Source organism: Dreissena polymorpha, chromosome 13 (genome assembly GCF_020536995.1).
Source record: "Dreissena polymorpha isolate Duluth1 chromosome 13, UMN_Dpol_1.0, whole genome shotgun sequence".
Taxonomy (NCBI): Eukaryota; Metazoa; Mollusca; class Bivalvia; order Myida; family Dreissenidae; genus Dreissena; species Dreissena polymorpha.
Window position 1 is genome coordinate 46,725,420 of NC_068367.1, and position 144,179 is coordinate 46,869,598.

At 34.7% G+C, this 144,179-nt stretch overlaps 4 protein-coding genes and 1 long non-coding RNA gene across 7 annotated transcripts in view; 4 read left to right on the plus strand and 1 right to left on the minus strand.

The window, feature by feature from the left end:
- The window catches only part of LOC127854992 (insulin-like growth factor 2 mRNA-binding protein 3), a 63,795-nt gene extending 60,445 nt beyond the window's left edge, over positions 1-3,350 (plus strand). For all 3 annotated transcript variants that reach the window (XM_052390218.1, XM_052390216.1, XM_052390217.1), the window contains one exon: positions 1-3,350. This exon is cut by the window's left edge and continues 2,837 nt beyond it. The gene's annotated coding sequence lies outside the window, so the exon portion shown is untranslated.
- Positions 3,351-7,145: 3,795 nt separating this feature from the next.
- On the minus strand, positions 7,146-22,733 carry LOC127854922 (insulin-induced gene 2 protein-like). The gene is made up of 7 exons (XM_052390029.1): positions 22,572-22,733; positions 16,928-17,039; positions 16,189-16,285; positions 11,254-11,378; positions 10,766-10,932; positions 9,975-10,074; positions 7,146-9,363 (listed from the first exon to the last, which is right to left on the minus strand). Exons 2-7 carry the CDS (start codon positions 17,012-17,014, stop codon positions 9,337-9,339), a joined length of 603 nt encoding a protein of 200 aa, XP_052245989.1. The 5' UTR covers positions 17,015-17,039; positions 22,572-22,733; the 3' UTR covers positions 7,146-9,336.
- On the plus strand, positions 19,566-22,289 carry LOC127854924 (uncharacterized). Its single transcript, XR_008037201.1, has 5 exons — positions 19,566-20,123; positions 20,577-20,653; positions 20,849-20,944; positions 21,549-21,630; positions 21,920-22,289. It is a non-coding gene; the product is annotated as an uncharacterized LOC127854924 (long non-coding RNA).
- Positions 22,734-22,828: 95 nt separating the features above from the next.
- On the plus strand, positions 22,829-81,284 carry LOC127854923 (coiled-coil domain-containing protein 93-like). The gene is made up of 21 exons (XM_052390030.1): positions 22,829-23,021; positions 35,509-35,622; positions 36,366-36,460; positions 38,295-38,406; positions 41,107-41,205; positions 47,674-47,730; positions 48,904-49,035; positions 50,471-50,566; positions 51,990-52,040; positions 54,558-54,644; positions 57,865-57,981; positions 58,688-58,750; positions 63,867-63,940; positions 65,259-65,415; positions 67,963-68,034; positions 77,258-77,366; positions 77,650-77,732; positions 78,231-78,268; positions 78,720-78,804; positions 80,412-80,525; positions 80,897-81,284. Exons 1-21 carry the CDS (start codon positions 22,929-22,931, stop codon positions 80,939-80,941), a joined length of 1,893 nt encoding a protein of 630 aa, XP_052245990.1. The 5' UTR covers positions 22,829-22,928; the 3' UTR covers positions 80,942-81,284.
- A 42,676-nt stretch (positions 81,285-123,960) lies between these two features.
- LOC127854635 (uncharacterized) lies at positions 123,961-124,431 on the plus strand. The gene has a single exon (XM_052389698.1). The coding sequence runs from the start codon at positions 123,961-123,963 to the stop codon at positions 124,429-124,431; it is 471 nt and encodes a 156-aa protein (XP_052245658.1).
- The last annotated feature ends 19,748 nt before the right edge of the window (positions 124,432-144,179 follow it).

Consider the following 144,179-nt stretch of genomic DNA (forward strand, 5'->3'; position numbering starts at 1 on the left):
AGAGCACAACTCGTATCTGACACTGCAATGAGATTTTATCAAAATCATTTTTCTTCATGACAATTGGTAAATAGTCTGTTTAGCAGAGCATATATCAGTTGCCTTGAATAAACTTTGTCCGGGACTATGTTCAAAACATCAGACATGTTACACATGTTTTGAACACAGTCCTGTAAGATAATTGAAGTCGTCTGACATTCACTTTTAAGGAAATACTTGTATTTCCTGGTATCCTGCTTTTCCCTAGCACTTCTTAAAGAAAACAGACATAAATGCAAAACTATTTTTAAAAAATGCAGAAAACCCAATCAATTGAACAAATAAACGTAATACATGTGTAGCAGCATTGCGGGTCTTAAGTATGTACATCTTAAAGAACTACAAATGAAAATGTTTACTGTGTGACAAAAAAATGCACATACACAAACTGCATGTATTTCAATATGAATTATTTTTGTCATTATGGAGTGATAAAGTAGCTAGGGAAAGGCCACTTGTTTTGTTTCTGCTATTCACAAACAATTTCCATGGACCTTGTGATTGCACAAGTAAATGGTTTACAATCAATGTGATGCAATCAACTGTTTGTGAAACATAACATGGTTTGTGAAAGTTTGGATGAATAGCAGAAAGAGAGCAAAATTAAAAAAACAAACATCTGTAAAGAAGAAATTTTTATTAGTGCCATCTGCTTAGAAAAAAAGAATATAAGTAAATGAAAGTGTAAAATATAGATTAAGCATGCATTTAAAATACAAAAAGTAAATACTGGATTTCCAAATTAATGATTAAAAAATTGCACTGAAATCTTAATGTGTGTCAACAGCAATATATTCCACTTTGTTAAATTTCCTTTTTTTCCAATTGAAAGGCACCAAAGTAAAATAAAATGTTTACTAAAAAAAATGTAAGTAAGGTAGTTTCAAATTATTAGTTTTCATGTAATTTGTGTTGTTATTTTTGATCCCGCGTTCAGTACTTCACTTGGCAAATTTAAGATTCATTTAAATCATTGCTAAAAAGAAATTTAAAACAAAAAGTTGTCTTTTTAAAATTTGTAATCATTTGCTCTATCAGCTAAGTGTGTATTAGTGTAGCATTAACATTGATAAAAAATATTTTTGAATTCTGTTGCAAAAAAGCATGTTATGTTCTCTGCAATTATCAAATTGAATATGTTGAAACATCAACGTTAAAGCTATGTTTCCTTTATCAAATGGCTTCAAACAAGCAGCATATAGTCCAGTGCGAGTTTGAATTTTTATAAGATTTGTTACATTCAAACGCAGTAAATTTGCTATGGATGCAAGTAGAACATCTTTGTCCTCCATAGTGCTTGATTGTTTTTTTGGCGGTAAAAATATGTTAAGAAATTTCTTTTCAGATTTTTTATTTGTATGATTTTGTATCACTAAATTAGACAAAGGCACTGAGCAACCAAAAAATATATAATACAAAAAAAACCTGTCTTTGCCTTTAATAGTACACCGATTTTGAATATGTAGTTTTTTTTAACAGTGCTTATAAACTGGTATTATATTCACATATAACAAACTGTATCATATGTAGAGTTTTATATTCTAAACTTTTGTTTAATATCAGAAGCCTATATTTAAGCCTTTCTTGTGGTTTTTAGTAAAGATATACAGAACACTCACATAGAAAAAGTAAGACAAGCTCTCCCTGCTTCGCATTCTCCATGTTCAGAAATGAATCTGAATTTAGAAATACTTTTTAAAAACTCTCACTTTGAGCCCTGTCAGAATGGTGTCTCATTGTTCAATTGTCTCTGTTTTATGAAATAGCTTGGGAGTTACTAGCTAAAAATACTTTTTTTTTTCCAATTTCTCTGCTTATTGTTGCCATAGCTTTTTGATAGAAGCCTTACAATCACGGCTTTTTGGCTTTTTTGCCAACTGACCCAAGTATTTATATAGTAAAACAATTATTTGGTTTATGCTGATTCCAAAAATGTTTCTTAAGATAAACTGTTAAATTCCTTGAGCTAAAGTGGAGCCCCATTTTGTCGTACATCATTTTTGTGTTCAATAATGTTTTGTATTCCATGGTTTTTCTGTAGGTAGTTATAATTAATGGAGAGAACCCATTTCACGCCTGATTAAAACACTGTTAGGAAGTACTATGTGTTAAAACATGTTTGGCACATCACTTTGCAGATGGCTGATATGTTTGTGAGAAGCAAGTGTCTGTCTGGATCTGAAATTGCCAAAGGTTAGCGAAGGACTATTGTATTTTACCATGATACAGGAAGACTATTAGCTGTGATTTGCGAAAATGGGTCTGATGCCACATGCGGCCAGTAATACTGCAGACCAGCATGTGTGCAGTCTTGTCAGAGGCTATAAAGAACGGCAAGGTTTCATGTTCTGATAGGGAACAGGGTTGCATATGGGAAGACTGCGTTGAGGCTGGTCTGGAGCCTTACTGGCAGCATATGGCATAAGATCCATTTTCATACTGCTGCTCATAGAAAAGTCTCTTAACCAACAGTCAGTCTCGTAAACAGATGTACATTCATTGACAGAAATTAGTATATGCTGCATCTTGAGTAAAGTATAGCACAAAAACTGCTTCAAACCATCATGGGTGGAAATGGGTTCTATTTTATTTTATTTTTCTGTGTCATTTCTGGAAAATGTAAGTTGTTAACATTTACTGTGCAAGAAGACTTGAAACCACATCTGTTTCCTACTGTGTGATGTTGATACCTTGCAAATTGTGGCTTGAGCGTGCAATTGTTGTTTCTGCCAAGTTAATTCCAGCAGATACTGTTGTTATGCTGAATTCACAAAATGGTTAAGACAGGACTGTGTTCACTGGACTTTAAATATTAAAATGCTGTTATTTGAAACGAATTTGGAAAGTCTACTTAATTGAAAATCAATTACCTAGATTGTTTGTTTAAATTTTACCATCAGCCTTGTACTGCAGACAAATTGTATTTCTTTTTAAAATCATTGATTAATTCTCAATATTCTCTTATACATCACTATACAGGGAGCCTTATTTGTGTTTTTGGCTGTTGAAGGTATTATTTACTTGTTCAAGAATTCACCCAACAGAATGCATAGTATATCAATACATCTTTGTTGGACGAATGTTTTGACAAGTAGTTACTGGAGAAAAATATACATTGATCTGTAGTTCACAGGCAGTCAAATGCAATTTTGTAACGAAGCCATGTTCAAATACCCCGTGTGTATTGTCAATTATGATGTTGAAAGAAAGGTAGATACGAATCTGTGTTATATTGGAGTTTAGGTGATCACAGCATGATTGTATTGCCAGCTACATTTTCTACCAGGAATAAAAAAGTTTAAACTATAGAATTGTTTCTTTTCTCTTATTGTATTTGAGTTGGTGCGTCCACCGTGTTCTTCATGGACAAGTCGCAGTGGTCACTGTGTATAAGTGTATACTGAGCAAATTGTAATGTTCAAAGTTAAAACTCTCGACAAATACTTAAAAAAATCAACTAAGTAGTAAATGGTTTCGAATTTGCATCTTACCTGCAAAAATGGACAATATCACTTTCATATCTGATAAATTATTACTATTTTGTAATTATTTGCTTGTTAGAAATGGGCTGTTTTGTGGGAGCATTACTGTCCGGCAGGGATAGATTTAAAAATAACTGAGGAAGTGATGAGCATGATGAAACAAGAGTTCTGCACACAAGAAACAGGTTCAAGGTTAAGCTCAAATTAGGGAATTAGCCAAGTGTTTATGATTGATGGATTTTTGAAGATTTGATGAGCATGACGAGACGGAGTTTTCACATAAGATTCACCCCAAGATAATAATTTAAGGTCAAATCTATAAAAAACAAGGGCTGTTTGTAAAACATGCATGCCCCCCATATGGGTTCTCCGTTGTAGTGACAGCCATTGTGTGAATATGGTTTTTGTCACTGTGACCTTGACCTTTTACCTAGTGACCTGAAAATCAATAGGGGTCATCTGCCAGTCATGATCAATGTACCTATGAAGTTTCATGATCTTAGCCATAAGCGTTCTTGAGTTATCATCTGGAAACCATTTTACTATTTCGGGTCACCGTGACCTTGACCTTCGACCTAGTGACCTGAAAATCAATAGAGGTCATCTGCGAGTCATGATCAATCTACCTATCAAGTTTCATGATCCTAGGAATAAGCGTTCTTCAGTTATCATCTTTAAACCATTTTATTATTTCGGGTCACCGTGAACTTGACCTAGTGACCTCAAAATCGATAGAGGTCGTCTGTGAGTCATGATTAATGTACCTATGAAGTTTCATGATCCTAGGCATAAGCCTTCTTGAGTTATCATCCGGAAACCATTTTACTATTTCAGGTCACCGTGACCTTGACCTTTGATATAGTGACCTGAAAATCAATAGGGGTCAACTGCGGGTCATGATCAATATACCTATCAAGTTTCATGATCCTAGGCATAAGCGTTCTTGAGTTATCATCCGGAAACCATTTTACTATTTCGGGCCACTGTGACCTTGACCTTTGGCCTAGTGACCTGAAAATCAATAGGGGCCATCTGCGAGTCATGATCCCATCTACCTTCCAAGTTTCATGATCCTAGGCCTAAGCGTTCTTGAGTTATCATCCGGAAACCATTTTACTATTTCGGGTCACTGTGACCTTGACCTAGTGACCTGAAAATCATTAGGGGTAATCTGCAAGTCATGATCAATCTACCTATCAAGTTTCATGATCCTAGGCCTAAGCGTTCTTGAGTTATCATCCGGAAACCATTTTACTATTTTGGGTCACCGTGACCTTGACCTTTGACCTAGTGACCTCAAAATCAATAGGGGTCATCTGCCAGTCATGATCAATGTACCTATGAAGTTTCATGATCCTAGGCCCAAGCGTTCTTGAGTTATCATCCGGAAACCACCTGGTGGATGGACTGACGGACGGACCGACCGACATGTGCAAAGCAATATACCCCCTCTTCTTCGAAGGAGGGCATAAAAGATCATCCAAAGCACTTGTCTGGGGCATACAATTAACATGCATAGATAGAATTTCAAATAAGAACATTGATGAAAATGACGAGGCTTGGTGTCGTTCCCAACAACCATTTCCTAATGTACAAGGTCAAGGTCATAATTCAAGGTCAAATTTCGGTCAAAAGTCTTTGGATTTTGCTTGATTTTCCAGCATGGATTGATTGTATACAATAATTTTACAGAACCAACGTCATAAGCTTTTGAACCAAGTTCCTGATCCAGATAAACATTCAAGGTAAAGCATAAAAAGACGTCTATCCTATGCACTTTGTGTGTATAAAAAACTTTCTGGCATGTATGGATAATAAAAAACTTAAGAGATAAGCATGGTTGGATGAAGTGTTGATGTCACACTATAGGCTCTTTGGTCAAAGGTCTCAATTCAAACACCTAATTTAAGAGTTTATCCTATGCATTTTGTCAAGATCATAACTTTGTTCAACGTGTTTTCAACTTTTGGGGGTCTTACACGAAAACCGGAATCTTTGGGTAAAGGTGAAGGACACAATGCAAAATCAATTATAAGAATTCACCCCAAATGCTCAGTCCTGCATAGATGGATTAAAAAAAAACACCTCGACAAATGAATAGTTGTGAGACATAGTGTCGACCGTACAAATCGGATTCGTAGATCCAAGTAACCTGTAACTGTATGCCCTGTGGGTGTAACTATCCAGCATGGATGCATTTTTAAATAACAATCGCAAAAGACAGTGTTTGACAAATTATCATGCACTAGATCCAGATCTTTTTGTCAAATGAAAGCAGAGAGCAGAATTAAGAAGTCTTCTGCAATGGAATTGCCGCTTGAGAACCAAGCCCTTCGTTCAAAGCTCAAGATTACATATTAAGATCAAAGGAAAGAGAGGAGAAATCAATAGAGACTTTGTCCGATGTTAACCTGTAGACAAAAATGGATACAATATGACACACTTAAAATGGCACACTTGATAATTGCATTTGTGTGATGGCTCGTTAGCCTGTGCTGGAGTAAATAAACTTGTAAATAAATGTGTTGTTTCAAGCATACAGCACACTATATGGGCGCTGAGAAAACTGGGTGGAGGATTATAAGGGATGACACTTTCTGCTTTTATGGAATTTTTCAATTAAATGAAGTTTCTGAAGAAAAATCCACCAGTCTTGGCGTAAAATTCTGGGTTCATACTCTCCATTCACTAGATGAATAGTGCTTTAGAGTATAGAACATAATATATATGCATTTCTCACAAAATTTTCATTGTTTTAAGTGAAATTAATGTCAATTTACTTTCCTTAGAAATACTGCCGTTTCATATGTCCTGGGTGTAACTTTATCCAGCATGGATAGATTTTGAAAGATCATTCGCAGAAAAGACAGTGTTTTGATTAATCAAAATATTTAATACTATGTATTTAATTAAATTATGAAATATTTATAAATTTTTTTTGTGTGGAATGGGTCTTGAAAATGTTTCTGTGTTTGTAAAGATTGGCGAACTCCTAGTAGTCTATAATGTTGCAAGTTTTTATATTGTCTTAATAACTTGTTTAGGAAGCAAAAATATCAACCATGGCCCAGTACGAGATGTTTTACGTAAATGTTGTGGCACAATCCTGACAACATTCAAGAATTGCAATCTGTTCATAATGGACTAATGAAATGAGCCGCGTTCTGAGAAAAAACTGGGCTTAATGCATGTGCGTAAAGTGTCGTCCCAGATTAGCCTGTGCAGTTCGCACAGGCTAATCAGGGACGACACTTTCCGCTTTTATGGAATTTTTAGTTTCAAGGAAGTCCCTCCTTACCAAAAATCAAGTTTAGGCGGAAAGTGTCATCCCTGATTAGCCTGTGCGGACTGCACAGGTTCTGGGACGACACTTTACGCACATGCATTAAGCCCAGTTTTCTCAGAAAGCTGCTCAATTTATTTCATTTGTGCAAGGTTATCATGCCGCTCCCCCACAGTTCTTTCAGACTTTTTAATATAGTTTTTGTGCAATTTTCATCAAACTTCTACAATTTGTGTGCTTAAATGATTATTTTAGATCTACATGCATCGTGCTTTAAATCTACACGCAACATAACTGCTTTACAAATTGTTCTTGCGACACGGGAAGAAGGAACAAAATAGTTACCTTTTTAATTTTTTATTCAAGATTTTGTATTTTTTCTTTATAATTATTGTAAGCATGACCTCAACAACAATACAAACTGTTCTTTAAAGGATACAGTGCAAAACATACAATGCACTTTTACATAGTACATGCCTGTTCAAACTTGAATATGAGTGAATTATATGTAACATAGTTATACCAAACTAGTTTCATTTATCATGAACATTTATTACAATCGCTCAAATTATACGATTTTTGTTTAATTTGTGTAAATTTTTGATTAATCAAACATGCAACTTGTTGAAAGTGCATCAGATGCTGCTCCAGATTTTACCACTAAGACTTTAAATATTTGTTTAAATATTAAAATCTTTTAATAAGTCTTTTTAAGACACAATGCGAAAACGTCTAAAAAAAACACAAATAAATATGGCACACCCAATATTTATCAATTAAAAATAGAATAAGTAAACTTACTGAGTTGTTTAAATGTAATTTATTTATAAATGCATAAAAAAGATATAAACTGTATCTCCATAATTGTTGCATATTTAAAATAATCTTTTCTGAAATTATACTTTTTTTTTACAAATGGATTATGCTTAACTTCTGTTTCATCATTCAACAAAAATATTAAACTAACTTCAATATTGTTGAGCAGCGGCATTCCTAAATGAGTCTTATGGCAAATACAATTTCCCCTTTAAAGTCACGTAAGGTTTTGTGGTCTTGTTAGCCTACAGGAATGCATTCTGGTCAGGAGCTATGCTGGCTGCATATGGCACAAGACCCATTTTGGCATGATGCGACTCGTATAATCACTAATGCAGCTGTTTAAAACTTGTGTACTATAATTCGTGAAGGGGTTATATAACGGCTTTATGCAAAATGGAAATTTTTTGTTCAGGACTTCAAGTTTTTAGAATGCCATATGAGGTAAATTTCATGCAATGATGGCAGAAAAAAACAGCATTTAAATCCCAGTTGACTCCGGTACCACCCAGTTAACAAAACATGTCATAACATAAAGGCAAGAAAATAATCATTGTTCCGTTTATCTGAAATACATTAATATAGGTATTTTGTAAGATAAAGGACAAAATAAGTGAGCCTTATAATACACAACCATACAAACATATGTATACTAAAAGCTATATACACATTCATTAACCCAATCTTACACAATGGAATTGACAATATGCCTAACCCCTTAGAACTATTTACACAATGAATATCAAAATTGGCTTGAAATTATTTACCTGACACTAACTTTTATATACAATTGGAAATATAACTATCTTTATGCCATTAATTTCAGTACCCAATTATGGAATTTGCATACATAACGCATAACAAATTTATGTTTTATATATGCTTAAAACATGTTTTAAAGATTTAAATTATTTAACAAATAATATACATATCTAAAACAACTGGTCAAACATAATCTACAAAATCTTTTCACGAAATTTGAACAAAAGCAAGTTCTTGATACAACTTGAGACAATGTTCCTGAGATTTCTTACACAGCCTTAGCACACCTTTCCCAACAACAACATAATCAAAGCACATTTGCAGTCATAATTTATCAAAATGAACACCAAATGAACAAGTTTTAAACATTTGTACAAATGTATGCTTCACTTCTTAAAATATCATTTTCAATTTATAAACAGCATACAATTATAATGTAGCTTAGCATTTTCAAATACATGTATTTTAAATTAACCATTTTTCTATTGCTCATATAACACTTATCAGAATTTTGAAAGATGCCTTTGTATTTTTAGGTATCAAGTAATGAAAAAAATGGCAATATTTAATTTCTTAGAGATCATGATTTTAAATAACTAGTCTTTATCTTCATTCATATGCTATCTACCATATGAATTCACTGACTTGGAATTGAAAAGGTTTCAACAACCAAAAATCTCAGCAAGAGTATGATATCACAAGTCCCAGAACACATTTAGTGGGAATTCTTGTACCAACAACCAAAATGCGTAATATCGGAGGTTCAAATCATACTACAAATGCAATAGAATCCCTGAAACCACAAATGACTTTCCATAATCATAGCTCAGTGCCCGTTCGATTCACTGATAACTTGGCGTTCCTTTTTGCAAGGAGATCGCAATATGATGATCTAGTTCAAGTCTTCTCTTCCAGTCTTCTGTCTATTACGGGTAATCGAAGACTCATGGGGGCTCAATCTTTCTTGTCCTTATCCCCATACTGAAAGAGAGTAGATATACACTGTATGTGCCACACTATGAGACAACATGGTTGAATGTATGTGAGTTAAGTATCATCCAGATTAAACTGTCTGCACAGGGTAATCAGGGAAGAGTTCAAGACAATATGCAATTTTGACTGAAATTTCCATTTAAAGTAAGTTTTTTATCCTGGAAAATGCAGTTCAAGCGGAAAGTTTAGACCACAATTGTCCTTTGTGGACTGCACAGGCACTGTTGCACGGTTATGTAAGGGCGCAACTCATAAATTTAACAGTAAAACAAGTTTTCAGAAACAAACCAAAAAGGTCTGTTTTGATCAAAAAGGGCCATAATTTCAGCAAAAAAATGTTGACAAAAAACAAAGAACCAAAACATGAAGGTTAACAACGGTTTACATGCAGCATGATGATGATGCTGGTAAAAACTCTTTAAAAATTAGATTATTGCAACAGCAATATTTTTTTGTTGAGTTAAGCAAAAAGAAGCGATGGATGGACTAAGAATAGATGGAAAGACACTGGCAAATTGCTGAAAGTGGGATCATATAAACCCTCAAGAGAAGCTAAATATACGTTTTGATGATTAGCAAAAGAAAACTTTATTGCTAACCATGGCAAGCTGTCGTCCGATGTTCCCCATAGTTACACCCCCTGAGAAGAATATACACGGTAGCCAGGAGCGTATGAACATAAAGTCTGCTTGCCCGTATCTAAAACAAATAGAACACATGACCATGAGAGTTAATACCCGTTATCGTACATTTACCAGTTAAGAACAAACACTTATACAAGCAAAATGACATTTAATGAAATATTATCACTTTGTCAGGAAATCACAGTCTAGTTAAAAGCGTCCGGTTTTAAAAATGCATGCTTTTTTACATAGACATTTGTCTCAATTGTCAGAATACCTTTATTGTATGTTTTATCATTATCCACAGCAACAGGCGGTATTTCTTGCGCAATTATGCTTTCTTAAAAAGTTATTCTTTTTTTTTTTGATTTATGAAAAATTGTTATCTTTTCAATATTGTAATGAAGATTTTGATCAACGGACTGATCATTTTAATGAAGACCTTGTGTCACGACATATACACCTGCATGGAAGGTACCGCCAGTAGTGTACAAATGAGCCTGGTTCTGAGAAAACTGGGCTTAACGCATGTGCGTAAAGTGTCATCCCAGATTAGCCTGTGCAGTCCGCACAGCCTTATCAGGAACGACACTTTCCGCCTTAACTTGATTTTCGGTAACGAGGGACTTCCTTGAAACTAAAAATACCATAAAAGCGGAAAGTGTCGTCCCTGATTAGCCTGTGCGGACTGCACAGGCTAATTTGGAATGACACTTTACGCACATGCATTAATCCCAGTTTTATCAGAACACGGCTCAAATACTCACTTGTAGATGCCCTGATAGACTAAGAACTGTGTGAGTATAGTAGCCAGGACTGCGATCCCTACACCCAGACCAAAGCCACTCTTGGAGCGATCAAACAGCCACCACAGCCCTATACACATAGCTGCCAGTGTGAGAGACATGTGGAGATTGTTCATGAAATCCAGTTTCTGGGGCAACAGTTAAGGCCAACAAATATCTCTTTCCAAAATGCATAAATATGAATAACATGTTTATTTACTTATTTGTAGTAAAATGTACATACCAGGTTATTGATTTCTTGTGTTTTGAACAAATAAGACAATGAACCAAAAATAGTGCCCACTTAAACTGTAGGATGCATTTTCCAAATTATCAACATCTGTGGTCTCATCAATGGACAGGGACGATCATTACCAGAGCGACTTCGAACGCCTACTTTTCGCATGACGCAGGACGATTATGACATAAAAATACTTATAACACAGTTTTTGTTGAATCAGAAAGGATACTGCACTGGCATGGTTGATGCCTACAAACACTGCCACACACCGCATCACGTTGGACCACTCCTGTTTGTACTTCAGGGACGTCTCAAGATGGCTGTCCAGAACAGGGTACAATAGCCCAACAAAGGCTGGAATCACACACAAGTAACAATATAGCATTGAGTCAAACAGAGATTCACTTTTGAGATTTTGAAATGTTTCAAATTTTATAAAAATACTTTGATAACAGGACTTCAACAAATTTCAATTAAATTGATGCAATCAATGCACATTTAAAACAAGAGTTCCGCGGTCGGAGATGACCGCATTGAAGCCGGATTTTTGATTTAAATGACAGGAAAGTACCTTTCGTGTTTTTGTCAATGCAATACTTAAATTACTGAAATATTGTTCAAAGGTCAAAATGAAATGTAAGTACTTTTCAAGGCATTAAATTAAAAAATGTAGTGTTTCTGCAATGTTTTATCTAACACACAAAATTAAGCAAATTTTTTATCATAATACTTGAGTGTTTAATTCCAATAGACATGCTTTTAATTTGTAGTACATATAAATCCAAAGTTAAGTTTTGTAAGGACTTAGTAACCTACATGTATGTGGTCAAAGAATTCATTTAAAATGTTTAACATTTTATTAAGATATTGTCTTGCAGCGTTTTTTTTCCTTCTTTAACTAGTACCGGGGAACGGTACCTTTCCCAAAGCCTACCGGAGGCTTCCCAATTTTAGCACCGGACCTTTCCCAATCTCGATATCTACCGTTCCGAACGATTTTAGGTGCCGTTCCCAATAGCCAGTGCCTTTTATTTTCGCTGGAAATATCTTTTGATATTGTCGAGCCTTTCATTTTCGGCCATTTATTTTCGCCGGACATTGTTGCGTAGAAAGTAAACAAAACTTTTCAAATGGGGCGCAACTCTAACCGCTGTGTAAAATGTGAATAGTTTACATAACCGCGACGAGTGATCGATATTTCCCGTGAAAGAATTCCATCGCTAAGACCAGTCTTCCTTACATCAATAAACTTTCTCAACACTAATTTTTCGTTGACATTAAAAAAACGTAACCGTATTGAGTTAAATGCGCATATTACTTCTATGTATAGTTTTTTAAGTGTCAAATCCGGACAGTAACTATTCGGATACGGATATAAACAAATAAAAGTTTAACATAAAATTAAAAATAATGAGACATGGGTGTAAAATCCTATAGTTATTTACAACATATACATAAGCATTAAATGGCACATGATCTTAATATCTTATTTGATGATTTGAAAAAAAATCTAAACAAAATATAAGACTTACCTTTAAAAATTATTGTTAAAGCATTCCACTCTAAAAACTCATTTTGGTTACGTGTGACTATTCTCACTGTCTATTGTTAAAAGATGTCAAACCAGTACAAGATCCATTGTTGTTGTTTTTGTTTAGTTTTTAAGTTTTTAATTTAACTCACATGAAACATTGCAGGGCTTGTAAGACTTTTAAGGGCTAACAAAATTATTAATATTATTTTTTATGCAACCTCAGTGCTTATGCCTATCACTGGAAGATATTTTTTCCAATTGACGGGCACATTCTAACTGAAGTGGCAATAACACAATTTTCACATGACATGATACGATAGTCGAAATATCATAACCGTACTGTAGTTTTTCTGTCAAAACCTAGAGTTTAAAATGCTTTGTGATGCAGAATATAGCCCCTTATGATAGATTACATGCATTTTAAAGGTTCCCATTTCATCAATTTTGCGACTCGAATTTTTCCCAATTCATTGATTTCGCGACTCGTTTTTTTTCCCAATTTGAAGATTTCACGACTCGAAAAATTCCCAATTGTAGGGGTACAGGTACCTTTCCCCTTTGGGGAAAAAAAACGCTGTCTTGAAACAACATTTGGTGTATGTTGCACATTTTTACTTACCAAAGTTATAAGAACTTTAACATTTTTACATTCAAGGTCACAGTGACCTTGACCTTAGAATGAATGACCTTGAAATGACCAGTGGTCATCTAAGTGTGCTTGCAAACCTTCATGTCAAGTTTGAAGACTCTATGTCCAAGCATACCAAAGTTATAACAATTTTAACATTTTAACATTTAAGGTCACAGTGACCTTGACCTTCAAATGAATGACATTGAAATGACCAGTGGTCATCTTCTAGTACTGGCCAATCTTTATTTCAAGTTTGAAGACTCTAGGTACAAGCATACCAAAGTTATAACATGAAATAAGAACTTTAACATTTTTACATTCAAGGTCACAGTGACCTTGACCTTCAAATGAATGACCTTGAAATGTCCAGTGGTTACTTACTAGTTCTGGCCAACCTTCATGTCAAGTTTCAAGACTCTAGGTCCAAGCATACCAAAGTTATAACAACTTTGACATTTTTACATTCAAGGTCACAGTGACCTTGACCTTCAAATGAATGACCTTGAAATGTCCAGTGGTTACTTACTAGTTCTGGCCAACCTTCATGTCAAGTTTCAAGACTCTAGGTCCAAGCATACCAAAGTTATACCATGAAATAAGAACTTTAACATTTTTACATTCAAGGTCACAGTGACCTTGACCTTCAAATGAATGACCTTGAAATGACCAGTGGTTACTAACTAGTTATGGCCAACCTTCATGTCAAGTTTCAAGACTCTAGGTCCAAGCATACCAAAGTTATAACAACTTTAACATTTTTTATATTGAAGGTCACAGTGACCTTGACCTTCAAATGAATGACCTTGAAATGACCAGTGGTCATCTGTTAATCCTGGCCAACCTTCATGTCAAGTTTGAAGACTCTAGGTCCAAGCATACCAAAGTTATACCATGAAATAAGAACTTTAACATTTTCGAGCACGCCGCCACCCCGCCCGCCCCCCCCGCCCGCCCGCCCGACAACATCAATCTATAAGCCGAGATTTTTTCGAAAAAAATCCGGCTAAAAAAACATTTTTTAGAAATGGGGCTGGTGCCCTTTGGGTTGGGAAAACGCATTGTTTTGACTAAAATTGAGAAATTTAGTTGTTTTATTTCCAATTACTTTTTTTATATATATTAAAATTGAGAATAAAAGTTGTTTCAACATTATATCTGCTAAGATTCAACTCATATAGCTAGAAAGGAATCATTTCGGATTAATTTATTTTTATTTTTTGAGATCTGAAAATTAACCCCTTATTATAACAATGATACATAAACATTTTTCCTCATCTACATTTTTATGTTTTTATTCCTGCATTTCCTTAAGGATTAAAGAATGGTCCATGACTGTGAAGCGATGAATACAGTTAAACACATTTTTACGCTCAATGCTAAAGTTCAAGTAGTTTTAAAGCTTTCAACATGCTTAATGCCCCCGTAACTGTTAAAAATGTGGTCCTCCTATCAACATGTGAAAATCAGGTCATAAACTTTAGCATGCAGATCAAAATCTGAATGGCAGCCTATCATTTCAACCTTTCACAGGTGTGATTACACAGTACTTATACAATTTGTCTAAATGTACTTGAAATTTCAACTTATCTAACTAATGATAATGAGTAAATACTTGATTATTATTACTAGTAGTTTAAATAATAACACTTGGTTATTTCCTTACATAACTTACATTGCTGTAAGAAGAATATCAGATACATGCAGGGAACTTTCACTTCCATAAATTATCAATTTCATAAGAGCAAAACATATATTACTTTATGTTCAAAACAGATTACAAGTACAGATGAACCAGCACTACAAGTGAGGCCACAGTTGACACTATCAAATTATGAATTAACATTAAAATGCTTGGATATATGCATTATAATTGGACAAAATACATGTATACTCCACATACAAATTTGTAGCAGTGAATTTATGGCATATCAGATTTTATAGATGTTGCAGATCATGGTTTTGAACTACAGTCAGTCAACAAAAATAACCCGGCAAAAAACGTTAATTCTTTTGACCACAATAATTTCTTTCCGGATTTAGTGTCAATGTGAGTGGATGTAAAAACAAAGGGTAAAATTTGATTTGTATGATAACAGGTTAGGTCAGACAGCATATTCAGTTTTTTGTCAAAAATAGCCAATTTAAGTTCACCCTTCAGAAAATTATTAAAAATCATTTAACTTATAGAATTAGTACTTCAAAACATTTTCATGGCATTTGTTTTCAATCAGCAAAAAGTTTATTTGAAAATAATAACGCCTTCTATATGCATATGCACATTTCAAAACATAACTCATTCAATCAGTTCCAGTTAACTTTTTGCTGCATTTATCCCCCTGTAAGCATAATACAAAAGCTTTCTTGCAAAAACTTTGTTAATTTATTCCTTTACCTAATGTATACCTTAGACACTTATCATTTTGTTTTTATTGGGGCATAATGAAAAATTAAATACAAAATAATCGGAACTGCTGATTATCCGGAACTGGCTGACAAACTGCAGGGTTTTTTTTATCTGATTTTGGGGAAAGGGCATGGCCTTTTTTGAGGGGGAAAAAAAACGCCGGATTTTGGGGAAAATAAGGAAAGTCTTAAATAATAAATTTAACATATTTAGCTGTTTTTAAAACAAATTCAAGGCAACAGATAATATAATTATGCAATATGTTATATTTTCTACACTAAATCAGGTTAACTTATGTATTTAAAGTTTAAATTTTTTTAAATTTTTTTTTAAGGGGAAAAAAATCCTAGGGGAAAGGGCCTATTTTTTGCGGGTCCCAAAGAAGGAAAAAAAGCCCTGAACTGTATCATTATAGCAATTATCCCCCAACCTGGTTCTCTACATAATTTTGTACAGTGACACTGTCAGAGGGGACACATTAGTTTTATAAAAAAAATCTAAGGCCCCAGCAACAATTTTAGGGGCCATTGGCTACCAAGTAAATTTTTACTTTCATGGCAATAGAGGGCAGGCTGTATCTATCAGTGGCACGTACCTGCTGTAAGACCGCATGCTGGTAGCACCCACCAAGAGGAGTCGTAGTGCGCAAATGAGCCTGGCTGTTGACCATCCTCTAACAACTCCCGATGTACCTGAACAATATATAGAACATGTAAGGCCTTGTTTATTTTTTAATTTGTGTGACATTCAAGTGTTTTCTTCTAAATGAGACTCAACATTTAGTTAATCTCACATCAAGCTCTTTAAGTTGAACCTTAGCAAATTTAATATTGAAATCAAAATTCTTCTCAATTTAAAAGCATTTATTAGTAAAAAAAACAACATTTATTTCTCAATTGAAATGACAATGACCCTAATGCCTATATTTCCCAATCCAAATGGACCCGGCCCCATTTTAAAAATGGTTTAAAAAAGTTTAAGCCTCAAGCTAAAGTTAACGACTTCAAAGTTCAATTAAAAAACTGGCCACACTGTCTGCAAACTGATGTTATACTGGACTTGATAATCATATTATGCAACTGCCCAGACATTATCGGATAATGTGTGGACAGTTGCATAATATATTATCCATAATATGATTATCCTGATAAATCTGTCTGATATCTTGTGATAAAAGACAGTGTTATTATGACACTGACTGAGAACGCAAATGTACTGCCCCCACATTCTTTAAATAAGGTCACTGCCTGATAACGCAACACATCTACGTCATAGGTTGTCAAAACATCATTCAACTGCAACCCTAAAAGTAAGTTAAAGTCTTTGACACATACCTGTAGGAGATTAAGGACTAGAGAGAAGATGATGCCACAGCAGAAAAGGATCAGGCCTCGCACCACCACCTGCATTTTGCCTGACATCTGGAGTCTAACTAATAATATCACGCTGAAAAACAAAACAAAAAATGGTTTATTTAGACTTAGAGAATTTAGTACTAAGTAGGGTCATCAATACATCTACATTGTATGTTGCTGCCATCAAACTTGACAATTACACAACAGGTGGTGAGAGAATAAGGTAAATGGGGAAAAATAGTTAAGTGCGAACAGCGAAGATCTTGATATTAACGACAGAAAGACAGTGAAGATGCATCCCCAGCAACATTTCATCAGTTTCTCTCATCCCATTCCAATAGGACTGAACCTTAACTGGCACAGCCATGAAGGGTCATTTGGAATTACTTGGCAGCTGGCGCTGAAAATTTGATTAAAAGCTTTATAATGGTGCTAGCCCCTGCTTGAAGAATACCAAGTTGGGTGATTTGGTGCGATTCAAGGAAAGAAGCTATGCCTGTACTGCAATGTAGTAGGATGTCGATGTGGAGAGAGGCAGGAACTTGATGGAATGGTTCGACCTGGTCCTGCTTGAGACTGGGGAAAGGTATTTTGTTCCTAAAATGTCTATAAGGTCATTTGTTATCTTAAAGATCATCGTCAGCTGGGCCTTGGTCCTAAGTTACTCCAGGGATTCCAACTACAGGTGGTCAAGCATGGACGTGAAGTAGTTGTTGTTATGGTAGCGGTTTGGCACATACCTGGCTGCCCTTCTCAAGACTATCTCCAGATCATCAATCTGGTCCTGATATGGGCTCCAAACCGTGCTACAATATTCCAGATGTGGGCGAACAAGGGTAAAGTAGGCAGCGCTTTTAACGTCATCATTTCCTATCCTTAGATTGCTGGGGAGGAATCAAAGTGTACTGTTCCATTTCTTTGTTATATTTTGGATATGAGGTTTTCAAGACATTTTATTTCTCGGTTCCACCCAGATGCTAAGATGCATTGCTTCTTCACTTCGTATTCTTCCCGAAAAGGTCAGGAGTCTTGATAGACTGTACTTGCAAGTGTATGACCTTTGAGGGTGTAGAAGTGGTGTGCGTTTTCTACATACTTGCAAGATACTGCACTTGTCAGGTAGGAAGACATTCCCAGAGCTTCTCCCATTGCCACAAACGATGGAGGACAGGTCTGGAGATGCTCACAGTTGCTATCTGAATTATATTTGTCTGTAGACCACACAGGCGTCTGCAAAATGTCTTGTCTTGGGTGACACTCTTAGCAGGAAGTCACTAATGATTAACAGAAAGGTGACTCACTGTTCCAAGCACACTACCCTGAGCAACTCCACTACTGGGGCAGATCCAAAGTTGCTCCATCTACCACAACTCTCAGCGTTTTGTCAGTCAGAAAGGCTTGGATCCATTTTAAACCATAGTGGTGGAGTTTTGTCAACAAACACTGTTGGGGGGGTGACCTTGTCAAAGGCTTTCCTGAAGTTCAGGATGGCTTTGTCATGTTGTTTACCTTTGTCAAGGGACTTCAGTAGTTAATCTTACAAGTTTAGGAGACAAGATGTGTCTCGCAGCTCCTCCGTCTTCTGAAACCATGTTGACAGTTGGTAAGGATGTTGTTTCTGTGTAGGTGTTCCATGACGTTTCTTACAATTATGTGCGCCAGTATCTTGAAGCATATACAAGTGAGTGACACTGGGGGGTTGTTGCTCTCTTTAGCAGGTATAAAGCCTTTATACCTGTCTCCCTTATTGAAATATTGCTGGAACTGTGGCTGAGTTCTGTATATCTGGGATTGAATTAGTTGCAATAATTCAACTCTCAGCTTTATAACCCAATGGTTAGCTGATAGTTGCAATGCGCCGGCTCTTGCCCATGGGTGCAAAATTTAATCAACAATGCAATGGTCAAGGAACACTGAAACTGCAAGATCTTATCAATGTTTACCTGTCTTAACCACAAACTCATGCGAATGGTACCATTAAAACAATAAATAATTGCTTTTTATTGACTTAGTTTTGCTTTCGTAGGCTGTATCCGCCATATTGGAAAATTGACCCAATATTGGTAAGGTCGCAGTACACCAATATTTTGCACGTCGAGTTATGTGTTGAAGCCTACAAAGTCGATAATGATGTGTTATTCGATACAGAATAGACTGTTGCAAATTTAAACCTAAAACATGTCAGCGAGGAAAGCGTGTTGAAACATCGTCGTGTTTTTAAAGGGTGCATGCAAAGAATGACATCCGTAGGTTGCCATTCAGGTTAATTTAAGATGTTTATTAAGTTTATTCATTATTTTCCTCAATTTGTCTCGAACGACGCCTGTTTAGTGAAGCGCACAGATTCTCTGCGCTGAACTGCACCCATGTTTATGAAGGGGTGCATATGGACTGCCAGAGCCGCCATAGCAAATATTATTAAAGGCTCTGGCAGTCCGTTTATATGGACTAGGATTGAATTCCAATCCTTTAAGAACCCTTGAATAAGAAGCTCTTACACTACCTTTGATATATTCTGCTTGAACTTTTAACCAGTTTAATAAGCAATTCATTTAGCTTTTAGTTCTTTTCGAATGCTTGAGCCTTTATGAGTATTCATGCACGTCAGTAGCTGCTAGTGCTAGTTGGATTAATGCAACTAGCAATAACCACGCACCTGCTATGCAAATTATTGCGCAATCGGTGTTCAGGCAAAAAGTTGACCGAAAAATGTGGGGTGTTTTTAACGCTTCACTACGAGCATGAAAGAAGTAATCCAAATGAAAAATTTGCATATGTGGGAGGAGATATGTCCAAATAAGCAGTATCTGACCTTGCCATGACCGGAAAATAAAAAATCATTGCTCAAAAGTGAAAGTAAAAAATTCGAAGGCCAATATTTTGCAGAAAGATGGCAGATTCACTTGAAATTTAGCTTTTAATAAATCAATCATTGTGTTTTTTAATAAATCCTAACCATTTGAATCAGGTATATGCGCGTGAAATAATATATATTTATTTATTTCCAACACCACTATACCTGTGCAGTAGAGTTACTCCCCTTTCCGCGGAATTATTACATTGTTGTTACGGTGAATTCGGGAGCGATCTTTTGAGCAGTTTTATGGATATCCGTACGATAAACACAGTATTTGTTTGGCAGGAAGAGAAATCGTCTTATTTGGTATCGATGCAGGTATGAATTCACTTAAATCACCTAAATTATTGTGTTAATTATGTCAAAGAAAATCTGTTCCAGATCGTACCCGCGCCATGTCGTACCGGACTTGTCTTCATTTGTAACAAATGTAAAATGTAACTTCTGTGATTGATCATAATCATTAACTTAAAAGCTAAGTTACGCTATTGGTTTTAAGTTGATTATACATTTAGGGAGCATTATAATTCACACACCATCTCATTATTAGTTTTGTTAACGTGTTAAAACTGCTATAATTAATTTCAGTTCTTATTTCATTTACATGATTAATATACAAAAAATAAATGGATATTATTATATATAAAGGTTAGGTTCTAGAATTAACCTTTGCAAAATGGAGAATGCAATGCTAAGACTCGGTTATTATGTGTCGCAGGTTATGTGCATACCGGTATTGAAATTTTATTTTATTTACTTTTTATTTTATAGAGAACATGACTGACAAAGATCTATTGGACAGTGATTATGATGGGATTTCACAAATACATGAGCACAGTTACATTGTGGTAAGTAACATTTTAAGCACTTGCATGTTGAAGACATTGAATTTGATGGTTAACAATTATATCCTGAATTTAAACTTAATTATTTAATAATACACAATATACACATGCCCCTACTGTAAGAAATAATATTATTGTTGGAAATGTACTTTGTAAGTATGAAGACAAAAATATGTATATGTCTGTTCATTTGCATAGATATCGGACTCTGACGAGACACAACCACCTTCACCTTTTGGTTGACAGGAATATTCCAGTGAAAGATCAGTTGTTTAACAGCCTTTTTGACAAACAGTATGTGTGACTGCATCTTATTATTAATTTTAATATTACTATTAAAATTAAATTGGAAGTTACTTCAGTTGGCAAGTAATTCCAGTTATTTCATCATATGGGGCTACATTAAAAAGATGACTTAAATGGATGAAATATTAAATGCCCTTACAATTGGCTTATTTTGATCTCAGCATGATTTTTTAGCAAACTTTGAAAAAAGAAACATTGAATCAGTAAAAGCTTGTAGAAAACATTTGCGGTTAAATGTTCTGTTCTTTCAGTTTGTCAGTATCACTTAATTAATATTTGCATGCAGTGCACTATTATATTTCAGCATCTTTGGAGTTCCTTTCATGAAGAAAACAAGCTCTTAATTAATGTATCGACAATGATTTACTAAATCTAAGAAGTTGTTTAAAGATATTGAGCTGTTACATACATTCGCCTATTATGAGTTCGAAACTTCTTACAGTAATTATTATACTATTTTTTTAATTATTTTATTATATGTTTATCTTTTTTTGAATAGGTGTGTGTTAAACTATTCTAACAAATAGTGTTTCTGTTTCATCTTACAAAAGTATATAAGATTTAATATAGCAATGCATTGTCGATCTTTCAGAATTCCTGGTGCTGCCATTCCTAATCAACCGACATATCAGAATTTTGGATAAGAATTCAGATTACTGGCTGCATATTCAAACGTAAGTGTTTTTCCTGTTCAATTTAACTGCTTGTTCATAAATAAAATTTTGTTTAAGAGAAATAATATTTCTTAGAAAATGTTCTTAAATACCAGATTGTATCACATTTGTATTGGGTGGGTGGGGCAGTTGTACATGTTTTGGATAATGTTTTTTTTAAATACTAACCAAATAAGTTTTTGTTTTTTCAACATTTATTCTTGTTTTGTTGTACATTATTTCAACTGTGATATTGAATCACATGCAAATTTGCAATTTAGAAAAATCAACTTTTTATTGTCTATTTCAGGAATTTTTGGGTCCTGGGTTGGTGGGGGGGTAACGTGTTTCAGACCAGAATCCTGCCGGACCATCCAATTGCAAGGACATCTTACATAGCTGAAATATATCTGTAATGAATTATTAAAAGTTTGGATAAAAAATGTGTTCTTAAATCATTATTTTAAACAAATTATACACCCAGGTTGACTATTTTGAAAAAATGAAAAATGACAATTTTTACACATGGGATTTTTCAATGTTTCCGCATTCACTAACATTACTTTAGACAATGTAAGATAGACAAACCATACATATTTGGAAATGGTTTACTAATATCTATCAGAAAATGTATAATTTTACTGGGTTTATGTCAATTTTCAAAATCAGTGGTTATTGCTAATGCAACTAACCCAGTAATTGCATGGCAAATCCTTATTTAAGTTATTTATATTAAACTAGCTTGCATGTATAACATCTTAACTTAAAACATTTAAAGTCTCGTAAGAAACGAATGTGTTATGATTATATAAAAAAGTATGCTTGTGTGAAACTAAGGGACAATTAATATAGCCTTAATCAGCAATATGTTAAGTGAACACAAAAGCAAAACTAGCAGCCATCAGCGATGAATTCAATAAGAAAGGAATGCACAAACTTAAATTCATTAAATTAAAATTTACCTTTCAGTACATTTATCCACTGATATCACAGGCTGCTTTATTGACTATCGCAATATTAATAACAACAATCCAAGTTTGTTTTCCTATTAAACGAAATAGCGAGTTAAAAAAAACGACAGCTGATAGCCTGATGTTCACGTGACCACAACAGAAACATCGTCCCATAAAATTAATCCAATGAAAATCCAGGGAAAAAAAGACGATACGACATAAACCAATCGTGAATAAGGTCAAGGCTCGTTGTAAATGACCGATATTGTGTTGTGTGTTTTGGGGAGTTCGCCGAATTAATCCGAAAGATTTTGAGGATGAAGGCAAAGGATTTCCAAAACATGATGATCATGTGACTTTCACAAAATGGCAGCTAGTCAGCCTAGTGGGAGTTTGTTTGCAGGAAAACGAAGAACTGGTTCTTTTACTCCTGCTGAAGCCGATGGAAATGAACAAGATGTATGCGTATTTTATGTACTTTTTAAGAGTCTTATGATTGAAGACTCTTATTGATAACTTAAAGCCCCATAAACACGCAAAATCATCGAATATTTCGAAAAATAAAGTGAACACATACAAAATCAGTGACACAGTGTTCATTATAGAAACAGCCACATTTTTAACGTAAGATGTGGTCTGGCAACATAAATTTAACGAGATACAAAATGCTCGTTTTAATGTTGTGCACGACAATATATTCCATGTGAATTTTCCGCGACAATATCCGAACATTTACAAGCATGATTGGCTTCGGGCAGGTCATGAGAACTATGTTGTGCTTCCAACGCTGCCAGAAGCCGATCTCGTGTTCACTCGTGAATGTTTGGTTATCGTCGTGGGAAATTCACAGGAAATATTATTCAAAATATTTGTTGATTTTGAGTGTTTATGGGGCTTTAAATAACTTTAAACAAGCCCATAGGCTTTTCAGCTAGCGCAGTGGTTGGTATACGCGTTTCCCTTCTAGGCAACACGTGTTTAATCCCCGTTCTCAGATGCATGACTAGGTTGGCGCTAAGGGAAAAAAAAATAGTAGCCAAATTTCAGGACTACGATAACGACCCACATTATAACAGGGCCTGCACTAAGCGGCGTACGGCCGTATATTACGCCCGATAATTGTTTCCATACGCCGATAACAAAACCCCATGACGTCCACTGTACTTCCTTAAAATTGGTCATACGCCGAAAATAGCAAACCGTGACGTAAGCTGTCTATTCAAATAACACTTCAATCAACACTGCTTTCTGCCGACTCAATGTGTTTTGCACACGTCTCGATCAGTCATAACTCCGCCTCCTTATATTTGCTACCGCCCGCAGGTGATTAGCAAGTTTATTGTGTGTTGTTTATCTAACGGTTACACAATTTACCCCCCCCCCCCAGCGCGGATCGCAAATGCAGTCGCTTAATATTGGTTGCTTTAACAACACACTCGTGCCTCTTTGCGCGTGCCGTTTGTTGTCTAATGATTAGAAGATAACGGCTGCTGGTTTTGGGCAGACGGCACGGTAAAAGAAAGACGGCAAAAATAATAAAAGAAAAACAAAACTGATCAAAGTTTAATTATACGAGGCATATAATTACATAGAATCACTACCATATTAGGTCCCGCGAGTTTCCCAGTTTGTTAATCCACCGATAATTACGAGTAATAACCATCTTATATAAACTGCAATCACAGTTCATTTTTTATACTAACAAGTCATTTTACTAGTAAGAAACATTCAGAAAACACATTTCCTGGATTAGATATAAATTATCCGAGTAGAATTAAATTGCAACGTCATGACCTTCGACTTTGCAAATGGCTGACCTATTGTAACATTCAACCCGCGTTCAGTTCAAAGATGGCGATTCAAATTACAAGTAATGTTGGATCAATAATGGAGAAAACATTAAATGGATTTAACAAACATTTGATAAGGTTTGTTAAACCAGATAACAACATGGAAAGTTTGGATTATAACAATTAAACTGGTTAGGCATTTATAAAGTGTACATATTTCGGACATGTATAGTATTCGGATAAACAGTAATTGATATAATAGATGCTCCATCATGACCATTCATTAAGATTGTGTTTTGTTGCAAATGCAGTCATAGGGATGAGGATAATAAAATGACAATAAATATGTGATGCAACGGTGCAACCGCACATATCTCAATTTACTTAAATGTGCTGAATGAATGAAATGTGTTATGATTACGTAGATTTTAATGAGAATTTATTGTTTTTAGAATGAACATAGTTAAATGATAGAAATAATAAAAGTTTTGAAATAAACATGTTTTGTCTTTTAAGTCGATATTGTTTGCACAAACGTATACCCTGATTTTCCAAACTTCTCCCTATTTTTAAAGCCTTGGGTAGTCTCCGCCTTGTTGTACGATATATCTAGTTACTTTCACAGAATTAAAGTGACTCAAAATGGATGGGAAGAGTTTGTGATCATTTACGCAGTTGACATTCCGTTAACATCAACATTAAAGATGTTTGGACTTCCAACTTTTTGAGTGGGACTTCCATAAGTAAAGGGCAGGAAGTCAGGACTTCCAAAATTTATTTCTTAGTGCAAGCCCTGTATAACCTTATTTGCTCAATGAACGACATTATCATTATCATGAATCTATAGGTATCAACAATGACTGTATTAAATTATCAATAAAGTCACATTTAAATAAATTATATGTTTCCTGAATTCAAATAATTTCATGTTTTTTTATTTTTCAGTTATATTTATTTTAATGCACTGGCATAAACGGTATACAATGTTAGAACTTTCAGATATGCCCCGGTCTTTGATTGGGTGGGTCTTGCGTAACTCCTATTCGCCACCCCCCCTTCTCCCAATAATTTTTGCCGTAGTCTGGTGCTTCTTGATTCTTGAAAAATACATTTACTGCAATGTATTCTTGAATTGACATATTTTTCCATAGTTGCATTATATAATTTATTCATAAGTACTGGTAAATTTGTAAGTCTTAAATACTGCATGTACTGAGCGGCTAGGCTATATTAAGTTTCACATCGTCTGTTTTTTAAAAAGCATGCTTTGCATGCGTAGAACTTGGCATTGCAGACGACAGCAATAATTTCACGCTCTTTCTTATAACACGGGTTTTACATGGCATACCAGTATTAGTGCATAGTGAATAGTTATTATCACGTGGCTGTAGAAAAACGGTGTAAATCAGTTTTACAAATAGAAATGATAAAATATACATGCACTGGATTTAAATTGTTACCGCATCAAATTATAAACGGGTTTTGTTTTTCACAACTTACTAGCCGTAAGTAATTTTACACTGCTCACAAATTGCAATTAACTTCTCATAATTAATGATTGTTTACAGTACGGTAAATAGGTGTGATGATGATGCCCGAAACTGCCTTTAATGTACTGCTTTATTTACAGGTTTTATATCACGTATTAATGCTTCAACTGTGATTCATTGTTAATAAACCTGCGATAAACGCTTACTCTGTGACACAGGTCAATCAAAAATAATAATCGCTATATTACTCCGCTTTCATAAACATTCTCGTAACCGATTGGACGTTAAATATCACAGTTTGGCGACTGGAAAGTTACCCGAAAATTCCCCGTGATGCATCTGGCAGCTTACATGACTGTGTTATGTGGCTTGAATATACGATCCGGTTATCTCTTATCAATGGACTATCTATTACCACCTGGAGCTTTTATTGCGATTACATTTGGAAATCGGTACCGAGTTCTCTTTAAAAATAAGGAATATTATATACATATAGAGAAATATCAGGGTTTTTTGCAATCACCATTTTCATTCACATTTTAGACTTTAATCGCCAGCTGAAAGATTCAATCGCCTTTGGCGATTTTGGCGATCAGATACGCTATCATAGCATGATCTGAGTGTGGTTGGTGGTGGGTACTCTGACTGCCACCACAACACAAGACCAATCTCATATGTAATAAGTTTTAAGAAACAACTAATTGAAAGGAAATTGCAGCTATACAGCAGGGCTTGACATTAACTTTTGAAGCCACTTTTCCAGTTGGACAAGTAGACCATGATTTTATTTGTCCTGACCAAAAAGCAACTTGTCCTGACCATTATATCTTATTCTGCTCAGTACTTTGCAAAATAATGAAATAATACAAAATGCTCAAATCATAAAGACTTGAATCGTTCAAAATACATGTAAACATAATTTTAGGCAATTTCAATACAAAAAGAACTGACTAGAATAACAGGAAAACTCAAGATTATTGATCTTTAAACATTATACAAAGCCATAATTCCTGACAAAAACTTGTGTGTTGCTAACATCAGACAGAAAATGTTAAAAGTGATGTATATGTACAGTACTAAACTGATATTTAAAAAAAACAAAATCATTCTATCCATAGCAGGGTTTTTTTTTGCCCGATTTTATAGCCGAAATTCGGCTATGTTCCCAATCCCAAAAAGTATACTTTTTTCCCAAAATGTGGCAAAAAATTCCCAATTTAAAAAAAAAAAAAAATATTTTTTTTTTTTTTTTTTTTTTAGAAAGAAGTCTTATGTGTATTTTATCTCAATTTTAATTCAATTACATCTAACAAAGTATTATATGATTTTTTTTCTTTTAATTTTAATGATTATGAAGAGTTAAATCAAATTTAGTATTTCCCTAATCAGTGGACTTTTCGTGTGGAAAAAAAGGCTAATGAATTTATTTTCCCAATTTCATGAAAATACAGATAAAATTCCCAATTCCAAAGCCATGGGCTATCTTCCCAAAAAGTGGAAAAAAAAACCTGCATAGAGAGGACGTCACTACGTTAATTGTCTGTAAGATCGGTGTGTACCGGTGTTGTAAAATGGCAAAGAAAAAATGTTAAGGGTTGCTTCCCTTGTTAACAGTACAGTGTAGTACATGTATCACATGGAACTATCGGAATATCTCGGGCTTCGACGATTAAACATATACAAAATATACTCGGAAAAGTTGAGTGATATCTCCACAGAAATAATGGCTTTAAAGGCATTTTTTCTAAGTTATACAATTACAATGACCACTTGTCCCGTCAGACTAGCAAATTCTGTATTTACTTGTCCGGACTAACAATTTGGTTGTCCCGGACAGTCGGACTACCTTTAATGTCGAGCCCTGTATACAGTCGAAACTGACCTAACAGCCACCTGAAATTAACGGCCACCTGCAGACAACGGTCAGTCTGGAATCCCCCCGACGAAAAACACTCTATATTACACTTGAAAATAACGGCCACCTGTCCATAACGGCCAACTTCCACTATATACTACTCCGAAATTCATGTTTGAACTGAAATCAACGGTCAAGCATCAGTCGTCTCGAGTCGCGAAAATTAAAACACAGCACATCATTTGTCCGTCTATTTTGCGGTTAAAGCAGCTGATAGCGGTAATTGCCTTTGATATAATAAAAGCGGCCCGCTACAAGTAAACAAATAATAAGGTGTTGAGAAGGTTTGTTTTCCGGGGATAATTATGGGGGTATCTTCAAAAGAAAATATGCCAGCGTTTTTGACACGTTTAAAGTAATCATCGCTAATTAAATGACCGCTAATAAGTACTCTGCACTTCCACCATCCAGCACCGTCTGCTCCATCAGCAGAACGTGCCAGTACATCGATCACTTTAAGAACGTTGCTTTGTCAAAGAATAACCAGGTAATGCTTGACTCCGTCATGAAATTTCAAGACGAATTCTTTGCGCACTGGGTCAAGTGTTCTAGTATTCAAAAGAAAATTAGCGAGTTTTTTAGGGTGGAGTGAATTGTTTTGATTGTTACGAGTGATAATGGTTGTATGTGTTTTGAAGTTTTTTGCGTGATAAGTTATCTTCTTTTTTGTGCATGATGTGCTATGTTGTTTTTTGTTATAAAGAATGAATAAATGTTTGTATTTTAAATGAGGTTGTTGAATGAAAATGCTGTATGTGTGATGTTTGCGAACGAATGAATTTTAACAAAATTGTGCGTCTTTTTCTTTGAATGAGAACGGTACAGTTAGACCGCACTATCGGTTTATGACAGCGAATCCGCTTTTTAGAATTGTACGGACATGACGTTACGTCAATGGCATGTGACAAGCTTTATTTTCTGAATGAACGAGATGCATGAGTAAACAATTATACTAGTGTTGATAAAGTCATTGCTTTAGTTTAACAATATGAAATTAAATCAATCTATAAGGTATTATTCTGTATTATTCAATGGAAGTAAATTCTGTTATTATGCTTAGTTAACGGCAATGAACATTTGTTTTACACTGTTTGCAAACCACTGGGTGGAGTAACGACGTAGAAATACTACCAACTGACCAATCATCTTAAAATTGTGATCCGAATTCAACGGTCACCTGTGGACAACGGTCACTTTGGTCATTTCCCTTGACTGACCACTGAATTCAGGTTTGACTGTAGTTCAAATATCACTCCAACTTTACTGAGCCTAGTAAATTAATTTGGTAAGAGTGCAGGAACACACTCCCGGTCCACACATAATACAGCCTCAGGTGCAGAAGTACTTTAGAAACCTCTAAATACACACACATAAAATAAGCGAATTTGACATTTCATGGATCATTTGTATCAATTAAATTAAGTATTATAACCTGTCATGAACTTCGTGTAACAAAGCCTTATGACTTTATATGACCTTATACTGTTACTCTGAAGAATTGTCCAGTATATCATATGTGTTTAAGTACCAATATTTGGTCGAAATCAAAAAAAGATAATGGTCCCTATACACATTCACATTTATTGTCCAATCTTCATGAAACTTGGTTTGAACATTTGTTTTTAGCTCATCTATTTTTTGAAAAAAAAAAATGAGCTATTGTCATCACCTTGGCGTCGGCGTCGGCGTCCGGTTAAGTTTTGCGTTTAGGTCCACTTTTCTCAGAAAGTATCAATGCTATTGCATTCAAACTTGGTACACTTACTTACTATCATGAGGGGACTGGGCAGGCAAAGTTTGATAACTCTGGCGTGCATTTTGACAGAATTATGTGCCCTTTTTATACTTAGTAAATTGAAATTTTTTGTTAAGTTTTGTGTTTAGGTCCATTTTATTCCTTAAGTATCAAAGCTATTGCTTTCATACTTGCAACACTTACTAACTATCATAAGGGGACTGTGCAGGCAAAGTAATGTAACTCTGACTGGCATTTTGACAGAATTATGTGCCCTTTTTATACTTAGAAAATTGAAAATTTGGTTATGTTTTGTGTTTAGGTCCACTTTATTCCTACAGTATCAAAGCTATTGCTTTCATACTTGCAACACTTATTAACTATCGTAAGGTGACTGTGCAGGCAAAGTAATGTAACTCTGACTGGCATTTGGACGGAATTATGGGCCCTTTATACTTAGAAAATTGAAAGTTTGGTTAAGTTTTGTGTTTTGGTCCACTTTACCCCTCAAGTATCATACAGTGCTCCAGCTAGGATTTGAAAAGGGCAGGGGGCTTTTTTGTCAAAAGGGCACTTTCGACGCGCAGTATTTTGTGAAAAGGGCACTTTCGACGCGCAGTATTTTGTGAAAAGGGCACGTTCGAGCGCGCGGGTGTTTCTGGAATGCTTTCTATTGCATGTTCATCTATATGTTATAAATAATTGTATTATTTCCATTATTTTAAACCATTCAAATATAATGTCTACAATGAGGATTAAACTAATTACAATGTAATAAGAGATTTAGGAATTATCATATGTAAAAAAAAAAAAATATATTTTTTTTTTTTTTTTTTAGGGGGGGGTGGGGGCAGGGCGGAGGTTCGGGGGGGCAGGGCGGAGGTTCGGGAGGGCAGGGCGCTGCGCCCTTCGATTGAGGCCTAGCTGGAGCACTGTCATAGATATTGCTTTCATACTTGGAACACTCGCAAACTATCAGAAGGGTACAGTAAAAGGACAAGTTGCATAACTCTGGATGTCATTTTTACGGAATTATGGCCCTTTTTTTACTTAAATTTTGTGTTTCGATCCACTTTACTTCTTAAGTATCAAGGCTATTGCTTTCAAACTTCAAATACTTTCATGCTATCATGAGGTTACTGTACCTGGCAAGTTGAATTTTACCTTGACCTTTGAATGACCTTGACTCTCAAGGTCAAATTATTAAATTTTGCTAAAATTGCCATAACTTCTTTATTTATGATTAGATTTGATTGATACTTTGACAAAACTACTCTTAACTGACATACCACAATAGACTCCACCCAAACCATCGCCCGTGCCCCCCCCCCTTCCCCCCCGAATCCCCCCCCCCGAATCCCCCCCCGAATCCCCCCCCTATTTTTTGTTTTTTTTTGTTTTAAGATCATCTCACAAATGACCACCACACCCTCACACTATACCCCCAGCCCCCACCCCACCCCCTCCCCCAATTTTTTTTTTAAAACGGTTAAAAAACAAAACTATTTATTTTGATTATTTTCATGTTTGAAATACCGTCCAACCATCACACCCAAGAATCCCCCCCCACCCCCCCCTCCCCCCACCCGAATCCCCCCCCCCCCTAATTTTTGTTTTTTTGTTTTAAGATCATCTCACAAATGACCACCACACCCTCACACTATACCCACCCCACCCCCTCCCCCCATTTTTTTTTTGAAACGGTTAAGAAACACAAATATTTATTTTTATTATTTTATGATTGAAATACTGTCCAACCATCGCACCCAAGAACCCCCCCCCCCCCCCACCCGCCCACCCCCCACCCCCCACCCCCCCCCCAACCCCGATTTTTTTTTCTCATTTTTGGAAGATAATAATGTAATAAATGTCCACACCCCCACACAATGCACCCCTCATCACTCCACCCCTCCCTCCTTTGTGATTGAAAATGAGAGTCCCTTCACCTTTAAAAAGAAAATAGATGAGCGGTCTGCACCCGCAAGGCAGTGCTCTTGTTATGATAGTTAGGCTGAGTTTGAAAATAGTTTTGGTCTGTTGAAAAATATGGTCGCCAGGGGGCAGGGCAGCTTTGCTTATATGGCTATAGTGAAACCTTGTTAACACTCTAGAAATAACATTTATAGCCCAATATTCATGGAACTTGGTCCGAAGATTTGTTATATTGATAGCTTGGCTGTGTTCGAAAATGGTTACAGTTTGTTGAAAAACATGGTCGCCAGGGTAGGGACAGTTTTCATAATATGACTATATTAAAACCATGTTAACACTCTAGTTGTAATGCGGATGTTGGTGCACAATGATGATGATGATGATGATAATGATGATGATTATGATGATTCTGGTAATGGATTCAGAAACATTAGCCACAACCCAAATATGTAATTATAATTATTGCATTACTCAAATTAATTATTGCTATTACCACGGAGTGTATATTGACTAGAGTCAATACTACTTATTTCCGCCTTCATTCCTTACTTGCTTTCATTTTTAAACCAATTTTTTTTCTATCATATACAGAATTCTATTCTCCTAAGCAAGATGTTATTTTTAAAACTGAACTCCAAATATAAACGCTACAAATCGGTATAAAGTACGAACATGTCAACCGTAAATCTAGATTCTAAAACTCCAAAACGGTATGATATTTGCAAAAGTTAAAGTTATTACTCGCCGAGCTGCCAAAATCAGAAGAAAAACTTAATATATATTTATATATCTGAAAACTACATTACGTAAGCTTTCTAATGATATATAATTTGTCAAAATCGGCCTAGAAATGAAACTATAATTTAACAAAATACGTGAGTGGGTACATCAAATGTATAACATCGGCGCTTCGATAAAAGATCGACAGATACGACACGGTCACGTGACTTAGACACAACAAGATATTTGGCGTAACGGTCCCGTTTCATATCCGTGTAATCTAGAGTCCGTGCTATTACTTATGATTGTTATCTATATCTTTGCAGAAATTTAACATAGTGGTAAAACCAATAAAACAACAAGAAGTGTTACATATTAATCTTATTTGACTTTTTAATTCACATATCCTAGGCTACTCTCTATAAAACTCATTTATACCTGTGCTTTCATTGTTGCCAGGTGGTAATTGTGTAACACTCAAAGACCTTTGTGTTGATATCAGTTGGAAACCATTCATAAGATAGATAAGACATTACAACTTGAAATGTTTTACCCCTACACTTTTCAGTTAGTCAGTAGTTTGTGTGTGATTATGAAAGATTTGTGATTTTAGCAGGTTTTATTGTTGTTTCAATTGGAAATATCAATGCAAGGTGAGTCCTAAAATTGTTCCAGTTGTTTAAAAACACTTTGTCAAAAATGTGAACAATTTGGTAGTAAAACAACAACAACTTATCACATCTTTTAAGGAGCAAAAACAGCTGTTTGAAGAAAAGTTGATTTGCATTTGTTTTTGCAAAAATAATGTATTTATGCTACAGATTTTTTGTGCATTTAAATTACAAATAGTTTGATAGTTGTTTTGATATGATACATTTTCAAATGTCTTGTGTGTGTTTACTTCTATATTTGCACACATTTAAAACAATAAGAAAGATCAAGTGATGTTTTGTTCTATAAAAGAAGATCAATATTGAATTTCTAGAAGCTGTACATATTCTCATACTCATTGACTTTTTTATAACTGACTTTGATATATGATAACAATTCAACATATTTTATTTAATTATGCAAAAGCTATTTTACAAAAACACAATCTCTTTAACAAATATGGTTGTTTTCAGTATCTAAAAGTGTTCTTGCTAAACAGATTGTAAACAGTCATCCCCTATAAGATGCTGAGATGCTTATCTCATGATCTCAAATTTGGACAACAATTTGTTGAAAAATGTACTTCCATTTTCTTTTGCTGATGCTCATTATTATATTACTGTCCTCATATTACTTTTATCCAAAACTACTGATAGCCCATATATGTATATATCTGCAGAAACAGCAAACCATTTCTTTTCATAAAACAACGTTAACAACCCTTGTTTCCTGGATACGACGGTTGAGTTTAAAAATGGTTTTGATCCATCTAGTAACATGACCTCCGGGGGGATGGGGCATTGCCGCCAGGGGATGGGGCAGTTTTCTCTATATGTTTGTAAGAAGCATTTTCCTGATATATATATTTAAAGAAATCTGGGTATTAAAAACATGGCCACCAGGGTGGGTGGGGTAATTTTCTATATAGGCCTATTGTGAATACTTTGGAACACCTTATTTTTAAAGTCAGTTTTGTCATACTAATAAGTTAAAATATTTGCTGAAGAGTTTTAATCTTTGTTTCTTTCCATCTAAGTCTCTCAGGTGAGCGACCCAGGGCCCTTTGGGGCCTCTTGTTTAATACAATGCCTCTGTTTGGTAGAGGTTTAGTGTTTGGTTTTCCCATGACATGACCCAGGTTTGAATCTTTTTTTTGTCTCTCTCTCTCTCTCTATATATATATATACATGTAGTGTTGCTAATAAATTGATACATTACTTAAAAAAGAGAGTAAACTAGTCTGTTTGTTTCCCTAGTCAATGCTTGACAGAGACTTTTCAAGGTGGTGACCAATCAGTTTTATGTTTAATGTTGTGTTGAATATTTTGTCTTATATTGTCGCTAAACTTCAATAAAAGACTGATGGATGGTTAAAATAACTTATGCACAGGTAATGTAATTTCTGGAGTTTCATTTTGCCCATATTCCTATGTTTTTTTAAATAATCAAGAAGATAAAAAATGTACTTTCATAAATATGCATTGCCTTTCAAATTCAGATAGCTAAATTAACAAGTTATCTTGTTGTTTGTTATCCCCCGCCAGAGGCGAAGGGATATTGTTTTGGCGTTGTCCGTCCGTCCGGCTGTCCGTCCATCCGTCCGTAGGGCCGGCACTTTTGTGTCCAGAGCCATATCTTGGAAGTGCTTTGGCGGATTTCATTGAAACTTCGTATGATTATATATACGCATAAGAGGATGATGCACACAAAATGGCATTGTACACCATCTGTTAAAAACAGAGTTATGGCCCTTTGTATCTTGAAAAAATGCTTTTTTCTATAGGCACTTTTGTGTCCGGAGCCATATCTTGGAAGTGCTTTGGCGGATTTCATTAAAACTTGGTATGAGTATATATATATATATGCATAAGAAGATCATGCACGCCAAATGGCATTGTACACCATCTGTTAAAAACAGAGTTATGGCCCTTTGTATCTTGAAAAAATGCTTTTTACTATAGGCACTTTTGTATCCGGAGCCATATCTTGGAATTGCTTTGGCGGATTTCATTGAAACTTGGTATGAGTATATATATGCATAAGAGCATGATGCACGCCAAATGGCATTGTATACCATCTGTTAAAAACAGAGTTATGGCCCTGTGTATCTTGAAAAAATGCTTTTTACTATAGGCACTTTTGTGTCCAGAGCCATATCTTGGAAGTGCTTTGGCGGATTTCATTGAAACTTGGTATGAGTATATATCCCCCGCCAGAGGCGGAGGGATATTGTTTTGGCGGTGTCCGGCTGTCCGTCCGTCACTTTTGTGTCTGGAGCCATATCTTGAAAGTGCTTTGGCGTATTTCATTGAAACTTCGTATGAGTATATATATGCATAAGAGGATGATTCAAACCAAATGGCATTGTACACCATCTGTTAAAAACAGAGTTATGGCCCTTTGTATCTTGAAAAAATGCTTTTTACTATAGGCACTTTTGTGTCAGGAGCCATATCTTGGAAGTGCTTTGGCGGATTAAATTGAAACTTGGTATGAGTATATATCCCCGAATGTTTTTGTGGAAAACGCACGACATATTAATTCACCTAAATAAATTTTGAAGGCTCAAGAACCTTTCTCTGTCTTAGTTTTGAGTTATTGTCCTCCGTCCGTCCATCTGTCAGTATGTTCATCCGTCCGATTTGCACCCATCCTCAAACAAAGCATATGTTGCGGGGGATATCAATTCTACGAATTTGCTTGTTTCTTTCAGTTTGATGTTCGTGAAGATGAGGAACAGAATGTAAAGTTGCTGCAGACCATTGAGCTACTGCTGGCTGCAGGCTATTTCCGGGCCAGGATTAAGGGCTTGTCTCCTTTTGACAAGGTGAGCTACTGCTGGCTGCAGGATATTTCCGGGCCAGGATTAAGGGCTTGTCTCCTTTTGACAAGGTGAGCTACTGCTGGCTGCAGGCTATTTCTGGGCCAGGATTAAGGGCTTGTCTCCTTTTGACAAGGTGAGCTTTTTTTGCTTTCCAGTAAGGGCATTAGTAGGTACAGTCCCTTCTTTCACAGGCAAACCTTGTGATGTTCTCTGGTGCATGCGACGAGGCATGTGAGTTTGGTAGGTGATCTCCAAACTTACCTGGAGTTATCTCATGGTTGTCCAATTTTCCGCCTAGACAGACCACTCCAATTTTTTTCAGTAATAAATGAATAGTTGGAAAATGCATCTCTCATTCAAAATTTGTCCCAAGAGCAGTGAGTCTAGAAAATTGATATGGTTGAAGTGCTGGAATCTTCATATAAATGCAGCATAACTGAATTTATTTTGTATACACATTCAGTGTTTTTTTCCATATTGGTCTTTCTTGGCAAACTGGACAAACCATGCGTTTAGTTTTTATGTAGAGCAATACACTGAGCAGTGGAAAATAGTGTCAATTAAAGCATCTCAATTTCAAATCCAGAACTGTCTGACAGTCTAATTTGTTGCAATAATATTTAAATGAGCCAAAATTAGACCCAAACAATGTGGTCATTTAATGAGTAGAATCATTTAACATTTGCAAGCTATTTAAATCAAGTAATTGATTTGGAACTTGTATTTATTCCTGGTCAATGCTTCAGGTTGTTGGAGGCATGACATGGTGTATCACCACATGTAATGTGGACATTGATGTGGATCTCCTCTTTCAAGAAAACTCCACAATTGGGCAGAAAATGTTGGTACACTTTTCTTTTACTATCAAGACTTAAATGCTCATACTGCGTTTTTTTTAAGCTTTTTTATAAAGAACCGTAAAACAGCACTTTCCCAATTAGAAAAAAACTACAAATTTCCCAATTGAATGTTTCAATTTTTATTATTTTTTAAATAAATAAAATGCAACATTTAGTCTAGTCAATTTCCATATGCAGCTCTATGGCTTGAACCTAAGTAAATCTTATACATGTATTGACAACTTGACACCACTTAGTTATCAATTTTAAAGTATTTTAGAGCAAAAAATCAAATACACTTCCCAATATGAAGACTTCACAATGCCAATTTCAGGGGGTTTCACGCTTATTTTTTGCCAATGGGGCTAGTACTGGTACTTTTCCCAATTGGGCAAAAAAAATGGCTGTCATAAAATATTTTAATTGTGTTCTGAAGAATGTAAGTACCACAATACCTTCTAAATTGCATTGAATGGTAGATTCCTGATTTGTACTGTTCTTGTTGATGTTGTTTACCAATTTTTATGCCCCCGATCGGGGGTATATAATTTTGGCCTGTCCGTCTGTCTATCTGTCTGTCTGTCATTCTGTCCCAAAACTTTAACCTTGGTTAAAGTTTGATAACTTTTACAATATTGAAGATAGCAACTTCATATTTGGCATGCATGTGTATCTCATGGAGCTGGACATTTTGAGTGGTGAAAGGTCATGGTCAAGATCATCATTCAAGGTCAAAGGTCAAATATTATTGTATTTTTATGCCCCTGGATCGAATGATCGGGGCATATTGTTTTTGGCCTGTCTGTCTGTCTGTCTGTCATTCTGTCCCAAAACTTTAACCTTGGTTAAAGTTTGATAACTTTTACAATATTGAAGATAGCAACTTCATATTTGGCATGCATGTGTATCTCATGGAGCTGGACATTTTGAGTGGTGAAAGGTCATGGTCAAGATCATCATTCAAGGTCAAAGGTCAAATATTATTGTATTTTTATGCCCCTGGATCGAATGATCGGGGCATATTGTTTTTGGCCTGTCTGTCTGTCATTCCTTCATTCTGTCCCAAAACTTTAACCTTGGTTAAAGTTTTGCGATAACTTTTGAAATATTGAACATAGCAACTTGATATTTGGCATGCATGTGTATCTCATGGAGCTGCACATTTTGAGTGTTGAAAGGTCAAGGTCATCCTTCAAGGTCAAAGGTAAAAAATTTTTTAAAGAGGCGCATTAGGGGGCATTGTGTTTCTGACAAACACATATATTGTTCTTTCCTGAAACTTTAACCTTCGTTAAAGTTTGGTCATAACTTTTTGAATATTGAAGATAGCAACTTGATATTTGGCATGCATGTGTATCTCATGAAGCTGCACATTTTGAGTGGTGAAAGGTCAAGATCAAGGTCATCCTTCAAGGTCAAAAGTAAAAAACAAAACAATCCAAGGGATGGAATAAGCTTTAAAAGGGAGATAATTTCTAAACCTGCCAAATTATATATTGAAATTTTATTTCAAAGCGGCCCAATAGGTGGCTTGTGTTTCTGACAAACACATCTCTTGTTTTATGTTGTGAATGTGAGATGATGTTTAGAAAGCTTATGTTGTTTTTTTGCGGCCATAAATAGAAGAGACAGTTACTTTGCAAGTTGTGAACATTTGGTATGTACTTTCTCAAGATTTTGGTTTAATTAGATACATGCTTTCTCACAGTAGTAGGGGACTTTATATGTATTTTTATTAAATAAAAAAAATAGTTGTGTATTCCTAATTTGTTTTTTAAAGGTTGGTTTACACGCCTCAGGTTCTTGATAAAAGCCTCTGTATACTCCGTGTTGCAGAGCTCTGACAGAGAAGATTGTGGCTGTGCTTCCCCGCATGAAGTGTCCACACAGGATTGAGCCCCACCAGATCCAGGGTCTCGACTTCATTCACATATACCCTGTGGTTCAGGTATGTCTGACCAGATCCAGGGTCTCCACTTCATTCACATATATCCTGTGGTACAGGTATGCCTGACAAAGACTGAAATTAACGCTGTACGGGCCAGATATGCATTTTTACCAATTGATTATCCCCTGGGAAATCAAACTAAAATATAGACCTTTCCTTATAGATTCAAGTCTGAAAGGCTTAATTTCCAATTGTAAGATACTGATGAGAAGCAAACAGCATAAAATCTGAACAGCCTGCGAGTTTATCTCACGATGTCCTGGTTTTATGATGGTTGCATAAAGCCATTTTCACTTTGCTGGAGGGGAAAAGGGATAAATAATTTTATACTATTTGACACTTCAATATGAAATCAAAAGTATCTGTGAACCAGGCACCAGTGTTATGAAAAATCATAAAATAATAAAGTTTAATTTAATTACAACACTACAATTGTTGCAGCATCATAACTAAACACCAACCTATTTGATTATTTAACTTCATTAAATATATTCCTTTTTATCAAACAAATTAATCACATTTTGTTTTTGACAAATGCAGGTATAGCTTAAATTTGTCGCTAGGTCTTTGATAAGACATGGCCCAGTTCCTTTAAAGCCTAAAAAGGGTTTAGCGTGAAACGGTCATATCTCTGTGACACTTTTAATCTGATACACCATTTTTGCCCTCAATGCTTACTAAGTGTGGCTGTATGTTTCAGTGGTTCGTGAAGCAAGCCATAGAGATACTAAGTGTGGCTGTATGTTTCAGTGGTTCGTGAAGCAAGCCATAGAGATACTAAGTGTGGCTGTATGTTTCAGTGGTTCGTGAAGCGAGCCATAGAGATACTAAGTGTGGCTGTATGTTTCAGTGGTTCGTGAAGCAAGCCATAGAGATACTAAGTGTGGCTGTATGTTTCAGTGGTTCGTGAAGCGAGCCATAGAGATACTAAGTGTGGCTGTATGTTTCAGTGGTTCGTGAAGCGAGCCATAGAGATACATAGTGTGCCTGTATGTTTCAGTGGTTGGTGAAGCAAGCCATAGAGATACTAAGTGTGGCTGTATGTTTCAGTGGTTCGTGAAGCGAGCCATAGAGATACTAAGTGTGGCTGTATGTTTCAGTGGTTCGTGAAGCAAGCCATAGAGATACATAGTGTGGCTGTATGTTTCAGTGGTTCGTGAAGCGAGCCATAGAGATACATAGTGTGCCTGTATGTTTCAGTGGTTGGTGAAGCAAGCCATAGAGATACTAAGTGTGGCTGTATGTTTCAGTGGTTGGTGAAGCGAGCCATAGAGATACTAAGTGTGGCTGTATGTTTCCGTGGTTGATGAAGCGAGCCATAGAGATACTAAGTATGGCTGTATGTTTCAGTAGTTGGTGAAGCGAGCCATTGAGGTACTAAGTGTGGCTGTATTTTTCAGTGGTTGGTGAAGCGAGCCATAAAGATACTTAGTGTGGCTGTATGTTTCAGTGGTTGGTGAAGCAAGCCATAGAGATACTAAGTGTGGCTGTATGTTTCAGTGGTTGGTGAAGCGAGCCATAGAGATACTAAGTGTGGCTGTATGTTTCAGTGGTTGGTGAAGCGAGCCATAGAGATACTAAGTGTGGCTGTATGTTTCAGTGGTTGGTGAAGCGAGCCATAGAGATACTAAGTGTGACTGTATGTTTCAGTGGTTGGTGAAGCGAGCCATAGAGATACTCAGTGTGGCTGTATGTTTCAGTGGTTGGTGAAGCGAGCCATTGAGATACTAAGTGTGACTGTATGTTTCAGTGGTTGGTGAAGCGAGCCATAGAGATACTCAGTGTGGCTGTATGTTTCAGTGGTTGGTGAAGCAAGCCATAGAGATACATAGTGTGCCTGTATGTTTCAGTGGTTGGTGAAGCAAGCCATAGAGATACTCAGTGTGGCTGTATGTTTCAGTGGTTGGTGAAGCGAGCCATAGAGATACATAGTGTGCCTGTATGTTTCAGTGGTTGGTGAAGCGAGCCATAGAGATACTAAGTGTGGCTGTATGTTTCAGTGGTTGGTGAAGCGAGCCATAGAGATACATAGTGTGCCTGTATGTTTCAGTGGTTGGTGAAGCGAGCCATAGAGATACATAGTGTGCCTGTATGTTTCAGTGGTTGGTGAAGCAAGCCATAGAGATACATAGTGTGCCTGTATGTTTCAGTAGTTGGTGAAGCGAGCCATAGAGATAGTAAGTGTGGCTGTATGTTTCAGTGGTTGGTGAAGCGAGCCATAGAGATAGTAAGTGTGGCTGTATGTTTCAGTGGTTCGTGAAGCAAGCCATAGAGATACTAAGTGTGCCTGTATGTTTCAGTGGTTGGTAAAGCAAGCCATAGAGATACATAGTGTGCCTGTATGTTTCAGTGGTTGGTGAAGCAAGCCATAGAGATACATAGTGTGCCTGTATGTTTCAGTGGTTGGTGAAGCGAGCCATAGAGATAGTAAGTGTGGCTGTATGTTTCAGTGGTTTGTGAAGCGAGCCATAGAGATAGTAAGTGTGGCTGTATGTTTCAGTGGTTGGTGAAGCGAGCCATAGAGATAGTAAGTGTGGCTGTATGTTTCAGTGGTTGGTGAAGCGAGCCATTGAGATACTAAGTGTGACTGTATGTTTCAGTGGTTGGTGAAGCGAGCCATTGAGATACTAAGTGTGGCTGTTTGTTTCAGTGGTTGGTGAAGCGAGCCATTGAGATACTAAGTGTTGCTGAATGTTTCAGTGGTTGGTGAAGCGAGCCATAGAGACGAGAGAGGAGCTGGGAGACTACATCAGAAAGTTTTCAGTGTCTCAGTTCAACAAGACCTACAAAACACCGGAGGTATTTACATGCATTATCAATGTGCATGATTTTATTATGAGCTTTTTTTAGCTCACCTGAGCACCATCGTCATACGTTGTGTGTTAGGCGGTATCAACATTAGCCTTCTTGACACTCTTGGGTCCATAACAACAATAAGAATTTTCTGAAAATGTGAACATTTACATCATCATGTTGTGTCTTAAAAGTCATTTTTTTATTCAAAGGTGTTCATTTTTTGTAAAATGTTAGACATAAAGGCTACTTCACAATTGCGTGCGGTCGACTATACAGTTATGACATAACAATTGTGAATTGGTTACCTAACGATTGCATATAAACTATTTAACAATTGTATATACATGTAGGCTACTTTATGTTTATTTTTATATGCTACTTCACATGTGTATATTGGCTAATTAATCACATTTCATTATCTATACACTACTTTACATTTGTATGTGGGCTACTTTACATTTGTATATGGACTACTTTACATTTGTATATGGGCTACTTTACAATTGTATATGGGCTACTTTACATTTGTATATGGGCTACTTTACATTTGTATATGGGCTACTTTACAATTGTATTTAGGCAGTGATTTTTTAAGCCCAATAGGGAAAAGTACCTTTACTGCAGCAATTGGTAAAACCCCTGAAATTTGGAAAATGTGTATCGTCAAAAATAATCAGATTATAAATTATGGGTCTTTTTAGCTCGGCTGTTTTCAGAGAAAACCCGAGGTATTGTCATAGCCAGCTCGTCGTGTCAGTCGTCATGTCGTCCGCCGTGCTCAAACCTTAACATTTTGTTAAGGTATTGAACATTGGCTCTAAAATCAAAGTGCTTCAACATGCTACTTTGAAACTTCAAATGTAGCTGCACCTTGATTAGTTCTACATGCCACACCCATTTTTGGGTCACTAGGTCAAAGGGTAAGGTCACTGTGACCTCTAAAAAAAATTAAAATATGACAAGCTTTCATTTATTCAAAACTGCACCCGCAGCCAAGCGTGGCACCCGTTATGCGGTGCTCTTGTTAATTGCTTGATTCTTACTTCCACAAACTCATCTTAATATCCTTTTGCATGTTATTTTGCTGAATTGTTCAGTTTAAGTGCTAATTTTTAGCTCACCTGAGCACAACATGCTCATGGTGAGCTTTTGTGATCGCCTTTTGTGCGTCATCTGTTGTGCGTTGTGCGGTGTCAACATTTGCTTTGTTAACTCTCTAGAGGCCACATTTATTGTCCAATCTTCATGAAATTTGGTCAGAAGATTGGTCTCAATGATATCTTAGATGAGTTCAAAAAATGGTAACGTTTGCTTGAAAAACATGGCTGCTAAGGGGCGGGCATTTTTCCTTAAATGGCTATAGTAAAATCTTGTTAACACTCTAGAGGCCACATTTATTGTCTGATCTTCATGAAACTTGATCAGAAGATTCACCCCAATAATATCTTGGACGAGTTCAAAAATGATGTTGGTTGGTTGAAAAACATGGCCGCCAGGGGGTGGGGCATTTTTCCTTATATGGCTATAGTAAAACCTTGTTAACAATCTAGAGGCCACATTTATTTTCCGATCATCATGAAACTTTGCCAGAAGATTTGTCCCAATAATATCTTGTTATCTCAGGTAAGCGACTTTGGGCCTTTCAGGCCCTCTTGTTTGTTTACTTGCTAATAATGCGCTTTTGGAATGAAATCTATGCTTTTTTCCTTTCTTTTGGGAATTTCTCAGATGGCAATTGAGACTTTTGTAATTGTTAATTGTTTTGGGAAAATGCCTTTTACGGGTTTTTGAAAAAGAAGGAAAAAAATGCTGTAAGGCTACTTCACTATTATCTGTAGGCTTTTTCACATTGGTATAGAGGCTTCTACATCATTATCTATAGGCTTCTTCATGATTATATATTAGCTACTAGTGTTTTTCACAGGAGGGCAAAGGGTCATGGCGCATTTCTTTCAAAAAGGGCATTTTAACGCGCAGTTTAGGCAAAAAAGGGCAAAAACATTTCGTGAATAGCTGGTTTTGGGAGTGACATGTAATTGCATCAGAGGCAGTTGTGGGAAAAACATAAAAATATTAACAAGCACATGTAATGCTAATTAATGCATTCAACTTACTTTTATTTATTTTTATATATTTACCTTGCAATGTCCATTTAAGTTCCATGCTGTTTCAATAAACTGTACAGTACGACAAACATAATAAAGCAATATATGCATATGAATCTGGTTATACACAGATCCACTAACATATAAATGAAACCATGTTTCTTATCCCATTTTCTAACTCTAATCTTGTCAGATGTTTTAACTTTGCGAGTAAACTGAACGCTTGCAATTTGCAAACACTCGTTTCCGTGACATACATCCACTGAGTAGATTACTAAATAATATGTTGTTGGTATCTGAAAGGTTTTTATACATAGTTGATTATCACGGAAAGCTCATTAATTCCTTCTTAATGTATGATCTCCATCGTTAATTCAATCGGAATTTGCCATTTTTGTCGGGAGTCACAATTTATTTTATGTATAATCCGCCAAAATGATGTAAGCGACAGGTGCGCTTAGCAACGTAAAATGTCCGACTAATACGTGATTTGCATTTTGTTTAATTAGTATACATAACAGTAATTGTTTCAATAATTATCAAGAAGACAGTAACAATAAAGATATAAATTGTTTGTGTTTTTAAAATTTAATTACGCGTAAAATATATGTTTTGATATGACTGAATTTTGCATGAAATCCTTGTTCACAAGGATCTCATCGATGCTTTTATCAAAAGGATCCAAAGTAACTGTCCACAATTTTATCATGGAGGAGTACACATTACGGACTGATTAGTGTGCTTGGTATAATAAAGCCACTGAAACTATCAATTGATAGGGATAGTTATTCACGCATGACTAATTGACAACCGCGCAAATCTTGGCTGCCTTGGGGCAATACTCTGATACTGATCGGCTTAGAAGTTTGGTCAAGGGGCAATAAAGATGTTATAAATAAGGGCGCGTGGCAGCTTTTGCCTTTGAAAAGGGACGGTGCTCATGAAAGGGCAGGGCAGCCTTTGGAAAAGGCAGCGTGGTGCTAAATGGCTTTAAAAGGGGGCAGCGTGGCCTACAAAAAAGGACATGGTGATAAAACAGCCTGGATAAAACATTAGCTACTTCACACTTGCGTGTATTCAGTGTAATATAAACTAGATTTAAACTCAAATATTTTATAGTGACCACAGATGCTACAAACATGTGACGAGAAAAAATTACAATATACACGTGGATAAAGTATGATGTATTAAAATGCAATATTGGTGATGAAGTGCTGATAGTGACACATACTGTATTTAAATGAGTATTAAAAATCCCAAGGAACAGGTATCCCAATAGCACAAAGACATTAAAATATTTCTTATCATAATTTAGAAAATTGGAACAATCAAATATTTGTTTTTATCCCTAAATCTTTAAACATTGTATCATGAGACTTTTTTTAATAAGACATCAGACTTAAAATGCACATTATTTTGATGATTTTCATAAGTAAAACTGTTTATTTTATTTTCTGAATGTATTTTTGTAGTATTTAGTATAATAAGCATATTTCCTTGACTTTTGTGTAAGCTGTGATGCTATTTTTTATTATACTGACTGCATTTTTAGAATGTGTGTATGCATGCATGGACAGGATTTCAATTTATGTGGATAAAAAAACAACAATTGAAAATCCATTGAAGTAAAATCAATTTATATAATGCAGTTATATATGCAAGTGTCTTCTTCTTATTTCTAAAATTAATAAACGCAAAAGGCTAAACTGCTTTTAATACATAATTGAAAAAAACACAGTTTCTTCCAGGTTTGATGTATTATTCCCACTTCACGTAAAAGTGTGTTCCTAGTTCATAGGCTTCTTCACTGTTAGTTATAAGTTTCTTCACATTGTATAATTGTTAAGAAAATGTAACTTCAATTTCACTTCAATTGTGTTTGTTGCTATAATGTTATATAGCATCACAACGATAGAAATAATTAAATTTGTAATCAACATAATGATTTTAATGAACATTTTATTGTGTTGTAATAGAAATAACTTCAGGATAGATGTATTGTACCTAATGTTTGTGTGTACATGTATGTAGAATACTAGTATATGCAGGCCTTGCTTGGATTGCATACTTTTTTAAATATCAGAAATTTTGGACATCTGGTTTTGTAGCATTGCTATGTTTCTTATTTTCTAATTATTATTTTACCTAACCTGTGCACATGGTGCTTGCGGACAGCTTTTGTGATTGCCTTTTGTCTGTCATCCGTTGTCTGTCATCAACATTTGCCTTGTTAACACTCTAGAGCTCAAGAGGCCACATTTATTGTCCAATCTTTATGAAACTTGGTCAAAAGATTTTTTCCAATGATATCTTGGCTGAATTTGAATATGCTTCTGGTTAAAAAACATGGTCGCCATGAGGCAGGTCAGTTTTCCTTGTATGGCTAGAGTAGAACCTTGTTAACTTTCTAAATAATATTTTGGCCAAGTTTGAAAATAGTTCCAAAATCATCTCAAAAATTGCTGAGAGCAGTTCAATTCCCTGAAGTCTCAGTTCAGCGACATTGGGCCTCTGGCCATCTTGTTTGTTTTACTTGTGTGTGTTGTTTGAAGAAGAGAAAATGAAAATATTGACAGTGACATCTTTTTACACCCATTTTGTATTTACCTTAATGTGTTCATATGATATATTAACAATTTTCATCAATTAGAATGTTTCATTATTCAATTTTGTTAAACACTCTACATATTTGACTTAATTTTGTTATTGTCTTTCTATAAAAGCACTACACCTTCAACTTCTTTTATTCTCAGAAATGTATGATTTTTAAAATATACATGTAGTTATTCTTCTTCAATTATGGATATTATTGAGATGACATGCATCATCAGTATTTATTTGAGTAGTGTTCTGAGAAAACTGGGTTTAATGCATGTGCGTAAAGTTTCGTCCCAGATTAGCCTGTGCAGTCTTTAAGTTAAAGTGTTTGCTTCTTAATCATTTAAGTTAAAGTGTTTGCTTCTTAATCATTTAAGTTAAAGTGTTTGCTTTAGACCATGAACCATTCTTCAGTTCACATGTTGTGTGCCCTCATTTTCATTGATAAATTGTATCTGGCCATACACAAATGATGTTATCACGAGATGTTATGACTGTATTTTACTATCGCAACATTCTTCATTGTAACCTAAGTCTTTAAGTACATGTTGATCTTGTCTATGTGATAACATAACCATGATGTTTGTGTGTTTATTATAACAAGATATGAAAAAAAAAAGTATATTTAAGAAATCTGTTTGTGCCATTAGATTGTATTTATAATTTATAACACTGTTTCATTGTTGAAAGATGATAGTGAGTTGAATTGAATTTAATTTAAATGTGTGGCTTTAAGTATTGGTTTTAGACAAAATTATCAAATTATCTTTGTACGTGCATCTAAAAGTAGCTTTGCACAATCTGATGTTGACCTATCCCTAAAGTTATTTACCAAAACAGTGCTATAATAAGCATCTCAGTATATTTTATTACTCTATTCTGTTAAATAAATTATAGCAATTTTCGTATGAATTTTATTGTAACTTGCAGTTGGAAGGTAGATTTATAGCTTCAACGTGCCATCAGGGCATTAATGCATGTGAACGTTACTAAGTTTTCATTGTAGAGGTCACATATTTCCCAGTTGCACTCTGTTCTTGTATTTTTTGTAGACTTTAATTTACAGTTGCAGTCAAAATGCATGTAGCAAGTTGAAACTGATGTAGAATAATTATTTGTTACATTGTACATAAATTGTTGATAGAAAATAGGGTTTTGTTGTTAAATGTCCATGTTTATTTTATTTTTTTAATGTTTTCAGGGGATTGAAAACTAGAAATTTACCCTCTTAGTATGAGCGTATTGTGAAAACTCTGTTCTTTTACTAAATGAGAGTTAAATAAAGTAAGAAGCCACTTAAAGAAAGCATATTACACCATAAACATGATTTGTACTTTTTGAAAAAAAACAACAACACATGGATTTAATGTTGCACTCAACTTTAATAGTACATGTATCAACATATATACAATTATCTATGAAATTCAAGCCCTGCACTCATAAATCTTGAATCAGGTTAGCCTAGATGCTTGGTTACAAAGATGCAGACTTGTTACATTTTGTTGGTAATTATATATAAATTCAGACTTGCTTGAATGCACTGTCCTTAACAAAAGTATCCCTACTTCTCTTTAAATTGTTCCAATTCCTTTGTAAAGCTACTCCATCTAGTTACTAGTTTGTCTCAATTCATGGTTCCATTGCTGATTTAATCTGCTGTTCCAAGTTATTCATTTATCTCAGTACATGATTCCATCATAGTTTTAAACTATTTTACCTTGATATTCCATTCTATCAGAACACAAGCATGATTCTGTTTCTCTTTCAGGATGAGGAATTCTCCGCCATAAAGGGCAAAGCTACCAGCACCGTGTCTGATATCAAGGTAAGTGGTTAGCTAGATTGTTAGAGCTTGGACTGTGGCTGATATCACGGTAAGTGGTTAGCTAGATTATTAGAGCTTGTAAATTAAGGAAAAAGCTACATGAGATGTCAAGGTCATATAATACATGGTCAAGGTCAGTGGTTAGCAAAATGAAAGCAACCAAAACTGTGTCAGATAACAAGGTATATAGTAAGCTAACATAATTGATTTAATCCTTTAACCATTAGATACTTATTTTGATGCATCTGTGGTCCCTTAGAAAGTTAAATTTAATTAAAGACTTTTCTTTCTAGATTCAAGTTTTAAAGGCTTCATTCCAACCCTTAGATACTGATGAGCAGCACACAGCATAAAACCTGAACAGACTGCGAGTATCTCGCATGCTGTTCTGGTTTAATGCTGTTTGCACATAGCCATTGTCACTTTGCATCTGAGTGGGAAAGGTTTAACAAATAAAGGACAATGCTATAAAAACAAAACATAGTGTAATAGGTCAATGTTAATGGTTAGCTTACTTGTTTAAAATTGAATGATTAAGGTACCAGGGCTGTGTCAGAGAAGTCAAGGTTATTGGTTAGCACGATTATCAGAGTTAAGAAATAAATGACAAAGCTACCAGCACTGTGCTTGATTTCAATGTCAGTGGTTAGCTAGCATTTTAAAGTTAAGAGATAAAGGGCACAGCTATGCAAGAAGTTTGTCAGAGGATGAAGTTAGTTGTTGGCTTACATGTATTGCTAAAGAAATTAATATAACAGCTAGGAGGGCATACTCTTATAAGCAACTTTGGATTCTAGCAAAGTGTGAGAAAAATCGTTACCATAGAGATCTATATTTTAGTATGCGTTGCTGATATAGAGTTCACGACCTTGTTTGCTTGTTGATTAGAAGAACAGGTGATATACTGGTAGTTAAGTTATTTGCTCACAGAGGTTTTTGTACTATATAAGCTGTGTTGTGCAAAAGTTAGTTTTATGCCATATAGGGTTAGCATAACCCAATACCAGTCTGGGACTACATGCAGTTTATACCCGACAGGGTAGCTCCTGACCAGGCACGCATGCACAGGCTACGATGACCACATATGGCATAAGACCAATTATTGAATGACACGGCTCATATGAACATGATATAATATTGAGAACAATACATGGAGTTTCTGTTTTTACCCAGAGTACATACAAGCCAGAGAGGAAGTACCGGCGTCATGACGTGGACAAGTTAAAGGATGAGGAGACGAGAGTCCAGTCTACGCTGCTAGAGTACGGACGCAGATACGGGTTCAGCAAGTCAGATAAAATGGAGGTAAAACTATGGGTATTTGAACTCTTTCCCGCTCAAAAGCAAAGTACAAATGGCTATTTGCAACCTGTATAAAATTTGAACAACCTGCAATTAAATTGCAGTCTGTTTATATTTTATGCTGTGTTCGCTGCTCATCAATATCTTAGGTTTTGAAATAAAGCCTTTAAAACGTGAATCAAGAAAAATAGGTCTTAAATTTAATTTGAATATCTAATGCGCTAAAAACGATTCAAATTGGCTATCTGAGTGGTGCTCCGTTAATTTTTTTTTTTTAATAACAATACATGTAATGGCATGATAATGGTGTAACACTAATACTGTAGAATAATGAAATATTAGACCCAAATTATACGATGAACATGTATCCAACCCCCATTCCACCACAAAGAAGAACAGAGGGTTGTCTATTGCAGTGCTCCAGCTAGGCCTCAATGGAAGGGTGCTCCGCCCAGCCCTTCCCATGCCCCACCCTGCCCTTTACATTGTAATTATTCAGTCCTCATTGTAGAATTTTTATTTGCATGGTTTAATAATAATGCAAATACTTTATTCTAACAATCATTAATAACATAAACATTAATATGCAATAGGGAAAATTCAAGATACGATTGTGCGCTCGAAAGTGCCCTTTTGACAAAATTCTGCCCGTTGAAAGAGCCCTTTTGTTTAAATAGCCCCCCCCCCTGCCCTTTTCAAATCCTAGCTCCAGCACTGCTATTGGATATACTTAGCTTCTGTAACCTGGCTGTACCCTGCCAGACTATGTGAGCCTTGTTCTGAGAAAACTGGGCTTAATGCATGAGTGTAAAGTGTCATCTGTGCAGTCTGCACAGGCTAATCAAGGACGACATTCCGCCTTAACTGGATTTTTGCTAAGAAGGGACTTCATTTTAACGAAACATGTCATAAAAAAAGCGGAAAGTGTCATCCCTGATTAGCCTGTGCAGATTGCACAGGCTAATCTGGGACAACACTTTACGCACATGCATTATGCCCAGTTTTCTCAGAACACGACTCATGTTATTGACAGAATCATCAAGTCTGTTCTACAGTTTTCACATCTGTCAGATATATGTCAGACACTCAAAACTTTACAAAAACAAAGAATGTAATTTGACCCTCTCTGTTTGACTGTCTGGCAACTTTTGTGACAATATCCTTCTTCATGTTTCCATGTGCAACATTCAAACTTTCATGCATTGTTCCTTTTAATATGAAATTATGCATGATGCATTTTATTTATTATTTAAAATATGCAGAAGTTATACCAAGTTTTTCTACTTCTAATATCTTTGATACAATTGTCACAACTTTCTACATTTGATGACAAGTGGTTTCAGCTGTGTATTCCTCTCTGCTGAGACAAGCTATGTTATACATGTGAAATTGTACTATGTACTATTTATTTCCTTATTTTCAACTGTCATTAATAAAGGATGATGAAAAGGCAGCCAAGAAAAAAGCTGCTGCGGCAGCCATAGGTGGCAAGGAAGGGGAAAAAACCCTTGAAGAGCTGCAGGCAGAGGAAGAGGTGAGAGTTGTTTCCCTTTGTCCATTTACAGTTACATTGTGTTTTGTTGGTTTAAAAATGTAACAAAACACTTAATATTTGTGTAAAATCAATTTTTGTTCTTAACATTTTATTCTGTATGTAGTTTAAAATAATATATTGTATATTTTGCTATGAAACTTCAAAAAGGTCAAGATAAATATTTCACTGGTTTCTGCTTATAACAGTCATTGAAATTGAGATTTAAATCTACAAGCAAGTCGGGCTAGAACTATGGGAATTTGAACAAGCCCGAGTCAGATTTTACTGGCCCAAACATTTTTGTTAAAAATGCAGATAAACATAACATAAAAGATCCAAAGAAGCATTCCTTTATTCAATCTTTAGAATACAATACAAATCTCTTATTAATTTCATCCTCATCCAAGTTAGCTTCCTCGTCATCTGAGCCAGCCTCTTTCGGATCCTGAAATAAGAAGAAATTAATTTCACACACGGATTTCAATTAAATCACAATTATAAATATATACATAAAGTTTAGGTAAAAAATTAGCAGAAAGTTATCCCATATATCCATGTGAAAGAGAGAGCAAACCTGAACCACCCGAAAATATATAAGCAATTAAGTGCCAGGTTATTCTACAAAAAGCCAGTTGACAAATGCGTCAATCACAGTTACCTCAGATTTACATTCCTTAAAGACGTACTTGAATGACAACTGTTCGGCCATTACTCTCTGTGTCCCGAACGCAACGCAAAACATTAATTTTACATAATAGTAATCCGGGAATCACAAAACCATGCGCATTATGCGCAGTAATCCAATTATCGGCTGATTGCCAAGCACATGTGCGCAGTGTGTTAAAACATAAGCGGCTGTTGATTTAAGCGGCTCTAAACTTTGTTTACAAATATTGAAAATGAAAGTGGAACTCGTTTTCTGTTTAATGAATTGTACAAGCACGTCGGGCCTGTAATATTGGATTTCCTACAAGCACGAAAGAAAAAATACTAGTTTTTTGCTGTCGGACTAGTGCGAATTTCGACGACTGTTATAAAAATCTTTGTTACCATTACAAGCTATATGCTGTTTGTGGATTTAAATAATAGTTTTACTAAATAGTAGTGAAAAACACAATCTGTTTTTTGTTGAAATTTTTGTTTTAAAAGATGTATCAAATTACCAATTATGTAAAAAATTGCATAGATTTTCACTAAATTAAAGTAGGTTTGCTTGTGTTTTGAGAGTACCTTTGTGAGGTTACTGCTGTAGAGAGTTTGATCTGTTATGTTAATATACCTAAACATGTTGATTTCTGTATATTAATAATTTGTCCAAAAGTTGTTTGTGTGCTCTTATATCTTTCATAAGATATATAAAGTATGTACATATTATGTACACAATACATACATGTTATAACTGTTTTATGTTGTGTTTTCTCAGAGACGGATCAGCATGTTGATGAGTGGAATGTCTGCCATGGGATTGCAGGAGGTGAGATCTTATGACAGAGAAACTTTTTAACTCTTTGCATGCTGGGAAATTTGTCGTCTGCTAAAATGTTGTTTTCTGAATTTCTAAAATAAGCATTTTCTGTGATTTTTTTCCAAAGAATACTATCAGAATAGCAAACAGTTTGGATCCTGATGAGACGCCATTTTCTGTGGCGTCTCATCTGGATCCAAACTGTTTGCAAAGGCCTTCAAAATTCATTTCCAGCCCTGAAAGAGTTAAGCAGCTAACTGGCAAGCAAACTCAATAAAGGATCATTTGCACATTTAGTGTTGTATCATATTTTATTTAACAAACGTTTGTATATATGAGTCGCGTTCTGAGAAAACTGGGCTTAATGCATGTGCGTAAAGTGCCGTCCCAGATTAGCCTGTGCAGTTTGCACAGACTAATCAGGGAAGACACTCTCCACTTTTATGACATTTTTTGTTTAAATAAAGACTCTTCTAAGCAAAAATCAAGTTTAGGCGGAAAGTGTCGTCCCTAATTAGCCTGTGCAGACTGGACAGGCTAATCTGGGACGACACTTAACGCACATGCATTAAGCCCAGTTTTCTCAGAACACGACACATATATTTTGTTTTAGCTCTATTATTCAACAAATAGTTTGTGTTTATGAAAGACATGTCAGCAGGATTGTTTTTTTTTATCATAATCAGTAATAAAATTTCAAGATAATACTATAAGCATTAATATTTGTACTATCTAATGAATTGAAAATATTAAACTCTATATAGTTGTGTCATAGCATCTGACAATGAATTTGGTAGTTTAGTTATTTTACTGACACAGATTTTCATTTTACAAATTTACACACTGTGCAAATTTTGGTACAATTTTGTTTCCATGACTTATGAGCAGGTAGACATTTGACTCAGTGTTAAAGTTAGTTTACTCGCTTAAAATGTTCATGTTACTATAAAAACGGGCGAGTAATCAAAATCTTGCTTTCACTGCAATAGAGAAATCACTTTTTTTGCATTTTTAGTGAGATTTTTCATTTATTTTTTACTAATAAGCATGATATTAATATTTAAAATTTTGTTTTACATATTAATTTATTACAACTGATCATTAATATGTTTAACGGCTTATAAAAAGTTCTGGAGATGTGGAAGTGAGGAAAATCATGGAGGGAGTATATTGAAGTCACTCTCTCAGTTGGATGTTTTTTTGGCCTACAATATTATAAGTTGGTTGTGTATACTATTTTTACATTTTTTTCAAGCAATTAAGATCAAGTTTGAGCACTCTATGATTTAGTGATCCACACTCTTCTGAGTTATCTATTATCTACGTAATTGAGTCGCGTTCTGAGAAAACTGGGCATAATGCATGTGCATAAAGTGTCGTCCCAGATTAGCCTTTGCAGTCCGAAGGAAAAAACTGGTTATTCGATTGGCGAATGTCGGCGGAACAAGCTTGTCCCGGCCATAACTTTGTTGTTCATTGTGAGATATTAAAATCATTTGGCACATTAGACTGTGAGTCGCGCGAAAGAATGACGTCGATATCTCCAAGGTCAAGGTCACACTTTGAGTTCAAAGGAAAAAAATGGCCATAAATGAGCTTGTCCGGGCCATAACTATGTCATTCATTATGAGATTTTAAAATCATTTAGCACATTTGTTCACTATCATTGGACCGTGTGTCGCGCAAAAGAATTACGTCAATATCTCAAAGGTCAAGGTCCCCACGACTAAAAATAGATTGATTTTGAAACTAGTGGGGTAACTTTGAAGAATCAGTAACAATGCACATTTTGAGTTGGTCTCCCTTTATCAGACTTTTTTTTTAAAGTTGAAATCATGGTGGCCGGAGTAAAAATAGATTGAATCTTACACAATGGGGGTAACAATGCACATTTTAAAATGTCTCCCTATATCAGACTTTTTTTTTCAAATTGAAATCCTGGTTTTGTGACAATTTTGTCCCTTGTTATCAGCTTTAACTATGAAATCATTAGCTGAGGTATGGCTAAATGTCAGAAAGGGCATACCTCCAGTATGGCTAAAGGTCAGAAAGGGCATACCTCGGGTATGGCTAAAGGTCAGAAAGGGCATACCTCCGGTATGGCTAAATATCAGAAAGGGCCTACCTCCGGTATGGCTAAACGTCAGAAAAGGCATACCTCTGGTATGGCTAAAGGTCAGGAAGGGCATACCTCCAGTATGGCTAAAGGTCAGAATGGTCATACCTCAGGTATGGCTAAAGGTCAGAAAGGGCATTCCTCCATTATGGCTAAAGGTCAGAAAGGGCATACCTCGGGTATGGCTTAAGGTGGTGAGAAAGCCTTTACCAGGATGGATAGATTTTCTTTCCTGTGTTCTTAACTTATTTCATATATTTATGTTGAGAAATAACTCATGCATACAAAAGAACAAGTTGACTGGATAATTCTGGCCTATGACTACCTACACTTGTTTGAGATGATATTGTCAACAAATTTTGTAAGATTTTTTGGCTGAGAATATAACAATATTTGGTAAACTTTTGCAGGGTAAACTTACAGCAAAGAATGTGGGCTCAATCGTGGGAATGCAGTCAGCAGAAATACAACAGATAGCATCAGAATATGCAGAGAAGGTACATCAACACTTTTAGGTTAATCACAACACTGGTTTGCCTATACTTACAGCTATTTACTTTGCTCAAGAAAGTGTTACAGTACCGATCCAATTGGGAAAAATTAGCGTCTGCAAACTCTGAAAGTGAGTAAATTTGGGTTTTGAAATCTTTGAATTGGGAAATTTCGGTATTTTAATTGATTGGAACTTGATTGCACAAATCTATAAAATATTCTGCTTCTTGCCTTTTTGGTGGAATATCCGTTTTGGTGCTCGTTTGAGACTGACACTCTTTATTGGAGACATGTAAATGTTTAACTATCTGAGATCCTGACTGATGCACTTTAAGCACTTTGTTTGACCCTCACTCAGGTTAGCCATCATCAGCAGTTACATTTTTCTTAAAGCCATCTTTTGACGACAGCAGGTGTCCATGAGGCTGATGTTTTTAATTAAAGAAATTAATTAGTTTTTATGATTGTAACTCATTTTGTTTACAGAAATGCATTCCTTTTAAGTGAAAAGAATGAACAGACTGTAGGCAAAATCGATAGACTATTAAAACAGAAATGGCTGGAGTGATTGAAGACGTTTTTATGTAAAACATGATTTAATTGAGCAAGGCACTTGTGGTTACACACAACTGATCACTTATTTGTTCTCTTGCCAATTGTGGAACTAAATTGGTGCAGCTTTCATTTGTTCATGGATTTATAATGGCAGCAATTGGGACTTGGTAATGTTTGCCTTATTCGGAAAGTGCAGTTCACTGGTACTTTATAAAGAAGGAAAATAATCTCTGAATTATTAATATTGAGAAGCTACCTATTGTGCGGCTGTATATAGGTCCATGTATTATTTTCTGATTTGAATGTGTATAAATGGAGAAATTGTTAATTTTTAAGAGTATAAGAAACTTAAAAGTTACAGTGTTCCAAATATGCCATTAGCAAAAAAATTATTTTCCAAAATGTCTTTGCTTAGTGTTAATAGGCCCTATTCAATGTAAGTTTGAGTAGATTTAAACTTTAGCAGAAGATAAGTTGTAGGCCCAGAATGCAAGCTGCATTTTTAGCTCACCTGAGCACAAAATGCTCATTGTGAGCTACTGTGGTATCATGTTGTGTGCTGAGTATGACGTTCTGAGTCATGTATCTACAAAAGCATCATAAACTTTTAGCATGTTATCACACTATAGGCTACATTTGTATGCCCTCCATCACAGAAAGCATTCAGCGATTTTCCTTGTCCAATTGGGAAAAGTACCCGTACCGGTCCGATTGGGAAAAATTGAGTCGTGAAAACCTCAAAATTGGGAAAAATCGAGTCGTGAAATCCTGAAATTGGGAAAATCGCGTCGTGAAGTTTGGGTCTTATTGAATACATCATACAGTTCATACTTAATTGAACATATCCATTTAAATAATCATTTGCAGGCATGCCTTAATGACCATTAAGTTATAAAGTTTATATAAATAACAAAATATTATAAAGAACACACCAAATCAATTACTAGTTGTTTTAATCTATTTTAAAGCAATGTCTCTCTCTTTCATTTTTGTGAAAATTTCAACAATCTTTGATGTTTGATCATCACTCAGTTGCTTGCATCCCTCCCTGCACAGCATCATTACTGCTGTCAATGTGTCCTGTGATAGATGGTTCCGATTGGTTTTTTGGCATAATATTTGCTATTATGACTCATTTCAAACTACGATAAGGTTACAAACCGACGTAAAACAGTACGCTGGCTGCCTGGCAAAAGAACCGGAAATAGTAACAACTCTATTGATTGAATGCGCTGAATAATAAAACCCGAAATTAATCGAGCGCGTGGTTACACACAACTATACGATTTTCTTTGTTCGCTCGCCGAAAGTTGGTTTTTTTACGAAACTTTCTATCGTTTTGAGAAAAAATTCGGACGCTGATTGGGATTTTTCCAGATGCCGATTGGGAATTTGGGAATTTTCGCTCGATTGGGAAAGTACCGTTTTGGAAATTTGGGAATTTTCGTTGCATTGGGAAAGTACCGTTTACCGGTACTTTATAAAGAAGGAGGAAAATCGCTGGCATTTGATAGCATACATCCTGGATGTATGTTTATATCCTATTGTAAGTGTATATCCTGATTGTAAGACTATATCCTATTTTAAGTTTATATCCTGATTGTAAGATTATATCCTGATTATAAGATTATACCCTGATTGCAAGTTTATATCCTGATTGTAAGATTATATCCTGATTGTAAGTTTATATCCTGATTGTAAGACTATATCCTGATTGTAAGATTATATCCTGATTGTAAGATTATATCCTGATTATAAGATTAAACCCTGATTGTAAGTTTATATCCTGATAGTAAGTTTTTATCCTGATTGTAAGATTATATCCTGATTATAAGATTATATCCTGATTATAAGATTATATCCTGATTATAAGATTAAAACCTGATTTTAAGTTTATATGCTGATAGTAAGTTTTTATCCTGATTGTAAGATTATATCCTGATTATAAGTTTTTATCCTGATTATAAGAATATATCCTGATTTTAAGATTATACCCTGATTGTAAGTTTATATCCTGATTGTAAGACTATATCCTGATTATAAGATTATATCTCACCTCCTACAAGAATGACCCAATCCGATTTGCTTAGAGCGGTCACGTGCCTATGGAGTATTTTCCATACACCCCGAGTAATTTCCATACTACCCGAGTAATCGAGTAGTTGTTTGAGATATAATCGTTACACCATTAGTAACTGATGGTGTATGGGATATACACCCTCAGTAATTTAATACCATAAGCTTTGCTCTTGTATGGTATGAAATTACTGAGGGTGTATATCCCATACACCGTCAGTTACTAATGTTGTAACTAATAATATCATGTTTGTAAGATTATATCTTGATTGTTATCTTATATCCTGCTTGTAAGTCTGTATCCTGATTGTAAGATTATATCCCGATTATAAGGTTATATCCTGATTGTATGCTTATATCCTGCATGTAAGACTGTATCCTGATTGTAAGGTTATGTCCTGATTATATGATTATATTCTAATTGTATGCTTATATCCTGCTTATCAGTTTAAATCCTGATTGTATGATTATATCCTGATTGTATGCTTATATCCTGATAGTCAGATTATATCCCGATCTTAAGATTAAAGCCTGATTGTTAGTTTATGACCTTATTTTATAATAAGGTTGTATTATATTTATGTCTTTTTCCAGCAAGCAGAGATAGAGCAGATAGAGAAGACCGAGAGGGTGGGAGGGGCACAGCAACACAAGCGTAATACTGCCCTACTGGGAAAACAGATAAACCAGAGTACGGAAAAACTGCAAGAGGTATGTAGTGTATAGACTGTTCAAGGTCCATTTGAAGGTAAAGGTTATACATGTATACCTATATCTCTCCTCCTACAAAAATGACCTAATTCGATTGGCTAAGAGCGATCACATGCCCATGGTGTATTTTCCATACACCCCTAGTAATCTTCATACACCACGAGTAATGGAAGAGTGGGTTAAGATATCATCGTTACATGCTTGTATTTATTTAATTAGCTAAGGTCAACTATATTTTAAATGCCATTTAGGAAGTTTGTTGAGAGATTTTGTTTGTGAAAATATTTATGGCAAGAAAAAATTATATTTGTTTTTAACTTCATGTTTTCGTGGTTGGACCAGGATTATAAAAGCGTGCTTAAAAGTTTTTTGGTATAGATGATTTTTTTGTTAATGCACTAAATAGTAATGTTCCCTCACTTTTTATTAGTTAAAACATGTATTAGCGTTTTATAAATCGGTGTTCCATATAGTGTAGACATATTTAGATATTTAACTTACTATTATGTTGGTTTTACTAATAATATCATGGAAAAAACATTTAACCATAAAAGCAAACACAAGTATTGTCTTTTGTAGCAGTGTTATTACTCAATCTCTTAACCTATTTTATGATTAATAATTGTTAGCTTGTATTGTCCTAAAAAGAAATATAGGTAATTTAAAGTCAATTAAAGAGAAACATAAGGTTGTTATATTGTTACAGCTTCAAGCCAAACATGCAGAGCTACAAAAAACCTATAAGGCAACTCAAGAGAAACTGAAAGAGGTAACTCAGTTAAAATGTGTTTTCCCATTTGTATACATGAGGAATTTAAGAAAATCAAATGAATCCATTGTGTTATGTATTATAATTCAAGAAAAGAGACCTTTAATCTTAGATCCACATGCAAAGATGCATGTTTAACAATTACCCACCAGTAAAAAGTTGTTTGTATCAATGATTTAGCTGACTGTCTAACAAGCTGTATAGTGGTAGCAATAGTCTTGTGGTAGGATGCCAGCTAGTGGTAGCAATGGTCAAGTGGTAGGATGCCAGCTAATGGTTGCAATGGTCTAGTGGTAGGATGCCAGCTAGTGGTAGCAATGGTCTAGTGGTAGGATGCTAGCTAGTGGTAGCAATAATCTAGTTGTAGCAATGGTCTTGTGGTAGGATGCTGGCTAGTGGTAGCAATGGTCTTGTGGTAGGATGCTAGCTAGTGGTAGCAATGGTCTAGTGGTAGGATGCCAGCTAGTGGTAGCAATGGTCTAGTGGTAGGATGCTAGCTAGTGGTAGCATTGGTCTAGTGGTAGGATGCTGGCTAGTGGTAGCAATGGTCTAGTGGTAGGATGCTGGCTAGTGGTAGCAATGGTCTAGTGGTAGGATGCTTGCTAGTGGTAGCAATGGTCTAGTTGTAGGATGTCAGCTAGTGATAGCAATGGTCTAGTGGTAGGATGCCAGCTAGTGGTAGCAATGGTCTAGTGGTAGGATGCTAGCTAGGGTCTAGTGGTAGGATGCTGGCTAGTGGTAGCAATGGTCTAGTGGTCGGATGCTGGCTAGTGGTAGAAATGGCCTAGTGGTTGGATGCTGGCTAGTGGTAGAAATGGTCTTGTGGTAGGATGCTGTATAGTAGTGGCAATGGTCTAGTGGTAGGATGCTGTTTAGTAGTGGCAATGGTCTAGTGGTAGGATGCTGGCTAGTGGTAGCAATGGTCTAGTGGTAGGATGCTGGCTAGTGGTAGAAATGGTCAAGTGGTAGGATGCTGTATAGTGGTAGCAATGGTTTAGTGTATGATGCTGTACAGTGGTTGCAATGGTCTAGTGGTAGGATGTTGGCTAGTGGTAGAAATGGTCTAGTGGTAGGATGCTGTATAGTAGTATCAATAATCTAGCGGTAGGGTGCTTGGTAGCGGGGGAAATGGTCTAGTGGTAGGATGTTGTATAGTGGTAGCAATGGTCCATTGGTATGATGCTGGGTAGTGGGAGAAATGGTCTAGTGGTAGGATGCTGTATAGTCATAGCAATGGTTTAGTGGTAGGATGCTGGCTAGTGGTAGCAATGGTCTAGTGGTAGGATGTAGTATAGTGGTAGCCATGGTCTAGTGGTAGAAATGGTCTAGTGACAGGATGCCAGCTAGTGGTAGCCATGGTCTAGTGGTAGGATGCTTGCTAGTGGTATCAATGGTCTAGTGGTAGGATGTTTTATAGTGGTAGCAATTGTCTAGTGGTAGGATGCTGGCTAGTGGTAGCAATGGTCTAGTGGTAGGACGCTGGCTAGTGGTAGAAATGGTCTAGTGGTTGGATGCTGTATAGTGGTATCAATGGTCTAGTGGTAGGATGCTGGCTAGTGGTAGCAATGGTCTAGTGAAGGATGCTGTCCATTGGTAGCAATGGTCTAGTGGTAGAATGCTGGCTAGTTGTAGCAATGGTCTAGGGGTAGGATGCTGGCTAGTGGCAGCAATGGTCTAGTGGTAGAATGCTGGCTAGTTGTAGCAATGGTCTAGGGGTAGGATGCTGGCTAGTGGCAGCAATGGTCTAGTGGTAGGATGCTGGCTAGTTGTAGCAATGGTCTAGTGGTAGGATGCTGTCCAGTGGTAGCAATGGTCTAGTGGTAGGATGTTGGCTAGTGGTAGCAATGGTCTAGTGGAAGGATGCAAGCTAGTGGTAGCAATGGTGTAGTGGTAGGATGCTGTCCAGTTTAGCAATGGTCAAGTGGTAGGATGCTGGCTTGTGGTAGCAATGGTCTAGTGGTAGGATGCTAGCTAGTGGTAGCAATGGTCTAGTGGTAGGATGCCAGCTAGTGGTAGCAATTGTCTAGTGGTAGGATGCTAGCTAGTGGTTGCAATGGTCTATTGGTAAGATGCTGGCTAGTGGTAGCAATGGTCTAGTGGTAGGATGTTGGCTAGTGGTAGACATGGTCTAGTGGTAGGATGCTGTATAGTAGTATCAATGGTCTAGTGGTAGGGTGCTTGGTAGTGGGGGAAATGGTCTAGTGGTAGGTTGTTGTATAGTGGTATCAATGGTCCATTGGTAGGATGCTGGGTAGTGGGAGAAATGGTCTAGTGGTAGGATGCTGTATAGTAGTAGCAATGGTTTAGTGGTAGGATGCTGGCTAGTGGTAGCAATGGTCTAGTGGTAGGATGTAGTATAGTGGTAGCAATGGTCTAGTGGTAGAAATGGTCTAGTGACAGGATGCCAGCTAGTGGTAGCCATGGTCTAGTGGTAGGATGCTTGCTAGTTGTAGCAATGGTCTAGTGGTAGGATGCTGTCAAGTGGTAGCAATGGTCTAGTGGTAGGATGTTGGCCAGTGGTAGCAATGGTCTAGTGGAAGGATGCTAGCTAGTGATAGCAATGGTGTAGTGGTAGGATGCTGTCCAGTTTAGCAATGGTCAAGTGGTAGGATGCTGGCTAGTGGTAGCAATGGTCTAGTGGTAGGATGCTAGCTAGTGGTAGCAATGGTCTAGTGGTAGGATGCCAGCTAGTGGTAGCAATGGTTAGTGGTAGGATGCTAGCTAGTGGTTGCAATGGTCTATTGGTAGGATGCTGGCTAGTGGTAGCAATGGTCTAGTGGTAGGCTGTTGGCTAGTGGTAGAAATGGTCTAGTGGTAGGATGCTGTATAGTAGTATCAATGGTCTAGTGGTAGGGTGCTTGGAGTGGGGGAAATGGTCTAGTGGTAGGATGTTGTATAGTGGTAGCAATGGTCCATTGGTAGGATGCTGGGTAGTGGGAGAAATGGTCTAGTGGTAGGATGCTGTATAGTAGTAGCAATGGTTTAGTGGTAGGATGCTGGCTAGTGGTAGCAATGGTCTAGTGGTAGGATGTAGTATAGTGGTAGCCATGGTCTAGTGGTAGAAATGGTCTAGTGACAGGATGCCAGCTAGATGTAGCCATGTTCTAGTGGTAGGATGCTTGCTAGTGGTAGCAATGGTCTAGTGGTAGGATGTTTTATAGTGGTAGCAATTGTCTAGTTGTAGGATGCTGGCTAGTGGTAGCAATGGTCTAGTGGTAGGATGCTGGCTAGTGGTAGAAATGGTCTAGTGGTTGGATGCTGTATAGTGGTATCAATGGTCTAGTGGTAGGATGCTGGCTAGTGGTAGCAATGGTCTAGTGAAGGATGCTGTCCAGTGGTAGCAATGGTCTAGTGGTAGAATGCTGGCTAGTTGTAGCAATGGTCTAGGGGTAGGATGCTGGCTAGTGGCAGCAATGGTCTAGTGGTAGAATGCTGGCTAGTTGTTGCAATGGTCTAGGGGTAGGATGCTGGCTAGTGGCAGCAATGGTCTAGTGGTAGGATGCTGGTTAGTTGTAGCAATGGTCTAGTGGTAGGATGCTGTCCAGTGGTAGCAATGGTCTAGTGGTAGGATGCTGGCTAGTGGTAGCAATGGTCTAGTGGAAGGATGCTTGCTAGTGATAGCAATGGTGTAGTGGTAGGATGCTGTCCAGTTTAGCAATGGTCAAGTGGTAGGATGCTGGCTAGTGGTAGCAATGGTCTAGTGGTAGGATGCTAGCTAGTGGTAGCAATGGTCTAGTGGTAGGATGCCAGCTAGTGGTAGCAATGGTCTAGTGGTAGGATGCTAGCTAGTGGTTGCAATGGTCTATTGGTAGGATGCTGGCTAGTGGTTGCAATGGTCTATTGGTAGGATGCTGGCTAGTGGTAGCAATGGTCTAGTGGTAGCAATGGTCTAGTGGTCTGTAGACCAAAAGAGGTCGCCATGGTGTAATTGATATAGTGTCCGCCTAGCGACCGGGAAGTCACAGGTTTGATCCCACCGTGGGAGCCTCCTTTAGATCTCCCCCAAAAACACCACTGGTGCTAACCCAGGAAAAGGACTCGAGAGCGTTTATTTAAGCCTTAGGCTTTCGATGCTATCCAGCTAAAATAAATAGGTTTAAACTAATGGTCTAGTGGTAGGATGCTGGCTAGTGGTAGCAATGGTCTAGTGGTAAAATATAGTATAGTGGTAGCCATGGTCTAATGTAAGGAGGCTGGCTAGTGGTAGCGATAGTCTAGAGTTAGGATGCTGTATAGTGGTAGCAATGGTCTAGTGGTAGGATAATGGCTCAAGGATCAGTTTAAATCTTAATCAGACCAAATGAATTTTTATGAGCAAAAACAAATTAATCTTCCGGCTCCTCTCCCCCTCATTTGTTTTATAAATCGTTACCTGTGAGGTGAAGTAAGCTGAGGTGCCTCTGCTGCATATTGTGGTGAATGTTAACATATCACTTATGACGCTGTACTTTATGGGTAGTGTAAGAAGATCACTTTTCTGTCACTTTTAATTTTAAATTGATTTAGGGTGCAGATTATTACTGAACTTACATTTTGATGTTGTGTTAAGCATAAATTATGTTCGACATTCTATGTTCAGACTGTCTGTTCAAGGCTTTGCTGTGTTATACATTTGTTTTTATTTATAAATACGAAATAAGGCTAGTACAAATGTAGTTAAAGAACGCTTATGAATTTATGTTATATGGTGAGTGGCATTTTATTTCAAGTTTGGTTATGCATATTTTAAAGTAGTATTCAATAAATTCTAGAAGAATTTCACCTTTTTTTTATGCCCCCGAAGGAGGACATATAGTGATCGGACCGTCCGTCCGTCTGTCTTTCCGTCACACTTTGCATTTAGGTTTCGCATTTAGGTTTCGAAAAATGCTCATAACTTCTATGTCCCTTCACATAGCAACTTGATATTTGGCATGCATGTGTATCTCATGGAGCTGCACATGGTGAAAGGTCAAGGTCATGGTCATCCTTCAAGGTCAAAGGTAAAAAATCATGTTTCAAAGCGGCGCAGTAGGGGGCATTGTGTTTCTGACAAACAAATCTCTTGTTTACAAAAGAAATTATAATATGGTGACATTTAATATCGCAGAATGTAGTTGTACTTCAATTTGTATAGGCCCTGTCACGCAGTGAACGTATAGATGAGGAAATGCAGAAACTCTCTACCATTGAAACTGATGAAAATCAGGGGTAACTTATCTCTTTTTCTTATAGACAAGTTACCTTGTATTTTATTAAGCTTTTTGTCCCCTACCGGTTTCATCATGGATAGATGGCAATATGGACATTATGCACGTCATTTAATTTTGTTCCTACGTCAAATTCTGGTTGCTATGGCAACAAATAGACTAGAAATACTGCTGAAAATGGTGGTTTTCTGGATCCTGCGATAACTTAAAAAGTTCTGAATATTTTTTCATGAAACTTGCAACATGGATAGATGGCAATATGGACATTATGCACGTCATTTAATTTTGTTCCTACGTCAAAAATTGTGGTTGCTATGGCAACCCCCCCAAAAAATTATCTGAAAATGGTGGAATTTTTGACAATGGTGGAGCCGGTAGGGGACCATATTGCTTGACAATAGCCTTGTTTTAAATGTCTTAAAATAATAAAAATCTTAAGGTCGAGGTAACAATCAGTTTATTTTGTGTTGATTTTATTTCTCTAGGAAGTAGACCAACTTTTACCTTATCATATTTCATGCCAATTTTGATTTTCACAGAAATAATTGAATTTTCTTATTTGTTCTTAAATATGCCTTTTGTTGTGATTTTCTTAAAGGGATCTTTTCACGGTTTGGTAAATTGACAAAATTGAAAAAAGTTGTTTCAGATTCGCAAATTTTCGTTTTTGTTATGATATTTGTGAGGAAACAGTATTACTGAACATTTACCATAGTCCAATATAGCCATTATATGTATCTTTTGACGATTTGAAAACCTAAAAATTATAAAGCGTTGCAACGCGAAACGATTGAATAATTTGGAGAGTTCTGTTGTTGTCGTTTAAATTTACGTAACTACGAAGATTGCTTATATAAGGTATAAAATACCTAGTCTGTGTGTACCCGGCGGAATAGCCGAGAGGGCTAATGCGTTTTTACTTCAGACTAACTCCAGGACTCCGGGGGTAATTGGTTCGAGCCCTGGTACCGGCTACTTTTTTTCCTTTTTTAAATTGTATTCTTGATTTTTTACTGGAGCTTTTAAGATCCAATGTTTACATTTATCAATATAAAGCATTTAATGACAAACTTCAAAATATGCCAAAATCTGTGAAAAGGCCCCTTTAATTATTGAATTTGCTTATTTGACCTTATTTAGGACATAAGTTGAGATTTTCCTATGGTGCATTGCATTTTTTACCTCAGGAAAAGTCCTTCAAGTAGGATTTTTGTTAACGGCATCAGGCAGATTTTTTCCCTGAACATGTCTGTGACTTTATTCTTATAATACAAACTGTGTAAGATGCCAACCAACCAACCTGCTGAGCTGTTTCCCAGGTTACTGCAAACCCTTAAGTCCCTGGTGTCGATGAATGAGAGCCTGAAACGCCAGGAGCAGGAATTCAAGGCACACTGTAAGGAGGAGATGGCGAGGCTGAAGGAAGGCATTGACAGGCTGAAACATGCCTCGGACAGTGAGATGTCTGAGGATCAGGTAAGGAAGGCATTGACAGGCTGAAACATGCCTCGGACAGTGAGATGTCTGAGGATCAGGTAAGAGGCTGAACGAAGGCATCGACAGGCTGAAACATGCCTCGGACAGTGAGGTGTCTGAGGATCAGGTAAGGAAGGCATTGACAGGCTGAAACATGCCTCGGACAGTGAGGTGTCTGAGGATCAGGCAAGAGGCTGAAGGAAGGCATTGACAGGCTGAAACATGTGTCGGACAGGTAGGTGTCTGAGGATCAGGTAAGAGGCTGAAGGAAGGCATTGACAGGCTGAAACATGCGTCGGACAGTGAGGTGTCTGAGGATCAGGTAAGAGGCTGAAGGAAGGCATTGACAGGCTGAAACATGCCTCGGACAGTGCGGTGTCTGAGGATCAGGTAAGAGGCTGAAGGAAGGCATTGACAGGCTGAAACATGCCTCGGACAGTTAGGTGTCTGAGGATCAGGTAAGAGGCTGAAGGAAGGCATTGACAGGCTGAAACATGCCTCGGACAGTGAGGTGTCTGAGGATCAGGTAAGAGGCTGAAGGAAGGCATTGACAGGCTGAAACATGCCTCGGACAGTTAGGTGTCTGAGGATCAGGTAAGAGGCTGAAGGAAGGCATTGACAGGCTGAAACATGCCTCGGACAGTTAGGTGTCTGAGGATCAGGTAAGAGGCTGAAGGAAGGCATTGACAGGCTGAAACATGCCTCGGACAGTGAGGTGTCTGAGGATCAGGTAAGAGACTGAAGGAAGGCATTGACAGGCTGAAACATGCCTCAGACAGTGAGGTGTCTGAGGATCAGGTAAGGAAGGCATTGACAGGCTGAAACATGCGTCGGACAGTGAGGTGTCTGAGGATCAGGTAAGAGGCTGAAGGAAGGCATTGACAGGCTGAAACATGCGTCGGACAGTGAGGTGTCTGAGGATCAGGTAAGAGGCTGAAGGAAGGCATTGACAGGCTGAAACATGCCTCGGACAGTGAGGTGTCTGAGGATCAGGTAAGGAAGGCTTTGACAGGCTGAAACATGGGTTGGACAGTAAGATGTCTGAGGATCAGGTAAGAGGCTGAAGGAAGGCATTGACAGGCTGAAACATGCCTCGGACAGTGAGATGTCTGAGGATCAGGTAAGAGCCTGAAGGAAGGCATTGACAGGCTGAAACATTCCTCGGACAGTGAGGTGTCTGAGGATCAGGTAAGGAAGGCATTGACAGGCTGAAACATGCCTCGGACAGTGAGGTGTCTGAGGATCCGGTAAGGAAGGCATTGACAGGCTGAAACACGCGTCGGACAGTGAGGTGTCTGAGGATCAGGTAAGGAAGGCATTGACAGGCTGAAACACGCGTCGGACATTGACATGTCTGAGGATCAGGTAAGGAAGGCATTGACAGGCTGAAACATGGGTCGGACAGTGAGATGTCTGAGGATCAGGTAAGGAAGGCATTGACAGGCTGAAACATGGGTTGGACAGTGAGATGTCTGAGGATCAGGTAAGGAAGGCATTGACAGGCTAAAACATGGGTCGGACAGTGAGGCGTCTGAGGATCAGGTAAGGAAGGCATTGACAGGCTGAAACATGCGTCGGACAGTGAGGTGTCTGAGGATCAGGTAAGAGGCTGAAGGAAGGCATTGACAGGCTGAAACATGCGTCGGACAGTGAGGTGTCTGAGGATCAGGTAAGAGGCTGAAGGAAGGCATTGACAGGCTGAAACATGCCTCGGACAGTGAGGTGTCTGAGGATCAGGTAAGAGGCTGAAGGAAGGCATTGACAGGCTGAAACATGCCTCGGACAGTGAGGTGTCTGAGGATCAGGTAAGAAAGGCATTGACAGGCTGAAACATGGGTCGGACAGTGACGTGTCTGAGGATCAGGTAAATTCTGTAAAGTATATAGTGCTATGCAACCTACTCCCCTTATCCAAAAAACACGTCCTCGTTTGAATACAAAATAAAGCTTTCTAATTACGCAAATTATTTGTTTGCACAATTATGGTAAAATGGTGACTATCTTTGGTAGGATTTGCTAGTTTTCTTGGCTTGAAATCTTACTTTTCTTCATTTTGGAAACAAAACACTGAGTTCATGTTATACATGGTTGCCCTATACATGGTTATTTATGAATATATGTTATATGGTTGACCACAGGTCAAGTATTTAATATAGTGGTTTATAATATGTTTTTTGTGTGTATAAAATTTGAAACATAATGCCAGGCTTTTTTCTAGTGAGAAGTGATAAGACAATGTTGTTTACTTCTATTTAATCTTTTTTATCTATCCATTAATTTTATTAAAAAATTATTAATTATTAATAGTAAGTAATAATTATGGGCGTTATGAATGATCTGATTGTAATGCTAATCAGGGACGACACTTTCCGCTTTTATGACATTTTTCGTTTTAATGAAGTCTCTACTTAGCAAAAATCCAATTTAGGCAGAAAGTGTCGTCCCTGATTAGTCTGTGCAAACTGCACAGGCTAATCTGGGACTACACTATATCCACATACATTATGCCCAGTTTTCTCAGAACACGACTCAATGTATTATGTTTTAGGCACGGGCCGGTCTCATTGAGAAGCAGTACAATGCTGACAAAGAGAAACTGCATAAAATCAGACTATTGCTGGTAAATACTGGAATATGCAGCTTTTAAATTTCAAATAAGACTGTAGCTGGTAAATATATATACAGTTTGTATAGTTAATAAAGAATGTTTTTTTGTACAGTTTTTACAATGTGCATTGTTTACATATGAATGTAATTTTTTTGAATTGCTTTATGTTAGTGTTAACATGTATATTATTACACAAAATAGACAGGAAATGACTTATATTTATAAGTTATGATTAAGTCATAAATGTAAGTGTTAATCTGCCATTATGTATAAATTGGTAATGTTTCATCTATCCAAAATATAAACATCATTGGATAAACCTAAAAACTTCATTCAAATATATGTATCAAATGTAGTTTGTTTTTTCAGTTTTAAACACTGATGTTATTATCTATAATGTCTATAATTACAACAATATGTTCATTAGTCCCCTACTGGTGTAACAGTACTAACAGAATGGTACCAGTGTACCCGATTGAGTCTATATGCCTACCACTGGTCCATTATGTGTCAGCGTGTGTTAGATCCCGTTAGTCCCTTTGTCCATCCAATTCTTGACCCTCTGATAACTCAAGCTAGAAGAACTTAAGCTTGGTTGATGGAACTTGGTGTTTAGATAGAGGCCGCTATGGCCAATTTGCAACCAATTGTTGTTCGCCTGGCACAAATTTAGTTGATACGGTAACTGACAAATTTGTGAAACTTCAATCCACATCTTGTGATAACTTTAAAAGTACTCAAGCTAACTTTATGAAACACATGGTTTAGTCTAAACTAATTGTTGGTTGCTATGGTTACGGAAATAAAAATAAAGATCTGGATTCTTCAATAACTCAAAAGGTTCTTGTGCTAGGTTTGATGATACTTGGTATATGGATAGAGGCCATATGGGGAATATGCACTTTATTTATGTTTTGTTTTTGTTTACGTTTTTCTGTCCGTCTGTCAAAAAAAGCTGGATCCTGGGATAACTCAACAAGTTTATATGCCACCTTTAGAACAAAAGGGGGTATATAGTTTTTGCACTGTTCGTTTGTCAGTCTGTCTGTCAGTCTGTCACACTTTTCGTGTCTGCTCTCTATTTCAAATAGTTTTCATCCGATCTTTACCAAACTTGGTCAGAAGTTGTATCTAGACAATATCTAGGTCAAGTTAGAATATGGGTCATGCCTGGTCAAAAACTAGGTCACGGGGTCGAAAAAAACAAATCCAAGAGAAGTAATAAGCTTTAAATGGACATAATTATCTGACCTGCCAAATTATATATTTTTGTTAAATAAATCAAAGCGGCGCAGTAGGCAGCATTGTGTTTCTGACAAACACATCATGGTAAAAGGTCAAGGTCAAAGTCATCCTTCAAGGTCTAAGGTCAAAAATACAAATCCAAGGGAAGTAATAAGCTTTAAAGGGAGATAATTATTGTCCCCTACCGGTTTCACCGGAGGGGACTTATGGTTTGCGCTCTGTCTGTCAGTCCGTCCATCAGTCCGTCCCACTTTTCTGGATCCTGCGATAACTTTATTAATATTTTTTCATGAAACTTGGAACATGGATAGATGGCAATATGGACATAATGCACGTCATTTCCTTGTGTTCCTATGTCAAAAATTGTGGTTGCTATGGCAACAAATAGACTAGAAATACAGCTGAAAATGGTGGTTTTCTGGATCCTGCGATAACTTTAAAAGTTTTGAATATTTTTTCATAAACTTGGAACATGGATAGATGGCAATATGGACATTATGCACATCATTTAATTTTGTTCCTACGTCAAAAATTCTGGTTGCTATGGCAACCAAAAAAATAAAAATTCTGCAAATGGTGGAATTTCTGACAATGGTGGAGCCGGTAGGGGACCATATTGCTTGACAATAGCCTTGTTCAATATTGAACATAGCATTTTGATATTTGGCATGCATGTGTTTCTCATGGAGCTGCACATTTTGAGTGATGAATCTACAGTCACGGACTCACGGTAGTAGTGACTTTTAATTATTTGCTTCTAAAAATAGAGATTTGTTAGAGACACTTATTTTCAAGGGAAGTAATTTATATAATTATAAATCTCAGATTATATATTTCCTTACCAAGAATTTAAGTTCTTTTCACAGTTACTGTACAGATTTTTTATTTTGACTCAAATGATTGATTTGTCAAAGTTTTTTTTTTAAATGATATAATTATCTTTTTTTTCCTGTACTAATTTGTGAATGGTAGGGTTCATTACATACCTGTGGACTTGAGTCCATAGATACATGATGAATCTGGCTATGATCTCTTTGATAAACCACAGGCCTTGGTTTTTTGTGATGTCTGACTTGGTCATTTTTGACTGTCTACAGACCTTCCCCCCCTCCTCCCCCCCCGCCCCCGTTTGGATTGGAGAAAATCCAAGGGAAGTAGTAAGCTTTAAAGGGAGATGATTTCTATACCTGCCAAATGATAAATAGAAATTTTATATCAAAGCGGCGCAATAGGGGGCATTTAGTGTAGCAAACGGGCCCACATTACTAGCTTATTTTAGGGGGTAACTGGTCTGTGATTTTCAACTTCAAGTGTTATATGTCAAAATATTCGTATAGGTCTGTAGTTTTTGAAAACGACTTTCGTTTTCTCCAAATAGGTCGGAGATGGTAAAAAAACAAGATGGCGTACCACATGGCCGACACTAATATGTAACGGCGAAATTAAATCAACCTTATTAGTTAAAATAAAATTTATTTTGAATAACAACACCATATTGTATTAAAAATACATATTTAATATTGTATATTTATACAATACATTATTAACAACAACTCAGTTCATAAATAAAAAAATGTCAAGGTCAAAACGAAGGTCAAATGTGAAATTAGTATCTATTATAACACTTGTTCTACACTTAAATGCAAGAAAATAATAAATAACACAAAAACAGTGTCATTTATATTAACACAATCATTTACTGAGTATTATCATAGATTTTACATTACATAACAATCATGAAATATATCAGTTATGCAGTTTAGAACAAGCTAACATGTGTTTTGTGACACATATATAAAACATACTGTTAGATACAATATTATATTTAAGATGCACATGTCATGGATATGGTTATGGTGAAATGACACACATACACAATTGCTTCAAATAATATAACAATCATTTAAACCAATAATAAACTGTTTATCAACTATATCTACAATTTAAAACAGGTGACACACTATAACAATGTTAAAGGTTACACACCACTTACATCTGGTACATGTTCTTAGGTCATTATTTTTCCATCAACTTGAAGATAAGTATTTAAGAAAATAAAGATTAATACAAAAAACTATCATTTAGATTGACAAAACCATTCACTGACTATAATAAAGGGATGTAACATCACAAAACATTCATTTATTTCAGAAATGCCTTTTGGAACCACCTCACATGAGTGTTATGACACATACATGTATATAAATCATACTGTTTTATACATTATTTTCAAATAAGATGAACATGTCAAAATTATTGTGCAATGACATACAATCACAGTTATGAACAATATAACAATCTTTGAACATACTTCTTAACAATATCCTACCAACTGGATGTAAATATAAAAACCGAAAGATTGCATTCTACTAAAATGTTAAAGGTTACAAACCACTTGTGTCATTCGATTTTTTTTTTCATTTTTAAAACTCAAATAAATCAATATTAATATAAATAATATTGATAAGTATGTAATACAGAAATATAAGCAAATCTCAATAGATACTCAATATTGCATCTCTGAAGATAATACATTATATTTCATAATCGAGTAGTGTGAAGTCAACAAGTAACATATACTAGAGCAGTACATCGGTAAACTTTAAGTTCAGTCTTTCTATGGAAAAAACAATATCATGTCACAACAATATAGACAATTAACAAATGGCATTGAGAAGTGTACATTGTACTTACAATACCGACTTTTCTAACGTGTTGACAATAATAACAAGATTCAGTGAACTGTGTTTGACCTATAAAATGACAAAAAAACTGGAAAACACTTGACCATATGTTATTATTTTATTAATTGTTTGGGTTATATCAAGGTAATACATGGAAAATATGTTTTCTGATTTATGTGAAACAAGTTATTCTTATCAATTATGCTATTTTATAATTTATTTTATATCCTAATGCAACTGTCAAACCGTCTATTTACTGCTGTTTGAACACACATCAATCTTCAGTATCAGAAATGTCACTATCTTGATCAAACACTAATGTCAAGGTATGCAAATTGGCAGAAAGCATATCTTGTGTGTGCATATTTGCAGTACACTTGCAGGCTGCTGTGCATGGCTGTTTGTTTACAAAACAATGACATGTAAAGTCCTCTCATATTTCACAGTCACACGTCAGATCATTGAGAAGCTCTGGAGCAGCAATTGGTTGATTCATCATTGTTGGAACTAAATTGTTGTTGCTATCAAAATGATAACCAAACAATGTTAGTGATGGCAAGTCATGTTCTGCAACAAGGGAATGGTGCCATATCCAGAGCTGTAGAAGACATCTGAGGCAGTGTAGATAACAACTGTCTCTGGTTGTAGGCAAGGCTTTGGGATGTGCAGATGTTGCAGCTCGAATGCGTCTGATTTCATTCAATGTAAGCTTTTCATTTCCATATAGGAGAGCAACAAACTTTTCACAGGCATCTTTTTGTTACTTCTGAAGGTTCAATTGTTCACCTATATCATGCACATTCTGGAAAGTCTTGGCATATTTCATGAACAAATTGAATACTTTTTTCTTCCCTTTCCCATGAAACCCACTGGTTGTATCACAGCCTGTGATACAATAAACTGTCAACAGGATTTTCATATGATCTTCAGTCAGCTTGTGAACAACATCATGGATTGGGATGAAACTTTTTTGTCTACGTGAGTAGTGTTTCTGCCTGTGAGTAAATAAAGCTCTTTCGCCCCAATTGCTTTGTAATGATGAGTCACTTGCAATAGCAAGACATTTTGCATTTAGTATGTGCTCTGTATCACCAGCTTCTTGAAATGCATTTTCATTTGTCAACCAATACACAGCTTGAAGAAGAAGTGGGTCAAGAAAGTCTTTCTGAGCATTGAGTGTCATTTCATCAGGAGAATAATATTGATTTTCAAGCTTCTTAACAGATGAAGATATATGTTTTCTCAATATGCCTATAGCTCTATGTACAATTGAGCTGTCGGTTTCATCTTCGATATTATATGATACCTCATTGTCAGCCTGGGCTAGTTTTTCAACGTGGTTTGCTTCCCTAATTGCATCCTGGAGTGTTTTTGTTGAATCACACACAAGATCTGGTTTTCCCCTCTTATGAATAAACGATAATTCGGGCCAAATTTCACTCAAAAGTTTTTTACGGTAAGATGTTTTGTAATTTTGAGCTTCATGGCATCCATGATCAATACAGAGCTGTATAAATCTTTGTCGTAATGTGGTTAATTTAACAACTTGTTTTTCAACAATGACTGTGTGTTCAAATTCTACTTTCAAAGTTTTGGCAGCTGTCTTGTAAGTGGTATTGTATCTGTCACCCTTTTCAATGTTTAAATCAGCAGTATTGTAATAACTTGCAAGACAACCCTTTTTTCGGTGGTATTTTGCCTTAAAAGCAACAAGATCACCATTTGGAAGACTTAAAAGACGATTAATAGCACGCTCATCATGACGTTTATATGCAAAATCTAAGACCTTTGAGTATATTGTTTTAGGATCTATGGAATTAGATTGTTCAACAAATGACCAACTTCTAGAATAACCTTTCAATTACTGTCCCTTTTTGGATCACATTTTTCTCCACAAATGAAACATTGCAGTTCCCAGTCGAAATTTTCTGAAGAAGACCTTGTTCTTAAAGGAGTTGTTTGATTATTGGGATCCTCCATTCTGCCATCAGTGATTTACCCGGACTGGTCTGCTGTTGCACCCGTCACAGCTGGAAGATTAAAGTTTAACCCATTTATGCCTAGTGGACTCTCCCATCCTTCTAAATTGGATCAATTTATTTTACGCTGTTTGTCAAGGCCTTTTTTCTAGACGCAAGGCATAAATGGGTTAAGAATGTTTTCTCTAGGAAAGTTCTATCACCATTATCATCATCATCATCATCATCATAACCATCATCATCATCATCATCATCACCATCATCACCACCATCATAATCATCATCATCATCAAATTGTATCACCATCATATGCATCATCATCCATCAACATCCTCCATTATCACCATCCATCCTCCTCCATCTCTTTCCATTATCATCAATAGTTTGTGTAGTGTGATCACCAAAACATATTGTTATAAATTGTACTTAACAGTGAACTATGTTGAGCTTACTCAGTATTATTTTATTACTGCAAGGATTGGTCCCTCTTCCCATGGTTAGCAGTAATCAAATACAACTTATGTATGCACACAAATATAAGATGTAATTATTTAAGTCTTAATCTTGTTAAGTTGGTAAAATTGCCCTTAACTGGTAAACCTCGACACAAGTTCCACTGCCTGCATACAGTTCTCTATTTGCATCACTTCGAAGTATGATTAAACGCTTTGTGTTGAGGTGACCCATAAACAAATTTTCACACTTAAACAAACAATATGTTAAATCATAAGGTTAAATTTTAACAAATTATGTTAATTTCATCTTTTACACATCTTATGTTTGTAAAAAGTGTATTATTATAAAAGTCAATTTTGAGTAAATGTGCATGCATTGTAAACAATAATTTGTTAATAACTAATGTCAAACATTTACATTATGTGGAATGCTATCTTAGAGCCAATAACTATACTTTTAAATAGCTCAAACATACATTTTGTCAACATCTAAAAAAGCTATAGATCCATCTTTAGATGTGTTTCTCAAAATGTGAACTGAAAAACAGAAAAATTATAATATATCAAAATTAAACTTTAATAACGTTTTATTTACTAATATCCGGTTATTTGTATCAATCTGGATACTACTCAAGTTTAAAAAAACAACAGAGATAGGGTGTACTATAAGCTGATTATTTGATAATTTCCCATTCATACACATTGAAAAACACAATTACTTTCATATGTAATTACTTTTATAAACAAATAGATAACACTAATAGCCTTTTTATGCCTTGAAATAGATTGGGGGCTCTGACCCCCAAACAATAAGCCTTTAAGCCTAGGTTTTTATTCTTAATTCTAAGTAGACTCTAAATTTCTTTCTTTAAAAGTGTTGCATATATATGTAGTAGGCTTATCACTTTACAAATAAACAAACTATATACATACCTTTTGTATGACATGTTTGCCAAAATTTGTTTTTGTTTCGTCTTCTGCAGACAGAACATCAAGGTCATGTCTTAATAATTACAAAGGGAAGCAATCACACACTTACTGTCTGAGGTGAAAAAGCTATGTTTGAATTTTGCCACGCAAACAAAATAGTTTGCAATTGCGCTTTTTTTTTAATTTAAAGACTTCTCATCATTTAATAAGATTTCAACATTAATGACATAAAATTTAAACAAAGCAAAGCAAACAACATGCCTGTGTTAACTAGTCGTTTATTTCTTATTCAATACATGCTAATCTCTAGACTAACAGAGCTTCCTGGTAAAAGCTACTATTTAAAAGTAAATTTTAGAAATTGAAACCTAATTATATCTACAATGTTAATATTATTACATTATTTTGCCAATACTGTAGTTATATCTCAAAGTAATTTATTCCATTGTCTCGCTTGCGTGACCTTATTCAACTATTTGACAAATTAGGGGCGGAACATAGGGTTGAACGAGATCCTGATGTAAATGCATACTTTACATTTTTAAAGGATTATTTAAAAATTAAGTTAAATAATTGAACCAATCATAATTTAAACTGTGATAATCTCAATATATTTTATTATATATCAATATATTATTAAAAACAGCATCCGCATGAGTGTTTTTTATTCATTTTATTTCAAATAAATGGTTTACAAATATGTATTACAAGAATTTTTCTGCTATTTTCACTGAAAACGTCTATTTGAATGTATAATGTTATGTATTATAAAATAAAATATATAAATTGTCATGAAAGAATGCTTAATATGGACAACTATTCAACTTACGATGTTTTTTTGTTTTTGGCGGCCATCTTTGACGCCAACACTTACGGAAAAAATAATACCCATTACAATAAAATTCAGACTTAGACCTACATTTTGATATATAAAACTTGCTGTTGGCTTTCATAGACTACTCTGGTCCCATATTTAGGGTCTCATTTGCTACACTAATTGTGTTTCTGATGAACACATCTCTTATTAGCTAGATTGATAACAATCAGTATGTGATTAGTATGAAAGTTATTAATTAAAGTTTTGTTTTTCTATCACTCTTTCCATCCAAAAAAAATCTGGATCTTGAGATAGCTATAAAAACATGGGATGTATTGATGAAACTCCGTATGTGAATAGAGAATCCTATGGAGACCATATAAAACTTGTTATGTGAATAGAGAATCCTATGGAGACCATATGAAACTCGGTATGTGAATAGAGAATCCTATGGAGACCATAACAAACTCGGTATTTGAATAGAGAATCCTTTGGGCACCATGTGAAACTTGGTATGTGAATAGAGAATCCTATGGGGACAGTATGAAACTCGGTATTTGAATAGAGAATCCTTTGGGCACCATGTGAAACTTGGTATGTGAATAGAGAATCCTATGGGGACAGTATGAAACTCAGTATGTGAATAGAGAATCCTATGGGGACAGTATGAAACTCAGTATGTGAATAGAGAATCCTATGGGGACAGTATGAAACTCAGTATGTGAATAGAGAATTTTATGGGGACAATACACGTTTTTTTTTCATTTTTTGTCAGAAAAAAATGTGGTATGCTAATGGTAACAGAAATAAATGAAAAAAACAAACAAACAGAATCTTTTTCCTGCCACAACCCAAAAAGTACTTCTTCGAGATGGATGAAACTTGGATGGTGCATAGTGGGTCTTATGGTTAATATTCCGATTATTTATGTTTGTGTACAAGTTGACATTGTGTTTGCTATAGTTAAAGAAACAGCTGGCTATTAACATCTGCATTTTTACAAAAGGTTACAAAAACATAAGGAGATCCTGATGTTACTTTAAAAACATTAACCATGTAGAAGACTGCTGTTTTGTCTATGACGAAGCTCGTATTTTTAAACGATATGTCATATATTTCCAACAGGCTCGTAAGAACAGAGATATAGCGGGACTGCAGCGGAAAATAGATGAGGTTCCGTCCAGAGCTGAATTGAGCCAGTACCAAAGAAGATTCGTAGAACTATACAATCAAGGTTCACTACTTCAACATGATACTAAAAATTATGTGTACAGGCTTCCTTTTTGAAAGTCTAATTTTCATTCACTTCCACAAAAGCTTTGTCTTACTTAACGTGTTGCTTGATCGATCCATAGATAGCAAAAGTATTAAATTGTTTGCATATGCGTTCATTTTCCATGAAGTTAATATTATGAAATAAATTAATCTTTGTATTAATATTGTTAATGCTAATATTAGATTTAAAATCATCTTTAAAAAAAAGATTTTTTTTACTTTCACATGTCCACATTTTTCAGTGGCGGCCACGCACAAAGAGACAAAACAGTTCTTCACATTATATAACACTTTAGATGATACAAAACTCTACCTGAATAAAGAGGTGAGGTGTCAGTATACTATAGGAAACTCTAGAAACATTATCAGGAGATACGTTTTTGACATCTTTTTTTAAGGCAAATGACCAATTACTTATGACTGAAATACAAAGGAGACATTGGTCAGACTTAAAGCAACGATCGGACAATGTGGCCACACATCTATGTCGATTAAAACAAAATCAAGGTGTAACATGTATTCACTTATGTAATTAGTGTTGCACACTGCAATGGTAACCCCAAAAGCTGGAAGTCTGTAATGAATCATTCAACAAAAGTCGGAATTAAACACACCGGAAATAAACCAGTCTGTGTGTTTATGACATAAGAAACAATTGGGTTTATTTCTCTTTTTAAAAATGCAATTTTTAAAAGAATACAATTTCACTTTTTGCATCAATAATATATTATTTTATATAAACTATTTTGATATGTTAAATAACAGGAAATAATAACAATGATTGTTAAACGAAATGGTTTTAATTGATGCATTTCTTTTGCAGGTTAATCTACTGAGTTCAATCTACGACAATTTCAATCAGTAAGTTAAACAAAATCAAAAAGAAAAATGAAGTGTAAATTTTATGTTCCTATAAAATTGAATAGAAAACACAACTCTTTTCTGCTTTAAATACTCTATTGAATTTATATTGCTTGGTACCACAATGTTAAGCATTTATAAATATGTGTACCACTTTTACTCACAGGTCTATCAGCTCTTGTTTTTCTGTATACAACAATAATAATTACTCGGTTGGAAGTAAAAAAAATGTATGCTTATTATGTTATCTGTATTGTTCAATCCGTTTTAATGTATCGTTTTGGAATCAGTTTCTACATAATATTCAGGGTAACTTGAATTTATCGGTGTATTGGTATATACATGTTTCCTACTATAACAAACACTTAAGTGCGGTACGTGTGCTTATAAACTTTGTACAGTCCAATCGCCTATCCCCAATCTCTCACAACCTTGCGTTTGTTTACACTAGAGCCATGTCGTCGGCGGCAAACAAGGAACAGTTTCTGAAGCAGTTTGAACAAATAGTCGAAGGAGTGAAAAACAACAGAGCTAAGGTGCGTTCCTGTTTATTGTTATATTACAGAGTGTAGAATAACATAGTTAAGGTGTGAACCTGTTGACTTGTTGGATATTTTCAGGAATGGTACTATCACAGTTTGTTTACCTCCACCAGTATACCGGTATTCACAACGGAAATGAGCGTTCCTTTTTATTGGGTGAAGACATTTACTGATCCTTGTTAACAGGACTTGTTCACAGTTTGGAGCTGTTAACTTTAGCTTCTAGTTTCCCGTGTTTGAACCCAAGTGCAGGCACATTTATTTATTATATATTATTTTATTTATTATATAGTTTTTTATGTTATTATAACTATGTAAAACTTTTCCAAATATTACAGTTTTTTATAAAATAACTTTCATTAAATAAAGTGGAAAAATCCCTTTAATTGGTACCATAAAAGTATTCACTTGCAAACATGTATACATTTCTATTCGTTTCAATTCAATGAGGACCGCGTATTAACTTCTCTCGCTTTGACCACAGTTGTAGTAGATGGTTCTATGGTTCTATCTTTAGCACAGTTATAATTACAGCTCATACGACATTTGAGACATTTCTTTCCAGACTCATTCAAGCATCAGGTGTGCATAACGCATTACACATCACACATAACCCAAACCGTAGCACCATTTGTGTCCCATGGGAATCGAGCATATATTATTTTGACATTGCCAGGAACTTTGATGACTGAGATACAGATGAGTGTGTCGTATCGACGTCGAATTTGTAAAAACTTGGCTAATATAAATATAGACCATGGATTATATTGCCAAATAATTTGCTTGCATGGAAGTGTTTCAAAATATAATACTTGTACATATATTTCCGAAAAACAATTATACAACTGTATACATTTCCGTAAAAAGTCTACTCCTTTAGATAATTATCATTCGACTTGTTGTGTGCGTTTATAAACATATTCACCGAAAGAAAGTCACATAGTATGGCTTTTTCTAAAACAATTTAATCAACACCCATTCGACCTTTGCCTCCCCTCCACCAAAACCTCAGTTACTACAGAGCAGAATGGTGTTTATTTGTAAGTTAAATGCAATTATTTCATTATCACTTTCTTGCTCATAAAAAGCTTATAGTAAGGAATTTTAAGCCATGCAAACAAATAAACAACCCAAGTCAGTTGAAACACGAAAACACCCAAACACAAACGCAAACATCAGAATTAATAACCAAAAGGAATTGAAAAAAGGAAACGAATGAAATAACAAAAAGTATGCCATCCCCAAAATAAATAAAACGTGTTTACCACCCGAATGCAGTTGCCAACAAAATTAACAGTAGGCATGTCACCCCCAAATCAATAACACCATTTACCATCTATATGCATATGAAGAGGAATTTTCTAAAATGATACGCCGGTATGCAACCCCATAAAATAACAATATTTACCGTCCTGATGCAGAAAAAAGCAAACAGCGAAAATAACACAACGGCGTGCCACCTCATAAACTAACTATATTTACCATCATGAAGATAAGCAAAGCAACACTTCAAACCGTCTAGGTATGTCATCTCCCAAATATTCATAACAAAACCAACAACAAAAAGCACGTTACCATGTCCATCTGATATTTATCTTCAGGTTGAGCAAAGAAAACAAGAGGAAAAAATGCGCCGCGATCAACTCAATGATAAATATCTCGACCTTGTGGAAAAGCAGCGTCTTTACTTCAAAACTGTCAAAGATTTCCAAGAGGTATCGTGCCGTGTCTTTGTCAAGTTTAAATTAATTTTTGCCTAAAATATCAGGAAAAATTGTACACGTTAACACTTTAGATTGTAAATGCCCTATATTCATTATTATCATTTAATCCTTTTCAAAGAATTTTAAATCTGTATTTACTATTATTAAGTCAAGACATTTACATGCTTGGAGTATGTAAGGTTTTAGATAATACGGTGATTTTATATGCATACAAGCCTACTGTGCATGTAATCAGTTACTATAATACTTTATTTAAATTTATATTTTATTTCATCGAAGTATTGTATTTTACTGTTTCTTTGAAATGTCATTTACATGTTATGACAATATGTTTATTTTCACGTATGCGATACTTATTGCAGGAGTGCCGTAAAAACGAAATTCTTTTGGCGAAGACACAGAAATGATATTGACACTGGTTTATGTGTATTGTGGTCGGACAGTGCATACGAACGATGAAACTTGATGCAAAGAGCTATCAGTAAATCGTGTTAAAAGCATTGTTATGAAAAAAGTGTAGAACATGTATTACAAAATTATACAATAAAATTGTTATCGGCCCACGTGTATTGTAAGTTTGCTATTTATGTGTTTTTATGCATTAATACCTTTTTCGCAAATTATTTCCATCTGTCAAACCTGTAATTTTCTTTTTGATTGCCGGTGCACTTTGAGCCTATATGAAAGGATGTACATCATAACATGGTGGCAATCATTTAATGAATGACATTTAACAAAACCTTAAAAATACCCCTACTCATTTCTTATCTGATACACCCGTATACGATTATTCCTGTGTTCGCGAAAGAATGTGAATTTTATTTTCAATCACGCATTCAACTTGCTAGAAGGACTTGTTCACAGATTTACGTTCTTTTGACAAATGTTGGGCTATGAATTTACTTAAAGCTTGAAGAAGTGCTATACCTGGGGTCTTGAACCCGAGGCTTCTCGAATGAAAATTAATCCGTATACCAGGCAGGCTTTTACGGATATGAGCTAGTTTAAACGCTATTTTGGTAATATAAGTTTTTGCCTAATAATCGATAACACGCTTTATTATTTTCTGATTTCGATTAACGATTATACTGTTAAAAAAAAGCTTTTTTGTTAGACAGGAATGGTATTGTTCATGTTTAAATAGCGTTTATTCTGTTTGAATCTAATACACTTACAAATTACTTTGCCAATCTGTGAACAAGTCCCTGAAAATGTTTAATATAACATTATAAAGGAATATGGAGAGGTGTACTTGTAGAATATATGCTAGGAGTAAAAAGATATCAACATGATTGTTTAAATCGTGTACTTAAATTAAAACAAATATTGAGCTTTTGAAAAAAAAGTGTTATGGTGGTATTTGTTAAGGCTTTTCTTGATCATGTAATCACTAATTAGTGGTCACTGGGTCATTGAAATTTTAGTTGAGTTGAAGCAGAATATAATGGTTTTATTTATGATAATTATTAAATAATTTTTTTACCTATAATGCGGTCTCGTTAAATTTGTTGCGTCGCTGAAAATATTGACTGCTGAAATTGTGAATGAAATATAGGTCGATAACCTACTGGTTATATTTCATCTGATTATATTGCATTTCATATGGGTAGTTTTTAGGTTACTGATTTGTTGGATAATCATGGTAAACAGATTTTATATAACGCACATAATAAGAAGGTAAAATATGAGTTCAAGCATGCGCTTTTAACAAGAAATGAGTGCATCGGTCTTTCTATTTTTGAAAGCCTGTTCAGCATATGTATTTATAAAAGTCACACGGCAAAATAAAGTGATTATTCAAGGTCTACCAAAACTAACCTGTATTGGGATTGGAATTTTTAAGAGATTGGCTGCAGTGCCTATCGCCGAGTCTGATTTCTCTTCGCCAGTAATTGACAAGGAAACTAAAATATTAACGCGTTAGTAACAATTTTCTTACGAAAAACCACAATAAGCGAATATTTATTTCGTTTTATATAATGTTTTTGTGGACCGTACCAAGGCGGTGATCCGATGTGTAACCATTTAAGGCATTGTTTTGTTGTTAATATGAGTCGCGTTCTGTACAAAACTTGGCTTGATGAATTTGCGTAGTCCCGTCCCAGTGTAGCTCGTGGAGTCCGTAGTGACTAATCTGGGACGACACTTGCCGCTTTTTAATGAATGTTTCGTTTTGTAGTCTCTTTTAAACCAAAGTCCAGTCTAGACGGAAAGATTTGTCCCTTATTAGCCCGTGCGGACTGCACAAGCTAATATGTAACGACACAACGCACATGCATTAAGCCCAGTTTTCACAGAACGGTGCTCATATTTCGTTAGGTATTTAAGCAATTGGCTACACGCCTTAAAAGACTAGAGGGTGTAGATGTCTTTGGCGTTTGAATATCGCTATATCAATTATTCAATATATTGATTTGCTGCGTTAAATAAGATGATTTTGCTTTCTTTGGTATTTGTTGTATATGACATCCCCTTGCATATTTCATAGTATACGGTATGTGTATGCTGACAGAGAAACACATGGCCAATCTTCTAAAAGCGAACGACGAACTATAGTTTGTACCCATAAGCAATATGTTTTTTGTTGCCATAAAGTGGCGTATAATGGGTATTCAATTATACTTTCCTTATCATTTGTAACACGCACACGTTAATAACCATATGTCCATTTATATCAACAAGTTATACGAATACACAAAACAATCCCTGCACACTTTTGACTCCTTTGCACTCAGCAAATTATTTACGCTGATAATGTTCATTCTTAGTGAACTAAAAATCGAAACCAATGTGTCGTATTTATTACACATTGTCTCAAATGCTTTTTCTATGATTACCTATATTGCAAATACATTTTGGCATCTCATTTGCTAGATCGTAGTAAAAGGAATAATTGCCGATACAATCGTTCCAATATACCCCTCCGGTACAACATCTGCTCGAAATCACCCAGCACTAACCTTTATGAAAAATATGCTATACATCAAAAGGCCGCCCATGAAAGTATAATGACAGATTACGAGTCTCTGCGGACACTGAACCATCAGCGAAGCTCCCATCAAATGACTAGTTGGCAAGTAAGTAAGCAACGAGTTCTTTGATGTATATGTATGGCATATATCAAGACTCAATTATTAATCGAGAATGTGACATATTGAAATAAAACACAAATTACTAGTGTGTTTTTAAATTGCGCGTGGTATATTTTATATTTTCAAATAAATAATCGACAGTAAAATTTTACAAGCATCACACGTTCGACTTATTACTAACTGGTTGTATGCATTCCTGAGTAGCAGATTTGCAAACAAATGTGAAGATCGAAGACATGAAACAAGGACAGTTAAACAACAAACATTACATCATATACACGGCCGTTCATCTCACACGTTAATAAAAGAGCCGAAGAGATTGCATAGGTTGCACTTATTACCGTAAGTCTTTGACACAATCTACGTCAATTAAGTATGTGTTTATTTTTTGCGATATTTGTCATTTATTTCAATATCAGGGGATTTGGTGCGAGTAAATGTACAGAAACATAATGTCGAATCGCATTTAAAAAAACGTTAGGACCTTTCTAAGTTGTCATATAGTGGCAATTAGAACAGTTAAATGATGATTTTGAAGAAAACCTTCCGCATATCTAGATTTTACCTACATGCCCTCAAAGAAACTGGTTGTTTACATACCATTTCCTCTCAAAATAGAAAGTACGTGTGCATATGTGCAGCAAAAATGACCAAATCATGATACTTTCTTTTTGTGTACCAAAACACCATTTGTAAAGCATTCAGTTGAACCAGAGAACGTTACGATTGAGCCCGAATTAAAATAGGGCTCGCTTTACTTACCCTTCCCCGCACTACTTCGGGGCTTGAAGGAGTAGGAGGACTCGGTGATTATGGTCCTTGCACTAGTGTCGCTTACAATATTGACATTACCTATTACAGCTTTACAATACAATAAAATGTGGACGAGACTTCTCTGCCTTTGACCACAGTTGCAGAAGATGGTTCTATATATATGTACATCTCTCTCTCTCTCTCTCTCTCGAGCGGAGCCGCTCGAGAGAGAGAGAGCGAGCGAGAGAGCGAGCAGCGAGAGCGCGAGCGAGAGCGAGAGAGAGCGAGGAAAGAAAGAAAGAGAGAGAGAGAGCGCGAGAGAGCGAGAGAGAGACGCGCGAGAGAGAGAGAGAGAGAGGCGAGAGCGACGAGCGAGAGCGAGGAGAGAGAGCGAGATGAGCGAGAGCGAGAAAGACAGGGGAGAAAGAGAAAAAAAAAGAGGAGAACGCGCGAGAGAGAGAGAGCGAGAGAGACGCGCTAGATAATTAAGGCTGGAGACGAGAAGGTTCATTCTGCTCCTTTTCGTCTCTCATCTCTCTCTCCTCCCTCCCTCCGTCCATCCCTCCGTCCCCCCCCCTCCTCTCTCCCTCTCCCTCTCTCTCTCCCTCTCCCTCCCTCTCTCTCTCTCTCTCTCTCTCTCTCTCATGGGGATCGAGTATATATAATTTGGACATTACGAGGCACTTCGAAAACTGAGGTGTGATGAGATGATTGGGTTATAGATGCAATCCCCACAATAAATTAACGTTTCCACCCGGGTGCAGTTGGCGCATTATAAACAAAAAAACTCGAGGTATGCAAACCCATGTCGATAACAATATTTACAACCATGATACAAACGAAAGCAAAGACCTATACTAACACAACGGTATGCCACCCCAACAATACAAATGTTTACCGTCATCATATCGATGAAAAAAGCAAACGACCAAAACAAAAAATTCGTCTGGGTAAATCAACTCCAAAATAATCACAACAATACAAACAGCACAAATCTGACGTTAATCTTCAGGTTGAGCAAGGACAACAAGAGAAGAAAATGCGCCGCTATCAACGGTATGATAAATACCTGAACCTTGTGGATTAGCAGCGTCTTTTTTTCAAAACTGTCAAAGATTTCAAAGAGGTACCGTGTTGTGTATTTACCTTTGTCAAGTTAAATTCTTTTTTCTTGAAAATAAAAACATCGTGTACCAGAAGAATGTTTTTTCCACATACACACGGTAAATTGTAAAAACAAAACATTAAGTAATGCCTCAGTCACAAATAACAAATAACCCGCTCGCCGGCCGATTTGTCCGATCTCCAGGCATCGGAAGACTGGACACGTCGGAGCCGTCCGCCGTCCGATGAGTGACAAAGTTTAAAACCTCAGTCACAAATAGACACCGATCACCGTCCGATCAGCGGCCGACGTTTTTTTTTCGCTCATCGGGCAGGCGCCGGCCGATGATCGCACGTACATCGGGTCATTTTTTATATCACAGTTTGTTTTACCCGACATCGGGCCCGGGAAGGAATCGAGTTGAGATCGAAAAAAGATCGGAATATCAACGAACGGTTATCGCCCGGCGTTCGCCCGACATCGGATTCATTGTACGTGTATTATAACGAGCATCGTCCGGCGTCCGTCGGGCATCGTGCGGAGGCCCTCCGGCAATCAAACGGTCGCCGGCCGATGTATATGCCTATGGAAAATACCTTTACTTTTGCCGATACACGTTCAATGAATCCGATGTCGGGCGATCGACGGGCGATACCCGTGCGTTGATCGTCCGATCTTGTTTCGATCTCAACTCGATTCCTTCCCGGGCCCGACGTCGGGTAAAATTTTAAGTGAGACTTAAAATTAATCCGGACGCCGCCCGATGCTACAAATTGGCCCGGTTTCCCTGCGATCATCGGCCGGTCGCCAGCCCGATGAGCGGAAAAATACGTCGGCCGCTGATCGGACGGTGATCGGTGTCTATTTGTGACTGAGGTATTATATCAAATCACTCTTTTTGAAAGAATGATAAATATATATGCATTATGTTATTATGTCATACAGTAACATACTAGGAGTACTTTTTTTCGTTTAAATTGCTACAGTGTTTTGTTTGCATACGAGCCTTCTATACTTTATTCACTACTATCATCAAACGTATTTTATTAATTCGCGGTTTTGTGTTTTGGTGTTACTTTGCAATAATATAAACAGCTCATTGACATTGATTGTTTTTCACATGTGTGTTACTTATTGCAGGAAAGCCGTATAAACGAAATTCTTTTGACGAACATATTGACACGTGTATTGTTTATCTGTATTGTGCCCGTACAGTGTATTTAATGTATATGGTTAATAAGGAACGCAAAGAAATGTTACGTACGGTGTACTAGATCAAGTTAACTTTTTATCGGTCCATGTGTATGATTTGGTTTCTATTAATGTGTTTTCGTGCATTAATATCATCTGCGCAAATTATTTCAATTAAAAAAAAATATTCTTTTCTATCGCCGGTACACTTGGAGCTTGATTGCAAGGATTAAATGGGGGTCTTCATTTAGCGAATAATATGGATTATATAGAACAAAACCTTTTAAAAACATGCTTCTACTCATTTCTAATCCGGCACACCAGTATACCAGTATACGATTATTTACGTAATCACGAAACAATGTGAATAATGTTTTCAGGCTCGCAATGAAGTAACTTGTTAATGCGACTTTTTCATAAACTTTCTTATTTTTGTGAATTTACTAATTGTATTATGTGGAATAGTTTGTTGTTATTATACATAGGAAAAATATAACATTTAAATTAGTAATCCCTGTGGCTCGAACCCGAGGCCTTTTGAAGCAAAAGTGAAGACTCTACCACTACAGCCACGTTGACTTTCAAGTCTATGCGGTCATTAAAATGCTTGATTTGTACTACACGTAGTTGCTAAATTATCTATGAAAAGCGCTACGAGAGTTGCAAAATTTTCGATTTCCATTGATGATTTAACAAAAGCATTTTTTGTAAGGAGTGTTATTTTGCATGTTTTAATATTATACATTTATCATTTTTAAATCTAAAACACTTTTTTTTTTAAATTGTTATTTGGTCAATCATCTAACAAGTCCGTTTAAATTGATAATTTTGCATTATAAACGTTATGGAAACGTGTACTTATAGAATATATGCTTCGTGAAAAACAGATATATACATAAATGTTTCAATAAAACTCGTGAACTCATATCAAAGGAAAATATTGTGCTTTTCAACTATAATAGTTTTAATTGTATTTTTATTTCAGCTGGTATACGGCTGTTCTTGATCTTATAACCGATAGTTCGTGATAACTTTGTCATGGACACGTTATGTGCGTAGAAGCGGAATGTAATAGTGGGTTAACTGATTTATTTATAAACAATATTATCCGATGATGTGGCCTTTTTTTAACTAGTTTTCATCGCTGGAAATACTTCTGCTGAAACTGTAAATGCAATGTAGGTCGACTAACTCATCATCATCTTATCAAGCTATATTTCTTTGGAATATGTTTAAGGTCACTGATGTGTAAATGTGATAAACAGGTTATACAGGACGCACATAATTAGTAAGTAAAACAAGATTTCGATAATAAGTTGGTATAATAGGAGTTCGACGATGAATGCGATTTGAACAAATAATTACTGCATCGGTATCACTTTTCTTAAATATAATATTTAAGTATTTAGTGTATGTATGATAAGGTCACACCGAAATACAAAGCGATTATTTAAGATCTACAAGGAACTTATATGTACTGGAATTGTAAATAGTTTTTGGAATTGAATGCATAATTTATCACGAGGTCTGAACTCTTATCGCCAATAATGACACCTCATCTAAAATATTTTTTTTTTTTTTTTTTTTTTTATTTATTTTTATTTTTTTATTCAATATAATACATACAATGTATACATGAATATAAACAACATAGTGATTGTACAAAGCAATAAAGTTCAGACATGTTATACAAGATATGTTAATATGTATTTTTTTTTTTTAAAGAGAAAAGAAAAAAATAATAGAAGAATTGTTATGAAAAATGATGAGTTGTATAAAGTCGGAAGAAAGCATACTGGACTTGTGTGTTTCGTTGTATATTCAAAATGATCTTATAAGATTGAAAAAAAAACATACAAAAATATTTTAGAAAGATAATTTACATTAGAGTGAAATGTATATAAGAGGACAAGCATCATGAGAATTTAATCCGATTCCATTTTTGTTCAAAGTTTTGTAATGTGTCATTACTGAGGGCTATTTCTTTCTCAATCTGGACTTTAAGTTTAAGACTATGGATAAAACAATTAAAATTTGGTACTTGTTTTTTGAACTTCATGTTAAAGATGAACAATTTCATCATTATAAGAATAAAATTCACAATATTATTACAATCTTTTGATTTCAATGAGTAAATTCCGAAACTTACATTTAAGAAAGATAATTTAACGTTTAGTTGCTGTTGTTCAAGAAAAGATGTTAAATGATTACAAATAGGCTGGATGTGTTTGCACTCCCAAAACAGGTGTTCTATAGTTTCGATGTTTTCACTGCAGAAGTCACACAGATTTGAGTTAGATAATTTGCATTTAAAGAGGTATTTATTTGTAGCTATAATTCTATGTATGTATTTATATTGAAAATTTCTCAGAGTGCTTTCAATAGTTGCTTTATATGGCATGGTAAATATGTGTTTCCAATTAAGTTCATGTACTCCGAAAAGGACTTGCCATTTATTTTGGGTTTTTGAGTTTTCTGTAGGGTTTTTAATTTGTAGTGTGTAAAATATTTTATTTGTTTTGTTTTTTCTTCCAAGTATATTTTCTACGAATGTTGTTTGAGTACATGGTGTATTATTTGTATTGATTTCAGATTTAATATGTATGGGTATGCTTTTGATTAATGTGTAGTACTTCAGAAAATTATTTGAAGGTATTCCGTATATGTAGCATATATCATTAAAAGAGTAGAAATCCTTAATTCTGTAGTCATATAATTGGTCGACATATTTAATGCTTCGTTCAAACCAATCTTTATAGAAAAACGTCTTATTAATTGAAGTTATGTCTTTATTGTTCCATAGAATAGTTTTACTGCTTGTTTGGGTTTCTAGGTTATGCGTGACATCACACCATGCTGATAGAACATCAGACAGAAATATGTTTTCGTTTGCAATTTCATGTAAGATAGATTTGCTGGTGTTACATTCAAAGAGTAAGGAGTCACCATATTTTTTTAGGATTTTCTGATAGAATAATTTCCATTTACTTGTATTGGCATTGTCTAGGTATCTTTTAACCCAGCTGCATTTGATTGCATTCAAGAATGAGTCAATGTTCGTTAATTGGATACCTCCATTTTCTACAGATTGAATTAACTGAGTTCGTTTTATTTTATCAGGCTTACCGTCCCATATGAAATTAAATATTGCTGATTTTATATCGTTAATAATATCATTTGGTGGATTTGGGAGGACTGTTAATACATAAATTGATTTAGGAAGTGCAAACGTTTTCAATACTGTGTTTTTTCCGATAAGTGTAAGTTTACGGTGATGCCATGATTTTAAGCAGTTTTTAAAATTCTGTAATTTAGGTAGTATGTTTTTAAGAACTGTATCTTTTTCATTATTTGTGAAAGTAATTCCTAACGTTGTGGCTTCATCGGATGTCCAATTAAATTTCATTTCTTTTTTATATAGGACATTACTTTGTTTTAATTTTCCTGCTCGTAGCACAGTACATTTACTTTTGTTTAATTTCAGACCCGATGTCATTCCGTAAAGGGTTAGCGATTCTATTAGGTTATGGAAAGAATCGTAATTGTCGTTTAAAAAATAAGTTGCATCGTCAGCAAATAGGGACTGTTTGATTTCTTCGTCAGGTTCTAGTGATATGCCTTTTATGTGTTTATTTGATTGGATGTGATGTGATAGATACTCGATGCAGATAATAAATAGCGATGATGAGAGTGGACATCCTTGTCGAACCCCTCGTTCGATGTTAAAACTGTTTGAAGAGAAGCCATTGTTAATGATTAAACTGTTAATATCGGTATAGAATAGTTTGACCCATTGAATGAGACTTTCACCAAAGTTCATATTTTCTAAGCAAGAGAACATAAATGAATGATCAAGCGAATCGAATGCCTTTTCGAAGTCTGCAAAGAATATTAGACCAGGATTATTTGAATTGTTGAAATAGTTTATGCATTCTTGGATAAGACGAACGTTTTCACCAATGTAACGTCCCTTTATGAAACCAGATTGAGATCTTGAAATGATTGCTGGTAATACTTTTTTTATTCTGTTTGCTATACTTTTAGTTGCAATTTTATAATCATTGTTTAGTAAACTAATCGGGCGCCAGTTTGATAAGGATTCTAAGTTTTTCCAGGTTTTGGAATAAGTGATATAATACCTTGTTTTTCTAGCGTAGTTAAGTTTTCGTTGTTAAATGAATAGTTTAGTGAATTAATTAGATGTGTTTTTATATCATTCCAGTATATTTTATAAAATTCGATTGTGATGCCATCAGTTCCTGGGCTTTTGTTATTTTGCATATCTTTTAGGGCTAATCCACATTCATATTCATTAAGCAATCCGTCGCACAGTTGTTTTTCCTCTTCGTTTAAAGCATGATGTGTATTTTTAAAAAAGGTGTTATTTTCAACATGTTTTCGTTTATAGAGGGTTTCGAAAAATAAACGTTGTTCTTCTAGTATTTGAGTCATGTTTGTTATATCTTTGCCATTGACTACTAATTTGTGTATAGTTTTTTGTTCACTTCTACGTTTTTCAATGTTTGCGAAGTATTTTGTATTTTTTTCATTGTGTTCAACATGCTGTGCACGCGCTCTTAGTATTATTCCATTGAGACGTGTATGATAGATTCCATCTAATATTTGTTTTTTAAATGTTATTTCATTTTCAATGTCGGTGGTATCATTTGTGTTTGTTTGATGCAATTGTTTTTCAAGTGTTTCAATGGTTTTGATGGTTTCAGTTTCAAGTTTGTGTGTTTCTTTTTGTTTAAATGATGTGTATCTAATTGTTGTGTTACGTATATTTCCTTTAATTACTTCCCATAAGGTGTTTGGGTTTGCATCTTTATTATTTTGAACTGTATTTAATATTTCCTGTTTTATTTGTGTTTGATATTGTGTATCCAATAAGATGCTGTTGTTAATTTTAAAGTATCCTGGGCCTCTTTCAGGTTGTATATTATGCAGTTTAAGTTCAACTAGAGAGTGATCAGTCATAAATCCTGGTTTTATGTTACATGTGTCAATAATGTTGCAAAGAGATTCAGATATTAAAAAATAGTCTAGTCTACAAAATATTGTTGGTTTTGTGTTTGAGTGCCAGGTGAATTTGCTTTCGTTTGGGTGTACTGTACGCCAGATATCTATCATATTGTAGTTTTCAATTATGTTATTTAAAATATTTCTATTTTTAGGATGAGTATAAAGGTTTCCATTCTTTTTATCTAATACTGGGTTCAGGACAGTATTGAAATCACCACCGATTATAATATTTTTATCTTGGTTATTAATTATAATGGTTTGTAATGTTTCGTAAAATGTGGAGTCATCTATGTTAGGACCGTAAACGTTGATTAATGTTAGTTGTGTTTCATGTATTTTTATATCTATACTTAATAGTCTGCCAATTATTATTTCGTTAAGGTTATCAACTGTGATCCCTATGTTACTTTTTATCAGAAAGGCAATGCCTTGTTTATTAGTATGTTGTCCACTGAGATAGATTTCTCCGTCCCATTCATCTTTTAAGGTTTGTGCTAAAGTATGTGTCAAGTGACTTTCCTGTATTAGGCATATACTATATTTTTTTTCGTCTAACCATTTGAAGATTTTTATGCGTTTATCTCTATTGTTTAGCCCTTTTACATTTAAAGTACATAATTTAATAATTTATAATGGTGAAGGGTGTTGTAAATGATAATGTGTGTGTGCTTGTCCGGTTGATCTTTATTTTTTTTTAAAGTCCAGTTGCTTTCTATTATAAGAGATAAGATATCCATACATACAAACAACGAAAAAAGAAAACACAAATTATGGAAACAAAAAGATGAATATTCCATAGAAACGAAGAAATAAGAAAAATAATCACAAGAGTAAGAGAAAAATAATAAACGACTATATTCACTAAAGTGAACATTTTAGGGTATCCTTTCGACATCTAAAATGAACTGAATAAAAATAAAAATAGCATATACAAGTCAGTAAATATAATCATAAATCACTATTTCAAGATAATATTTAATGCAAACAACTGAAAGAAACAAAATACTTAATTATTTCCTTTTAGTCATATGTGGAGTTTTAATAATTGTATTAATCATAGTGTACTTATTATGTTCGTGTGTGTATGCATGTGTTCATAATTTTATTTCATTCATAAAAAGTTCCCGTACATTGTGGCAACCTAGTGCACGCTAAATTGCCGCTACGGTTTACCAAGCAAAACTATATAATTTTAAACTGTTTAGTATGTATTAAGAGACGCCACTCTATGGCAGTCTAAAACACGAAAATCGAAAGTTTAGACAGCCGTAATGGCCTTTTTTTTAATGAAGTGTCTATGTATGTAACAATAATATTTTCAGTGGATGTGTGTATGTATTTAACAAAAATAGCAGTGTATAGCGTGTATGTGTCTGCGCGCGTGTGTGTGCTCTTAATTGTGTAGGACTGTGTTTATTATAGCATAAAACGACCAATAGCATATTGTCAGCTCATGAAAAACTTATATATCTAATAGCATTGCATTACACAGTATACTATTAAATTTGACGTGACTACTGTAGACCTACATAAGTTCGTGTGTGTATGCATGTGTTCATAATTTTATTTCATTCATAAAAAGTTCCCGTACATTGTGGCAACCTAGTGCACGCTAAATTGCCGCTACGGTTTACCAATCAAAACTAGAATATAATTTTAAACTGTTTAGTATGTATTAAGAGACGCCACTCTATGGCAGTCTAAAAACACGAAAATCGAAAGTTTAGACAGCCGTAATGGCCTTTTTTTTAATGAAGTGTCTATGTATGTAACAAAAATATTTTCAGTGGATGTGTGTATGCATTTAAAAAAAATAGCAGAGTATAGCGTGTATGTGTCTGCGCGCGTGTGTGTGCTCTTAATTGTGTATGACTGTGTTTATTATAGCATGAAAACGACCAATAGCACATTGTCAGCTCATAAAAAACTTATATATCTAATAGCATTGCATTACACAGGATACTATTAAATTTGACGTGACTACTGTAGACCTACATAAAACATAATCTTCAAACGCAAAAAAATGTGTTCTTACAAAATAATAATACGTACAAGGCGTAACAACAACAATGTGTGCACATATACAGTACTCATGTATACAATCGCAGCAATTAAAGTAAGAACACGTACAAGGTGTAACAGCAACAATGTGTACATATATTCAGTACAAATGTATACAATCACGGCAGTTAAAGTAAGAACACGAACAAGGCGTAACAACAACTATGTGTGCATATATACAGTTCTCATGTATTCATAAAGCCTGAGTAGTGCATTCGCTTAAGATACAATTAAGGTATTTATTAGTAACAATTAAATACCAATTAAATACATTTGTTCATGTAACGATTGTTCGAACTTTATGTAGTACACATATAATTTATTTAATATTTAATTTATTTATAATTTATAATATATTTAGTATTTAATTTATAATGTTTTCGTTATTTATATGTTAACATGGTTTGTACTGACACTTGTACCATACGCATGTGTTCATAATTTTATTTCATTTATAAAAAGAAAACCCAGTACATTGTGGCAACCTAGTACACCCAATAATAATAAATGGTAATATAAAAAAACACAAAAAACTTCAATACAAATATATTGTATTTTCTAAAAAGTCGCACAATAAAGGAGAGTATAAAAATACAGAAATTGTTTGCACAACTTAAATATGACTATTTCAACAACACAAAAGCAAAACATAACAGCTGTCAAAGTGTTTTCATAAGCAGACGTACAATGCATTCACCCAACGGATCAATTCAAATAACCCATTATATTATCAACCGTTAGCAATCAACCTCACATAAAAAATGCATATTCCCTGCCTACCACTTGTTTTAACCGTTAGCTGTGAACGGGTTATTACTCTAGATATTAGAACGAGTATATAATTTGTGGTTGATGTACCGTGCGTTTAAAAACTGTCAGTACAGCTTTAAATAGTACTTGTACTTTTTTTAGCGTAGCTTGTGTATACGTTTACTTTTTATTAAAGTTGAGGTATCTTAAAAAAATCAAAAAATTTGTTTTGACATCTATCCCAAAATAATTCTGACACGTTGTAATGGCATTAATGAAGTAAATAATCCAATATGTTTTTACAAACATGTATGTTATTTAATTTATCGTTTATTGGGTGTTATATTAATTAACTACAGTACTGATATAGGAAAACATTAATGTTTTTTATGTATGAGCTGTTTACATACAGTTTTTAAATGCCTGTATACCAAAATAGTTAAAACAAGAGCTGCGTTTGTGAACCACAACGCCCCCTATTTTGCCGCTTGGATTGTGTATTTTTTTTTGTTTCAAACATATTTAACCAGGATGTATGTGTTATGCATTTCATACTTAATAGGAACAGAATTCTTTCTTGCTTACTTGGAACTGCATACACATGAGACAAAAAGAAGCAGTATTGTGGCAAATGGTATTAAATGCTGTATTTTAAATATCTTAAATTTGATATCATTACATATAAAAAAAATACAATTTTACACGGGAATTTGCATGATAAATCTATATACATGTAATATAATACATATTAAATAGAAAGGTACTTATTTTTTCCGCCTCATGTTTTAACAGTGAGAGGGGAAACAAAAAGGCAGCAAATCCTGTATATTTTCCAGTAAATTAACACCTAAGTCAATACTCAATACATACAGGGTTGTGATAAGTATTTATAAAAAAAATAATTCCAATATGTACATATTTACAAGTATATTTTTGTGTTTTGACCATGTTTACTTTATATATCAGGATAGAGAAAAAAAGGTAGATTGTAAACAACGCTTTATTTGTTTATTATCTAAAATATTATTAGTCGACATTTTCTTCAGATAAAACCGCTGAACAATTAACGAGAACATAACATAACATTTGGCAATGTGACCTTATTTGTTTGTGAGTGTTTGTCTTATTTTATGCTTTATGTGGACCATTCAAAGGCGGTGATCCAATTTAATAACCTTTTAAGCATTATTTGTTGTATACATTGGCGTAAAGTATACGTGCAATTGGCCAAACGCCTCAAAAGACATTCGACGTTGAAGTCTGGGGCTTTTCAATATTTTTTTTATGTTAACTATTCAATATAGTAATACAATGCGTGAAATAAGTTAATTTCTCCGTCTCTAGTATGGTTTATAAATGTCACCCTCTTGCATAATTAATAAGAAACTGTTCATGCCTGCAGACAAAAAAATTACATGGCTGATCTTCTAAAGACGAACGACGAACTATAATTTATTGCCAATTCTGTATAATACAATCAAGTATTGTTTCTTCGTTGCCTGTATTACCACAACGTGGCGTGTTATGGGTATTCAATGATGTTGTCCATATAATTTATAACACACGTAAACAATCATATGACATATATTTGTGTACTTCATACACCATTACAATTTTCCAGATAGACGAATATAAAAAAAACAATCCTTGCCTCTTTTTTACTAGTTTGCTCTCAACAAATAGTATGCGCTGATAATAATCAAACTTGGTGAACAGATAAATCGTAGCAAAGTTGTGTTATTTATTTAATTTTTTTATATGCTTTGTCTATGATAAGTTATATAGCAAATACATCTTGGCATTCCATTTGCTTAATAGGAGTAAAGTAATTATTGTTGATGCAATCGTTCCAACGTACCCTTCAGGCACAACATCTGTTCAAAATCACCCATCATTAGCTTTTATGAAAAATATGCTATACATCAAAAGGCCGATAATGATAGTATAATGACAGATTACGAGTCTCTGCAGACACTGAACCATCAGCGAAGCTTCCATCAAATGACTAGTTGGCATGCAGGTATGAAACGAGTTATTTAATGTATATGTACGACATACATTGAGACTCAATTATTAATTGACAATGTAACATATTGAAATAAAACCAAAAACACATATGACAATGTGTGGGTGGGTACAGTGGCGGTGGCACATTTAATATTCTATATTTTCATTGACATTGTCTACAATACAGTCATTACAAGGAATCAATGTTCGACGTATTACTCACTAGTTGTATGCGATACAGAGTAGCAGATGTGCAAAATATTTGAATGATCGATGAAAAGGGAAACGAATAACAACAACAGACATTACATCGTATACACTGCCATTTATCTCACGTATTAATGCAAGAGCCGAAGATACTACATAGGTGGCGCTTATGACCGGAAGCCGATGAAAATCTACGCAAGTTAAGTAGGTGTGTTTGTTAAATTATTTTGCTATATTTTCATTAATTTAAAAAACAGGCTATGAAGTGCGAGTAAGAGAGGAAAATGAACAGACACATAATCACAGCGCATCTCTAAACGTTAGGACCTTTCTAAGTTGTCATATAGTGGAAATGGAAACAGTTAAATTATGATTTTGAAGAAAACCTTCCACGTGTCTATCGTTTACACACATGACCTCGAAGAAGCTGGTTGTTTAAATACAATTTCCTCTCATAATAAAAAGTACGTATGGGCAGCATACGTGACAAAGCCATGATACTTTCTTTACTCGATGAAGTTTTAATCTATTTATGTGTGTAACACGGCACTACTTATCAAGCATTCAATTGGATCAGAGAGCTTTCAGATTGAGCCCGAATGCAAATAGGGCTCGATTGACTTACCCCCCCCTCCCCACTCCCCACATTACGTCGGGGCTTGAAGGAGCTGAAGGATATGGGTTGAATATGCGCCCGGAAAAAAAGTGTTGCCTATGCATATGTTTTTACAATGTTCTTTGATATTAAAGTAATGACTATAGCTTGAAAAAAACTGTTTCATTTACTGTTTCGGACAAACAAGCCACCTTCGTTAGTTAACACTTTTTTTGTCAAAATCTGTTAACTTCGTTAGTTAACACTTTGTTTGTGAAGATATGTTAACTTCGTAAGTTAACACTTTGTTTGTCAAAATCTGTTAACATCTGTAGCGGTAAATGTAGTACTTAAAATGAAAAAATCAGATCGTCAAAACATTCACATCAATGTTGATTTAATTAATAACCGTTATGTTTGTGTAAATTTCTTCACATAAGCTGTTTTCGTCATTTAATATAAACATTGACAAAAACTATTTCTTATGTGAACACATGATATTCGAGCATCCAATATATCGAGGGTTCTTTCTGTAACGTTTTTATTCCGACTTCAACAGTCTTGAAACAAAGCAACAAACAAGGAAGAACGAATACCGTAGATCGTTTCATTTAAGGGAAATTTAGATATAAAGCAGCTTACAAGGCGAACATATCAGTCTTCTTCTAACAAAATAACAACAACAAAAAAACAACAAAAAACAGTTACAACTAACCCAACTCGACTCAGTGTGTGCCATCGCCGTTTAAATTCCCCACATTTCTTTACCAATGAATGCCATGATATATAAATAACGAGACATTCTAGATCATGTCTTAAGTAAAACAAATTAATCGTGGACGGATTACTCACAACACATAAAGAAAACAATCACACAATTGAACAATTTAGTTTTGTTGTTGTTTATAAATGTCCCGTGACATGGGAAAATTAATCTAATGCGTCATTCGGCCTGCGTATCTCCAGACCAGCCTTCGCATCCGCACAGTCTGGTCAGCGGCCACCATATCCATAGATGAGAGAAAGCTTGCGTGACTCTATAAAGAACAGGTCTTGAGCTACGTTTGCCGCATATGACATAATACACATTTTCGCATGACGTGGGTAAAATATCATTTTGAATGGAAAAAAGACAGTTTAATACGTAATTATCATGGGTCATTTATATTGTTAAACATGTCAATTAAAGGTATGAGTAAGTTAGGGTTTTACAGTTAATGGCACAGAACAACCGTATAATTCTGCTGATCATAAATCGTGACAATGCATTAATTGCAATAATAACAGTTACAAGTGTATGGGATAAAGTCAGATTTAATCTAACGCATAATTTTCATCTTCTAGTCTACTAAAATAAAGGAAACACGAATTTAAAGATACAACGTTTCTCAGTGTTGTGAATACACAGACACTTGACCAGAAATGTTCTCCTTTACCCTTGAGACATAGGATGCAATTACGGATCCCCTGCCAGCGTTTGACACTGTTTGATCTCAATTTGCAAGACACTGAAATTGTATCGATCTTATGAGTCTTATGCGCATGCGCGCAGTCTGGTCAGGAGCTCCCCTGCCCGCTATAAAGTCACTCAAGGTTAGCTTCTGTTCAGACTGATTAATTCTGAGGTGAACGCCTTTGGAAGGTCAACTCTAAAACACATGGGGAGGATTAAACCTTTTGATGACTAGCCTTTCTCACACGTACTTAGCCCAGAAATTATCACAAATGACTGAACGTAAATAAACAATAATATCATAGCATCGTATTTAAAATGAAAACATAAATAACAAAGACAAGCTTATTCGAAATGCATTCAAGTAATTACAATATTAAAAATCCATTCGTCATAGTGTTAATGCAAATTCCAGATAATCGTAAAGCATCTCAGGAAGAAGTAATAATATAGGCCATAACATGTAATATTACTTGTATGTATATGCAATCTTTTCAAATTCGCAATGTTCATGTGACTATTGGACGCGCTTTTAATTAATGCTTTATAATAAAAGAAAATACAATTAGGCCAGCAAAATGCAACGTACATGTACCGATGCCTAAAAAGTCCTAACTTTAAAGCCTTAAATCAATGTGCATAATGACCGATTACATAATTTGGATTTATAAAAGCTTAATACTTATAACTGTCTTGAAAATCTCTTTAAACATTCGCTCATTTGAATATCCTGTATGCTTTCATCTTTTACATGCTCATATAAACGCTCGATTGGATGTTGTCGGCTTAGGTATTACCTAAAGGTACCCTTGTACTCTTAAGTTTTCTACATTGTACCTCGAGTACGAAAAGTACGCTTAAATGCTTGCGGCCCATAACTCGGGTAATCTGTAGCATACTTCAGAGTACCCGGTGTACTTTTAAGTTGTACCTGAGCCGTTAACAACAAATGAAGCCAAATTAGGTGTTAAAATGTCTAAAAGGGGCCTTTTCACAGATTTTTGCATGTATTCAAGCTTGTCATTAAATGCTTTATATTGATAAATTTAAACATTGGACTTAAAAATCTCCATAAAAAAACTTAAAGAATACAATAAAAAAAGGAAAAAAATGTAACCCTCAACTGGGCTCGAACCACTGATCCCTGGAGTAAAAAAGTCTGCCGCTTTGACCACTCGACCATCCGTGCTCATAATATGAGCGGATGTATTGTTTACTTATATCAGCAATCTTCGTAGTTTCCCAAAAAATAACGATAACAACAAAACTATCCATATTATTCAATCGTTTCGCGTTGCAACGCTTTATATTTTTCAGGTTTTCAAATCATCAAAAGATGCATATAAAGGATATTTTAGAGCATGGTAAATGATCAGTATTACTATTTCATCAAAACTATCATAACTAAAACGAAAATTTGCGAATCTGAAACACCTTTTTTTTATTTTGACAATTTAACAATACATGAAAAGGCCCCTTTAACAGCCTGGTGTCCGGTTTGTGCTACTCCCGGCACAAACGAAAAAATGTCGGCGAAGAGTATTCCAATATGACAACAACAAAAATTATGTTCACAAATTACTACCTTTTAAAACAACTATATGTTAAATGTAGAATAACGAAGCTTGTATGCGATGAGATGCATGATTATGCTAAAACTCTATAAAAAATCGCATGTGTATTGCGGGAATACAGTCGGCATTTCTTTTTTCTGTGTCCGTGTAGCGAATTGTTTTTAGCATTTTAGCATCATACCGTGGCAGATGTTCACAAGGCCATCCGCAAAGTTTTAAACAAAAATGGATAATGAGACGGAACCTGCATTATCAATATTGCTACATGTATGCTGATAACATGAACTAATTAAACCGTTGCGTCTTTAACATATTTTTTTGTTTAAATTATAGGTCATCAACGATAACTTTGTATCATATTCTATTTAAAATAAACATATGTCAATACCGAATTTTAATATAGATATAACAATTAAAATAAAACGTGGATAATTACAAAGGTCGATCGCATGAATTCGACATGTTGGTTTTTATCAAACCAATATATCTAAAGATTTCAAGATGCTCTGCTAGATTGTTGAACACTGGCTATGTTTCTTAGCATAATCTTACTTTCAACTATACTGATGTGTGTTTTAGTATGTTTCGATGTTTTATAGTGTCTCATTATTCTTATAGAATGGCTGTTTACGTGTATCTGTAAATATGTGTATATGGATGAGACTGGAATAAATAAAATATATGTATATATGTTGGGTGGCGAACCGTTTATTTTATTTCCTCTAAGTATTATCCTCATTAAAATCTCATTAACGACCATTCAGAATGAATCGCTGATTGTCTTTTGGAGAATTTCTTCCTTTCATTAACACCGACATGTTAAAAAACGCACCCTAAGGAATGTCAATCGATGTAAACAAATAACATCATGTAAAAACAAATAGAAATTAACAAATCTAGTAATTAAATGGAACCAAGTATGTCACAATAACAAAACAAACACCATTTACCATACCGATGCTAGTAAACAACAACATATATATGTTTGAGACACAAACAGTTAAAGCATTGGCCATCTCTATCGACACTTACCTATGTTTTATAAACTAAACACGGAGAGAAAATTCGGCGCGATCAAATAAAAGATAAGTGTGTTTACCTTATTGAGAAGCATCGTCTTTATTTTAAGACTGTCAATAATTTCAAAGATGTATCGTTCCATGTATTTGCCTTTTTTCAAGTGAAACACGCGTTTTGCATAACGTACATTCACTTCCTGGAGAAAATCGTAATAACATGTACACATTTATCACGACAATGTAAAAAAGTAACATTATAAGTGTTCACTCCTTTATAAGAAATATAAACGTTAATAAGATAATCAATTGCGTTTGTTTCGAAAATTAAATTAAATATACATATGGTTCATTTAGCTTGCGATAAAATCCGATAAGGATGCTCTTGACCCTATAATTAATAAGGTTGATTCCTATACCATAAAACTGCGCTTTGTATACTTTTCATAGAAGGTTACTGCCATGTTATGTCGTTCATTAGGGACTTATTAGTGTCTTTAAAGAATAGTTATAGTCGAAAATGTATCGATGCTTTATTCTGGTAAAACAAGTTTAATATCGGATAACACTGACAGCATGTATTGAATGGTATGGAAGCCGTGTATGGAATGTAAAAGTCGACAAATTATTGTCCATATTCATCTTCATCTTGCACAGTTCTGTTATTTTGGGACGGTCCTCTTGTTCATGTTCGATAAGATCAAAATGACCAGCACGTTGTGTACAATCACATACGCTAAAAGCAAAATATTTCTTATTTACGAACATCAATTAAATTTGGAATTCCTTGCGACCATAATAATTAGTTGGTCTTACTTTTGACAGCTTTTCTTTTCGAAACAATGCTCTGTATCGACCGTTCCAAGGCGAGTTTCATGTGTACGCGTTGATATGTTGTTTGTACTGTCGTGTAGAATAATAGCCTTCTGCTACATACATCGACGGCGATGTCTGTGTTGTTTCAATACTCCTTAATATGTTTTAACTATTAAATATAAAGTGAAATGTTGCATGAAAAAAGTAAAACGTCTACGACGGAACCGACACTGATATTTCCTGTAAATTACACATACATTATTTATTAATATAACAAGGTATAGCCAACGTGTACAACTAAACAAAACACGGCCGATCATTAGTCAGTGTATGGGAAAAATACTCAGATACTTACGTTATAATTTGTTATACACACACGTTATCATATGCCTCACAGATAATTGTCTTTTAAATGGTAAGACAAGTGCTTCGCTTTTTTTAAACATAGATGCTTTTGTTATGTTTAGGATTCATGTGTATATTGGTATACATCCTACAAGAATTATGCTATGCAGAAGGATTATTATACAAAAATAATGCTTGCACTTATTTGACTCCCATGAACTCTATAATTCTATAAGCTGATAGTCATCATGATTTATAGAACAATCAAAATCAATAAGTATATATTTTTTCCATATTTACTCAAACTATTTGTGAATAATTTCCTATATAGCAAATACATTTTGGGAATCACTTTGATGTATATTAATATAAATTATTTTCGTATTGCCGATAAAGTTCGTCCTGCGTACGCTTGTCACAATTGTTTTACGATAAGCCACTATCATACACCATATGGTATTTATCATCAGAATGGTTGTTAATGCATTATGGCAGAACACGAGTCTCTGATGAGACTGTACCATCAGTTAAGCTTTCATATAAAGTTCACTTTGCATGTAAGTAGAAACGCGTTATGTGAAGCATTTGTTTGACATCAAATCAAGAATCCGATTTGTATGTCACATTACTATACAAAGTTTTCCTTATTTAGTTTTTTTACAGTGCCCTTTGTTTTGTTATGTTTTAACATTCTATGAAATACAAGACGATATAAAAATGTGGTATTGCTACTAACTAGTCACATCGTCTAGCACTAGATTAGTTTAATAACGAAGCTAAATTTTATTATGATGTTTTGCAATGGGCCGTGTTGTTGAAACCGGAAAAATTATTTTTGGAGTTTTCTTTTGAAGTCCCAATTTTTAAGGGGAACTATAACTCCAATTAAAAACCGTATACTGCAATAAAAATAAGCAAACTAGTTAAGATTGTTTATTTTTATACACTACACCATATCTTTGTTACTCTTGATTATTTTGATTCCATACTCGTATATACTCACGCACGGAACGTGTTAATCTAGTTTAGCTCCAGTAGCGTAGGAAAGAGTGATTGCCTTTGATCACCAAAATGTCGTTCAGTTGTGGCAACTGCCAACATCTGAAACAACATTCGGCACAGTTTTTCTTAACAATTAAATTGACTTTGATTCATTCAGTGTTCGCTTGTTACTAAGATAAATATTCTGTTTATTAAATATAGATTCGTGATATATGTGGGAGTCGCTCAATGAAAAATGCGGTCATTTCATAATTACATTTCGGATAACTCAATTTGTAAGGTTGGATGTACGGTAATCATTCATATGAAAAGAACTCTATTATTCACAGCACGTCTACTTTGATATGTTTACCTTAATATACAATCCAATATCAAATTTAAAATGTAGTTTGTGTCCAAAGAGTTGAAAGGGTGATTTTAGGATGAGATGCTTCCCGTCGTTCGTTACTCCTTGCGTCCGTAATAACATTTCTACAGACTTCTACTGTCCGCGGCTGTCTTCTCTTCCTTATATAAATTATACCTAAACTGTTCAAGATTTGAAATGAACATAGTTTCCCGTTTTTTTAGCAAATACTGTATTCAGTTGTTAAATGTAGTTAAACATTGTTTATTTTATGGTTCATACACAGTAAAACACTTGTTTCAAAAAATGTATGAATGATGTCAACCATGTTGACCTTTTTCGGGTTGCAACAAATATGACAACAGGAAACGAATTTGAGGCAATCAAAATTGATATTTTTCTAATTATCTTATCTACTATCGTTGTACCTATGAAGTCAGCAACTACTAACATTTGCTTGTAAATTTTAAATCATGTCCGCCATGTCCGTCATATTAAGAATGTGTTAATCATTTAAACCAAGGATCATAGACTATGTATGCAATTGGGTTAACGTAGACATTTACCCAAGCATAATGGCTGTAACAAATAGTTATGGAGGTTTCTTAGTTGTTCTAACATGGGCGTATTGATTAAACAGCATCGGTCCCTTCAGTTAAAAGTAACGTTTAATTAAATAGTTAATTACAATTTTATTTAGCATGTAAGTTTGTATCTATAATATGTATTTACAAAAAAAAGACGAATACACATAAACAAAGTGGGCACATTTTTTTCTCATATGGCCTCAAAACATTTTTTAACGCAATCTGAGCATGTTTTCTGAATAGTTTATCTGTTTATTCCATATAAGATAATAGTTTTTCGAATTTGATCAAATTATCTCACGATTTCTGTATAATTGCAAATATTTTTGGCACTATGTTTGCAATATATTATAAAATTATTATACTAGAAAATCTGTATAAAAAGTCATGGCATTTGTTCATATTTAGCCACTTTACAGCAGCAAGGAGATCGTGTGCATATTATATGCATAACACAAATTAGCCGCGCTCTGTGAAAAGGGGTTTAATGCATGTGTGAAAAAGTATCGTCCTAGATTAGCCTGTGCAGTCCGCATAGGCTAATCAGGGACAACACGTTCCGCCTGAACGGAATGTTTGCTAAGAAGAGACTTTTTTTTACATAGCAAATATTATACAAGGGGGAAGTGTCGTCCCTGAGTCCTCACAGGTTAAACTGGGACTACATTGTACGCACATGCATTTAACCCCATTTTCACAGAGCACGGCCAAAACTTTGAAGATATTGTGCTTTTAGCAAAGCGTATATCACATAATCAGTTAGCAAACTACATAATTGTTCATGTTTACGTATGAAATTAATTAGTTGAAATAGTATACCTTATTAAATTTATAATGTTTAATGTTAAAATAACAAAAGACTATGTTTGGGTGGACCATTCCAATGCAGATAATGGGGGCAATAAATGGGGCAAAACAAACACGATATTTTGTTATTAAATGTTACCGTCCTATAAAAGTCATACAAAAGGGTTACGCCAAAACCGTATCGAGACATCCTTTTCTATGGCATTATATATATGTTTTAGTCTGTGTGTATTGTTTCAATGACGTTGTCCCATAACAAGAGTACAATGTACAAAACTAATAAAGATGCTTTCTAATAGTTTGTTTAGCCCATTTATATCATTTTTAATTATTTGTTTACGTGGTTGCTATCAATGCTCGAAATAAAATCGTACTGAAGCAAAATATTTTACACCTTATGGACATATTAGTAATTATTAGCCAATAAGGAAAACGACTTTGTAAAATACAACAACTGATCATTTTATTTGAAATATGGTCTACGTCTTTTTATTTGTGCACTTTCTTAATTTTTATATTTACAATCTAATTGTGTGAAAAATATTACATTATTTGTTAACATTTGCAATTGAAATAAATATATTGGTATCAAGCCGTTTGTATTCTCAATATAGATAAAACGTGACATATTTCTAGAAGTGAATAAATGACACATTCCGTATATTGCCCAGTGTAATAAATGTGTCTCAAATAGATATACTTTATTTTATAAACATTACATCGTGAACATGTCAAGTGTTCGAAGAAAAGGCGTGGGACCGTTTCAATGTGTTTCATCGTATATTGATATCCAATGATACTCTAAAAACAAAAAAGCTCCATATTTTGTTAAATCTGTATATCAAGCAGAAATCTAGCATTATATACATTTGTGTACAGAACAGATATTTTATTTTGACGTATAAGTTGCTGTGAAATCTACAGGTTTGTGTTAATAATGTTGTCGTAATTCAAATGGCAAAACAACTGCAATTAAATGTATACTGGATTTTTAAAACCTATAGATTTCAAACTAACGTGGAATAATTCATAATCAGTACGCCTGTGATTCAGAGTTTCACACATATAAATCAGCTCTCGGAATCATCAGTCATACCAACTTTTGATCTGACTAATTGAGTTAACAGCCATTGGACATTGCTTGTGATTATAACAAAAGACCTTTATATTGAATTTTGCTTCATCAAAAATGAATGTTGGTGCATGTGAGGTTACTGCAAAACAAAATATTGACACACCGGTAAGGATGATAAATAGTTGTTGTTTTTTAAATAAAATAAAAGAACGATACTAAACAAAACATAATAATTAATTTTTATGGGCTTCGCCATCTAACTAACTTAAATTTCTGTTACTTTTTACATACTTGTTTTTGTCAATGAAAATACACAAAACAGGTATCTTGTTTATTGCATTTATTAGTAAGCAGCTATTTAGTCCTTAATGTAATTATACTGACTTGTATATGTGTCCGTTGACAGAATAACACGTTATAAAAATACATTCCTTAACCCTTTACCACTTAGATACATATTTTCACGCATTTATAGTTCCTTAGAAAGTTAAATTTAATTAATGACCTTTCTTACTAGATTCAAGTTATTAAGGCTTCATCTCCAAACCTTAGATACTGATGAGCAGCAAACAGCACATAACCTGAACAGAGTGCGAGCTACTCGCAGGCTGTTCTGGTTTTATGCTGTTTGCACATAGCCATATTCACTTTGCTTCTGAGTGGGAAAGGGTTAAAGCATGAATACATTTCGTATTGGGAAATTTGCAGTGCGGATGCAAGTAAACATTTTTTATGTAATTCCACCCTTTAAAATTTAAACAAGAGTGTAACGAAAAAAAAACTGCTAGGAAAATGAACGAGCACACATATCATCGAACTCAGCGTCATACAAAAGCACACAATAATAACATTTTGAACACTAAACAAAACATTTTTGCACGCTTTCGGTGTACTAGTTGTCATACAAATTAACTTAAATATTTGATAGTTAAATTCAATAATAGAAACCTGCTGTTGGGTTTATACGTGTTTCTGCGAGATCTGACAAAAATACTAACACAAACAGACATGCGATTCTAAAACTGGTACATATATGGCAATTGTATACCTAAGTTAAACGTTTTCTTTATAAAAAGACACCTTAAGTGTTTCAGTTCTATGAATATACAATGTTTCTCGATTTTACTATCGGTTTGTTTCGAATTAGCCACCGATGCGTCTCAAATTAAAAGCATGTGTTCTCGAATTAACAACCGATGCGTCTCGAATCCGGTTTGTCTCTAATTTACAACCGGTGTGTCCCTAATTTACAACCCGTGTATCTCTATTTAACAGCCGGTGTGTCTCGAATGAAATTATATATATATTTTAATTGAAATGACATGGTACATCTGTTGTACTACATACGTTTCTATATCTTGTTAAGACCAATCAACATAAAGATACATGTAGCAATAACAAATAAATCAGTATTTCATCCATATGCATATGTCAGGTACACATGCGAATCCTGATTTGTTCTTTTTCCGTGCCTTTGTTTGTATTGCGATGAACACATGCCAACAAATGGCGTCACACAGAAATAAATCAGCTTATCATAATCACACGCAATCGTACGTTTGAGAAAATAAAAAATTAGTTAGCCAATTATGTATACTTGTATAATTGAATAACTGTTTTTTGATTTTCTAAAAAGAATATCAGTATTGACATTTTATATTATACTCATTATTTAGAAGAGAATCGGATTGCAAAAACTATTTCATTCCCTAATGACACAGCGTCTGTTAAAACTCATCCACTTTTAGTGGCACTCTCCATATCTAGTTTTTTTTGAATGCTCTGAGCTTTTATGAGTACATACGTAATCGAGTTTCAGCGTATCTATATATCATACTCAGTCCAAGGGCAAAACTAAACAAATTGGAATTACTATTGCACAAAATGTCTATATTTTTTATTACAATGCAAACAAAAATGTTTAAAGGATAAACGATCATTGTTCAAGAAAACGACACAAATTGACTGTTCCGAATATAGAAGTTTAAATACGGAAAGACACGACAGATAATTAGATTAGTACACACTTTCTTAATTAAAGTAACCGAAGCCACAAAACTTAATTGTTTCTTGTCTCTGCGCTGCGTCCCGTATTACTTTAAGACTGCTATGCTGTCTTCCTTTTAAGAATCGATACAAGGTTGAGCATAGTGCTTCGCTCTCATTCTTTTAAAATTCGGTACAAGCTGGTGCAAAGTGCCAGCTTTCATTCTTTTAAGAATCCCTACAAGCTCGCACATTGTGCTACAATTCAGATGTTCTATATTTGTACAAAATGTCATTTATAACGAGTATATTCTGATTATTACATTTAATTCAACGGTGAATAAAAAATCAGATGCCGTGTAAGAAATAAATCTGCACATTCAAAATACTTAGTGAAGACAGGAATAGTGGTTATCATTAAAAAAGAGCATATACCGACTATAACAACCAATCGTTGCATGAATCGTTCGAAAGTGATGACTTCAATTTTCATCCTTTTGTTGCGTCGATGGTTGTATGAGGGAGATGAAACTATCAACAAATCGGTTTAATACTCCTTGCAAACATATATTGACTTTGTTTTAGCAAAGTATGAACACATCGAAGAAGATATTACTATTTTAAACAATAACAAGAAGACAATTTATTTATTCTCATATAGCTTTACCTTTTCACGTTTAAGTAAATTGACAAAATTCAAACAAAGTTGTTTCAGATTCGCAAATTTTCGTTGTAGTTATGATATTTGTGAGGAAACTGTAATACTGAACATTTGCTATGCTCTAAAATGTACATTATATGCATCTTTTGACGATTTAAAATCCTGAAAATTATAAAGCGTGGCAACGCGAAACGATTGAATAATTTGGAGAGTTATGCTGTTGTCGTTTAATTTTGTGATACTACGAGGATCGCTTATATAAAGTATAAAATACATCACGCATTGTATGAGCACGGATGGCCGAGTGGTCTAACCGATTGACTTTTACTCTAGGGGTCAGTGGTTCGAGCCCAGTTGAGGGTTACTTTTTTACTTTCTTTAATTTTATTCTTGTTTTTTTTACTGGAGCTTTTTAGATTCAATGTTTACATTTATCAATATAACACATTTAATGACAAACTTCAATACATGCCAGAATCTATGAAAATGCCCCTTTAATAAAGTTTGGGTAGTTTCTAGGTACGATGTAAAGGGATATTATTTTTTCCAACATTAAAGAAGAGACATGGTTCAAATCCTAATAAAACATCGGATTTTGTTTTAAGCAACATGTATGGCATTTTGCACGTATGTTTATTGTATTCGACTGTGTCAACACAGTAAATTATTTTTTTTTCCGCAAAATTGTGTTGACGTTTCATTGTGACGGCATATAGGATCTCTCAATGATAAACACACTTATAAAACTAGTTAGACTAGACAGCAATGTAAAGTAATGCCTTCGATAAAATCAATCGAATACTATTTATGCAAGGAATATTACAAATGTGAGTTATTTTCGCGAAAGAGTGGTTACAATCCCCGTCGGAGAAGAATTTCTGAATATCTCCTAATAGACATACTGGAATGAAAGGAACCATACATTTTATAAAGCTCAATTGCAAAAAAGGAGACTGTACGGTTGTGGTCTGCTAAAGTGAAGTGTCTCTCTGTTGAAAGCACACTGACAGATACCAGAGAGATGGTTTATACAATCGAATCTAATTTAGCCGTTTGTTTGGTAAGCATGTCACTTTGATGCCAATAAAATTTGGGTGCGTCATTTGATATTGTCTTGATATAGCATGCTCATATGATTTTAGATTTATACTAAAGTAATTTTTTTTAAATGTCTATGTAATCACTTTTGGTAAGAACTCGGATTTAAATACATTGTCATGCTTTGATCTTGCCAAAAAGAGACAGAAGTCTAATAATCTAACATATATTATCGATATAAAGATATTCGATTTTCCGAACTTAAATGGAGTTTTGAGCTACCCTTATGAGTTTGTGGTGGCAATTAAATGCATCTTTTCATCTCGTATTAATTTGGCAAATCATAAAAAATGAGCAAGTTGATATTCATTTTAAAGGCAAAAGATAAAACATATTTTTTTAATTAAGGTTTAAATGAATTATTCAACAATATTTTAGTTTTGTATTGATTCATTACAGCAAACCAATAAAGGTGGTAACTTGATATATTATATATAACAGAAATTCATTAATATACAGACCCTAAGGCTTAAAATTCAGCATACTTTTTGCACTGTATGATATATATCATCGGTACGAGAGTGGAGGTATACGAAATAACTAAACACTCGAACCTGAAGGCAAACAAGGGGCATTTGGCATTTTGTAGGGGAACACGTTTTCACATGTTCATACGCATAGATAATAATAATTCCATATTTCTGACATGTAGTGGTATACTTCATTGACAGCATATACAGACCAGCAAGCTGACACCCTTTGAACTGATGTTTTTTTAATGATTCGATAAGGACAATTATTCGACATCAAAGTGATTTAAAACGATGTATTGAACACAAGTGTTTAGTGGATATGCTGTTTTAATAGTTTCCATTAAAATTTGATAACTACCTAGTTTTATTATCTTGATTGTTATTGAAACTGTATATGTATTATTTATATACAGCTTTTTTAAAGGAAGATTATACGATTTTTATATGTGTTAAATTGTTATATATTGATAAAAATATGTTTCAATACCACAAAATAGGCAAGAAAAATTATACATTGAAGACGAATTTCATAAAATGCAGCAAAGTCAAATTAGCGCCCTGAGCCGATTGTGACGACTATATTTTGTACATATTTTCCTACAATAACCGAAGTATTCGTCTTTTTATTAGGATTGGAGTTAGTGTTCGTGTGTCGTATGAATAGTAATCGTTGCAGGAAAGTTAAATGATCCGCGAAACTAAATTAAGATTTACATCGTACATGCATGATATACATGCTGGCGAATTCAACTGTACAGACATTTTCGATTTCAGAATTAAATATATGGCTTATTTCGCATTTTTCGAAACATGTTCTTCTTAACTTTTATTTTAATTGATATTGAAATATGCATAATAAGTTTTTTTTTACACATTTTATATAAATTCATACATTTTTGACAAAATCGTATACTCTCCCTTTAAGATTAACTGAAAATACTTTCATGGACATTGTAACATTTAAGTCAACTGTTCTCCTTGTTTTATGTTTATAGCACGCATTTGAGTTGTTGCGGTAACTTTTACGGATACAGTACTATGTCACATGCAAATATATGGCTCTTTGTGGCCACAATACTCATGGGAATAGTGTTTTAAGGTTTAAGCAGAGAATTCCGAATGATGAAAGTTGGAATGAAATACTTAAAATAATACTTTATGCAATATGGATCTCTATACAACCACGCGTTCTAGGCACCTTTAATTACTATGAGGGGGTGTAGGGGAGGTAATGCAATCACATGTCACAATAAAGCCTTAAATCGAAAACCACAATCACGTCTGAAATTGAAATTTTATTAATTTCTCTATAAATTTTCTTGTATAAGACGTTAAATAAATGACGTATTTATATATAATTATATATATAGGTACCCCTATATACCTTAATTCGTGTTTATATCAGATACAAAAGGGTATGGAGATTCATGTGTTTAAATTGGGAACCCCAGGACCTTTTTCTAAATCAGAGACCCCGTAACTGGCCATATGCGTGAATATATATATTTCGATTTTAGATCTTATTGTGAGATTTGATTGCTGCATATCCTACCCTACACCCCCTCATAGTAATTAAAGGTGCCTAGAACGCGGGGTTGTATACAGACCCCGTTTTTTATATTGACCTCGTAAGTATAGTCTGAAAACTACCGAGACCGCGTAACTGGCACTATGTATTAGTATATAATATTTGTAAGAAAAACTAAATCTAAAAAAAAATATATTGCATGTATACTTTAGAGGCCAAAGTTGGCACATGTACATAGTGAGTTATATGGAAAGATTTTTTATAATGAATATTGAGTGTAAAAGTAAGTCTATGAACATAGTTTAGAGAGTTTGTGATGAGTAAATTCCTTGATTGATTAACCACTCATAACTTCTTCCCTTAAATTTGTTCGAGTGGTGTATACAACACCTGACGAGCACAAACACCAATGAATAATGGTCACGGCCCTGGAACGATAGATGCAAAGCAAAGCTTTGGGGGTTTAACCCGGTTTTAAGCCTCAAGCTAAGCCGTACATGCATTAAACACTGATTTTGAAAACATATGAAACGATCGTGTAAATGGGCAATAACTATTAATGCAAAAACAGCTTTGTTGCAACCAAGTGTTTGAATCCTTATCAACAAAGAGATATTTAAGAATGCATGTTAAGTCATGTTCTTCTCTATACAATATAAAATGCATTGTCGGGCTTTGGGGTGTTGAGGTGACATGGCTGTATTACATCTCCCATGCCAACATATTCCTCTTTCTGACTCCATTTGTACGAACAATACCCAATGGATTCAAACTTTCACAGAAAATGCATGTTCTATATTCGTTGTAGGAACTGTTATTATAATTAAGCAAGGCACCTGTCATAAGTGTTTAGTAATAATTGGATGTACTTTTATCCCAGACTTGTTCCTGCATATCGTGTGCATAAAAAAGTCTCACATATATGACACCAAATATTATTTTAAACACATTGTCATATCTTGATGTATAATGATCACGTGCATGAAGCATACGTTTCAAATTAGTGAAACGGTGTAGCTGTTAATTTTTTTTCCTGAAAATATTGATTGCACTAGCCAACGCATAACACGATATTTCAAGGAGTTGAGTTACTCTGCAGTAAGCCAACGTTAATATACTGGTCCATGCACGCCAACTGAATCGCTTTCCATTTGGTTAAATATAATTTAAATAATCTAAATTCATCTTAATAATCTTAAAACTAATCGTCTGTATTTACATGTTTAGGCTAAACTACAGCAACAGTTATAATCACCTGCTACGTACCACAATTAAGAACAAGATGCATTTCAAGTCGCATCCCAATACTTTAAGACAGACATCCGTACTTAACTTATTGAATAAACACCCACCCACTAGTAATTAAACAAATGATGTGGTTTTATGACCGCTTCGTGCAAATGGGGATGTCTTTATAACAATAAAATATTGAGTTGCAACTAAACCGAGATTTAAAATATAGAAACATGCTAATTTTCTTATTCTTTTTTTATAAATTTGAATATATGTTGACTCACCGGAATGTGTGGCATCGTTTTAAAAATGGCTATGACTGTAAGTATGCTTCTTGTTTCAAATGTTTGTTATCTTACACAGGCTCAGGCCACATAGCAAAACGCCCTAAATCATCATTAACCCGGATTTTAATGTCATCCCCTTTTTTGGTGAATATATGTCTATAAAAAACAATGCAACGTCAGATACAGAACGCAGATTTCGCTATCTGACCTTATTATTACACATCCTTCCAAGAGTCGAAATAACGTGTCCAATAAGAAAGTGCAGATCGTTTGTCTCCTTTCGCTACATGAAAGGATCACATCTTTTAAAAAAGAAACTCGAGTAACACTGTGTTGAAAAGTCGCGTTCGCTGATCGTGTTCTAAAGGCAAATGGTAATTTGACTTTACAATACAAGACAATTCATACAATACTTCATTATGTATTAACAAATTATAAAAAACATGTGTAACAGCGCTGGAATAGTTTATACAAATCCTTAAGTGGAATTCTTACTTTAGACCACACTTAGAAAATTAATTGCCAAGATAAAATCGTATTAATAAACATAAACATAAACCACATGAATCATAGTTCAAACTAAAAACCAATAAATGAGATAAACAATTCAATTTAATTACATAAAAATTAAGTTATTATAAAGACATTTAAGACCTGCATAATCTCACATTTAAAGGCATTATGATATGACAAAAATACCAATACCAACTTCATCTTTTCCTCTGAAAATGATTTCTGAACCAGTCATCATAAAGTTCCCCATCATCGTAATGCGTACATGGAAAAGTAGTTACAATTGTGTAAAGTGCCTCAACATTGTTTATGATACATATATGCGGATCAGTTAATACCTTAAACAAACACATTGTTTTTGTCCAACAACATTCATGAATAAATGTGTCAGCGTCGGATAAAATGGGATTACCATGTCGATGACTGTGTCGTAAAAGTAGATATAGTTCTTCTTTTAAGAATAAGTTAAGACCTGGCCACAATATTATTGATGTATATTAAAGCTGCTATTTAGAGCGAATAAAGAATCCTATCGATTAATATGAATGTGCCAGTTGTGGAACAATATTTTCAGAACCCATTTTGTCATAATTATATGTACGCAACTGTTTCAAACGTCACTATAAAACGATGGATGTGAGATCCCATAAATCATCAACGATTTAAGGAAACATATTATTTACAAGCGTGGTAAACCTGTATCGACGTTTTTAAAATAAATATGATTGTTAAAAAAATGTATTAATTATAAAACGGTAACATTAGTTTAAATTACATACGCACAAACAGGCCCTTATATACATATAAGAACTAAAATGAATGTTATTTAGGATCTTATTGTTAATGTATTGTGAAAAAATGGGTCTATATTTATCATGTCGTCAATTTATCTACTGGGTTTTCTTACCATTAACGTTAATAAATAAATTTTCTAGAAGAAGATATAGCGTCGCAGATAAATCAAGATAAAGTAAAAACATTATATTTATATGTTTTATGATTCTAAAAGAATGCAGTATTATAACTGATGTCTAATAAAGAACTTTTGTCTCTTGCAAATGTTTTTCAATGTAAGCTTATCGGCTTTGTATTTAATAAGATAGAGCGGAAGTGTGGTGCATTAGTTACACAAGTCATATGCAGTCAAGTGCGATGATATTATTATATTTCACTTTAGAAAGAAATTCAAAATGATCCTTAATTGAGCAAAATAAATTCATATACCTATTTTCATAAACCACGTTGCTATAATTTTGATATGTGTTGTTCGTATAGCAACCATAGTTCCGACCAACATCCGAACTTATCCTTAGAGTTATCAGCAACTGACCTTTGCACATTATTGTTCTAAAGATTGTGGTGGCGCGACTAATAGGCATCTATATATCACAGTGCATGATTCAAATGTCATATCATATGATTTTGTATCATAACGTCCATAACTTTTATTTTCGTATTGTTATAAAATACAGATTATAAAAATACATCGTTTGATTGCGTTATTGTGGAAATAAACACATTCTAACTATAATGCGGTAATTGTTCTGTTTATTATCGTGTTAAATATCGTGTCTTGTAAAATATCCGAAGGTTATCTGAATATTTCCTGTTTAAACCATTATCTAGTGTCGCTCGGTTTTCTGTTGCATAGCAATACCTAAATAACATACCACATACACAACGTTAGTTGAGGTCATAGACGTCCTAATCTGAGTATGCCTTTGTAATAAGTGTCATGTACAATTCGTATGTGCTGCGTTATTGTCAATGTCAATTGTTTTGAATAACCATTAATTTGTAGCTGCCGGGAATAAGAACTGTCGAATCTAACACATTGGGCGAATTTTAACTGAACATAATTAAATGCGTTTTAAGGTTAAAATAGGCTTTTTAACCCAGAGGCTTCGTTAGTACCTTTCTTGAATTGAACGAATAATCTAATATAAAGTATCACACTCGGAACATACATTGACATTAGAAGTCGTTGTTTTTTTATCTTATTTTAAGGTCTTTTACGTCAAGTTATTTTTATTTTGCAAACAACTAATAACTACTAATAACGAAGAAAGCAACAACGCTATATTTGTTATGTATTGGCCATACTGCACTATGAGAAGAATGAATGCGAAGGTAAAAGCCCTTAAATGTGGCACCTTTACCTCAGATGAGTGTTATCATTGCAGTGAAGTACGAAACTTCACTGGCGCACCACCGATCGGTGTTGAATGTTAAAACACTTTTAACAAATTGGGACAAGGCTCGAAAAGTATACTACATCTCTTTGTTTATCTGTGTTGTTAGTTATTTGCAAATGTATGAGATAAATGCATGCTAATTGTATACACCTATTGATAACATATTCGATTGAATGAACCAATACAAGACAAACAAGCAGTGTCAGATTCATTTCGCATACCAGGAAATATGATTATAATTTTAAAACATGTACACCAATATGTGGGACGGATGTCACTTACGGCAGCCCATCTGTATTTTTATTAGCTAGATCAATTGATATAATTACCTTTAAATACGTGCCCAAAGTTAGCAGCATCTCATCAGACTCAGCAACTTTTAACTGCTTTTTGTCATATATCATTTGTACGAACATTTACCGAATAAAGCTGCTCTCTTAGGGTCTTATAGACGAGTTAATTGTTATTGTTTACATTCGGGATTTTCCGCGCATGCGCACTGACTGGTTGGCAAAAACACTGGTTACAGTAACGTAAAACATGTATAAAGGGCTTTTGTTTAGTCAATAAATTGATAATAAAAACGAAATAAACATTAAAACCCTTTTTAAAAAAGTGCAAGTATAGCATATTTAGTACCAAATAAATGTATATTCACAAATAAAATTTCCTCTTCATAAAAATACGAAGTAGTTATTAGCATATAGTAAACGTGATCGGAAGATTTAATACTGACAATTCCGCAAAACAAAATAATACATTATCCGTATTCTTTCTGATAATAAGACTTGAATAAATTATATTTCAACACTAATAAAACATATATTAATTGTATTATAATTAATAGTGGTGTGGATAGTATTTTATTTCATCAGCGATCGATAGAGTCAGAGGTGCATTTAATCAATTATAAAAACAAAGCCCTAAAAAGCGGCATACAGTACTGTTTTTAAATATTGTGGTAATTTTCTTTTACATTGAATGAATTTACGTTTTGTTTACATTGAATGAATATAAATTCAATTTAGCATGCAAACGGAAAAAACCCTGCATATTAATTACGCAAATTGAACTGTTTTTGCATGTCTATTGAAATCTCTATTAGTAATAAGGAGTGATGAAAATATAGCATTTTATGATAAATGCATATATTTAATTTATCTAACGGCCCCTTTTGTGAATGCTTATGTTCATGATCGTGTTTCGGAATCTGCAGTAATGTACAATCTTTACACGTAATAGCGGAGTTAACTTTTGCCGGTACCCGTTTAATACCTTAATTGCATAGCAGTAAAATTGCCCAATATTTAAAATGTATAGTTATTAAACAATGTATTATTAAGTTTAACTGGCTAATAAATTTATACACTCGTTCCCGTTAATACATTTCCGACAAATTACTTCATTTTTGTTAAAATTTTAAAATATTTCATTTTAACATTAACTTATCAGTATTTTAAGCTTTAAAATGTGGCTTAAATGATTGCTCAATATGCCAAGAGATGACATTGAGGTATCGTGACTTATGTTTACTGACCAGACACTCGTCTGCAACATGTGGTTATGCAGGGGCCCAAGTATAGGTCCCTGGGTTTATGACACCATGTTTTCTTTGTAATTGTCTGGACAGTATCCGATCATAACGAGATAATCGGTTAGTGATAACAAAGGTGCAATTAAACACCGGGATATAAATGCTGCTACAAAGAGTGCCTAAATTAGTGTGAACAATTAAATAAAACAATTACATTAAACAATATAATTTATTGAATGTGTAAGAAGGTAAGTTTTTCCAGACATATAAGGTTCAAATCAGTTACCCTATAAGTCGCGTACATACAATTGACCTATTCGTCGTTTGTTTTTATCCTTATTTGTTTTCGTTCATTAAATTTAATTTATTCTGAAAGAATTTCAATTTCTGAGCATTTTTTAACTAAAAATGGTCGCGAGGAAGTGCCAAGAATAGAGAGATTTTTGTTTAACCACATACCGAACTCTTAGATTGTGTTCCACTCCCGAGTTCGTTGTCAGTAAAAACAAATAATAATAACAACAATGTAATCGTTCCAAAGATGCATTTCCTTGCATGCTAATGTTTTATTCAGACATAATTAGTAAAATTATATTTGATATTGTGCATGATTATCATTAAAAACGAAGATTTCGTCAACCTTCTCTATATGCGCTTATATAAATTCCACCTCTTTTGCCAACCAGTGGGCGGAGACTAAACTTTGCAGGTGCGTGTGACGTCACGCGTTAACTCGTCTATTAAGAGCGGAAAGTGTTATTAAATGGCTTATAGCGTGTTTGATGTATATTGACGATGATTCATGCCTTGCGACTGATGGTAGTGCATACATTCAATGCGAGAATGTAACATTTGAGTCCAAAGTTTGAAAGCAAAGTCCAGGTTTTTCCACGCTGGATATAAATTTTGGAAAAGTTTGTGTACCTTAAGGCGCCATTGCCTGTTTTGCACGCAGTTCTCGTGTAAACGTTACTAGTAAAATAGAGAGCAAATACAAGCATGTAACGTATATTATATCATAAATAGTTATGCTACCACACAATACTGCAACTTACAGATACATATATACGCTCAAAATACGTGAAAACTAGATTGCTAGACATACTTACAACATGGAATATAGGGTGAGAGAGAAACAATTTCCGACTAAAAATGAAAAAATAATCTCACAACAAAAACGACTAATTTTATTTAAGCCCATCCTTGCAAAATTGGCAATTCTTATTATATGCATGGATTATATGGAATATAAAGACGCTGAAATAGATTAACAACAACTGTTCCGTTAACACAGAGGATTGCAATTTACACACTTGTTTAAGTAAGGTTGTTAAACGAAATATGTATGGGTATATGTAAACATCATCTAAAACACAAGATCAGATCATAAGTTTGCATCTTTTCGCATTCATTGTAAGTGAGCAGAAAGTGCACACGCTGAGATGTTGTGATTAGTCTATGCACGTTGTTAAACGTCGTTATCGTCCGTCGCCAATTTTAAGTTCGTCATCACTTGATCGAGAACCAAATAAGATTCGTAGAACTTTGCAATCAAGGTTCACTTCTTAAATATAATTCTGAAAATATTGTATATGCTTCAAAGGAAACTCAAGCTTCTCATTTTGGTTCGGTTTCATAAAGGGTATTATTGGTCAGTTATATACCAGTGTGTTTCTAGGTCTAGCACAATATAACAAAACACATTAAGCGCATATATATTTACATGCCATTAAATTATGGTGAAATAAATTAATAAAACTATTTATATTTGTAATACAAATCAAAGCTTTACAATTTTATAAATAAAATTCCTAATCAATTTATTGATAACATGTACCATGAAACATTTATAAAGAAACTGTTTTAGTTCTTTGATTTTAAGATGTTCAAATTTTGAAGATCCTCACATTTTATAACACTTTATATGATGTAAAACCCAAACTGAATACAAAGGTGAGACGATGATGTTACATAGGAATATTGACATAGGAATATTGAAGTTCTTGAAGCATTAATGAAATATAAATTTGAGTTGACATCCACTTTTCAGTTATTTAAGGCTATTGACCATTTTTTACACTGAACTACAAATAAGACTTATGTCAGGGTTAAAGAAAAAATATTGCATTTGGTCTTCAATTTTAGTCTCATATATCAGGCAATGTGGCCGAACATTAATGTCGATTAAATCCAAATCAATATTTAACACGTATTCATTCATGAAATAAGTATCGTACACTTCCATGGTTATCCAAATCAGCATGAAGTTGGTAATGATTCCTTCAACAAAAGTCGAAAAGAGACAAACCAGGAATGCGCCAGTCTGTGGTTTTATGCCATAAGAAACATGGGGTTTATTTAAGTGCTGTAAAATGCAGTTCTAAAAAGATCACATGTACATATTTAGCCATAATAATATATATTATTGTGTAAAAAAAAGGTATGTTAAATTTTATGCAATATCTACAATCATTATAAAGTAGGTCGGTCTTTATAAATTAATTTATGTTGCAGATAAAGTACTGAGTTCAGTATACGATAATTTCTGTAAGAAAGTTATACATGTTGTCACATTACATATTGAAAAATAAACAATTTTCTGTTTGCACATATACATGTAACTACTTTTACCAATTTTACGTCGGCGTCAATTTGTTAGACAGGTTTAGAAACGATAAAAACTTGATCAGAACAGAAGCAACTGTATGTAAAATATGTAATTGTTTATTACAAATCTGTTATCATGTATCTTTCTGGAACCAGTTTCTAACTTTCTATATATGTTTAGGGTAAATTGTTTTTCATTGAAAACACCGTTCTGCAATTGGTTTATCGGTATATATCCTAGTATAAAAATAAGTTTGTATTGTTATTGTGCTAATAAACTGCGTGCGGCAATTTGCTGATCCTTATTATCCCACAGCCTTACTTTTGTTGTCACTAGAGCCATATCTTCGGCGGCCAACAAGAAACAGTTTCTCAATTATCAGTTTGAACAAATAATCGAAGGAATGGACGAGAGGGGCCCACGGGGTTGAAATGCTATTAGCAAGTTACATGGAAGTTTCTGCTGAAGTAAATGTTAAAGAAACAGTTAACCGAATGAATTTCTAAAGGCTATCAACAAGAAAAGTGTTTTTTAGAATAAGCACAAATAAATGAAACAAGAAGTGATAAACTACTGCAAACCATGCTTTATCAATCGGACAATCATAAATATTTATCAAGGGATCTTGTTTTAATCGACGTTATTATTACCTTATTACTATTTGCGAGTTTGAACGGCTGTTTCATTCGGAAGTTTAGGTCAAAGCTAAATAGTTTTTTTCTTGTTTTGTATGTAACTATTGATTTTACTATTACGATTGCTTTATTTTTATTAACGCAGAAAAAAAAACAATTCGTTGTTGTTATTGTTGTATTAATTGACTTCGTTACATTCGCAAAATAGTACATTCTGTATTTGGAGCCGATGTTCTGATTATTTCAATCCTTTCAAATAAGGTGCAACATAATTTGCAGATTAATATCAACATACTGTTATTTGACCAACTCTCTTGCCGACCAAATTGCAAGGTAAACGTCGTCAGAAAGTTTAACAATATAACAGCCCTAAAAAGACTCAACAGTCCTCTGCATAAAACAAACCAATTATCGATTAGTTAAATCTATCTAAACTAACATAACCCATTAATAAAAATATTGAAAACGTATGTTATCTCAAAATGAAATACGATGAAATTCACTTTCTTAAAAACACATAACTTAGTATGCAAACAGTAAGCGAATTATGTAAGAAACATGTATATTGGCATGATGGCATACATATATCCAGTTGTGGAACTACGATAATTAAATCAAAATCGCGTTCCCATCCACCTTTTTACGGGCATTCTTAACAGATTTCCAATGTCATTATATATAATTGCTTTCAAATATTTAATATTTTAATAGTCTTAACCAATTTTATACAAAGAAAAAAGTTGGACAAAACAATAACGGATTCGAACCCTTATCGTCTGAATCCGTGATCGGATTCACTACCGCTGCGCCATGCAATCTTGTATAGACTTAATCGAAAAATAATACATATGGTAAACATTATCAATATCGTCTGCCAACATCCGGATATCAATGTCTTTGAAAAAAACACCACCTACCTGACTGCGATACGTATTTCTGATTTGCGGTTTACAAAAGTCCTTTGGCTAAAGCCAATAGACTAAAACAACAGAGCTTAGGGGCGTTCCAGTTTACTTAAGATAAGGGAGTGAAAAACAACCACGCTTGTTTACCTCCAGAGTTGCACTGTGCATTCACCAAGGAAATTAGCATCATATTTATTGTGTGAAGACAGTTATTCATCCTTGTTAACAGGAGTTGCTCACAGTTTGAAACGAATGGCTTTAGCTTGTATTTTTCCGGGTTCGAACCCTAGGGCAGGAGCATTTATATATTATGTATTTGTCCATGTTATAATAATTATGTAAACCTTCCAAATATAAGATTTAAAAAAATAAATTAATGCGAGCTAAAAAATAAAAGATGTCCCTCAAAATGGTTCGACAAATCTATTAAATATCATCCATGTATGCATTTCTAATAGTTTCAATTCGACGAAGACCGCGCAATCACTTCTCTCCCTTTGACCACAATTGCAGTAGATGGTTCTATATATATATATATATATATATATATATATATATATATATATATATATATATATATATATATATATATATATATATATATATATATAGCACAGCTATAATTACAGCGCAAACGACATTGCACACATTTCTTACCAGACTAATATTGAAGCATCAGGTGTGCATAACGCATTACACATCATACGTTACACCCAACGCAGCACGACTTGTGTCTCATGGGCATCGAGTATATATAATTTGGACATTGCCAGGAACATTGGCGGCTGATGTGTGAACAGATAAATGTGTTGCATTTACGTCGAAGTGTAATATACATTGTTAAAAATAACAGAGACCATTGATTTTACTTCGAAACAATTTTACCGACACGAGAAAGGTTTTCAATTCAATTAGAATATGAAATATATACTTTCCAAAAACAAAACAAAATATCACAACTGTATATATTTTTGCAATAAAGTTTATTCTTGTTTATAATTATCATGTCATTCGCTTGTTTCATTTATACACGCATTTATCGAAGCTATGTCACGTGGTATGGCTATTTGTTCAACAATTGCCGCACCTATCCGACATTTCCGCTCCAATAATTTTCTAAGTAGTTACACCATAAAAACATCGGGTACTACAGTGCAGAATGTTTTATGTTGTTTTTTAAAATCAATCTTTTTAATATAACTCACTATTTCAAGAATAGCTTATAGACGGAACGTCAATCCTTTTATTATCACTTACTTTTTCAAGAATAGTTTATAGAAAGGAACGTCAAGCCAAGCGAACAAATAACAAATCCAATGCAGTTGAAATCACGCAAAACACCAACACGCAAACGTAACGCATAAAACTTCAAACACGAACTACACAATTTACCATTCGGAAGGGATTGAACAAGGAAACAACTTAAATAACAAAAGCGATTCCATTCCCAAAGGATATAAACATGTCCATATGAGTGCAGTTGACAAATTAACAACACAATTAACAGAAGGCATGCCTTCACATGTCAATAACACCATTTACCGTCCCGATGCAGATGATGAGCAAGGACGTACCATAACATAACAGTATACCACCCATGCAATAACAATATTTACCATCATGAAGCTGAAAAGAGCAAACTATCAAAGCTAATAAAACAGTCTAGGTATGTCTACTGCAAAATAAACAACATCAAACAAGTTATCAATCTCATCTGACGTTTACCCATCTGCAGGTTTACAAAGAAAACAAGAGAAGAAAACCCGACGCGATCAACTCAATGATAAATGTCTGGATAATGTGGAAATGCAGGGTCTTTACTTCAATACTGTCAAGAATTTCCAAAAGGTATCGAACAGTGTATTTTCCAATGCCAAGTTAAAGTCTTTTTGCTTAAATATAAAAAGGAAACATATCTTCCCGAGGAAAACATGTACACTTATTAAAATACCTTTACGTTTATATGCAGAATTCAGAGCTACGTGACGAAATCACATATTTGAAGTCCCAAAGCATGCGGAATAATCTTTTATTCGGGGGCATAAAAGAACCTGAAAATGAACGACCACAGGATGTCGAAGCAAAGGTTCGATCGTTTATCATTGACAAGTTGCAGCTTGCTCAAGACCTGGTCAACTCGATGGTCATTGAACGGGCGCATCGAATCGGAGCCAAGAATTCTGACCAGAATCAAAATCGCAGCCGAATGATTGTCTGCAAGTTCGCTAACTTCAAGGACAGGGAATCCATTCGAAAACAGGGCCACCTCTTGAAGGACACGAACTTTTCCATTAGAGAGCAGTTCCCACCTGAGATCGTCGAGCGCAGACGCAAACTGTTTCCCCAGTTAAAGGCCGCGCGTGATGCCGGAAAGAGAGCATGGCTTGCTTACGATACGCTATATGTCGACGGAAAACCAATGCAGAAGAAGTAACGGTTGTCGGAGAGTGGAAATATCCTCGTTTGGAATTGTAACGGTCTAACTAATGATAAAATTACTGAACAATAATTTATTGATTTGATAAAAAGCAGTGATATTACTATTCTTTCTGAAACATGGACTAATAACTTCTCTGAAATAAATATTGATGGTTATTTATGTCATAATTTATATCGCAAGTTTAGACACAGAAATGCTAAAAGAAATAGTGGAGGAATTGTTGTTTACATAAATGAAAAATTGTCCGAAGGTATTTCAATCGTAAAAAATTTTTTTCGATACTATTGTTTGGCTTAAAATTGACAAAACATAATTCTCTTTAAATACCGATATTTATCTATGTGGGCTTTATTTATGGTCTGACGATTCACCTATTGCTAATATTGTCGATAGCGACTTATTTGATGTTTTGTATAACGATGTGTTTAATTTTAAACAGTATGGTAAAGTACTAATCGCAGGTGATTGGAATGCTAGAACTGGTAATCATTATGATTATATTCCATTCGATTTTTTCAATAGTGCTATTGATTTTGATTTTTGTTCACCCGATATTTCCAGTGGCTGGGCCTCAGTAGACGAAATCTGTAATTCACGGGGAAATCGAATGCTCGATTTTTGCAAAGCGGCCTCGTTACGCATCGCTAACGGTCGCTAAACAATCATGTACCACAATAGATTACTTGGTATTGAATGACAAGGATTTCTCGCTTATAAACAACTTCACGATTTTGCCATTTAACACGTTCAGCGACCATGCACCTTTATATTTTGAACTCGATGTGAAGTCACTACACATAGATAATTATTCGAACGTAACACCGGTAACGGATTACACATGCCCTAAATGGTGCGAAGAACACAAGCTCAATTTTAGACGGGTTATAATTTCTAAATTATCTGAGTTTAACGGGATTTTGAATACCTGCGACGTCTTAGACGATAATAATATTGATAATTTGGTAAATAGTTTTGCATCGCTAATTGAAAACGCGGCAAATCCGTATTTCTTTAAAACGAGTTTCGAGCTCAAAAAACAATAATAAAGAATGGTTTGATTCTCAGTGCGCGAACGCAAAACATCATTATTTGGTTGCTTTGAATACCTTTAATAAAAATAAAACCCGATCGAATAGAATAGAACTAAGCAAAATTAAACTGAGTTATAAGGTACTAGTACGGAAAAAGAAAAGGACTTATAAAATAAATAAGTCGCGCGAGTTATGCGACCTTCGAAAACACAAACCCAAACAGTTCTGGAAGCATTTTCGATCGAAATGTAATAATGGATCTAGCAGCATATCACCAAATGAGTTCCGAGAATATTTTTCAAATTTATTTAATGATGTTAAGGCTACACGTTTAGACGATGTCGAGAGTTTTAACGATGCAAATAATTTCAACGGAAATAACCCTATGTTCATATCCTTAAATGTTCCTATTACGACGGATGAAGTTTTGAAGGCAATTAAGCGTTTGAAACGTAACAAATCTCCATGTCCAGTTGATAATTTATTGAATGAATTTCTTATCGAGACGTCGGATATATTGATAGGACATATAACGGATTGTTTTAACAAGATATTCCATTCTGGTCATTTCCCAAAAGCTTGGTCCTATGGTTATATCGTGCCTTTACATAAGAAAGGGGACAAAAATAACCCTAACAACTACAGGGGAATAACTCTGCTAAGCAATTTTGGTAAACTGTTTACCAGCGTACTAACAAAACGAGTTGAAAACTGGGCCGAAGAAAATAAAATACACACTGATGCACAGTTCGGTTTTCGGCCCGGCGTCAGCACTGTCGACGCCATTTTCGAATTTACAATCTTAAGTTGAATATATGCTATCAAAAACATCCCGCCTGTACTGCGCATTTATAGACCTTAAGAAAGCTTTTGATTCCGTTTATCGTAATGCGCTATGGTTTAAACTTTTCAATATGGGTTTAGATGGTAAACTTCTGTCCATTTTCAAAGACATGTATTCTACAGTAAAATCTTGCATAAAGCACTGTAATACGTTTTCCGATTTCTTTGATATATCCGTTGGCTTAAGACAAGGGCAAAACAACTCGCCGATCCTATTTTCATTATTTTTGAAAGACATTGAATCGTATATAAAACATGATGCGGAAGGCGACCTCGGTCTAAACTTGTTTGATTTGTCATTTTTTATTTTACTCTTCGCCGATGACATGGTCTTGATCGGAAAGTCAGTTGAGGAGTTACAAACAAGTCTTAACAATCTATTTACTTATTGCGAAAAATGGGGCTTAGAAGTAAATACCGAGAAAACAAAAACTATGGTCTTTAGAAAACGAGGTCAAATAAAAAATACCGAAAAATGGTCTTACAATAATATAGAATTACAAAATGTTGATAATTTCAACTATCTCGGAGTAGTATTTCAATACACAGGAGGTTTTCAGCTGAATAGTCAGCATGTAATCGGAAAGGCAGTAAAGGCACAAAACATTTTGTTACTTAATGTAAATAAATATGACGTCACTCCTCGTATTGCGTTGCAGTTGTTCGACGCCTTTGTATCCGCGACATTAAATTACTCTTGTGCTGTTTGGGGTTTTCATAGATCCAATGAAATTGAAAGGGTACATCTGAAATATTGCATATCAGTATTAGGCGTTAAACAAAGTACTTGTACTGCAGCTGTTTATTCGGAATTAGGACGGTATCCTATATATATTCAACAGTATGTTCAAATAATGAAATTCTGGTTACATATTTTGTACTCACAAAATGTGGTTATTAAAACAGCATATTATACATCATTAGATTTACACGAGAAAGGATACAAGTCATGGGCCTCGAAGGTGCATACACTCTTAAATGAGTTCGGTTTTAGCGACGTTTTGGCAAATCCCTTAAAATATAGCCCTAACGATTTTGTGCAAATGTTTAAACGTAGAACAATCGATTGTTTTTTGCAGAAACTTAGAGCCGATATCGTCACTAGTGCTTTATTAAACCATTTATATATTTATTTAACAGATTCGTTTGAACCAGCAATTTATCTCGATAAACTATTTAATAAGACTTACCGCCGCTCCTTGTCTCGTATTCGATTATCATCACATGGCTTAAGAATAGAAACGGGTCGCTACGGTTCTGATAGACTTCCGAGAGAGGAGAGGACATGCTTACTGTGCAACAGCCGCGATATTGAGCATGAATTCCACTTTATCATTATTTGTAATTGCTATACAGAATTACGCATTCGATTTTTAAAAAGATATTATTATAATAGGCCGAGTATGATCAAATTCATCCAGCTAGTTAAAACAACCAACAAGTCAGAACTCATTGGACTGTCTAAGTATATTTATTTCGCAAATAAGCATAGAATCGACTTAATTAATATGAATCAATAACATCACATTTTTGCTGGGTGTTTTGAAGTGTATATTTAAAAATGTGTTTGCAATATATAATTTCAGAATTATGTGTTATATATAATTTCTGCTATTGAACCCCACTGTTATTGACATTGTACTGTTTTCTAATGTGTTGTTGATAATGTACATTGTACAAGTCAAGTCAAAATAAACTGTCTGTCTGTCTGTTATTGCCAAACTATATGCATTTTCTGCCATTGATTGTGTTTGATTTTAGGAATGGTTAACTGTCATTTATAAGTTGTAGTTATAATTAATCTAATATGCATTTTGTTTTTGCAATACATAGAATCCAAATATTTATCTCACATCAAATTTGTTAAGAACATTCTCCGGAATTAAAATAACAATTATGCCAATCACATTTCCTTGACATGCTATTTAATTGAAATATTTGCTATGTTTATATGGCTATGTACTGATTGTATTCGCCAATAAAATTGTCTGTCTGTCTGTCTATATCTGCCTGATATAACGCTGCCTGATATAATTGAATACCACATATCGTTACTATAATTAGTAACAAAATGCCGTCGCGAGCGGGCCGATATTCGTTTCTGGTATTTGATGGTTAATAGCGTGGTTTGGTAAAAGGTATAGAATACGTAGTACACATTATAGTTCATTATTCGACATTACTCGTATGAAAATGTCGGAAAATTAACGAGCATGTATTATTTTGGCAATTTATTCATAAGGCTAGTGTTTTTCATGTTTTGAATAAACCGTTCCAAGGCGATGATCCGATTCTTTTGGTGTATTTACTTATAAATTGTATAAAACATATATAATGTAGGCTATGAGCTTGTATAAGCTTTAGTCCTGAATACATGTTTTTATTGTTGTATATATTGTCGAAAAGTTAGCGATGGCCACCACGCTGCATGAAATAAGTAAATTACGCAGTCTCTGGTATTTGATGTTATCGACAGCTTCTTGGATAATTAATAAGAGATAAATATACGTGGTCGGTACTCTAAAGTCGAACGACGCACTATAGTAATTTGATATAAGCAATTTTGTTTAATTATGTGTTTGACAATGAAGTTTTTTTTCATTGGCTATTGTCTCACATTGGCATCTTACTGGCATTCACGGATACTCACCTTATCATTTGTAGCACATACACAACAACCCTATGCCCTTTTGTAATTGACTTAAATTGGTTCTGACAAAGTACGCCGCTCTGAACATAAATGCTCTGGGGAAACCTGGCTTAATTCGTGGGTGTCAAGTGTTGTCCCAGATGTGCAGTTCACACAGGTTTATATGAGACGACATTTAACATAACCTGGACTTTGGCTGACTTCATGAAGCTGAAAATTACACAAGTGCGGACAGTGTCGTCTCTGATTATCATGTGCGGACTGCAAGTGCTAATCTGGGACGATACTTAACACGCATGCATTATTTTCGGATCTTCAAGAACACAGAGCTCATATGTATTTTTGTGTTCGTGCTACAGCATGCATAATATCTAGGTAGCCGAATATACAAACAATACTGCACACTTTGACTCCTTTGCACTCCGCAAATTTTCTCAAATGATTTGTCTATTATAATCTATATTGCAAATATATCTTGACGTACAATTTGCTTGATAGACATAAAAGGAATTGCTGTTGATAAAATCGTTCCAACATACCCTTCCGACACAACATCTGGTCAAAATCATCAAGCATTAATCTTTATGAAAATATGATTTTCATCAATAAGACACATTACGACTCTCTGTGGTCACTGAACCTTCAGCGAAACTTTCATCAAATGACTTGTTGGTATGTAAGGAGCAAACGCGATCTTCGATATATATCTATGGCATTCTCTTCAAGACTCCATTATCAATTTCTAATACTGCATGTTAAAATCAAACATTAAATGCAGTCGTCTGTATTTGTTTTCTGTGACTGCCGTATGTTTATATTATATATATTTCAAACAAATAGTCGATTATAAAGGCGATGCAAAAAGCAAAAGTGCGACTTACTACTCTTTGGTTGTATGCAATCCCGAGTCGCGGATTTGGCAAGAATGTGAGGATCAATGAAAAGCTAGGAGAATAACTGCAGGAGACATTACATGATGTTCACGGTCGTTCATCGAACGCATAAATAAAAGAACGAACGAGATTACATAGGTGGCGCCTATTACCGTAAGTCTGAATTAATTTAGTAGGTGTGTATGTTTATTTTTTTGCCAAAATATTTCATTTATTTAACAATCAGGCGATGCAGAGTGAGTAATAAAGGACAATTCACAGAAACATAGAATCATGGCACATTTCAAAAATGTTAGGACCTTTCTAAGTTGTCACAGAGTAAAAATTAAAGCAGTATTATAATGATTTTGAAGAAAAGCGTCCACATATTTAACAACTAAGTACATGAACTCCAATAAACTGGTTTGTCGAATAACATTTTCTCTTATAATGCATAGTACGTGTGAATATGTGCAGCAAAACTGATTAAGTTTTTATTTGACTATAAGTACAAGTACGAATAATTATGTGTAACAAAGCACTACTTGTTACGCAAGCAAATGTATCAGAGAGCGTTAAAATTTAGCCCGATTGTCAATGCGGCTAGCTTGACTTAATCCCCCGTGCCAGCCCCGTATTACTTCGGTGCTTGAAGGAGCAGATGGAATGGGTATATAAATAGTATTCTCGCCCCCCCCCCCCTAAAACAGTATACATATATAGATGTGTTAGCATTGTTCTGTGATGTTAGCGAAATGATTTAGCTTGAAAGAATATTGTATTCAATGTTTATGATCAACAAATCACCTATGTTAATAAAACTTCGTCTGTAAACATATGGTGACATCTGAAACGGTAAACTATTTCTATAGGTATGAAAAGGTAGTCTTTTAAATAAAAACGTTCATAAACATTCATGTTAATTGTGAATTCATTCAAAGTTATTTTTTATAAAAATTTTCACACAAGTATTAGCGTTGTTTGTCATTTAATTTACACATTCGCAAAGGTTGTGTCATATTAAATAACATTTTACTGGAGCATACAATTAATCGAAGTATATTTTCGATAACCTTTTTATTCATGTCTTCGATCTTGAAACAAAAAACGAGGGTAGAACGAACACCGTAGAGCGTTTTTATTTAAATGAAATGCAGATCTAAAGTGTCTTACGTTAAGAAAATAGTTGTTGTCTTACGGCTTTATGATCCTTGAAATAATCGTGTACTTTTAAGTATTCTCTTGTACTGCTCTTTATGGTCTTTAAATGGTACATTCATGAAATTGTCAACGTGCATATACTCGCCCAATATATGTTAATATAATTTCTCGCTGCGCAATTGGGAGGGATCGTTTATAATCACTACGACGTCGTTTGGTAAAGTCATCTACCCATGGTTAAACAGCAATCGGCAGCATCGTAAAGAATAGTTTTTCGACTACGCTGGCAACATTCTTCGGTTGTTACTATGACAAAAAGAATGTTCATAAATATATATTATTGATGAACAATGTGAGCGTCTTTTATGTTATGCTTTCCGGTGGTTTATAGAGAAATATCAGTGAATTAAAACAGATAATTTCACTGTTTCAAACAGTGAAAATTATCAGTGAAAATTATCGATAATGTTCACTATTTACTGTGAATTGACGTCATTTTTCAACGAAATGACGTCATTATCCCTGTGAAATCCTTTAATTAAACACTTTAACAATGTATATTGACAAAGCATAAAATAAAAAGAAAATTTGTTGGATTCGGTGGAATATCGATTTTTATTCACTCGTTATCATAGATCATAGCGCCACTCGTGAAAATATTATTTTCTATGATCACTCGTGAATTTAAATCGATAATCCACCGAATCCAACAAATATCCTCTATTCAGACAACACTTATAAGGTCGCATCATACTTAGATCTCAGATACCACAATTTTAACGTTATATATTTGGCCATAGTAAATGAACTGTATTGGTCGCGATTGTGACGGATAATATATAATTTTAGATGTAATTTTAACGTCATAGATTCGGTCATAATAAATGAACTCGATTGGTCACCGTTGTGATGTATACTATATAATTTTTTTAATACTCAAACTTTTTTCCATATGGTATCAATTATTTTCAATCTGATCTCTTTGAAAAAGGACAGTTGTATCATTTTCAAACCAATTTCTTTTGGTACGCAAGTCTTTGTATATGTCCATAGGTATTTATTATGGCGTGTACCTTTTATATCATACAGATGTCCAGAACGTTTCAAATGCCCATTTCTACGCCAAGCACCGAATTCGTGAGAGTAAAAAGTGCGTTAAATGGTATACGCTGACATTAATTATTTATTAAATAAATTTTGATCTGGAATTGCTTATCAAATAATAGGTTTAGGTTTTATTTCAGAATAAATTAGGCTTGAAGCCCATGAGTACACATACATATAACACACAATGTAGTCAAGAGTTGTCAATTACATTCAGGTATACACATTTATAATTTTTAGCAATGTAAATTTAGAATTAACAATAAAAGGAATATGCAAGTCTAAAGACATGCTTATTGAAAATAAACAGCTATTTGTCACAGGTATATATATTTATAAAAGTGTTTACCGTTACGTAGTAATAAAGCCTCATACATGTACAAAGTTGACGTTTGGCATATTAAAAAAAAGAATCTTTTATGGCATCGCTTTACAGATTCACAAAATGTTGTTTACTAACGATGTATAACTAACGCAAAAATCATAGTTTATGCCGGAAGTAAAACTATATAATCTGTCAAGGCACACTGACAACACAGAAAGGAAACAAGCACAAAAATGAACATTTGAGCTGTTTTGTCTGTAAATAAATGTCCACCGTCATGCGAAAATTGGTCTGATCTGATATGCCACCAGCGCCACTCCAAACCAGCAAATGTATCGGCGCAATCTGGTCAGGGGTTAACTTACGTGCTAATGAGACATCAAAACCTTGCGCCACTTAAATAGCAGATAGCTTGCTCCTAACCAGAATGGACGATTGCTTATGGAACTACGTTGGCCGCATATGACATAAGCCACAATTTGCATGACGCGTTTTATATATCATTTTGCAAGAAAACATTTTAATATTTATATTAAGCTATTTGCTTGGATAAACAATTGTGATAGTTAAACTGTTAAGTAAAGTAATGTGTAACGGAGTATTTCACGCGGTGACTGCCAGAGAACAATCACATTATTCTGCTGACCATTAATCTTTTCAGTGCATTAATTGTTTTGCTAAACATATTAATGTCAAATAAAAGTGTGCGGGATACAACCAGCTTTAATCCATTTATGCCAAGCGTGTAGAAAAAAGGCCTTGGCAAACAGCGTAGACCCAGATGAGTTGCGAATGATGCGGCGTCTCATCAGGGTCTGCGCTGTTTGCTTAAAGAACTTTATGTAAGAAATAGTATAGACATCCCTTTTTAGGAAATAAATTGATCCAATTTAGACTGATGGGACAGTCCAGTATGCTTAAATGGGTTAATACACGTATACGTTGCTTCATCTTCTCTATTGAAGTAAAAACGCACCAGTTTTATTCAAAATTACGAACATAAAGGATCAGTTAATGTATCCGTTTACCTTTAAGATATCGGATGTAATTACGGATTGCTCTGCTAGCGTTTGACACTGTTTGATCTCAATTTGCAAGACACTGGGATTGACGAATTAATTGGGTGCATGGCACAAGAACGAAGCCTAGTCAGGGGATATCATGTCCGCTATAAGGTCATGCAAGGAATTGTGTTGTCTGATTGCGACTGGGTAGCTGCTTCTTGACTGATTAATTCTGGCATAACCGCAGTTGAACATCAATGTACAACACATTCGGGGTCAACACTTGTCGAGTGCTAGCATTACATCACACCTAGCGTAATATATGGCAAATCACACAACGGTATTAACACTACCCTTAATCGCCTCACACTTGAAATTTAAAAAGAAATAAAGAATACATTATAATCCGAGTTATATTAATAACATCACGCTGGTAATGCGGATACTTTGATTACAGATGGCACTTCGTAAACAGAGAACATCAAAGCCACTCGCGAGAAGTAAGTTCCTCAGTTGTTTTAAAGTTATATCATAAAGATTAGTGCTTTTAGACAAGACAAATGATCGAGTTTATAAATGGTGAATCCTTTTCTATTGGAAAAAAAATTACGAAAGAATGGTAGATTTTCCCCCAACAAATAGAAAATTCGGTCGGAAAACAACATGAACTGGATGAACAGTAAACATTTTAACAAAATAAAACTACTTAGAAATATTACAAGAAATTCTTTGATATTCTAGCACGTAGAGTTATCCGCATACCTGGCGTGAACACGTAAACACTAAGTAAATCCATTGATCATGAGTGTAGTACAAACCCCCGATCACCATAATGCAGCTCAGCAAGAAGTACTATATGTTTGCAAATGCCCCATTACTTGTATGTATATTCAATATTCTCAAATCCGTTATATTCACAGAAACATTTAACGTGTATTGAATAAATGCCGCATTAAAAGAGAAACATAACTAGGCTCTCACAACGCAACGTATAATTAACATCAACCCATTTATGTCTAGTGGACTCTCCCGTCCTTCTAAATTAGATCAATTTATTTCCCAAATTAGGGATGTCTAGTATATTTATTCCTATATTTAGAAAATTTCTTACAGAAATTTTTTAAGCAAACAGCGCAGACCCTGATAAGACGCCGCATCATGCGGCGTCTCATCTGGGTCTACGCTGTTTGTCAAAGCCTTTTTTCTATACGCTAGGCATAAATGGGTTAATTTATAAAATGACGCTTATTTCGAAGCATTACAATTTTACAATTTCTTTCCGTACTGTGTATGAAAGAAACTAATTCAAGCACTGCATGTACATCATTTTCATAACAGTATCTTTTAAGACGTTGTTGACCCGTGCTTTTTTCGTATTGTTTTGTAGTAATCGGGTTAATAATTCAACACTCCACTTTGATTTAAATGAATTCCCGATATGGATTTGCATAGTGTTGGGGCTATTACTGGCGCTATAATTAGGCATAAAGCATAATGAATTAAGTCGTTTGACCCTATCAGAAACAAGACATAATTTAGATTACACTTTCTAAAATCTGACGTCCTAAGATCAAGGCTGAAGTTTGATTATAAGCAGCGATATTTTGGTTCATGATGCACATAATGTTTAAAGTACATCTTGAATGGTATGTTTTGTATCAATTTAATTGCATATACATGTGTACTTGAGCACATACAAAACAGGCGGTTTGCTGCCCCACCATGATTATAGTGTTGTTGAGCCTGACATAGTTTGCCCTTCGTATTCGTTTGCTCAGAATATTAGTTTCCATTTCGACCAATACCGATTTTTTCATACCGAAATATAATGTGTTTAAATTCAAAAAGGTATCATAATGTATTAGCAAGCACTTTGGTCATGCTGAAAATTGGCATAAAACTTTGCAAATTCGTATCGAAGAAAGACAAACGTAGGCGCACTTTAACATATATGCAAATGCGGTAGAATCAGACAAGGTCAGTTTCGTTCATACGTTCAGCATTATTGTCATGCTGTTTCAAAAAATCAAACTCCATAAGTACATTTATTTCATAATACTCAACTTATTTGTGAATAATTTTGTATATAACAATATAGTTTGGCAGTCCCTTTGATGTATAATAATATTTTCTGATCGTCGATAAAATTCTTACGAACCATGCCTATGTCACACAATTCATTCACAATCAGCCACTATTATACATCATATGCTATTTATTATCATAATTTAATTATGATATTATTATGATAATTTTGAATTATTTATTCACACCGACCAGCCTATTATTTCCATAAAAGATCGTCTACAACAATAATTGTAGCGAAACTGGTTAAGATGCCGTGATATTTATGTAAAAAATTGTTTCACGTATTTGTTATATTCTAATATACAGTCATATATATATATATGTATTTTTATATTTATATATATCATAATGATATATATTTTTTAGAAAACATAAAATAAAAACTGCATTTAAAGAAATACAGCTGAACATTTTGTTTAAAATATTGTTAACGTCTTTCTGTTGTGTGTTCTTTTTTATTTGTTGCTAACAATATCTACTTGAATAAACATTATAATGCGTTTCGTTTCAATTTGCCTTCAACAATTGTTTTGGTATAAAGACGTTTGTTATCTCATCCCTATATCTAAAACGTGACAAAAATATATTACCAAAAGGACACTCTCACGTGTGCGTTTTTGTATTTACATATTAAGCAGAATGGAGCTTTTTATGTATTTGTGTACAAAACGAACATTGATTTTGGAAGTTTATGTCAAGTCTTCATTATGAAATTAATAATTAAGTGTGAATTCAAATGACAAAACAAGTGAAAATTGAATTTTTATCTGATTTCCAAAACATCCCGTAGGTTTCAAACGTATATAATGTATCTGCGCATGCTTGAAGATGGCGGCAGGAATTTTTGTGTAGCAAAAAATACAGGGATATTTTAATTTTCAAAAGCTCAAACGTGGATAGAAAAGGATTTTTTATCTTTATTTTGATTGTGATCATATCGCTGGATGACTAGAAAACGTAAACCGTCAAAACAATCGCCGGATAACGGTCAGACAACAACAAACAGTAACGCCAAGAAGGCAAACAAAGAAACCAAAGAAACCAAAATGGCGCAAAATGTTTTGTGTACACCAGGATACGGTCAAAGTGGTCAAAATGGACAGTTACAAGCACAGGCAAGTCAATTGTTCAATTATTCGCAAATGCCAAATGCGCCCATGGGGCAATTTATAATGAGCACACCGTCATATCAAGGACAGAGTTTTATGTCGCAATTAGCAAGTCCAATTTCTCCTAACCACGACATTTTAGCGACAATACTGGACCGTTTAAATTCCATGGACAATAAATTGTCACAACTCGAGAAAATTCAATCAAGTGTCTCGGCCATGAACATACGAATAGATAAAGTTGACAAGCGGATTAGTGACATAGAAAGCAGAATCACTGAAGTAGAAAAATCGTGTGAATTTAGTGGTAGTGCCGCGGAGGATATATCAAATAAACAAAAGCAGTTGGACACTCTGCTGAAAAATATGAAACACCTGACAACAACAGAAGATGCACATGTCGCCAAGGAATCGAAACTTCAGGCGGAGGTAACTGATCTGAAATGCCGAAGTATGCGGGACAACCTTCTGTTTTTTAGAATCCCGGAAGAACAAAATGAAATCTGCGAGAACACTATTTTGGACTTTATTGTCACCAAACTACATATTCAAAATGCAAAGGAGGACATAAAGATTCACAGGGCACACAGAGTGGGAGCTTTCAGACAAGACAAGGTGAGACCAATTGTGGCCAAATTTGCGTTTTTCCCAGATAAGGAAAAGGTGCGGAAAGCAGCCAGTCAGTTAAAAGGAACCCCATTTGGCATCGCTGAACAGTATCCCCCGGAAGTAATGGAGAAAAGAAGAAAGCTGGTGCCAATTATGAAGGCGGCACGCGCAGAGGGCAAGCTGGCATATATTACGGTGGACAGGTTGTTCATTAACAAACGGCTGTACGTCGAATAGGAAAACAGTGAGAGTACCATAAAAGTTGTCTCTTGGAATATTGAAGGGCTATCTTCTACAAAGCGTGGTGACAGCAAACTTTCGTCATTTTTGGTCGAACATGACATTATCTGTTTAATCGAGACCTGGACTAACAAGAATTCTACAGTTGATTTTAAAGGTTACAGCAATCCCATACAATCGTATAGACGCTTCCAACACCGTAAAGCAAGACGTTCGAGCGGCGGTATCATTGTATATATTAGAGACAGTATACGCAAAGGAGTTTCTCTAGTAAGAAATAACATAGACTGTTTACTATGGCTGAAAATTGATAAAACACATTTCAATATTAAAGATGATATTTATTTAGCTGTTATATATATTCCACCTGAAAATTCAGCAATGCATGATATGTATGACGTAAACATTTTTGAACTGTTAGAATCTGATATTAACTTTTTTGATAATAAAGGAAAAGTATTTATCACGGGGGACACAACTTCAAGAACCGGCCATAAAGCTGATTTTATTGATAATGATAGAAGCTTAGGTGATTTTGATTTATTTGAAATAGATAGTCCACTTCAGAGGGCAGCCCGTGACTCTGGTACAAATAGGTTTGGGGATTATTTGTTAGACGTATGTAAATCTACTAATATAAGAATTGTAAACGGTAGGCTATTTCGCGATAAAGAAGTTGGCAAATTAACTTGTTTTACCCATAATGGGGAAAGTACAGTAGATTATTTGTTCACATCAGTCAAAAACTTCCACGATTTGACCGATTTTAATGTGCACGATTTCACGGAATTCTCAAATCATGCCCCAGTGACATTTGCTTTAAGCACGAACAACCCGGTTACTAACGGTAAAAATAATCAGCGCGTATACGTTAAATGGAAACCAGAGTACAGTGATAATTTCGTGCACGACATATTAAACGGTGCTCAAGAACTAGAACACAATTTACAATCAGGTGTTCACTCGCGATGCGATCCGGATTTATTAGTCTCGGAGTTTACTGATTTTCTAAATAAACGAGGTGAAAAATATTTTAAACATGTAGTAAGCAATTATGGTATTAACGATCATAATAGATTCGCCTCTGCTGACACAAATAAACAACGCTGGTTTAACGAAGAATGCAAAGCAAAACGGACTGAATATATTCAAACAGTTTACCAGTATAATTTAATTAAGAATATACATACACGAACAACAATGCTAGCAGCAAGAAAAGAATATAAATATTTATGTCGGAAAATGAAATCTAAGTTTAACAGAGAACAGGGTATGAAATTAAATAATATGAGTCGCAAAAAGCCTCGAGAATTCTGGAAACTATTTAAACAAAAAACGGTATCACCGAAAGCAGATAATATATCGCTGCAAGAATTTTACGAATATTTCAATACTCTAGCTTCTGAGGCTGACGTCAACGCAAACAACGACGAAAGTGACAGTTATTTACGGCAGTTTGATAACATAGAAAATCCAGTCAGCTCCTACCCGGATCTAGACAAACCCATTTCCGCAGAAGAAATAATAAAAGCTACAAGGCGTTTAAATAATAATAAGACAGGCTCAAACGATAATATAATTTATGAATACTTTAAAGAAACAGTGCAAATTATAGTCAAACCATTAGAAATACTTTTTAACTATATCTTAGATACGAAACAATTTCCAAAGAGCTGGTCAACGGGAGTTATTATTCCAGTATATAAACGGGGCGATAGTTCCGATCCAAACAATTTTAGAGGCATCACGTTGATAAGCTGTTTTGCGAAACTGTTTACAGGTGTGATAAACGAACGCTTAAAATCGTGGGCAGAAACATATGACATTCTTACAGATGCTCAGTTCGGGTTCAAACCCAACTGCAGTACTGCTGATGCGATTTTCATTCTTAATCATTTAATAGAAAAGCAACTGCATAGTAAAAAGAAACTTTTCTGCTGTTACGTCGATTACCGGAAGGCATATGACCTTATAAATCGCGGACAGCTATGGCATAAAATGATTTTATCGGGAATCGACGGCAAGCTTATATCACTAATCCGCTCTATGTATAGCGAGGTCAAACTTCAAGTTAAACACATGGGCTCACTTTCGGACCTTTTCAGTAGCAAAGTCGGCTTATTACAAGGAGAAATAACATCGCCGATCATGTTTTGATTATTTATTAATGATATAGAATTTAATTTACAAAACGGACTAAACGCCGGCATAACGTTAGATCAATTGTCTATTTACCTCCTTCTATTTGCGGATGACGCTGTCATTTTTTCAGAAACTATAGAAGGACTCCAGGAATCATTGAATAATTTAGAATCATATTGCGATAAATGGAATCTTACTGTCAATATTGACAAAACAAAAATAATGGTTTTCCGAAAAGGGGGCGCGCTTAGCAAAAAATGCAAATGGACCTACAAAGAAAAGGAAATTGAAATAGTTAGCAATTTTAACTACCTTGGTATTGTTATGTCAAGTGGGGGCTCATTTATACCTGCCACGAATACAATATATGGCAAAGCTACAATGGCGATGAATTCCCTGTTTTGCATTACAAAAGATATGGACGTGCCAATTAATGCTATGTTCAAGTTGTTTGATGCATATGTCTTGTCAATCCTTAATTATAATTGCGAAGTATGGGGATTTATTACGGCAACTAATATTGAACGTATTCACAGAAAGTTCTGTAAAAGACTGTTAAATGTAAAACTGTCAACAAATTCGATGTCACTGTATGCTGAAGTTGGTCGATTCCCTTTATACATTGGTAGATACCTAAGAATTATTAAATATTTTTTAAAACTGCATCAAAAGAAACAAGGAAATTGTATTCTTACTACTGTCATCAATATGCAAAGATTAGAAATTGAAACACAAAATAACACTGTTAATTGGTCCTCCAAAGTTCGCAAGATATTGAACCAAACAGGATTTACAGATGTATGGTTGTTTCCTGGGTCAGTTATTATTGAAAGCTTTATTCCTTTGTTAAAGACTAGACTCAGAGACCAGTATGTATCTGAGTGGAGAGTTAATGTTGATGCATCAACTTCATTAATACTGTATAAAGAACTTAAACCTGTATTTGAAAGGTCTTTGTATTTAGATGTGATTGACAATAAAAAACATAGAAATATCATTGCTAAAATACGCCTATCATCGCATAATTTGTTAATTGAAACAGGAAGACATTATAGCATTAGCAGAAACGAGAGAAAGTGCGCTTTATGCAATCTAAACGATTTAGAAGATGAATATCACTTTATACTTAAATGTCCGTTTTATTTAGAGGAAAGAACCAAATATATATCATCATACTTCTCAGTTAGACCAAGTATGCACAAATTTTTGACACTTTTGAATAGTAATAATAAAGGAACGCTTAGGAAGTTAGCTATTTACTGTTTAATATGCTTTAAAAAAAGAGATAATTTTATTTTTACCTGACTCAACGTCTATTTTCTCATTTGAGTATATTTTATAATGAACTGAATGCATATATTGTGTTGCCTGTTACCACTGTTTTCGGTACACATGGTGTTTATATGTCAAAATAAGAGCAGTGTTTATATTAACACAAAACACTCTCACACATACTTGTTTTCACCTATCGGATAATTAGTTAACATTTTGATAAACTTGTATTGTATAATACAAATCTGTTATTAGTTATTTGTGCTTTGATTATTTATATATTGATTTCGAACAATTTTCACGCATGCATGTATTATTCTGAATCATCACGATGAGCTGTTATATGCTTAAGTGAAATAAAATATTTGTTCTTGTTCTTCTTGTTCTTGTTCTCTATATGGGATAATTCATATTCAGGCTGTACGCCGGTGTTGGCAAACTAATGCAGACATGTAAATCAGCACTCGGAAGAATATTTCAGGCCAACTTTTCACGCGGCTAATTGAGTTAGTAGCCACTGGACATTGCTTGTTATTACCAGAAATGACCTTAATATTGAATTTGGCTTCGTGAAAACTGTAGGTGTCTGTGCTCTTACTGCAAAATACAGTTATTGCCCCAACGCTGTGTATAAAAAAAGTTTTTTTCATTTTTTCATCGAAATAAAAGGAGGATATTTGACAAGAGGTTATTATTTTTTTATTATAGACGGCAATATATAACTTACTCAATTTGCTTAGGTTTTCTTTGATTAACATTTGTATTTGAAATACGACGTACACATGTGTACGTTGACAGAATAACACGTAAGCCATTAATGCTAAATTAATTGATTCATACATTTATAAAGGTAAATTGAATTGCGGATGCAAATGAACAATTCTTCTTTATTTCTCTCGTTTCTCTCTCATTTTCTCCTGCTTCTCTTCGCCCCTTGCCATTTTACCCATTTATGCCTGGTTGACTCTCCCATTCTTCTAAATTGGGTCAATTTATTTCCAAAATTAGGGATGTCTTGTATATTAATTTCTATATTTAAAAAATATTTCTTACAGAAATTCATTAAAGCAAACAGTGCAGACCCTGATGAGACGCCGCATCACGCGGCGTCTCATCTGGGTCTACGCTGTTTGCAAATGCCTTTTTCTAAACGTTAGGCATACATGGATTAAGCTTCTCCGATTGACCGCGGAGCTAACGATCTCGAAGTTTAAAATGCATATTATCATCGATAATGAAGTATGTTTTTATGTTTCGCCCCAATTTCCGCTTAAGATACACGTCTGAGTATATGTTATTTGATTACGAAACATCAAAACCCAACTGCGACTTCAGCCTCGTTACTTTTCTAACGAAACAACGTTGTATTTCTGTTTTCCGTATTTTCAATAAACAACAGATGTATCTCGAATTTACACAAAGCGCGTCTCAAAATTTACAACTAGTACGTCTCGAAATAACCAGTGAGACTCGAATAAGCATTAACAACCCATGTGTCTCGATTTACCAACCGGTAAGTCTCGAATTTACAACCATTGTGTATCAAATGAATAAACAACCAATAGGTCTTATCAGCCAGTGAGTCTCGAATCATACACGGATGTGTCTCGACTAAACAACAGGTGTGTCTCCAATTAACAACAGTGCGTCTAGAATTAATAACTGATGTGTGTCTCGAATGCATATACAATAGGTGCTGTCTCGAATAAAAAATATATGCTTCCCGAATAAAAAACATATGCGTCTCGAATAAAAAACATATGCAACATATGCGTCTCGAATGAACAACAGTTGTGTCTCGAATAAACGAACGGGCGGTCTCGAACTAACAACCGGTGTATCTCGATTTAACTTCCAGTCTATCTCGAATTTACTAACGGTTTGTATCGAATTATCAACAGATGCGTCTCGAATTAACAACAGGTGCGTCTCGTGTTGTGTCCGAATGGTCCTAGCTGTAAACATAAGTGATAGGCGTTAATTGCATCGCATTGTACCATGTTATATCTTATTCAATGTTGCCAACGCATGCATTTAGACAATTGTCTACTCAAAGATATGATTTACATAAAACTACAATACATAGGAGGCACACACTTCCACTGCACCAGCAAGAGAAAAACTGTATTGAAGAGAGAAAGTTATTGCAAGGAAATACATGACAAAGATGAGACACTGAACAAAAGCAAACAGCAAAACACACAAAATATGCAACAAACATGAGTATATCTGGTATTAACGCCTGAAAACGGTTCATGGTAAAAATTGCAGAAACCAATAAGTATTACGGAGCTACAAACCTCACAGCGTTCCAGAGTTATTCTCAAATCATTATAGTGTACATTAAAGTAAATAATAGAAAACTACGTGGTTTTGACAACTAAATGTTCGTCTTGATATCAGACGACTGATGTAAAGCAATCATGGTGACAGGCCTGTTCAATATCGCAAGATCATGACGCAAATAACACGGGTCTCCGTTGAACTAAGCCTTTTATCATTTTCAATCTTCCGTTGCTATTTGAAATGTGTGAGTGCAGATGCTTATTGCATCATCAATCACACTGTCAGTTTGTATAATAAATCATCCCACGTTCATTAACAAACACACTCACACAAACACACCACACCAAAAGCATCAGCTTAATCAATCGGAATTATGATTGTAAATACTGTATTTCGTAAATGAACATGGTTATAATCGTTGTAATATGATGCATTTCGAAGATAAAAGGACAACTGCATTAAACATTTTTAATACTGATAGAGACCCACACAAGGATGTAACGACATAAACATAAAATTATAATGTTCTATTGATTTTTTTCTATTGTAATCAAATTCAGCGAACAAAAAACCAAAGCATACCTACGACATTAAATACCAAACATGTTTGAAAGCAAAACAACAATTGCAAAAGAAAACGATGTAAAACGGACCAAGCAGATTGTAGCTGTATTCATTCAAATACACACAATACAATCCGACAGAAAAGCGGCATAGAGTAAATAATCGAATAATATTTATTTACATACTATATTTTCTAAATTTATCAATTCTTTACATCCCAATAGTTTCTCGTGACTTAGCTATTCTATGCATTATTTTAAAGGGACTGTCTACAATGAATGACGAAAAAAGAAAAGTTCTAAAATACTATATTTTTTTTACAATTATTAGTTTATTTTGATTAAAATTTCACGACTGGTATATTACATTACTTGAAAAAGTTCATATTTTTAGTATATTCGGTAATAAAATTTCGCGCTGTGAAATCGTAAGTACATCGCGA

Coding starts and splice junctions, on each gene's coding strand:
- LOC127854635 (XM_052389698.1), top strand. CDS start 123,961: ATGCAGAATTCAGAGCTACGTGACGAAATCACATATTTGAAGTCCCAA.
- LOC127854923 (XM_052390030.1), top strand. CDS start 22,929: ATGGCAGCTAGTCAGCCTAGTGGGAGTTTGTTTGCAGGAAAACGAAGA. Junction 58,751..63,866: donor CTCAAGAGAAACTGAAAGAG/GTAACTCAGTTA, acceptor CAATTTGTATAG/GCCCTGTCACGCAGTGAACG. Junction 77,733..78,230: donor AACTCTACCTGAATAAAGAG/GTGAGGTGTCAG, acceptor TTTCTTTTGCAG/GTTAATCTACTGAGTTCAAT.
- LOC127854922 (XM_052390029.1), bottom strand. CDS start 17,014: ATGTCAGGCAAAATGCAGGTGGTGGTGCGAGGCCTGATCCTTTTCTGC. Junction 16,286..16,927: donor TAGTCCTTAATCTCCTACAG/GTATGTGTCAAA, acceptor TATATTGTTCAG/GTACATCGGGAGTTGTTAGA. Junction 10,933..11,253: donor GCATCAACCATGCCAGTGCA/GTATCCTTTCTG, acceptor CTGTTGCCCCAG/AAACTGGATTTCATGAACAA.